General features: G+C 43.8%; 1 protein-coding gene across 1 annotated transcript; it reads left to right on the top strand.

Annotated features, from left to right (window-relative positions):
• The first annotated feature begins 24,033 nt into the window (after positions 1 to 24,033).
• Positions 24,034 to 140,905, top strand: ttc9 (tetratricopeptide repeat domain 9). The gene is made up of 3 exons (XM_078563140.1): positions 24,034 to 24,608; positions 94,134 to 94,316; positions 140,044 to 140,905. Exons 1-3 carry the CDS (start codon positions 24,215 to 24,217, stop codon positions 140,121 to 140,123), a joined length of 657 nt encoding a protein of 218 aa, XP_078419266.1. The 5' UTR covers positions 24,034 to 24,214; the 3' UTR covers positions 140,124 to 140,905.
• The last annotated feature ends 3,274 nt before the right edge of the window (positions 140,906 to 144,179 follow it).

The raw sequence follows: 144,179 nt of genomic DNA, 5'->3' as shown, positions 1-144,179 counted from the left end.
TGCCAGACACACACTTCTCCCTGCAGAATCACTCATGGGCTGGCTGCATGCAGCTGAACGTCCATTTAGGGCGGGGGGAGTGCGGTAGGTGGGGATGCAGTGGGAGGACTCACGAAGCCTGACAATGAAGCTGAAAGACACACATTATTCAATGAAAGTGAATATAGTTTCAGATTGTAAAGTAACAAAATGTGTTCAACCGTGCAACCGACTGTGACCAGAATTTCTTAAAAAGGGTGCGAGGGATAGGCCAGAAAATTATAGGCCAGTCAGTTTGACTTCAGTGGTGAGAAAATTATTGGAGACAATTCTGAGAGACAGGATAAGCTGTCACTTAGAAAGGCACCGATTGATCAGGGATAGTCAGCATGGTTTTGTTAGGGGAAAATCGTGTTTTACTAACTTAATAAAATTTTTTGAGGAAACAACAAGGAGGATTGATGAGGGCAGTGCAGTGGATGTTGTCTACATGGATTTCAGTGAGGCATTTGATAAGGTCCCACATGGCAGTCTGATCAGGAAAGTGGGATCCCATGGGATACAGGGGAAGGTTAGATCCAAGATTGGCTCATTGACAGGAAACAAAAGGATGTTCTTGTGAATGCAAAACAGTTTCCAGTGGTGTTCCACAGGGCTCAGTGTTGGGGCCCTTGCTGTTTGTTGTATATATTAATGGTTTAGACCTAAATGTGGGAGGCATGATTGGGAAATTTGCAGATGACACAAAAATTGGCTGTATACTTGATAGTGAAGAGAATAGCTATTTGACCCCAGAATGATATCAATGGTTTGGTTGAGTGGGTGGAGAAATGGCAAATGGAATTCACTCCAGAAAAGTGCGAGATCATGCATTTGGGGACGGCAAACTCAGCAAGGCCAAACTCAATAATTGTGAGTTATTGAGAGGGGTTGAGGAAGTGAGAGACCTTGTAGTGCATGTCCACAGGTTTTTGAAGGTGGCAGGACAGGTGGACAAGTTGGTCAAGAAAGCATATGAAATGCTTCCCTTAGAACAGAGGAGGCTAAGTTGTGACCTAATTGAGGTTTACAAAATTATGAGGGGCCGAGATAGGGTAGACAGGAAAGACTTGTTTCCTCTAGCTGAGGGGTCAATTACCAGGGGACATAGATTTAAGGTGATTGGTAGAAGGATTTGAGTGGACATGAGGAAAATCTTTTTCACCCGGAGGGTGGTGGGCATCTGGAATTCACTGCCTAAGGTGGTGGTTGAGGCTGAAATCCTCAACTCATTTAAAAGGTACCTAGATCTGCATCGGAAATGCTGTAACCTGCAAAGCTACAGACCAGGTGCTGGAAAATGGGATTAAAATGAGTGGGTAGTTTCTTTTTTCTCTGTTTTGGCCAGCGCAGACACGATGGGCTGAATGGCCTCTTCCTGCACCTTAACGTTTCTATGGCTCCTATGGTTAATTTATGGATACCTTAGACTTCTAAGTGCTGCCCTGACATCCGCAGCAAGGGTGGAGACAGCCTGTGCAATGGTTGGCCCTGTTGCCTCTGATGATTTCAGTGCGGGTCCTCTGGAGAGCCGAGGCCTTCGGGGTCCCAGCTTACTTTGGCTGTCCTCCTGTGGGCCAGCTGCTCCCTCTGCGGTGACAGAGGTCGAGGTTGAGGGGGTCACAGGCAAAGGGGACTCGGAGGGAGAGGGCAGGCTCTTAGATTCCTGAGTGCCTGACCCAGGGGTGTTCAGCTGCTGCTTCTCTTCCCTTCAGGTGCCCGAGGGCCCTTGGTTGACTCCTTGAAGGGAAGGAGCACTTGGGGGGATGTCAAGATGCCCCATTTCCCTCTCGTGTTGCCACTGCAGGAACTCTCCCATGGCTACCGTGATGGAGTACAGGTCTGCGCGCATCTCTGCATTCTACTGGACCAGGGTCTCCAATGGCATCCATCATTCCCCCCATGGAGACCTCAATATGCATACATGTCAGCGCTACTTCATCAGAGAGCAGGTGGGAACACTCCTCCAACTTGCATGACACTCTGTTGAGCGCTTCCAACAGTTCTGCGTGATGCCCACCTGCCTGCTGCTGACTTCACAGTGAGTTGGAAGGCCAAATCCAGAGACTAGTCATCTGACTCGGACCTCACAGATGGCTCTTCCACAATAGACCTCCGAGTGCCAGGGAGTTCGGCTGAACCTGCCTCCTCTGGCCACGGACACGTGTCCGTGTGGTGACCACCAGATTGGGAACCCAAGCCTGCTCTACATCTAGGTCACACCGAGGTGTGTGTCTCTACGCTGTTGGAGCGTTTTGGTAAGCACTGTGATGGGTCTTCCAGGCTGCTTATTTCCAGCTATTCAATGGAGGAAGTGTCCTCTTGGCTGGAGATGAGGATGTGGATGTAGCTGAGGAACTGGCTGACTGAGGGTGTCGGTCGCTTGGCAGAGCTCCCTGTGAACCAAAGTAGAGATAAGTAGTGCATGGCAGGAGAGAGAGCACTCACATTTCTGTTGAGAGAGGGATGATGTGGTGCAGGAAGCTCAGGTGGGTTTCGCTGCTGACCTCACCGTCGCCACATCCTCACCAGTCAGCGCAGTGGCACGCTCCCTGGGCCACTCCATCCCTGGTCTGGGACCCCTGCCACTGTGAGCCAGCTTCTCCTGCGTGAAAACAGATGGAGAGAGTGTGACACATGGCACTGCATGGAATGTTTGTGTGGTGAGGAGAGCCACGGACAAGATGAGGACACAAGGTCAAAGAGGATATGAGCCTAATGGAGATGTGATGGTGTATTTGAGTGTTGATGGTGTTGTCCCTTGATGTGTGAGATCCCTGTGGATTTTTTTTTAATTCATTCATGGGATGTGGACATTGCTAGTTAGGCCAGCATTGATTGCCCACCCCTAATTGCCATTACATTGCTGTAGGTCTGGAGTCACATGGAGGCCAGACCAGGTAAGCTCAGCAGACTCCCTTCCCTAAAAGATATTAGTGAATCAGATGGGTTTCCACAACAATGGTTTCATGGTCATCATTAGACTTCTAATTCCAGATTTTTATTGAATTCAAATTCCACTATCTGCTGTGGCAGGATTCGAACCCAGGTCCCTAGAACATTACCCTGGGTCTCTGGATTACTAGTCCAGTGACAATACCACAACGCCATCACCTTCCCCTGGCTTTGTGAGTTGAGAGTGATGAGAAGAGTGTCTTACCCTGGCAAAATGGAGGAGGTCATTCATCCTCTTGTGGCACTGGGTGGCTGTCCTCTTTGGTGGGGCGTTGGCACTGACCACCGCTGCCACTGCCTCCCAAGCTGGATTAGTGATGTTGCAGCCTGAGCGGGGGTAGAGCACATCACGGCCGGCCTCCACTGTGTTCAAAAGGCGCTCGAAGGACATGTCATTAAACAGGGCGGCTGCAGTCTTCTTGCCTTTCGGGGCCATGTCTTCTTTGCAGTGGTCCTGGGCTGGAAGCACTGAGAGGTGTTCATGCAGCTGCATTTTAAATATGGTGCCTGGCGTGATGAAGTGGCAAGGTGATGATGGCACGGCAGGTGAGTGAGAGCCCGCCCACCATCGAAACGGTGTGTATCCAGGAAGGCATGATTAATGAGGCGGGATTGGGATGGTATGGAGTGAAAAGCCACCATTGTGGCTGGCAGTAAAACGTCCTTTTTCCTGCTTGCTCCCATACTTAGTGCAAATCTGGGACAAGTTTGTCCCAAGAGTCAGTCTATCTCAGCCTTAAACATATTCAACGATGGAGCGTCCTTAACCCTCTGCGGATAGAGAATTCCAAAAATTCACAACCCCTTGAGTGAAGTAATTTCTCCTCATCTCAGTCTTAAGTGATCAGCCCCTTATCCTGGCACAGTGCCCCAGTGTTTTAGATTCCCCGGCCAGCGGAAACAATCTCTCAGTGTCTACCCTATCAAGCCCCTTCGAAATCTTGAATGTCTTAATGAGATCACCTCTCATTCTTCTAAACTCCAGAGAATATAGACCCAATTTACTCAGCCTCTCATCATAGGACAACCCCCTCATCCCAGGAATCAATTTAATGAACCTTTGCTGTACTGCTACTCATCCAAATCTCTGACCAGAAAATTAACAGGTGCAAATGATAGGTAATAAAGTTGTATTTTATCTTGTGAGGGATGGGGTGAATAACACAATCAGCCTCGGCTGGGGAGAGAATATTGATGGCTTTACTGCACGCATCATAGACCTGATTCATAAAAGCTACCACAGTTGTGACAACGCTAACAGAACAACAATTTATTTTTGTATTGCCATCTAAGATCCCCCGGTTGTTCATTAGATTGAAATTCTTGTGGAATGCTTAAGCACCAACATTACTGTACACAGGCAAGGGGAAGAAATATTGTTGCAACGAGCTTAGTTGGCTGCGATCCATCACTGCAGTGAATGTGCAGACAGGACCCAGGAGGGGTCACATACTTAAACTGCCAGGCATTTGACGTTTCTGTAAACTCCCTCCCTAACAGCACTGTGGGTGTACCTACACAACATGGCCTGCAGCGCTTCAAGAAAGCGGCTCACCGCCACCTTCTCAAGGGCAACTAGGGATGGGTAATAAATGCCATCTTTACTTTCATCAAATGTCTCTTACCTTATCAAATGCCTCTTGAAAATTCACTTCCACAGCATCCATCCCATTCTCCTTATATGGATATTCTCAAAAAAGTTCCCTTGAATTATTCAAGTACGACCTGCACTTTACAAATCTGTGCTGACTGCTCTTGATTCTTTGGCTTTCTAAATGTTCATTAATGTCATGTCATATTATTGACTCCACTGGGCTGAGTTTATGATTGTGTGCCACTGGCAGGGAGTTCTGCCCACCCAACATACACTGAGGATACACTATGCATGATTTTCTAGAGATCCAATGAGGTTGACTCAGGGAGAAAAATCACAAGCAATACCATGGCACAATGAAGCAAGTAGTTTTGGGGGTGAAGAAGAATTGATAATGTCAAGGAAATGCAAGTGCTAATTAAAGAGAATTTTATCGAGCATGACATGTCCATTTTTGCATGCTATGTAACCTAAGCCCTCTACTACTATTCTAGTTCCCCGTCTCGGCTTAGATTTTGTTCTATTTCCCCTTTTCCAGAAAAATGTTATCTATTGCTGCCCTCTCATTCCATCACCATCCCAAGTTCCTCCACAAAATATTCTCCCTTCTCACTGTCTGCCCCAAGTATCTCTTAATTCCTCAACAATTTCAATCTTCGCCCCATTTCACTTTACCCTTTCCCCCCAGCCTGTGCATTTCCTAAGCCTCTCACATATTTACAGTTAGGCCTTCATTATCATCATCTCCCATGGCTTATCTACAATACCTACCAACATCAGCCTTTTCTCATGCTGTCTGGAGGCTCCTGTGGTTCCATCATGATCTCAACATTGGGATGAAATGGTGGTCCCGATTCCACCCTTGCTGGGAGCCAGACCAGCTTGGTGGTTTTACCAGAGCCTCCTAACTGGCCTCCTCCAGGCCCACTGTCCAACTCAGGATGGTGGGAAGGTTGCTGATGCTGCCGGCCGGATCAGAGAGCTGGCAGTTCTGAAGCCTCTGCACGGAGAGGTGAGCACTGCTGCGGCAGGTAGGAGACCTCAGAGAGGTGAGTACTATTTAAAATTCTGGATTGCTGAGGGGGAAGGCCCCCGCCCATCAGAGGGGAAACTCCTCAGAGGGGGATTGTTGGGGTGGCGGAGGATGTCATTCCTTCCTGCAGCACCCTCTTTGGGCCATGGAGCCTCCAGCTCTGATGCCGCACCCCAGGCTGATGCAGACAAGCTGCCTCACTGAAGCTCGTGGCCTCCTCCCCACTCTGTGGGTGTTGTCCTGCTTAATGGCTGCTAAAGGCACTTTATTTATGCAAATTGGTTGCCCGCCTCAGTGGAGCAGGCAGCTGATCCACATCTGGCCTGCAACCTGCCCACCACTGGGAAATGTTCCCAGAGATGGGAATGTTTCGGGGAACTGTCACAATGTGGCTCATCATTATTTTACTAACTAGCCACCTCATCTCTGTTCCTGTCATCTGGGGCCACTAAAATCCAGGTCTTTATCCGACCTCCCCTCTTCAATCTGCCTTAATTTCCTCTCAGTAAATTTCAGGAAGGTCTTTGGCCCCTGTTACATACTCTGCTCCCTTGTTACTGGTTAAATCTACCTTCCCAACAACTATGAATGATTAAATTGGGCTATTCCATAGCTCGAAGGACTGTTCTATGCCAAGCTGTATTCACCTTTCCATCATAAAGACTTCCTACTTTTCCCTCATAACATTGCTTGCCTAGCTCAGTTCATTCAGAGCCACAATCCTTAATTGTACGTTTGTCTCCTCCAGACTTGTTTACTCAAATGCTTTCCTTCCATGTCTCCCACCCAGCTGTCACAAACTCCAGCTCATCCAAAATTCTGCCTTTCATATTCAATCCTCCACCACTCTGCTTACCCATCATCCCTGTCATTACTGAACTACACTGGCTCCCAGTCCCTCCGTCTCAAATGTAAAATTCTTGACAATACCATTAAATCTCTCCATTCTCTTGCCATTCTCTACTCCAACTTTACAGCCGCTCCTCTGCTCTCTGTTGCTGTGACCATGACCCCTTCCCTTTAACATAGGACATACACATTAGGAGCAGGAGGAGGTCTTTTGGATTCTATAGAACTTGCTCTTCCACTCAAAAAGATCATGGCTGATCTGCAGCTTTGACATGGTTGAGCACACCATCCTCCAGCGCCATTCCATTATCATCCAGTTGGGTGGAACTGCTCTCACCTGGTTCCATTCTTACCTATCTAATCATAGGGAAACACTTGCAATGGTTTCTCTTCCTGCTCCTGCACCACTACCTCTAGTGCCCCCAAGGATCTATCCTTGATCCCCTGCTATTTCTCATTGATATGCTGCCTGTCAGCGACATCCTCCAAAGGCACAGCATTAGTTTCCATACATACGCTGATGACACCTAGCACTACCTCACCACCACTTCTTTTGAATCCTCCACTGTTGTTAAATTATTGATCTGCTTTCCAACATCCAGTACTGCATGAGAGGAAACTTCCTCTACATAAATATTGGGAAGACTGAAGACATTTTTTTTTTTGGTCTCCGCTCCAAACTTTGTTCCCTCCCTCTTCCTGGCAACAGGCTGAGATTAAGTCAGTCTGTTCACACGTTGGTGTCACAACTGATTTCGGAATGAGCTACCAGCCTTATATCTATGCCATTACTAAGACCAACTATTCCCACCTCTATAACATCGCCCGACTTCATCCCTGTCTCAGCTCAGCTCCTGCTGAAACCTTTATTCACGCCTTCATTACCTCTCGATTCAGAATTCCAGTGCACCCCCAGCTGGTCTCCCACATTACCCCTTCCGTAAACTTGAGATCATCCAAATCTCTGCTGCCTGTTCCCTATCATCCCTCTGCTCGCTGTCCTACATTGGCTCTCAGCAGCGTCTTGATTTTAAAATTCACATCCTTGTTTTCCAATCCCCTCATGACCTCGCCCCTCACTATCTCTATAATATCCTCCAGCCTTACAAACCTCTGAGATATCTGCGCTCCTCTAATTCTAGCCGCTTTTTGTCATTTAACCTAATATTTCTTTATGTGGGTCGGTGTCATACTTTGTGTTTTTTTTATATAATGCTCCTGTGATGCACCTTGGGATGTCTCATCAGATTAACTTAAATTAATCAATTATTTTGTCAATTAAAGGTGCTATATAAATGCATGTTGTTATTGTGACATTGGCAGAATCCTCTTCTTTAGCGAAGACAGATTGAGAACAATAACTAGGAATGAATAGGATAGGGATCTTAGAAACCTTGGAACAAGGGTTGGCCATTCAGCTCCTCAAATCAGCAAGTATGTCATAACTGATCTACATGTTAACTCCATTTACCCGCTTATGTTCTGTAACCCTTAATACCCTTGTCAATAAAAATCTATCAATCTCAGTCTTTCAAAGGAATTTGAGGAGTGAAGGCGTTAGATTGAAAAGCAGAATTTCGAAGGTAGTAAAAATTAAAGCTGTTGTACAATTCGACAGGATCCAATGCTAATGATAAAGCAGAAGACATGTCATTGAGAACTAAAATTTAATGCGCATCTGTTTTTAGGCTTGTGTGTGGTTTAGCACATGAATGAGAATGCATACCTTTCCTGGTGAGGGAAAAATATCAAATCTTTGCCTTAAATAATTGAATCCAATTATTCTGCATCCAGCAGATTGGAATGACACTTGCTGACTGAAATGTTTCTCTATTTAAATCCGTGTTTTGTCTTGGTGGAGGGAGATGACAGGTCCTGACACCAGGTGAAAGCTTTGAGAATACTCATTACCCTCGCACTGCAGCAGCTTAATTAAAATTCTGATCTGCCAATTTTCTTTATTTGGCACTCATTTCAGTTTAAAAACGCAGCCTATTTTGATATATCCCATTCTTTTTTTAAAAATCACTTTGCTTCCCCTATGTTTTAAATAGTCTTTAGAGCTTCACCAGATATTTCTATCCAATAAAAGCAGGACAATACTTTACATATACAGCTGGCTCTACCAGCACTTGTGAATTAAGACAGTTTAATATTTTGGGTGTGGGGCCCTTCACAGCATGAGTGGGCTTCCAATGATGTGATGCTGAACAAAAAATTCTATTATGTCACACTTACTGAGGAAAGAAAAATGATCATTAGCAAGAAATGAAAAAAAAATCCAAATACCGGCGTCACGGAGCACGGTTAGGATATTACATACATTTTTAGAAAACTGTTTTAAAGATTAAATTTTTTTGAAAAAAAACCTTGGACTGAGTTTGACCACTATATCCACAATGAACTTTGAGGATCACCTGACTTTCTCTTTGTGTATTTAGGATGGAACCCCTTCTGCCAGACAAGAAGAAGACATCCTCAGTGTTGTAGGGTGGCTGAGTTGTACTATTAGAGCTAAAGTTGAACTGCTGACACTCCTTGGGTGGAAACATTGAGTTTATTTACAATATACTCAGCAGCAACTACATGTATGCTTTCAACTCCAACTCTACACTGACTTCTGAGGTAGTCTGTGGTACTCTCCTAATGGTTACTATGGATCATGTGATCCTGCCGAACGGGTATTATTCTTAAAGGTACATTAAACACTGAATAAAACCATAATTACAACACTCAGACATCTACATTTAAAATTCAATGATGTTCCAAAAGAGTAAACAGAGACTCATTGGCTTAATGGCTTTTCCTCTAAACACAAAGACACTAACTGATAAGCCATTGTAAGCTGTGAACAACCTTGAGCCTTTGGATAACTTCATGGAATTGCCACTTGCCTTATATGGAAAGCGACTGAGGTACAGGTCACATGGTAATGGTGGCCATCTTGTCTTACTTGCAAAAAGCATTGGAAAGGACAGGAAGCAGCAAATCTACAGAGAACTATCCTGAAGAAGTTTCAACAGAGGGAGAGACAAAGGCATCTAGAAACAGCCGCAGCTTCTGTGGTTAATAACTAGGCAGTTTGTAAGTGCCACGCCTGCAGAACTATGAGAAAGGCATCTTCACACATACACACGTGTGCATATGCATGCATGCACACACACACACACAGACTTTGGGGAAACACTTTTTAAAGTATCTGTGACATTGGTCATTTGAAAGAAAAATTTTTTATAAAACAGGTCAATTATCATCGCAAGGCTTGTTAACATTTCAGTTAAAATCCATCAATAGAACTTATGTGTTGCTTCTGACAGGTGTGAGAATCCATCTTGTTTTTAGGATCACTGGAGTTTTTATGCTATTTATTATGATTTAGGCATTTTTGTAGATATGCCTTATGTTTTAACAATGTAGAAATAGCTCCTGTGACTGTTCCCTGGCATTTCTGTTGGGACCCTTTTCTTTAAAACAGGGGGGATTTGTAGTGGGTGTTTAAAGTTATGAAGAAATTGGTCTGAGTAGATTGGAATAAACTGTTTCCAATGATTCAGGGGTCTGGAATAAGAGGACATAGATATAAGATTAAATGTAAGAGATTTAGAGCAGATAGCAAAAGGAAATACTTTTTACACAGAAGGTTGTGAGGACACGGAATTTATTTATGTAAATCATTCTCCGGAGTAGATGTTACCGGTAAGACTACGAGAAGGTGCTAAGAGCCTGCTTCTTGAAGTGCTTCAGTTACCTGATCCTAAGCTCTGAAATTCCCTACCTCACCTCCTTTAAGATGCTCCTTTAAAACCAGTCCTATTATATCTTTCTGTGGCTCATTATCAAATTTTGTTTGATAATGGTCATGTGAAGTGCCTTGGGATGTTTTACTTTTTTTTTATTCATTTATTGTCCGTCCCTAATTGCCCTTGTTCGAACCACATTGCTGTGAGTTTGGAGTCACATGTAGGCCAGACCAGGTAAGGACAGCAGATTTCCTTCCCTAAAGAACATTAGTGAACCAGATGGGTTTTTACAACAATCAGCAACGGTTTCATGGTCATCATCAAACTTTTAATTCCAGATTTTTATTAAATTCAAACTTCACCAGCTGCTGTGTAGGATTTGAACCTGAGTCCTGAGAGCATTCCCCAGGTCTCTGGAATACTAGTCTGGTGACACTACCACTATGCCACCGCCTCCCTGCAAGGTGAAAGGTGCTAGGTGCTATGTAAGTGCAAGTTGTTTTTATCGTTTGAGCACTTAATACAACTGAATGGCTTGAAAGGCCCCTTCAGAGGGCAGTCAAGAGGTTAATCATATTGGTATGAGATTGGAATCACGTTTAGGCCAGATTGGACAAAGACGGCACATTTTCACCTTGAAAGGACATTAGTGAAGCAGTTGAGTTTTTAACAACCATCCAATGGCTTCAAAGTTACTTTTACTGAGGGCAGCTTTTCATTTCCAGAATTTTGAAACTGAATTCAAATTCTCAAACTGCCACTGTGGGATCCAACTCTCATCCTCTGGATTATTAATCTAGGCCTCTGGATTATTAGTCCAGGAACATAATTACTACACAAATGTAGCCTACAATGGTTGTCATCTTTAACAACAGTGTTGAAGGAAGAGGGAATAAAGGGTTATGGGAACAGGGCGAGTATACGTGACTGGGATCAGTACCTGCGTGAAGAATCAGCACCAACGCAAATTTATTGGCCTGAATGGCCTGATTCTATATTATAATTTCAATATAGTTCTTTATGAAGGTTAAAATGCCTAAAATGTCTGAGTTTTGCACTGAAGTGGGTTTGGTCTATGTTTATGTTATTTGTATGTAAACCAAGCCGCTCTGGATCCAGATGGATTTGGCCAGTTTTGGTATGTTAGAATTGTTTGATATGTTAATATATGTAAGGGTGCCAATGCCAGTGGAGACAGCTTTGTTATCCATAACAGTTGATTTGTCAAAAAAATAAGCTTCTGCTTTTCAAATGCACACTGTGTCGCAATTAGCATCTCCTACTTAAAACAGGCACTGAGTGTTGCCGCCAGTCAAAATGGGATGCATGCCGTAACTGTCTTTGTCCTGATCTTTGGACCATTCCATGTCCAGAGGCAATGCAGGTTGGAAATAAAAATGAAATTGCTGCCATTCACTTTATTTTCTACCATTTAGCTCCAGGTTGCAGTGCCCAATTGAGTCTACAGGGCTTATGATTTAGCTTTTTACTAAAAAAAAAGCCCCAAAGACTTCCATATATATAGCACCTTTTTAATGTAGAAAAACACCCCTAAGACACTTCGTTGAGGCATAAGGAAGAAAAGTATTGAGCCAAAGGAGGAGAAATTTGGAGGGATGATCAACAGCATGGTCACTAGGCATGGGCTTTAAAGAAGATCTGTTCAGAGGAAAGGAATGTGGCAAGGTGGGGGCGTTTAGGAAGGGTATTCAAACATGGGATCTAGGTAGCTGATGTTTGAAGATCCTTAGCGGGACAGGGAATACACAAATGAGTACAGTTGGAGGAATTAAGATTGAGGGGTTTCGAGGAGGATTTACAAAGAAAGGGATAAGCAATGGCCATGGAGATATTTAAACCCAAGAATGAGAATTTTGAGACATTGGGGGAGTGGGAGCAAAGATAGATATATTGAAAAAATGGGACTTGGTGCAGCGTGTGATAATGCAGCGATTTGGATGAGCTGCAGTTTATGGAAAGTTGAGGATGGGAGATCAGCAAGGAGAGCATTGGAATAATCAAGCCTGGAGGTGACAAATATATAGATGAGGATTTCATTGGCAGATATCCTGATGTAGAGACAGAGGTGGACAATGTTAGAAGCTGAAAGTAGGTGTTTTTTTGTGATGGATAGGATATGGGGGTTAGAAACTCAGCTTGGGGTTGAATTGAATGCCAATGTTGGAAACCGGCCAGGGATGTGAATGAAGTAGGTTTCAAACGTATGGAATTTAGCAAGTGAAAAGATAATGCTGACCTCAGCCTTTTATTTCCATTTTTATTTTTTTAACTATATGTTGTCCCTTGGCAATATCCGAAAACATGTTGGGCTGAATTTTCGCAGTCACTGGGGTTGGGCTGTGAGGGGTAGGGCAGGCAGTATGACAAGAGAAGGTGCTGAGAGGGTGGCCCAATGTCTTTCCACCACCATGGCTTATCCACAGTAGTGGGCACCTCAGCAGCTGCCCACCCAGTGGCCAATTGATCCAGGTAAGGTGCCAGTTAAGGGCCACTTCCTGCCCCCACTGGCATTCTATTGATGGGAGGGTCTGCTGCCATGTGGGGTGACTGCCAGTCAACCCTGGCACCTTCTCATGGGTTCTGGGGTGGGAAGGGGCTTCTTGATGGGTGCTCCATGGCTCATGGAGAGGCTCCCCAGTGGCAATGGCTGCTTCCTTTGGCAATGGCACTGCCAGCGCATCATGACCCCACCACCACCCACTAATCGCCAGGTCCTGCCTGCCTGTCTCCAGCTTCCCATAACCAAGCTCACCCTTATTCCAGGGCAGCTGGCCATTGAGGCACCCTCATCCTGGAGCTGCAACCTCAGCAATGGCCATAGCTAACATTGGCACTGCTGAGCTGCCAGCCCTCTAATTGGGCTGAAATCTATTGGGGGTGGGCTGGCATCCTCAATTGGATGGCAGCACTGGCAGCAGCCTGTTAATTGGCTGCTGCAAGCAAAATGCTTCCCCAAGGCCCACCTCCCATCAAAGCAGTGTCACCTCCCACTTTCAAACCCACGGTGAGACTTAATCATCAATGAGAAAATTCTGCCTATCAGGTACCATATGGGTGATGATGACACCCAGCTCTACCTTAACAACACCGCTCTTGACATTTCTACTGTTTCTGATTTGTCACAGTGCTTGTCTGATATCCAAATTTCCTCAAGGTAAATATTGGAAAGACCGAAGCTATTGTCTTTGAGGTCCCCACCACATACTCCATTCTCTGACCACCATTGCCATCCCTGATTAAGTATCTGAAGCTGAGCAGACCATTCACAACTTTAGTGTTTTTGACCTCAAGATGAGCTTCCGATCACACAAGCATCCATCACCAAGCTTTTCTATTTCCAGCTCTGTAACATCGTCCAACTCCCACCCTGTCTCAGTTCACCTACTGCTGAAATGCTCATCCACACCTTTGTTGCCTCTAGACTTGACTATTCCAATGGCCAGCATCCTATATTCCACCCTACATAAACCTGTGCTGATCCAAAACTGCTGCCCGTATCTTAAATCACATCAAGTCTTGTTCACTCATCACCCCTCTTCTGCTACTGGCTCTCGGTCCACGAATGCCTCAATTTTAAAATCCTCATCACCGCTTTCAAATTTCCCCCCCCAAATCCCCCCATGCACTTGCCCCTCTCTATCTCTGTAACTTCTCCAGTCCTACAAGCCTTTGAGCTATCCGAGTTCCCCCAATTCTGGCCTCTTGTGCATTGCCAATTTTAATCACTCTGCTACTGGCAGCCGTGCTTTCAGCTGCCTTAGCTTTAAGCTCTGGAGTTCCCTCCCTAATCCTCTACCACTATCTACTTCCTAAAGACATTCTTTAAAACCTATTTCTTTGACCAAGCTTTTAGTCAGCTATCCTGAAATCTCATTCTGTGGTTCGGTGTTAAAAATATTTTCATTGATAATGTTCTTGTTAAGCACCTTGGGGTGTTAAATGTGCTATATAAATGCAAGTTGTTGTTACTGTTGTTTCCAATATTTAACTGCAGGAAATTACAGTTAATTATAGGCTGCGAAATTGAACAACCTGACAGCACAGAAACAGTGGAGGTAACAACAAAGGTAGGGAAGAGGCAGAGCTATGTGTCATTTTAAAGTTAATCCAACATCATTGCATGATATTCCCAAAAAGAGTCATGTAGATGACAAAGATGATGGGTTGAAGGAAATATGGAGACTCCAGAGTTAGTTGTGTATGAATGAGACGAGGAGCCTATGCTAAAAATACTATAAGCTGAGTGGCAAGAATGGAGTAACCCTACCAAAAAGGACAATGGAGGAGCATGATATGATTGTAGCAAAAACTACAGACAGGTTGTGGGGTGTCAGTAGAAATATCGCACCACAATTACTGAAGATGGCATTTGGGACTTTAATTGGAGTTGCGCTGTGGGAGGGATTCAAATATAAAGTTGAAGAAGAGATGGTTCAGTGTTTATGCTGCTTCATTGGGATTTATGTGGAACACTGACTGAAGTTTTAGCAGATGATTACAATAGCTCATATGGAAATTTAACCCTTAGTTTTTCACATTGGACATCCGTGTGACATTGGAATCAAAGCACATGCCACTGGTGAAGGGAAAACATTTTTTAAAATGTTAGATTATTTTTCTTGTGCTCAACCAGGCAAAGGAAGACAAACTAAAGGACTGGAATCAGTTTGTAGGCATGTCTATGGAGGTTGCCTTTTGTATGGATCACAAACAAAAAGTTTTAGGAAGAAACCTAAACTTTAACACTATGTATCATCAGATGTTTCTCTTCTCCATATACAAGGTGGTATGTCAAAATGTTCTAATGTTATATTACTCAATTTCCATATGAAAAACTATTTTAAATTCAGTACATCAATGATAATAAAATGAATAATTCAAAAGTATTTTGTTGTCAAGACACATTTTTAAGTGCATGTCTGTGTGTGCTTGTTGCTGTATTTTTTTCTGTCATGCAAATAAGTCATGACAGTTCATATTTCTGAGGCTGTATTTACACCAATTAACTTGTCTTCTAAAATTCTATAAGACTGAAACTATGAATCTCTCTCATTTTCCTGCATATGACCATCAACATTGATCTTTTTTCCAGTATTTCAGCATTAAACACACATTCTATTTTGGTGCAGCTTACTTCTCAATTGTAAACTCAGATCCATGTGTAATGGATTTACAGCCTGTGTTACCCTTTACTGACCATGAACCTCACTCCTAACCTGTTCTTGATGTCAAGATGCCATTGGTCAATTGTCAAAGTCATCAAAACAATAAACCAACAATTTCTGCTGACTGTACCATTTACAATTATATATTCAGCATTTTTATATTCAGCCATAGATGCTTATCTTTTATATTTGGAACATGTTAAAGTTATTGGAACAAATAGTAGTCATAGCATATAAAAGGCCATATGAACCAACAAGTGTTTGTCAGTGTTAATCCTCCATATGAGCAAATAATTCTAATTATGTTTATCCATCCTATTCCAATTCTCTTTGAAAATCCATAGTTAAGTTTTCAAGCCAGATTTTATTTCCTCCCCCACCCACCGCCTTAATTTTCTGAAGGTGCTGCGGGTACAGTTACAGAGGCGCTGGGAGCTTCCGGTTCTCTCCATGTGTGAGCCTAAATTAACCTCAGGAGTTTTATTTAACTGTTGGATGCATCACAACTAGTCACTCAGCATTCATGTGCACAATGGTTGCTGAAGGGTTGTTAACAATTAAGAATATGAGTTGCTGGTTCATTGCATTGCCCTCCCTGGCACAGGGACACCATGGCCATTTCTAGTACTTTGCCAGCTCCACCAGCTGAGATCAGCTTACTCAATACAGACAGAGATGAAATCCAGGGCCATTCTAAGCCGCGTGGATCAGTTGCACTTAGCAACTAAACCCCCAGGGAGAATACAAATTCTGTATGTAAAATGCAAGTTGCTCATCATTATTACAAACACAGTAATGCACAGGTAGCTGAACAGAGACATCCTTGTGAGTATTTTTGGAACTTGTTGGCAAACACAAGAGTGAAATTATCAGAAATAGTTGGTATGTTAAGTGTAAGAAGAGCAGAGAGAATCATTCCTTTGCAATGTTGATCAGTTCATTATGTTAACTGTTCTGTCACTTAAAAACACATTAAAATATGAATGACATAACAACAGACAACACTTTTGAATGCAGCATTTTATACAGGCATTAAGTAGCCACAGAGTTCTAAGTGGTAAACATTTCATCTGGTGCCAATGCCACTTAGGTTTCCAATTCACTAGATTTTTGTCATCTATACTTTGAATGAAAATCCATAGAACAACAACAGCAATTTATATTTATATAGCACTTATAAGATAATCAAGTGCCCAAAGGTGCTTCACAGGAGTGTTGTCAAACAAAATGTGACATCGAGCCACATAAGGAGAAATTAAGAGAGATGACCAAAACTTTGTCAAAAAGCTAGATTTTAAGGAGAATGATAAAAGGGGAAAGAGAGTTAGAGAAAGGGGGAGCTTTAGAGATGGAAGTACAGAGCTTTGGGCCTGGTCAGCTAAAGGAACAACTGCCAATGTTGACGCAATTAAAATCAGAAATGCGCAAGAGGCCTTAATGGGAGTAGCACAGAGATCCCGAGGGATTGCAGAGCTGGAGGAGTTAGGGCGGGATGAGGCCATGGTGGGATTTGAAGATAAGGATGATAATTTTAAAATTGAGGCATTGCTAGTTAGGGAGCCAACGTAGGTCAACGAACTTGGGGATAATGGTATGAGTTAGGATACAGGCAGCAGGGTTTTAGATCACCAAGCTTATTTAGGATAGAATATGAGATGTTGGTCAGGAGCTGAGTGAGGCAATATTATGAAGGTAGAAGTAGGAAGTTTTGGTGATGGAGTATGTATGTGGTTGGAAGCTCATCTTTTGGTCAAATGTGGAACTAAGGTTGCAAATGGGCTGGTTCAACCTCAGGCAATTGCCAAGGAGAGAGATGAGAATCAGGGGGATAACTCTCTGCTGGTTGGAGTCATACCTAGCACAAAGGAAGATAGTTGTGGTTGTTGGAGGTCAATCATCTCAGCTGCAGGACATCACTGCAGGAGTTCCTTAGGGTAGTGTCCTAGGCCCAACCATCTTCAGCTGCTTCATCAATGACCTTCCTTCCATCATAAGGTCAGAATCGGGAATGTTCGCTGATGATTGCACAATGTTCAGCACCGTTCGCGACTCCTCAGATACTGAAGCAGTCCATGTCCAAATGCAACAAGACCTAGACAATACCCAGGCTTAGGCTGACAAGTGGCATAACATTCATGCCGCACAAGTGTAAGGCAATGACCATCTCCAACAAGAGAGAATCCAACCATCGCCCCTTGATGTTCAATGGCATTACCATCACTGCATCCCCCGCTATCAACATCCTGGGGGTTACTGTTGACCAGAAACTGAACTGGACTAGCCATATAAATACTGTGGCTACAAGAGCAGATCAGAGGCTAGGAATAGTATGACAAGTAACTCACCTCCTGCACGCCTCCCCTAAGCCTATCCTCCATCTACAAGACACAAGTCAGGAGTGTGATGGAATACTCTCCACTTGCCTGCATGAGTGCAGCTCCCATAACACTCAAGAAGCTTGACACCATCCAGGACAAAGCAGCCCGCTTGATTGGTACCACAACCACAAACATTCACTCCCTCCATCTCCGATGCACAGTAGTGGCAGTGTGTACCATCGACAAGATGCATTGCAGGAATTCACCAAGGGTTCTTCAACAGCACCTTCCAAACCCATGACCACTACCATGTAGAAGGACAAGGGCAGCAGGCAGATGGGAACACCAGCACCTGGAAGTTCCCCTCCAAGTCACTCACCATCCTGACTTGGAAATATCTTGCCGTTCCTTCACTGCCACTGGGTCAAGATCCCGGAACTCCCTTCCTAACAGCTCTGTGGGTGTACCTACACCACATTGACTGCAGTGGTTCAAGAAGGCATCTCACCACCACCTTCTCAATGGCAACTAGGGATGGCCAATAAATGCCCTCCCCAGCCAGCGAAGCTCACATCCCACGAATGAATAAAAAAAAATGGACTCAGCAGCTAAGGAATGGAGTTTGTAGTGGAGACTGAAGACAATGGCTTTTGTCTTCCCGATATTTAGTTATCATGTACGGAGTTATCATAAGTGCCTCAATATGGTTTTCATGAAGCGTCGGTTGGCAGGTTTTCTGCCTATTTTGGACCTGAAGCACCCCTTGTGGAGTCGAGATGCTAACAATCAGTCATAGTTCACAATGCTGACTCCTGATCACTATCCAGTGCTAAACGTTGGAAAGCATGTGTGCAGATGTCAAATGAGCGATTATGATGTTGCCCACGGGTCAACAGTTTTAAAATTGGGAAGTGATTGGATGATGATGAAGTGGGTTGTTCATATTTGTTCTGCCACTATTCCCCACCAATCAGCCATAATCTTATTGAATGGCAAAGCAGGCTCGAGGTGCTGAGTGGCCTACTCCTGCTCCTAATTCATATGTTCGTATAAAGACATCACACAGCATAGGTTCCAGGTTGTAATCCTTCCCGTCACTACTAAAATGAAATGAATATCCTTAAAACATTCCTTTTCACAATAATGGAATTGTAGCAGAGAACGGGATTATCCTGTCCATTAATTCTATGCTTTTACATTCTTCCTATTCAAATACTTACCTAGTTCCATCTTAAATAATTTCACCATCTCCACCTCAATGTCCTTTTGTGGTGAAGCATTCCATGTTCAAATGGCTCTGTGAAAAGTTCTTCCAATTTCACCCTTTGTCCCTTTATATTAGCAACATAGTTTTTTTTTCTGACCATGAGTAAACAATGCTGTTGTACCCCTACCCCAATTTAAGTAATGTATGGAGTTGGAGTTGACACTACACCATGTGCAATATGTATTAGATAGTTCACATTGGAAATAGAAGATCCCTATTGAGGTATGCAGAGATATCAGCAGCAAGCATTACATAAGGCTTCAGAGCTCATGTCACATATAACAGTTTACCTCATGGATCAGAAGGATTATGGATTACGTTGATCCTAATTAAGGATGATCAGCTGCATTTGCCAATGCAAAGAAATCATGCTGCACATCATTATTAAACTCTAATGCACAGCATTCAAGCTGGCAGTAGGTTCAGATTCTTCATTCAGATATGCAGTGTTGAAATTGGATTCTATCTGAACTGCATTCATCTGTACCATTTTTAAGGAGCCTATTTTTTATTCCTTCACAGGATATACACATCACAGACAAAGCCAGTCCCTTCTTGCCCTTAAAGAGGTGGTTGTGAGCTGCCTTCTTGGCTTGCTGGGGCATTTGAGAGCCAACCACATTGCTGTAGGTCTGGAATCACATAAAGGCCAGAACAGATAAGGACAACAAATTAGTGGTTTTTTTTAAATGACATTCCAATAGTTGCATGCTCATCATCACTGAGTATAAGTGTTTTTTTTCCCTTTTATTTAATTAGTTAAATTTAAATCCTCCCCACCCCAAAAACACTGCTACCAGAAATGAACTGTTGACTTATTAGTCAGAAACTCTAGTGTATGATCAGTGACCAGCTCAAAGTGCAGTAAGATCATGGCCAATGGAAATGTACATTTATTGTAAGCTTTAACATAAAAAATATTGCCAAACTTGTCAAAAGGTGTGATCGTCACAGAAAAGCACATTAGAATATAACATGCTTGTTGTACATCTCAAACCACCATGGGTTTATTTTAAAGATCACAGATCAACTCACGTTATTGTTAACAGGATCAAATGCAAAACATTGCGTAAAAAGCAAAGTAATGTGGATACTGGAGATCTGAAACAAGAAACAAAAAATGCTGGAAAAACTCAGCAGGTCTGGCAGCATCTGTGGAGAGAGAAACAGAGTTAACGCTTCGAGTCCAATATGACTCTTGTTTTTCCAACAGTATGGCGTGCACTATTTCCTCAACTGACACCAGTAAAGCAGCTGAAACATTTGTCTCACTACTATCTGTGGGACATTGCTGTGCACCAGATTGCTATCATAATCCTCTGCAAAATAACATTGACTACACTTCAGAGCGATTAATTTTACATGATGCAATTGGAACATTTCTGAAGGACCTGATTCATTAACACTCAGCAACCACTGGTGTCTAATTTTAGTAAACTACAAGACAGGCATGGGTACAGATTGGGGCCCAGCCTATCCTAACTCCTCAATATAGAAAAAAAGTACCCATGGGCCCCGATAGTAGCAATAAACCGTTTCTGGAATGGTTGCTTCCATTACCTGATCCATTTCACATGTTGATCACACTTTGTGTAAAACAAAAATCCCGCTCATCATTTGCCTTTTACCAGTCCAAACCACGGCCTCTTATTCTCCTGTCATGCTTTAGCATGAAGAGTTTTTCAGATTTATATCAGTTACTCTAATAGCTTTGGGAACAGCAGACCAGGGAAGAAAGATGCACAAGAAAACACAAGAATAGAAACAACACTGTTAGTAAATTATATTGAAAGGATCTCACTATCTAGGCTTTTTTAACTGAATCACAGAATCTTTACAATGCAGAAGGAGGCCATTTGGCCCATTGAGTCAACACTGGCTCTCTGAAAGAGAATTTCACCTCACCCCACTCCCCTGCCTTATCCCCTAATCTAGCATATTATTTCTTTTCATCTAGCAACCCAACCAACCTCTGGGTGCAAAAAAATTTCCTCACATCACATTTACTCCTTTTGCCAATTTGAACCTGTGCCCTCTACTTCTTGATGCTCTCTCAGGTGGGAACAGTTTCCTACTATTTACCTTGTCCATACGCCTCAGGATCTTGAATTTTTTTTAATTCATTCATGGGATGTGGGTGGCACTGGCTAGGTCAGCATTTATTGCCCATCCCTAATTACCCTTGTTCAGAGGGCATTTAAGAGTCATCAGTGTGGGTCTGAAGTGACATGTAGGCCAGACAAGGTAAGGATGGCAGATTTCCTTCTCTAAAGGACATTAGTGAACCAGATAGATTTTTCCAACAACTGGCAATGGTTTCATGATCATGATCATTTTTATTGAAATCAAATTTCACCATCTGCTGTGGTGGGATTTGAACCTGGGTCCCTAGAGCATTACCCTGGGTCTCTGAAATACTAGTCCAGTGACAAAACCATTATGGCACCGCCTTCTTTTTTCCAAGGAAAACAGTCCCAACCTCTCCAATCTATCCTCATAGCTACAGTTCTTTATCTCTGGAATCATTCTTGTGAATCTCCATTGTGCTCTCTCCAATGCCTTCACATCCTTCCTCAAGTATGGCGCCCAGAGCTGGATGCAGTACTCCAGGCGAGGCTAACTAGTGTCTTATACAAGTTCAGCATGACCTCCTTATGCTTGTACTCAATGCCCCTATTAATAAAGCCTAAGATGCTATATGCTTTATTAACTGCTCTCTCAACATGCCCTGCCATCTTCAGTGACTTATGTACATATACATCAAGGTCCGTCTTTTCCTGCATCTCCTTTAGAGTCTCTCCCTTTATTTTATACAGTCTCTCCATATTCTTCCTGCCAAGAAGAATCACTTCACACTTTTCTGCATTGAACGTCATCTGCCACTTGTCTGCCCAATTCACTATGTCTATGTCCATTTGAAGTTAAAGGTTATCCTCAACACAATTAACAATGGTTAATTTTCGCTTTTTGGGGGAATTTATTTCCTTGGCAGTCTCACCATTATAATCACAACGCAAATCTGTGTTACAGCACTTATTTTCTGGTGCTCAATGTCACTACTACATTTGGAAAAAGGCTGAAGCAGATCATCTTTACAAAGATCACGACTGCATTGTAGCACTCATGAAAATGAGATTTGGAGATCTGAATGGTTTCCCACTTTCAGAAACTTAGACTTAAAGCTGACACGTGAAGTTGGAAAGTTCATGATGTGGTATTAGCTGAGGAACACTTGATACCTTCATATGAAGCTGCTGCACCTGCTACATTAACAGAGATTGTAAGAGGTTTTTTTTTTAAATATTCCATTAAAATAACAGACAAACTCATTTCATATGAATGAACTGAGCATTTGCACACTACTAATGCTGTCAGGTTATTGCATGGAATCATCAAAAATATATTCATAAAATATATTCATGAAATACCTTGCAAGAAGATACCTTAATGGTGGGCTGTAGTTAATTAAATATCACACCCAAAACTTGTTACTTGACTATAGGTATGAATCCCAAATTGGAATATAATGGTTATTGAATATATGTAGGCTTTAGGGAATACCAAAGGTGAAACGCATCACAAGGGATGACTTGCAACAAGAAAACACACTTAGAAAGCTTAACATTTGTATTTTTTTTTTCAGCCTGTTAAGGACAAGAATGCTTGTCAAAGGTAGACTTTGCCACAAGACAGTCGGTGAGTTGAAATAAAAACAGAAGATGCTGGACAAACTCAGCAGGTCTGGCAGCATCTGTGGAGAGAGCATTTTTCTTTATTTTCATCCCCCCATGTGCCAGTCAATATCTTGTTCTCATGCTTTTGTTTTCAGACAGCGCTGACCCCTTGTCTGCCACTAACACATTCTGCTATTTTGCTTTCAGACAGTGCTAACCTTTATCCTGCTATTAACACCTACCCTGGTCTAAAGCTTTAGCATTTGATATGATCATTACCACTCCCTTTGCCTTGTGTTCCATGACATCTTTGTCATTTAACCTCTCCTGCTCCCTAATCCATCCATGACCTTCTATTTTGCTCCACCTGCCGCCCCCCACCCCCCCCCCCCCACCCCCCACCCCACCAAACCTTTTTCAACAACATAAAGCCCACCACATTTCTACCTCTCTCCAGTTCTGACGTAGACTCATATTGGACTCGAAACATTAAATCTGTTTCTCTCTCCACAGATGCTGCTAGACCTGCTGAGTTTTTCCACCATTTTCTGTTTTTATTTCAGATATTCAGCATCCGCTGCATTTTGCTTATATTTTAGTTGGTGAGTTGAATCGTTTGAGATCAATGTCTTCTAAGACTATCAGGTGGCAAACACATAGTGAGTTAGACAAACCCAGGGAGATCCTACAATTTGCCATTGGCTGGTACCAATCAAGTTTATTGAAGATGCCGAACTGGTTTTGACTTTGATGCAAAGGGAGTGTTGTTGGAGAGGAAGGATGGGAAGTGGGGGAGCCGGGGTGTGGATCTTGGCTGGATCCTTGTCCAACTATCCTCTATGGAGATGGCACCAGTTGGGAGGGGTGGGGGTTGTTAGACTTGACTGAGAGCTCACCCAAGGGCACGTTGCCCAATTGACAAAACTTTGCCTAAATTCATTTCCAGCTACAAATCACCAGCAGAAACATAAGGGAAACGGGATGGTCACTCCAAAAACTTGTCTTGGGTAACGGGAATAGTAATATGGAAATCTGTTGATTTTTTTTAAAAAAGTGATTGGACTGGGTGTGAGATTTTTTTAAAAAAACCTTGCAGTAAACTGGGCTATTGAAATGCAGACAATCCTAACTGAAGTGCAGACATGTGAAGTGTGTGAGCTCTATAAATTCGTGCCCCTTCAATGAAAATTGAAGTGCGCCTTGCCTCTGTACCCTACCACCACCAACAACCCTCCCCTCCCAACTCTTCCTCTGATCTGTGATTTTTTTTCCAGACGCTTTTTGCTTTAATTAGAAGCTGAAATCAGGTTGGATTACGTGTGGATTGCTCCAGCTCTTCCGGGTCAGCAATAGAGAGCCAAGAATCTCCAAAAAAAATAACACACACACACACACACACACACAGAGAGCAGGTCTGAGTCTGTGGTGAAATCTCTTGGACAATCCCGGCAAGCAGTCCAGAGCAAACAGCGCAACACACACACACACACACACACAGGCAAACACACAGGAACCAGGCAGGCGGTGCAGCGCCCAGCATCATGAAACAGATCGGCAGCGGCAGCAGCAGCAGCTAAGAGATGGAAGATAAAAACCCATCTGGCACCAAGCACATCTCCAACCCTGGGCGACCGGGAGATGCTGGTAGGGCAGCGGCAGCGGCAGGAGGCGCAGGGAGTGTGAATGTGTCCAAGTGCGATCACAGCCAGTCCGAGCCGCAGGAGACCATCCAGAGAGCGCTGGACTTCAAGAGCCAGGGCAGCCAGTGCTACAAGGAGAAGAAATTCCGAGAGGCCATCGGCAAGTACCACCGGGCGCTGCTGGAGATGAAGGGCTTCTCGGCGGTCAGCGATCCCGAGTCCTCCTCCGCCCTTCAAGTGCACCCTGCCTGCGGGAGAACGTCAGCCAGGCTGACCGAGGAGGAGAGGAAGGTGGTGGAGAGCAGCGAGATTGAGTGTTACAACAGTTTGGCAGGTGAGTCTCTCCAGCCTGGTTCAAAGCCGAGGTGGTGATGATTCATGTCACAGTTTTACTGCCGTCTTCTGACGAGAGTTCGCCCGTTTCGTTTTAAAGCGGGAGAAGGGAGGTTACCGCCGCCCCCCCACTCATTACCCCCCCCACTCATTACCCCCCCCACTCATTACCCCCCCCCCACTCATTACCCCCCCCCCACTCATTACCCCCCCCCACTCATTACCCCCCCCACTCATTACCCCCTCCACCCCACTCATTACCCCCTCCACCCCACTCATTACCCCCTCCACCCCACTCATTACCCCCCCACTCATTACCCCCCCCACTCATTACCCCCTCCACCCCACTCATTACCCCCCCCACTCATTACCCCCCCCACTCATTACCCCCTCCAACCCACTCATTACCCCCTCCAACCCACTCATTACCCCCTCCACCCCACTCATTACCCCCTCCACCCCACTCATTACCCCCTCCACCCCACTCATTATCCCCCCCACTCATTACCCCCCCACTCATTACCCCCCCAACTCGTTACCCCCCCCACTCATTACCCCCTCCACCCCGCTCATTACCCCCTCCACTCATCACCCCCCACCCAGTTATTACCCCCTCCACTCATCACCCCCACCCCACTCATTACCCCCTCCACTCATTTACCCCCACCCCACACCCAACACACTCATTATACCCCTCACCCCACTCATTACCCAACACACTCATTTATCCCCACCCCACTCATTACCTAACACACTCATTACACCCCTCACCCCACTCATTACCTAACACACTCATTACACCCCTCACCCCACTCATTACCCAACACACTCATTTATCCCCTCACCCCACTCATTACCTAACACACTCATTACACCCCCTCCACTCATTAACCCCCCCCCACCCAACTCATTACCCCCTCCACTCATTACGCCACCACCCTCCCCCCCCTCTCCCCACTCATTACCCCACCAGCAGTATTATTTTGATTTGCCAGCGAGGAGAGAAAAAGGTCCACTAGAAGCAATGAAGGTAGATTGAGGGAGGACATGAACCCTGAGATTGGAACTGAAGTGGTTTACACAACCTCTAAACCCAAATTGTGCCAACCTCTATATTCCCTGCTACCTGTCCCTTTACCTTTGGTACTGTACTGGATGTTGATATTTGCGAAAATGATGTGCTGGGGTATCATGTTGTGGAGAGGGTGATATCACTAAGTGTAGATTACACCCAGTGTTGTGAGACCAAGGACATGTTTAGAGAATGTGATACCAGTAGAAGTGATTCATAATGATATTATTCAAATGCCAGGCTCACTCCCATGTTTGTGCTTATCAAATCCTGTTCAATATTACAATCCTTAGAAGCAGGAATTCATTGTTGAGAAGCAATGGAATATTACAAATTTATGTTGGATTAAGAACAAGATTGAGCATAGTCAGGCTTGGCTCAATATTAAAATGATAACATTTCAGTACACATCATGTTTTTGAAGAGTACTGGTTACGTCTGGCATTAATACCAGCTGGTGGCTTGGCACAATCTCCAAATTGGCAAGTAAATCAATTTACAACACACAAGTAATGCGGGATAAACTACCCAAGCATGAAACATCAGACAAGGGATGTCACAATTTCTCTGCCATTGCTGCATTAGACTGAAAGCAACCCCATACTTGTACCCACCCACCCATTTTGTCACTATGTGTCCAGTTGGTACAGGCATGGGCTGCAGCAGTTTTGATATAGGATTTGTATCAGGCTTTAATTCTGAGCTAGGGTAGGATGGGTATGCTCTACGTTATGAATATTTCAGAAGAATATATTAGCAAAAGGCCTAATGGTCTTTGGAGAAAAGAAAACTTCAAAGCATACACTGGTAGCTTTTAGAGTTAAACGGTTTGGATTTTGTGCTGGTAAATCAATAGCTACATATAAAGTAGGCAGTTAGTGCTTGCATGCAAACTCCGATGATGTCAAGCAGAGATCTCACGTTGATCAGTGCAGCCATTCGCATGCAAAATAAATAAACACATTGTGCAAAGAAGCTTCACAATCACAAGGAACTCTGAAATATCATTGGAAAGATTTGGTTCAATTCACTACAGCAGAAATAACAGCTAGACACTAAACGAACAAGGAATTTAAAGCTAGTTTTTATGGGATAACCAGAGTTTGATCTCTCCATCCATCTAATTACCCAAGAGTTGGTTGGCCCGTCAATTACAGACTACAAGAAGGTACCAAGGCAGCCTGTGGATGCAAGTGATTTTGCACCAATAGATGTCACTAGCACACATTTGATGGAAGGTTTAGGCCATTCTCCGCTCATGTATACTTTGAAGTCAAGCCTTGTTGATGTCCAGCATTATGAAAAATGTGCAGTTCATTTTATCTAGTTGTTGCTTCCTGGTAAAGAATTGAAGCAAGTCAAAAATTTGCCAAGATAAAAGCAAAATACTGCAGATGCTGGAAACCTGAAATAAAAATGGAAAATGCTTGGATAAACTCAGCAGGTCTAACAGCATCTGTGGAGAGAGAAACAGAGTTAACATTTTGAGAGCTGAAGAAAAGTGGAATTGTGATTAAATTTATACCGTTTAAGGGGGGTGGAGCTGAATAGAAGGCCAGCGATAGGTGGGGACAAAGGAGAAATTGACAAATGTCATGAACTAAAGGACAAAGGGAGTGCTAAAAATTTGCCAAGTTTATAAATAGAAGGTTGCATCATGACCTGATTGGTGAAATGGTAGTGTCACCAACTTGCACCTATCTGGGTGAAAATGAAAATGTCACTAAATTGCAAAGAGCACACTGAAACAACTGTCTGTCCCAGTAGTCATTGTGTAGGGAAGTTAACCTGCTGGAGAATTCCAAAATCGATCTCTGTGTCTAAATGCAAAAAAAAATCAAATTCAGAGGTTGGATAGTGACATTGAAGATCTCCATTGATTCAGGAACATTGCAAAATGCACAAGTATGGCTTCAGGCTGCTTCCAAATATCACTCTGACTTAAAAGTGCAGCTGTGAAGTCAGAAAAATCAGAGACTGCAGTGGAAAATTTTAAAGGAAAAGATAATGGTAAGAATAGAAATTTCTATAACACTAGAGTATCTTCCAGTGTGCCACATACAGAGCCACTGTAGTCCAGAGGACTGTAGCAATGTTGAGTTGACTCATGCACTCTATATGAAGAAATGGTATGGTAGAGAAATTCAGGTAGCGTAGCTATTTGCAAGTTCTTGAGGTCACTTTGGAGGACAACTTGCAAACTTCAGGCTGCAGTTCAATAAAACCCAGCCCTATGAACTCAATGAAAGCAAAAACCAGGCGAGGTGTTTCGTGGGTGGCTGATCCAATATTGCCCCTCTTATGCTATGGCCATAAGTAAAAAAAAAAGTACCCCAGTCAGTGTTGGCAGGAAAGCCAACCATAGGGTGAATCATACCCTGTCCTTGTTGTATATTAACACACTTGTACTTTCCAGCAGAGGTCAGGAGCAGAAACGCTGACTGAATATTTCCTCTTCCTAAGGCCAATTGAGGAACGTCGATAAATACCTGTGACCTGTGCAGGTGAAAACACAAAACAAATTCCACTGGCCGTTAGTTTTCAGTTGCTATATCCCATTTCTTCGTGTGTGCGCCAGCATTTTTTTTTGAAGACCGGACTGTTCTTTACAGTTAACAATGTCACTGTTTTAAAATTCAATTATACAAACTGAACAGAGGCACTTAGATTGGAAGTGATATGAGTTGAATTACATTTTTATCAGATCATCATTCCTCCAGCATTGATGTCCCCTGTGTAAGGATATCACCTTCAGATCTCTTGCTTCCATCTCAGTTGCTCATAGTTGTTTTTATCAGCTGTGGCCTGATTTCCATTTTGTGATTCCCAGCCCATTTCCTTATCTTGTGCTCGGCAAACACACCTGATTTTTTTTAATCGTAACTTAATTCACAAATTCCAAGATCAATTGCATTTCAGCCTGAATATTCATCATGATCCTAACCTTGGACTGTCGTTGTTTGTGTATTTGTGAACATATGTGACATGGGATTCGGGTTTGGGGTGGCGAAACAGACTAGACAAAATATAGCAGAGGGTTTTCCAATGCTGTGGCAAAGGCACTTGTATTGATGTAGTCTGCAGGACTTTCTGTAGATGGCGCTTTTGTGTCAGAGAGTTCCCCTCCACATCATGCCACAAATCCTCAGCAATGCTGTTTGGCATCACTATAGTTATCACTGGCAATTGCTGGTATTTATACCCAGAGGGTGGGTACCAAGGGGCTAATAAGAGTGAGAAACTTCAGGTAATCAATGTTAGCAGGGAAAAAACGTTGGAGTAACTAAAAGCCGGCAAATTCCCAGGACTTGATGGCCGACGTCCTTGAGCTAGCTGCAGACATAGTGGATGCACTGGTTGTGATTTTCCAAAATTCCCTAGGTTCGAGAACAGTTCTAGTGAATTGGATGTTAGCAAATGTAACATCAATATTCAGGCAAGGGGAGAGTGAGAAAACGGGGAACTACCAGGCCCGTTAGTAATGACTGACGTCAGTCACAGAATCACTGTGCAGAAGAGGCCCTTCGGCCCATCGAGTCTGCACCGACACGTGAGAAACACCTAACCTACCTACCTAATCCCATGTACCAGCAGTTGGCCCATAGCCTTGAATGTTATGCTGTGCCAAGTGCTCATCCAGGTACTTTTTAAAGGATGTGAGGCAACCCGCCTCCACCACCCTCCCAGGTAGCGCTTTCCAGACCATCACCACCCTCTGGGTAAAAAAGTTTTTCCTCACATCCCCCCTAAACCTCCTGCCCCTCTCCTTGAACTTGTGTCCCTTCGTGACTGACCCTTCAACTAAGGGGAACGGCTGCTCCCTATCCACCCTGTCCATGCCCCTCATAATCTTGTACACCCCGATCAGGTCACATCTCAGTCTTCTCTGCTCCAATGAAAACAAGTCTATCCAACCTCTCTTCATAACTTAAATGTTTCATCCCAGACAACATCCTGGTGAGTCTCCTCTGCACCCTTTCCAGTGCAATCACATCCTTCATATAATGTGGCGACCAGAACTGCACACAGTACTCCAGCTGTGGCCTCACCAAGGTTCCATACAACTCCAACATGACCTCCCTACTTTTGTAATCTATGCCTTGATTGATAAAGGCAAGTGTCCCATATGCCTTTTTCACCACCCCACTAACATGCCCCTCTGCCTTCAGAGATCTATGGACACACACGCCAAGGTCCCTTTGTTCCTCAGAACTTCCTAGTATCATGCCGTTCATTGAATACTTCCTTGTCAAATTATTCCTTCCAAAGTGTATCACCTCACACTTTTCAGGATTAAATTCCATCTGCCACTTATCTGCCCATTTGACCATCCGGTCTATATCTTCCTGTAGCCCGAGACACTCAACCTCACTGTTAACCACCCGGCCAATCTTTGTGTCACCCGCAAACTTACTAATTCTACCCCCCACATAGTCATCTATGTCGTTTATATAAATGACAAACAATAGGGGACTGAGCACAGATCCCTGTGGTACGCCACTGGACACTGGCTTCCAGTCACTAAAGCATCCTTCTGTCATCACCCTCTGTCTCTCACAACTAAGCCAATTTTGAATCCACCTTATCAAATTACCCTGTATCCTATGTGCATTTGCCTTCTTTATAAGTCTCCCATGTGGGATCTTGTCAAATGCTTTGCTGAAATCCACATAAACTACATCAACTGCACTACCCTCATCTACACACCTGGTCACCTCCTCAAAAAATTCAATCAACTTTGTTAGACCTGACAAAGCCATGCTGACTATCCCTGATCAAACCGTGCCTCTCCAAGTGGAGATAGATTCTCTCCTTCAGAATTTTCTCCAATAGTTTCCCTACCACTGATGTGGGACTCACTGGCCTGTAGTTCCCTGGCTTATCTCTACAACCCTTCTTAAATAGCGGAACCACATTAGCTGTTCTCCAGTCCTCTGGCATCTCCCTCGTGGCCAGAGAGGAATTAAAAATTTGGGTCAGTGCCCCTGCGATCTCCTCCCTTGCCTCCCTCAGCAGTCTGAGACACAAATCACCCGTACCTGGAGATTTGTCCACTTTTAAGCCTGCCAACACCTCCAATACCTTGTCACTCCCTATATCAATTTGCTTAAGAACCTTGCAGTCTCTCTCCCCAAGCCCGGCACCCCCATCCTCACTCTCTTGGGTGAAGACGGATGTGAAGTATCCATTCAACACTCTAGCGATGTCCTCTGGCTCCACCCATAGATTGCCCCCTTGGTCCCTTATGGGCCCTACTCTTTCCCTGGTTATTTTTTTCCCATTGATATACTTATAGAATATCTTGTGATTTTCCCTACTTTTACCAGCCAGAGCTTTCTTATACCCCCTCTTTGCTCTCAGTCACTGGGAACATGCTGGAATCTCTTATTAAGGAAGTCTTAACAATGCACATGGAAAATTATAGTTATGATCAGACAAAGTCAGCATTGTTTTATGAAAGGAAAAACCTTTGACAAACTTTGTGTTTGACAAACGCATTAAAGTTTTTTGAGGATGTAACTAGTAGGGCAGATAAAGAGGAACAAATAGATGCCGTATACTTGGATTTTCAAAAGGTATTCGATAAGGTGGCACCCAAAAAGTTAATATGCAAGATAAGGGCTCAAGGTGTTGGGGCTAATATGTCAACAAGGATAGAGTATTGTTTAACGGACAGAGTAGGGATAATGGGGCATTTTCAAGTTGACAGGTTGTAATGTGGAGTGTTGTGATCAGTGCTGGGGCCTCAGCTATTTACAATCTATATTAATGACTTAGATGAAGAGATTGCGAGTAATGTATCTAAGTTTGCTGACGATACAAATTTAGGCAGGAGTGTGAGCTGTGAGGAGGACGCAAAGAGGCTGCAAAGAGCTGTAAATAGATTAAATGAGTGGGTAACATGGTTGCAGATGGAGTACAATGCTGGGAAGTGTGAGGTTATTCACATTCATAGTGAGAATAGAAAAACAGAATATGTTTTTAAAAGTGTAAAACTTAGATTTTGATGTTCAGAGAGATGAGGGTATACTCCCAGACAAGGAACATGGAAAGTTAGCATGCAGGTACAGCAAGCAATTGGGGTACAAGAATAAAGGAGCCTTGCTACGATTGTACAGGCCTTTGGTGCCCGGAGTACTCTGCACAGTTTTGGTCTCCATATCTAAGGAAGGATACTTGCATTGGAGGCTGTACAACAAAGGTTTTCTAGATTGGTGTCTGGGATAAGAGGGTTGTCCTGATGAGAAGCTGAGTAAAGTGGGTCTGTATTCTCGAGTTCAGAAGAATGAGAGGATCTCATTGAAAGAGAGATTCTGAAAGAGCTTGATTCTAACTGTAGCAATTGAGGTTAAATATATACAGGTGGAGGGTATTGATTGGATGATTACTTGAGCACATGTAAAGAGACACAGACACAGGTTGTGAGTCAAACTAGGAGGTATATACCTGTAATGACTCTCTGTGAATAAATCTATACTAATTAAAGATTGCCCCTTCCTTCACAGACTGGATATCAAGTATATAACATTTGATCTGTTAGACACTGAGAGGATGCTTCCCCTGACTGGGAAATCTAAAACAAGGGGGCACAATCTCAGGATAAGAGGTCAGTTTGGATTGAGATGAGGAAAAATTTCTTCATGCAGAAGGATGCGAAATCTTTGGAATTGTCTATTGCAGAGGGCTGTGGATGTTCCATTATTGAGTATATTTAAGGCTAGGATCTTTAATCTTCCAGGGAATCAAGGGATATGGGGAGTGCACAGGAAAGTAGAGTTGAGGTAGAAGATCAGTCATGATCATGTCGAGTGGCAGAGCCGGCTCAAGGAAACAAATGGTCTATTCCTGCTCCAATTTCTTATCTTCTTATGTTCTTACATCATTTAAACAGTGCACTGAATATTTGCCAATAGGAACTCTTGCCATTACACTGAACTATCTCAATGAGGAAAGGGCAGCAGACCTGAAGATTGACTCAAAGTGCCCAGTGCACTTTAAAAGACAAATCACCGCTGCTGATAAAATAACAACAATTGGCACATTATAGCACCTTCAACACAGTAAAATGTTCTGAGGTGTTTCATAAACAAAACTGAACACCAAGCTGCATAGGTGATATTAGGACCGATGACTTAAAGCTTAGTCAAAGAGGTAGATTTTAAGGAGCGCCTTAAAGGAAGAGAACGAGATAGAAAGGTTGAGTGGTGTCGGGAAGGAATTCCAGAGCTTAGGGCGTTGGCAACTGAGGGCACCGTCGGCATTGGTGGAGTAATTAAAATTGGGCATGTGCAAGAGGCTAGAATTGGTGAAGCACAGAGAGCAGAAAGGCTGTTAGAGCCCGAGGAGACTTCAGAGATATAGCGGGGCGGGAGATCTTGGAGAGATTTGGAAAGAAGGATGAGAATTTTAAAATTAAGCTGCTGGTATAATGGGAGCAAATGTAGATCCACAATGACTGGAGGTGGCATGGATGGGATTCAGTGTGAGTTAGGACATTGGCAGCAGGGTTTTGGATGAGCTCAAGTTTATGAAGTGTGGAAGTTGGGAGGCCAGAAAGGAGTGGGCAGTTAACCCAGAAAGAACCTTCACTTCCTGAAAGATTGACAAACTAATGGCATTTCACCACACGTGTCAATGCCACATTCTCCCATTCATTGAAACACATTCAATTCAAAAAGATGTTTGATTGTATTTTTGTAAAGCGAGTTGCCCAATTGATTGCATGTGTGGAGTGCATTTCTTTTTATTATTTCATGGGATTTGAGCATCCCTGGCTAGGCCAACATTTGTTGCCTATCCCTAATTGCCCTTGAGAAGGTGGTGGTGAGCCACTTTCTTGAACCGTTGCAGTCCATGTGATGCAGTACACCCAAAGTGCCGTTGGAAAGGGAGTTCCAGAAATTTGACCCAGTGACAGTGAAGGAACGGTGATATAGTTGCAAATCAGGATGTTATGTGTCTTGGAGAACTGGCAGGTGGTGGTATTGCCAAACTTCTGCTGCCCTTGTCCTTCTAGATAGTAGGAATTGCAGGTTTAGAAGACAATGGTGGAGTTCCTGCAGTGCATCTTGTAGATGCCACTGTGCATTAGTGGTGGAAAGAGTGTGTGTTTAAGGTGGTGAATTGGATGCTGATCAAGCGGGCTGCTTTGTCCTGGATGGTGTCGAGCTTCATGAGTGTTGGAGCCGCACTCGTCCAGGCAAGTGGAGAGTATTCTATCACACTCTTGACTTTTGCTTTGTAGATGATGTACTGGCTTTGGGGAGTCAGGAGCTGAGTTACTCACCTCAAAATTTCCAGCTTCTGACCTGCTCTTGTAGCCGCAGTATTTATATTGCTAGTCCAGTTTAGTTTCTGGTCAATAGTAACCCCCTAGGATTCGAATGGTGTGGGTGTCAGCGATGCTAGTGCTGTTAAATGTCAAGGGGAGATGATTAGATTCTCTCTTGTTGTAGCTTGTCATTGCCTGGCACTTGTGTGGCATGAATGTTACTTATCACTTATCAGCCCAAGCCTGAAAATTGTCCAGGTCTTGCTCCACATGGACACTGACTGCTTCAGTATCTGAGGAGTCGTGAATAATACTGATGTCACAACCCCCAGCTGACATTACTCCTGGACAAGCCTGGTTCCAGGGTGGAACCCAGCCTGATAGATCCTAATTTTTATATATTTGTTTAAATACATGGAGTGTAGCTACTGAACAGAGGCACAGGAGACAGCTGATGAACTTTTAACAAAAGAATAAAACATTTATTGGACAAGAAAAGATGAACTATATTACAATATTCCTTCACCCACAACTATACCTTTACAGATTTGTAAGGATAACACAAGTTACAAAAGTTATCTTATACTTTAATGTACACAGTAAGTACCCAGTTCATGTAAACCTATGGCACCCTGTGGTCAGACACACCACACTCTGACCTCAAGTGACAGATGCCACCTCAACCAGATGCTATTGGGTCTCTCATCCATTCCCCCCAGATGTTTATCACACCGTGAGCCAACCAGTTTCACTGGATTCCATCCTTCACATGAGGGTTTCCAATCTCCGCTCTCCAAGACCTCGCTTTGGAATCTTCTCCCAAACTGACGTTTTCTCTCAGACACCTTCCATAAGGGTTCACCTCCAAGGTTTCGAACTCTCCTGATGTTCCTCTTCCCTGGGTCACCACATGCATTAAAGCTATCTTCCACACACACACACTCCCACCAACTCAGCCTTAACAGTACACCACTGCTTCACATGCCCATGGCAAAGAATTACAGATCTCCAGTTGTCTCTTTCAACCTTCTTGCTTCTTGCAAGCTGTTCTCACTTTAAACCTGAAGCTTGGAGCCTTTCTCCCTGCCCCTCACTCTTAACTTCACTTAACATGACCTTTTCCCAGGCTCCTGCCTTCCTTTGACTACAAGGTCTATTTTGGACTTTCCCCTCTTCCACACTCCTGGATTTTTCAGGTTTATCTTAGCTTGGGACTTCTATCTATCCCCTTTGCTCCAGTCTCTCCTGGCAGCAACTCCAAAACCAGCTGAACTCCAACAGCTTCCAAATCAAACCGCTGTCTTTCTTCTGTGTGTATATCTGTGGGAGGAACCTGCCTATCTGGCCCCCCGTTGCTAGGCAACAGCACTATTCTTTCTACTCTTGTGTGTTTACTTTTACCTTATAGCAGTCGCAAACTGCTCATTAGAAATGTAAGCAGCCTTTTAAAGTGAAACTAAATCTCCATTTGACCTCTCTTAACACACAGATACAGAAATACAAATTAAACTTAAACTTTAAAGCTGAAACTCATTCCTAACACCCACAATACAAATATAACATACTTAAACTATCGCTATTTCCTAACACTGAGCACTGCACAAGCATCAGCAAAAAGCCCTCCTTCTGACCTTATGATGGAGGGAAGGCCATTGATGAAGCAACTGAAGATGGTTGGGCCTAGGACACTACCATGAGGAACTCCTGCAGCCATGTCCTGGAACTGAGATGATAGGCCTCCAACAGCCACAACCATCTTCCCTTGTGCTAGGCATGACTCCAACCAGTGGAACATTTTCCCCTTGATTTCCATTGCCTTCAATTTCGCTAGGGCTCGTTGAGGGAATGAGCGGGAGGGATTGTATTCCTTTCCAGTTGATGTAATATTGCTGCCATAGCAACTGCCGTGTTGTGAGTGGTCATCAGTCAAAGACATCAGGAAAATTTTTGTGGGTTCTCATCACTGAAGATTTGGAGTTTCTGGCCACGGGAAGATGTCTTTTTCAGAGCTGCCTGAGATAGTGATTTGTGGGTACCTAGCTGCAGTTGATTGTGAACTTTGAAAGTGAGCATCACGGCTTTAATATCTGACTAAGGCGCTGAGGCTCTGAAGCTATGCTACTTAGCCCAGTAGTTGCCAAGGAGATTGTGAGCAGCCAATTAGAAAACACCCCGATAAGATACAATCATAAAATATGTAGTCGGGTCTATAATAAGGCTTTTGCTTTTTATATAGTGAATCAAACTGCAGTCACATTTATTTAAATATTTGCATATGCATTGCAGCTTTGTTTAATAGAAACCATAGCATTAAGGAACTGAGTCAATTGTATGTTCACCTTTATTGCAAGGGGGTTGGAGTATAAGAGTAAGGAAGGCTTGCTACAATTATATAGGGCACTGGTTCACAAACTTTTTGGTTAGAAGGACCCTTTTCAAATAGATTAGTAATCGTGGATCACTTGATTTGAATTAAAATACTACATACTCATAACATAAAAGTGTTGCAGGTAACCAGTGTTTTAATAAAACTATTAAGAAAATGAGTATTCACTTTCACAGATACCAGTGAGTTGGGTTTGCCAGTTACTGTATAGTCTGACTATCTGTGATGTGATGTTTGACAGTGACAGTTATAAATCACGTTGTGGGAATGTAGAGTTGAGGAGTTAGAGTTGAGTTGAGCCACGATCTTATTGAATGGTGGAGCAGGCTCGAAGGGCCGAGTGGCCTACTCCTCCTAATTTGTATGCTCGTATGGCTTGTATAGCATGCAATGTAAAAGTAAAAAGGTTTAAATTGCAGAATGTGGTCCCTGCAAACACCCATAAAAATGCCATATAACTGAAAATAGCATTTGATGTATAGTCTGGTAAAGCAGTGGCTCTGCAGAGCACTGGGGGACCAGCTGAAGTCATGCCTGGGACTAGTTGGGCAGCTTTTTGGGTCTCCTCAAGTGACCCTCCCTCGTGGGGGAATCTAGAACTAGAGGGGCATAGTTTCAGAGTAAGGGATTGGCAATGTAAGACAGAGATGAGGAGGAATTTCTTCTCTTTAGAGGGTTGTGAATATTCAGAATTCTCAACCTCAGAGAGTTGGAGTTGGGTCATTAAATATAGTCCAGTTTGAGATAGGCAGGCAGATTTTTGAAGTATAGGAGAAATCAAGGGTTAGAAACCTAGGAACATCGGGTTATGGAGAACAGGCAAGAATGTGGAGTTGAAGTCAAGATCAGATCAGCCATGGTTATATTGAATGGCGGAGCAGGCTTAAGGGCCATAAGGCCTACTCCTGCTCCTATTTCTTATGCTCTTACAGTAATGCAGGAGGCTGCTGACTCTGTTAACATTTGCCATAACAATCCCTGCTCAGCATCTTCTGCTGTGGCAACGTGGCAGCAAGATTAAATTAAGGCCACGTCTCTGTAAGGCTGGTTCTGCTCAGTAAGCACTTATTCACATTAATTCATGAACACCACCACCTTCCCCCTGCAACCCCCCTCCCCCCTGCACCCACCCCGAAAGGTCTCTACCTATTTCCAGGGGTCTGTGGACCTCAGTTTGAGAACTGCTACCTTAGGGCTTTGGTGAGCCTACACCTGGAGTACTGTGTATAGTTTTGGATTATATATGTAAGGAAGGACATACTTGCCTTGAAGGGGGTGCAATGAAGGTTCACTAGACAGATTCCTGGATGAGAGGGCTGACATTAAGGAGAGATTGAACAAAATTGGCCTCTATTCTCTGGAGTTTTGGATCAATCAGAGAGATCACATTGAAACAGAATTCTGGGAAGGCTTGACAGGTTGTTTCCCCTGGCTGGAGAGTACAGAACTAGCATGCCTATATTTTATATTCTTATAAGCACCAAATAAAAGGAGTTTTCCATATGGATGGACCCGTTTCGGGGGGAAGAAAAAAAGCTACAAAGGACACGCTTGAGGGTGCAGATTCAGAATGCTGCAGGCAATTGTTTTGTGTTGTTTAAACCATGGTCAGTTATATATTTGTAATCCTACAACCTCCTCTTTCTTCTTCTGGACCTCTAACCTGGACAGGAAGGAGGAACAGTCTGGGCATTACGACTCTCCGCAGCCTTTTCTTTATTGAGCATTGCTGGTAAGACCTGAATTTATTGCCCATCCCTAATTACCCTTAAGTGGTGAGGAGCCATTTTTTTGAACCGCTGCAGTCCATCTGGCGTAGGTACGATGCTGATAGGGAGGGAGTGCATTTTGACAAAACAAAAGTGAAGGAACGACAATATAGTTTGACTTGGAGGGGAACTTACAGATGGTGGTTTCCTCATGTGTCTGCTGCCCTTGTCCTTCTATATGGTGGAAGTTGGGGGCTTGCAAAGTGCTGTCAAAGAAGCCCTGGCGATGTGCTGCAGTGCGTCTTCCTCCACTTCGGTAGGTGCTGATCTCACAGTTCGTAGGAGGCCCAATTAGAAGGACTGAGGCAGTATTTAAACATCAACAGCCTGAGTCATCAACCATTGATTTTTCAATGTGATTTAGGCCTAGAGATTATCCTTAGCAATATCAGTGGGTGAATGTTTAACAACTTTATACGACTTTCTTCTGTTGGTTATATGCAGGCGTATTCAATAAATGGCCCATATATATAATGCCTCCACCAAAATAGCAGACAGAGGAATGCCAGACAAGTCTTTAATATCTGCTTAATGAGTTGCCCCTACTTGAGGACAGCGGACATAACGAACGTGACATAGGAAGAATAAGCGATTGACATGCTTGAAGAATTGTGTTGAAATAGCTAAGGCTGAAGTTGAAAGATGCATAGATGTCTTCACAGACTTTCTAGACTAATGTGTTTAGATAGGACGAATGACCTTCTTTATCCATAGCTACCTTGATATCTTATGAATAGACAGACAAGCCTAGGTTAGGTTATGTGATAGAATTGGCAGGTCGGACAATCCATGTAGAGCTGGACAGCGTGGATTGGGTTGGTCACTAGCCTCTGGAGCGCATTGGGTATGTCGGGAATGAAGAGAAAGAAAGAGAGGGAGATGTCAGGCCATCCATTCCTTCCCTCTTCTGACCGAATCCTTAATTTCAAACAATGAAATGGCAGCCTTGCCAAAGAATAGAAAGAACATATTTATTGTAATATATTTGAAAAACAGAGCTGCTGCAATCAGTGCAAAATGGTTGGAACAGTTTCGCATCAACGATTAAACCCACAGCACCTGCCATGGGAAAGATCTCAGCCAACCCTTCAGTCTATTTAAAATGCTATAACTCAGTCGATGAAGAGGTAAGTGTTTTGTGTATGGAGCTCCCGGCCTCAAGCTACTTTCTTCTTTTCGCCCTTTGATAGCAGCTGCACAGCCTTCAGCTGATGTGTCGACAGTTTCTTGCAGGATTCGTTTCAATACTAAATTGCTCTTCATTTCTTGGAATGCAGCCTGTTCCACTTTCGTGGGCACCTGTTCAGCACACATCCCATTAATTTTGGCGGAAGGCTGATTTTGTTAAGTGGATAATGTTTCTGTTTAAGTGTGAACTATTTGTAGCGGATTGAACCAATGTGACATATTGAAAGCCTCCATTGTTACCTTTTGAAAATTTCTCTATTCATCATTGTTCTGAAGATGTCAGTTTAAACACTAAACACTATAACTTATTGTCATTTTAATAGCCCCACTTAGAGCACTGTAATTAATGCAAGTCATCGTCAACACTAACTCTGGCTTCAGTGACAGTGTTGCAGAGTGAAAGAGCCAGCCTAAGGAAGGGGCTTTTTTCAGCCCTTTCCAGAGGCTAGTGACCAACCCAATCCACGCTGTCCAGCTCTACATGGATTGTCCGACCTGCCAATTCTATCACATAACCTACACAAGTACTGTGGTGCTCTGGTGGCAAAACCAAGTGTTGACCCTAGAAGTAGAAGCTACCATTTCCCTGAAACAAAAACAGAAACTGCTGGAAAAACTCAGCAGGTCTGACAGCATCTATGGAGAGAAAGACAGAGTTAACGTTTCAAGTCCGCATGACTCTTCTTCAGAGCCATTTCCCTGGCTGAGTCTTCAATTGATTCACATGGGTCCATGATGAGGTTTTTTTTTGGGATCATGTTCAACCTGTTGTTCTAGTGCTGTGGAGTGCATAAAGCATAAAGGGAGTAGCCTGCCCAGCATCGGGAGCCTGGAGTTTTACAGAACAGCTTCTTCTTAAAGCAAAGATAAAAGCAAAATACTGCGGATGCTGGAAATCTAGAACAAAAACAAAAATACCTGGAAAAACTCAGCAGGTCTGACAGCATCTGTGGAGAGGGATACAGTTGACGTTTCGAAACGTTAACTGTGTCCCTCTCCGCAGATGCTGTCAGACCTGCTGAGTTTTTCCAAGTATTTTTGTTTTTGTTCTTCTTAAAGCAGTCTGTAATATAAAGAGTGCACTTGAGTTGATGTTTTCATCTCTCTATTCTTCAGATGGTGTAAACTTTTGCACTACCATAAAGAAACATTTGTATTTTTCTTTAATCCTCATCTCCGTCAATAATTAATTACTTAGGCAAGTTTATTTTTATTGGTGAAGGCACTGTGTGAAACTGTGTCATGCAGATCAGGAAGGTCTCAAGTTTTGATCTATGGTCATTGTACTGAGTTAGATATTCTCAGCAGGTAGGCATTTAGAATTGGGGAAGGAAATATTTCCTATGATATCTGCTCCCCCTAATATTTCAGCTTGGAAGGGTGCAGGTTGGCATTAGAGTTGGACTCATCCTTCCCTTGAGCTAGGACTCGTTCTCCCAGCTCACACCTGAAGAATGGTCGCTTGGACAAGGTCCAGGAGAAATGTCACTGCTTGTATGAAGCTGTACACTGGTTGCAGTGAGTGAGGGGATGAGGCAACTGCTACTCATGTTTTCCCACCCATTTCACTTAGCTTAGGCTATTGCCAAATAAGCCATCTTATTGGAGTGAGTGAAAGAAGAAAAAGGAAGGGATAAGGAAAAAAGGTAGGATAGGAGATGCAATGTCTTATAAATCAGGCTGTGAACTCTGATGACGGTCTTGCTGATGTGTGAATGGAACTAGAATTAATTGGTGGACTGTTGATTTGTTATGGTCAAAAATGACCAAAGTTTTTGAGGCAAATGCAGTGTCTCTCAGGCCAGGTGTTGCTGAGTCAGAGTTTCCTCACTCTCCTCCCAAGCTCTCCCTTGTACCTGTTCATTGTATCCACTCAGCCGCTGACACTACACTCATTCTATCTACCTCACTCTCCATACCTGCATAATCTCACAGGGGATTTTGAGTAGAACCGTCAAATTTAGAGTCAAGCAGCAAATGGCACCATGGGAATTGAGGGGTGATATTTGGCAATTTATGACTGACTATCGATCCATGACAAATCACTCACCCCATTCATTGGTAGCTTGGTTGTCAGGTGATTTTGGCTTTAAAACGTGGGGAAAGCAATAAACTCGTTAAAGCTTTGATAAGCGGTGTTTGACAGGCAAGAAAGCCAAAGAGATGTGATCTGAACAGGAATATGCTCGCTGTCAGACTGATGTGACCTTTGGCACAGCATTTCAAGAACTCCTCAATTTCCTCGCCACCTTGACAGTTAAGTGTTTTGTCGTCTTTAAAGGGTCCTGCTGCCATTTTGGCCGAAACCATTAAATAACACTACTTTAAAGCTGGCATCCCCAGGTGTGCTTGTTTTACCAGTTTAAAATAGGGTGCTGGGGACCCCTGTGTGCTGTTGTTAGCTTGCCAGTGAAGGCTGTCTGTAAAAGGAAAGATGAAAGCGTTTGTTATTTAGCAGCTTTCAGAACCTCAGGGCATCATGTCCAATGAAATATTTTTGAAGTACAGATACTGTTGTAATGTAGGAAACACAGCCGCCGAATTGTGCCCAGCAAGATCCCACAAACAAAAAATGTGGTAATGACCATGTCACGTGTTTCAGCGCTGTTGTTTGAAGGATAAATGTAGGCCAGGTCACAGGAGGGAACTCCTCCGCTATTCTTTGAAATGGTGGGAACGTCCACCTGAGAGGGTGGATGAGGTGTCATTTTTAGCATTTCATTCGAAAGACAACTGGCTGGGCTTTACCTTTCACGGTGGGGCAAGGGAGGTGGAAGGGGAAGTGCGCTCTCTGCTTACTCCTGCCCCTGCCATTATAGCACAATGAAGCAAGCGTTGGCTGGCCATTTAGCTTCTGGCCAGAGGGAATGCCAGTCAATTAGCGTGGTGAAGGGGGAGCTGTGCATCCAATTGAGCATCTAGGACAGGACATTACAATGCGATAGAGGTTAGGCTGTGAACCGGAAGTCAGTTCTGACCACTAATTTAAAGGCCCCCTTCCCTCTCGCCTTCTCCTTACTTGTTCAGTCAACCTGTGAAAACTGAACAAATCAAGTATACTTGCATCCAAACGGTGTCACCTTGACTTAGCTGTGACATGGATCCATGGATTTAGTAGCAGGCCTTTTCATGTGCCCTTGTGCTGCCCCCCTCATACCTGGTGTAACTAATTGCCAACATTTTCCCCTTGTTTCCCAGGAGGCACAGAGTGGGCCATGAAAGATTGCAGTCTGTCAGCTTCTTAAAGCTCAATAGCTTGGATTGCTGGCCTGATGTCATCGCGCGCTGTATGTTATGTAAGCGTGGGGCTGGGGGGGAGGTGGTGGCCTGTCCAATGTGCCTCAGTAAAATCCAGTCCAATATCTCCAACAGTGCAGCGTTACCTCAGTGTTGTACTGGAGTATCAGCTTAGATTATGTCAAGTGTCATCCAATTGGGTAATGAGTCTATTTGGTGTAGGAAGGCAGTGCATCACAAGGATGGATGTGTTGGCTGACTAAAGGTTGGAGCGTGGGGAAAGTCATGTGATGAAACCTCCAGAAGTACATTTAATAGCAGTTGGCAACCTTACTTAGTTGTGATTTGGGGGACATTATTCTGATGGAGTCCACTTCAGACAGATTTTAGATAAAGTCACTTCACATGGCGAATTCCTGGGTTACAATCTCTCTGTGGTCAAGAGTCCATGGAATGCAAATGACCTGGGTCTCACATGTACACCAGCTGGTGAATGTTTATATAGCAATATCTGAGCTGCTGATTTAGTCACTCCCTCATACAACACAGTTCCAATTATTAGAAGCCTCTCTCCTTTCCTTAAGATAATGACTCCTGTTGGGTTGTGGACAGACCTCCACTATCTCACTCAACTGACTGGGCGTGTCATTGGGCTGTTTAGCTGTGAAAGTGAGGTGGGGGGAACATCAGTATTAAGCTTAGTATGTTGTCTTCCCCACTCCCAACCCCCTCTCCCTCTTTCCACACCCGCCACCCCCCCCATACTGTTATTCACTAATGTACACACATTTTGGTTAAGAATCGAAATTACAATCAGGATTGCAAACTAAGCTGATTTCTATCCCGCCACACCATCCCGCCCTTCTCCCCCCCTCCCCCCAAGCATGCTATGGTGAGTTCAGGTGCAAGACTCCTGTTGCTGTCTGGGACAGGGATCAAATATGAGGCCTCCCTTTCTGTATGTTTACCCGTGGCAATCTGAATGAAATGTAGGGCAAACACCATCAGGCCAGCTGGTAACGCACAAGTGTCTTGTTATTGTGAGAAATCTCTGGGGTATGCAGTTCAGGAACCAAAGCATTTTGTTCGGGTGTTTGAAATACTGGTCCTGTAAAAGAAGCTCTGTGAACATGTAAGGGACACACTTTGGCATTTTCTGCTGACAGCAATCTATGCACACAGCTGTCTTTCTGCATGAATCCCCCTGTGTCTGCCAAAGGTATACTCATTCTACAGAGAGCTGGGCGCAATGAATTGTAAAGTGATGCTTTTTTAGAAAAAAGATATAAGTACCCCCCCCCCATACATCAACGCCACCAGAGAGGCTGATTCAATTAGCTTGCTCGTATACCATGATGTAAACATCTCGCAGCAGTGCACAGGAGCCCAGGCCATTTGTTTTGAGCTCTAATTGCATTCCCTATGCTGAGCTTCCACTAGGAGATTGTAATACAGGAATTCACCATGCGGGGAAATCACAGGCTGAGGCCACGGTGTTTAGTGCAATACCATGTACAATAGTCTTCAGAAACAAACTTTGTAAAAGGGAAGATCACACCTTCCATACCCCCATACAGTCCTGACACTATTATTTCACTTTTCATATCATTTTTTGCTCACTCCATTGATTTATTTCGTTGTTGACTTAAACGAAGCGTGTGCTGAAATGATTGACTGGCTCAATAATATGAAGGAGATAGTGTGGTACATGGTTGAAAGGATACATAGTCACTGAAACACTATGTTAAAGATTGCTCTTCTGTCACTACAAGCTCAGTTCCCTGTTATTTCTGGGGCTAGTCACTCCCATAAAGCGGTAGCTCTCTCCAATGACATTGTCAGTGCTCACGCATACGGCGTGGAGTTTAATGCTCCACGGAGGTGGGCTGGAAGCTGGGGAGCCATATAAGACCCTGTTGCCTTCCCAACTCCCTCTTGATTAAGTTTGGGGCAGGAAGGGTTTTAAGTACTGCATTTTCCCTCTCGGAGGCCAATTTATGCTGCCTCATCCCATCCTTCAACCAGCGGCACACAGGGGCCACGTCATCTGGACAAACCGCCAGGTAAACCCTGGCGAGCATGCCTGTGGCCTTTGGGTGGGGGAGGCTCCCTCCTTCTCAGGCATCCTGTGCCCAACAGAGGGACCCACTGGCAGAAAAGGATGGACCTGAGCAAAGATACCACCACCCCCCAATACTTTGCAATGCCCCCCCCCCCCCACCCCATCACCTTTGCCAGGGCCTCTCTGGCTGATCCTGGCGATCCAGCCCCACTCGCCTTCATCCAAGGACTCCAGCAACGATCCTCATCCTTGGGCATTCTGCAGTACAGCAGCGTCCGCTCTTCCTAGAGGTGCTGCTAATACTGGAGAGCTGCTGAGACCCCTAGCAGGCTGCCTATTTGGGACTTAATCCTAACAGGGCTCCCAAAATTGTCACAATGGGGTTGTCACTGGCTCGACAGACAGTGGACTGGCCCACCACTGCTACCATTAAATTTGGTTCATGATGTGCAGTATTATCCTGGAATTTCCTGGAATGTTTTGGCATTGTGTCCCATCTCCCTACACCAAGGGAATTGCTGTGTCAGTTTTACACCAAAATATCCAATGTGCGAATTTCCTCGATCACTTGCCTCATTCCCTAGTTACGACCACCAAAACACCACTGAGCTCATTCGCTGATGCTCCATCAACTATACAAAAATCCTGAGAACATGCCCATTCTGAATATGCACAAATTTATGCTCAAATACTTAAGTGCAGCAGGAACCAGAAGTAAGATCTTAAGATCCTAAGAAATAGGAGAAGGAGAAAGCCATATGGCCCATCGAGCCTGCTCTGCCATTCAATAAGGTCATGGCTGATTTGATTGTGGCATCAACTCCACTTTGCTGTCTGAGCCCCTTAATCCTTAACTCCCCTGTCAATCAAAAATCTGGCTAACTCAGCCTTGAATATATTCAATGACCCAACCTCCACTGCTCTCTGGGGAAGGGAATTCCAAAGGCAAACGGCCATCTGAGAGAAGAAATTCTTCTTCATCTTCATCTTAAATGGGAGACCCCTTATTTTGAAACTGCCCCCTAGTTCTGAACTTCCCCATGAGGGGAAACATCCTCACATTATCTAACCTGTCAAGCCCCCTCAGAATCTTCAACTTCAAACTTCAATTTTCATAGTAGCAGTGAGATATAGAGAGACTTAAGGAATTTTAACTGTGTTTTATTCTGACCTCAATTGTTTGCGCTGATGTACACTAATTTTACACCGGTTTTTATGCTCTGGCATATGCTAATAGGATTCCCAGGAAATTTCAGCAGGAATTGCTGTCAGCAAGGTTGATGTAAAAATTGGAGTAAATGCCAGTGTTAAGTCCAATCCTGGAAATGTATGCCTAATTCGAGGGTCCTTACCATGTTCATATCTATTCCTGCATCCAGTAATTTAATGTTGAAATAAATTAGTTAAATATCAGTTTAAATAATAAACAAAAGAATTTCACACAAGTGAACTTTGCACTTGTAACCCAGTATCATGCAACATGAATTCACTTCCAAAAGCATTGGAAAAACTTAGTAGAGTGAGCTAGCAAAATAAAGCAAGGATGTTAAGTTACTTGTGTTTGATCGAGGGGGAGAAATTTTCACCCCTTCAGTCTAGGCTGAGTTTGACCCTAGTCACTGTGGTGAATGCACATTGTCCCAGCCTTACCTGTGTATTTTACTCTAGGGTGAATGTCATGAAGCTATTAATGTATATAATATTATTGGAAAATATTTTTCTTTTAAAATAGAGGTTTAGCCTGTGGGTGTGTCTTAATTGGATTAAAGCCAGGTAGCCTGGGTGCTTTGTGTACTAGTTTTGAGATGTAAGAGAGGTAGAGTCCATTTGCATTTTTTGAATGCAGCATTCAAGAAGTGGGGTGAAATCTGGCATCTAGCTAACACAGACCAAGCAATATGTTTACATTACTAATAAAAATGGTACTATGAAAGGGGTTTTATTGTTAGAAGAGGTGGAGCTCAAAGAGGCTAGTGATACAATGAGAATTTACATTCAGTGAGGTGTGCTGGATAAAACTGATGGCAGTTTTGTGTGTGGAGAGCAGAGGCAAAGTAAGATCAAAGCAGCTGTAAGTCTACAACTGTCACCACAGGAACCAAAGTGAGAGGAATCTCATTCTTAACTCATAAGGGGAAAATGCTTTGCCTGGTGTCTGGTTAAGCCTATGGGTTGCTGTTGTCTTAATGGAGATTAGTTTTGGAATTTGTTATAAGTTATGATAGTAGTAATTTGTAACCATATGTGTATGTTTTACTTGTGTAAATTAATAAAATGTTTCATTTAGTTTAATATAAACCTCTCGAGAACTGGTGGTCTGATTCCTGAATTTAGAGTTGCATCTCAAACATACCACTTAAACATATAGGTTTAAACATAAGTTGTTTAAAGCTTCCCTCTGGGCTTTTTAAATAACTCAGCTTTACCGTAATGCTGTCTCATAACATGAATATAGACTGAACCACTTGACTTGCGTGATTACAAGCACATATATTGCCAATTACTGACTTGCTTCAATGGTGTGGTATAGAAGTGGTCCCAACAACAACAGTAACTTGCATTTATATAGTGCCTTTAACATCTTGCAGCGCTTCACAGGAGCGTTATCAAACAGACCGTTTGAGACCGTGCCACATAAGCAGTTACTTAGGACAGATGACAAGAAGCTTGGTCAAACAGGTAGGTTTTAAGGAGCATCATGAAGGAAGAAAGAGAGGTAGAGAGGCAGAGAGCTTCAGGGAGGGAATTCCAGAGCTCAGGGCTGAGGCATCTGAAGGCATGGTCACCAATTGCGATGCGATTAAAATCGTGGATGTGAAAGTGGCCAGCATTGGAAGAGCACAGAGAACTCGGAAGGTTGTAGGGGTGGGAGGAGATAGGGAGGGCCAAGGCTAGGAAGAAATTTGGAAACAAGGACGAGAGTCTTAAAGTTGAGACATTGATGGACTGGAGCTATTGCAGGTCAGTGAGTACAGGGAGTGAATGGGACTTGGTGTGAGAATATGGGCTGCAGAGTTTTAGATGAGCTTAAATTTATGGAAGCTGGCAGGCTGTCCATTAGAACTCTGGAATAGTGAAGTCTTCAGGCAAACAAGACATGGATGAGAGTTTTGGCAGCAGATATAATACCAAGGTTGTAAACAATCTTGTTCAACCTCAGAGTTGCCAGGCAGAGGGATGGAATTGATGACTAGAGAAGGGAATTTGTGGTGGGGACTGATGACAGTGTCAGTCTTCCCACTATTTAGTTGGAAGAAATTTCTGCTCAACCAGTTCTGGTTGCTGGACAAGCAGCATGACAAATTAGAGACAATAGAGGGTTTGAGAGAAGTGGTGGTGATGTCGCGTTGAGTTTCATCAGCACACGTGGAACATAACGGTACATTTATGGATGATGTCTCTGAGAAGACAGTATGTAGATGAGAAATAAGAGAGCCAAGGATAGGTCCTTGGGGGACTCCACTCTTCCACTCTTCATGGTGCAGGAGCAGAAGGGGAAGCCATGGCAGATGATTCTCTGGAACAACTGAAAAAATAGGAATGGAAGCATGCCATTTTAGTACCACCCAGCTGGATGATGGAGGAGAGGCATGAAGAGGATGATCAACTGTGTCAAAGGCTAAAGACAGTCAATAGGACAAGGAGGGATAGTGATAACAATCAAATAGCGATATCATTTGTGACTTTGATAGTGTTGCTTCTGTACTGTGATGGAATCTGATTTGGAGGGATTCAGTAACAGAGATCAGGAAAAGACTGGCATGGTTTGGGGAAGAGATGGCATGTTCAACGACCTTGGAGAGGAAAGTGTGGTTGGAGATGGGTGGTACTTTGCAAGGGATCAAGGGTGAGTCACACAAGACAATTAATCACAGGGAATTTCTTCAAATAAAGCAATAGTACTAATGGCTGGAAAGATACGTAGTTAACAAAGCCAATTACCTGTTGTCAGAAAAAAACACAGGTGCTGGCCTGATAACTAAAGAATCTAAAAATACCCTTAATGGAACTTGTAAACAGATAACTGCTTCTTAAAAGAGTATGAGATACTTTATTGTGCAAGGGAAGGGTTCAAGTATACGAGAATTGGAACAATCAGTGGTCTGATAAATAAGCTGCTTTCGTTTCCTGAATTTTGTTTCCCTTCCCGCCATCCAAAGAGCCAGCGGGGAACACAACTCCGCTGACTCTGTCTGCCCCGGAGAGATGTCACGCTCCAACAAGCGTGAATTGGTTAGAGGCGGGACCTCTGCCTGTCACTCAGGAGGAAGCCCAGCCTCAGAGACCTGTCAGCCAACCTGACTGGTTGGCAGCTCTCAATTCCCTGCAGCGCCAGAAGCTGCAGTGGTCAAGACTGGGACTATATGCGGTCCACGGAGTATAAGTCCCGGGATTCCAGGAAGAGGTAAATTTTGGGCATCTCAGGGTGAGGAGGGTAAGGGGAAGCCTGGGAGGGATGGGTAGATGGGGATTGGAGCGTCAGCAGAGAGGCTGGGGGGAGGGGTGGTGGGTAGGTAGGTGGTGAGAAGGAAGGTCCTACGGTTACCGGACCTTAAGTGGGAGAGGGTTCCTTGCGCCCAATGTTAAAAGGGGGCTACTAATGGAGGTGCCCCTCTTTCCCCCCCCCACTTCCTGCCTAAGGCCTGACCCAATTATTTTCCGGCTTCCCCATACCCCGGGACTCCTCCCACTAGCCTAAAAATTGAGGCTGGGCAGGAAACAGCCTTTAAGTCGTCACTTAAGGGCCTCAACTGGGGCAATGGCGGGCCGGCCAGCCGAGGCCCCGCCCATCACTAAAATTGCAGAGGTCGGACGAGCGGGAGCACAGCAGGAAGGTTGCACCTCCCTCCCACCCACCTACAAACCCACCAACAGGGGAGGGTAAAATTCTGCCAATGAGTATCAGCTCCTCTCTGCTCTCTCACTCAAGTAGCCACTCTCCAAATATGGGTTTTGGCATTAAACATTGACTACTCAACCACAAGGAATAATCAGAGGCTCACTCGATCTTGTCCTTCCCTGACACCCTCGAGGATGGCAGTAATCAGAGGCAGAGTTATGGCAGATTTTCGTTTTTGTCTCTGGTCCAAGGGACTGAAGCCACTTGAGGTTTCTCGCCAGCTGTGGTCAGCTCACTCAGCACTGACTGCATTTGAATTTTGGACCTTGCTGGTCCACAGAATTATCAGGGTTAAACCCAACAGTTTATATCCATTAGATATCTGTTCATTTCCAGTGCTAATACCAGGGGTATCTCATTTGCTTTCAGCATGCAATCTCACAACTCTATCCATTCCCATTACTTTTGTTGCTTATAACAAACTCAAACATGTTAAACAGCATGGAAATGCTTCTACATTAAAAACCATTGATTCTATGATACTTTAAATTAATATTATCTCATATTATGTCTGATATAATTTTCCTTCTAATAATTCACAATTTGTGTTCATGTAGAATGAAATATATCAGAGAGATTGGAAAAACAGTTAGAAGTGAGAATACAATGCATGAATGCATAACATTGCTGGTGAGGTGATTCCAAGGTTGAGTTTCACAAGCCTGTAAGGCAAAAGAAAACTGTGAGGTAGTTTTGGATTTCCAGATGTTTGAAGTCCTGGGGAATAATGTGTTGTTTGTGGAGGACTGTGATGAGGATTTGCATCAAAAGAATGAAAAATCAGGGCAATGGAACAGAGTGCAGAATGGCACACTTGGAGCATTAGGAGGGGCAAGGGAAGAAAATCCAGAGGATCAGTCACTATATTGTTAGGAGTTCAGGACGAGAATGACTAGGCAGAGGATCCTGTAGTCAGCAATTCTACCCCTGCCACCACCACCCGCCACCCCCCACCCCAACCCCCATGGTGAGTCCCAGTATTATAGCACCTAACCTGCAAAAGTGGCTAGCAGAACTGACAACCTTGATAAGGCAGCAGTTTTTGCTGCTTGTGTGGTATAGCTACTTGCCTGATTTTAAAAAAGTGATGAGAAAGACACCCTCAAGGGTGAGGTTGGAGGTTAAAGAGGGATTGCCCGTTGGATATCGTTTTTTCCTTGTTTCTTATCCACGACTGTGAGGAGGATTGTAGAAGAGCTTCTCCGGTGTTCAAACCTGGACTAAACTTGCATTTTGCAGAGTTAAAACCTTTTAATTAGCGCATTTCAGAAAAATCCCCTGAATACTATTCGCACTTGGTTATTAACCCTTTTAAAATAAACATTCTGAAAAAGAAATACTTTCACAGGATTGCATTAGGAAATGTGTTGGAAATATTACACAGTGCAACGGTGACCCTGAAGAAATGTTGAGGGGAAGGCTGCTCCGCATTAAAGAGAGAACCAAACTTTTTGTCTTTGAGTTATCACTCAACTCATTGCCTTCTGGTAGATGGTATGCTGAGGCACAACTCAAAGGTAGGTAAATTACTGCATGATGGCGAGAAACTATCTTTGTCTTTATCTTCCCGCAGCACATATTAAGGAAAAGACCACAGTGTGTTGTCTAGAATTGTTAATGGTTATAGCAATGATCATTCCATAGACCTCCCCACTGTTGTAGGAACATATAACTTTGGTACAGGAGTAGGCCATTTGGCCCTTCAAGCCTGCTCCACCATTCAATATGGCTAATCTGGTTGTGATCTCAGCCCCACTTTTATGTTTGCCCCCCCACCCCCATAACCATATTCTAGCTGGTCAACAGCACAAGCTGGAATAGCAGAACATTGGAGGGTGGGGAGGGGGCTGGGTGGTGGTGTGGGGGTGCAAAACCATAGTGATGACATGTTAGCAATCAGACAGGAGAGATTTAGAAATTCCATCTTAGCCTGCTTTGTTGTCTCTTCCAGCAAGGCTGTCTTTTGCATTGAGGGTGATTTAAAGCACAAAATTTGACAATTGTACATAATTCTAAATGACAGGATTACAAAATGAAAAAAAATTACAGCGCTGCACAAGATAATGAATAGCCTTTTAACAGACAGTTATGTTTCTTGCCAGTCTTCCATTCCTTCCCTGGCAGCTGACCAGCAATGTTTCAAAGAAAATAACTGTCTCAGCACTGTCTCACTTCTTTTCCTGTCATACGGAGGGCAATCTAAGAAATACAGTCTCACCTTTGTAATGTATCATTTGGCAAAATGTAGGGGAGTAGATATGAGCCTGAACAGTAAAATGGAGGGTTGCTTTTGTTTAAAACTCGACAAGTCAGTGAAGGGATCCATTTATGTATCTGACTTGTGCCAATTGTCTTGTCATCCATTATCTCCTTGACTGTGTGGGTCTCTCCTACATTCATCCTATGCAAATTTGCCTCCATTACTCTACAGTTTTGTCTGTACAGGTTTGAGTTTCTCCGATTGTGTGTGCTTCTGCCCGTGTATTTTTATCTCCCTTTCTGATCATTGATTCTCATTCATTTGAAGTGAGCATCAACTCATGTTGGTTGTAAAACAATCACCTACACCAAAACAGCTTGAATTTATATCAAGCCTTTGATGTTGTGAAATGTCCCAAGGCACTTCACAGGAGAGCCACCAGACAAAATATGACACCAACATAGGATAGGTGACCGAAAACTTGGTCAAGAGGTGGGTTTTAAGGAGCATTTTAAAGGAGGAGAGAGAGATGGAGAGAAGGAGGGGTTTAAGGAGGGAATTCTAGAACTTGGGGCCAAGGAAGCTCAAGACACAGCGACCAGTTGTGGGATACAGAAAAGCAAGAATGCGCAAGAGGCCAGAATTGGAGGAGGGCAGAGATCTTGGAGGGTTGTAAGGCTGAGGAGGTTACAGAGATGGGGGGGTAGGGGGAATGAGACCATAGAGGGATTTGAACACAAGCATGAGAAGTTTCAACTCGTGGATGTTTTAAAGTGCCCTGCTCTTAAATGTAAAGACAGTTGGCATTTAAGGACATGAGCATGACCTGTACTGGTTAGGAATCCTGATTATTATTTATAAATTCTCTGTAAAAATGCATCATTTTCACTGAGAAGTGATTTCCTTCCCTCTTGTAAAGAGCAGAATTGTAAATAACAAAAGCACCAAGACATGTCCTTTGAACAGGACTTATTAACTGCTTTTATTTCAGAAATGGGCTAATGGGAGTACCTTGCGTAGAAACAATTTGAATATCGCTGTTTAGTTAGACTTCCCCGACTTTTCAAATAGAGTTGCTTCAGCCTTAATCTATATAAGCAAAATATCTGTCTGTTTGTTGGAAAACGCCTCCGAGGTCCTTGGGCCAATTTCAAAAAGACTTAGTAGGATGATACTTTGGATAAAGGGGCATGTCATCCATAGTAAAAATGATTAACTGGGGGAAAGCCAACTTCAACGAGGTAAGAACAGAATTTGGCCAAATAAACTGGAGTCAAAGGTTGGCAGGAAAAACGATGGCTGAATGGTGGGCTACCTTCAAAGAAGCGATAGTTCAGGCATCAAGTATATTCCCACAATGGAAAGGTAGAGCAAATGAATCCAGAGCTTCCTGAATGACAGAAGAGATAGAACTTAAGATTAGGAAGAAAAATTATGCTTATAACAGATATCAGGTAGAAAATTCAATTGAAAACCAGGCTGAATGTAAAAGGTTCAGAGGGAGGTGAAAAAGCAAATAAGAGAAGTAAAGAGGGAGTATGAAAAGAGACTGGCAGCTAACATAAAAGAGAATCCCAAAGTCATCTATAGGCATATAAATTGTAAAAGGAGGAGTAGGGCTGATTAGGGACCAATGGGGGATTTATGCTTTGAAGCAGAGGGCACAGTTGAGGTATTAAATGAATACTTTGCATCTGTCTTTACCAAGGAAGAAGAGGCCACCCAGGCCATGCTGAAGAGGAGGCGATTCAGACACTAGAAGGGTTTAAAATTGATGAGGAGGAGGTATTGGATTGGTTGCCTGCACTTAAAGTCGATAAGGCACCAGGACCAGATGAGATGCATCCAAGGATACTGACAGAAGTGAGAGTGGAAATTGCAGAGCCGCGTACTGACCATAATCTTTCAGTGTTCCTTAGACTTGAGGTGGTGCAATAGGATTAGAGAATTGCAAACATTACACCCTTGTTCAGAAAAGTGTGTAAAGCCAAGCCCAGCAACTACAAGCAATCAGTTTAACTTCAGTGGTGGGGAAACTTCTAGAAACAATAATTAGGGACAAAATAAATAGTCACATGGACAATTCTGGTTTAATTAAGGATAAGCAGAATAGATTTCTTAAGGGGAAATTATGTTTAACTAACTTGCTGTAGCTTTTTGAAGAGGGAACAGAGAGGGTTGATGAGCACGATGCTATTGATCTGATGTACATGGGAGGCATTTGATACAGTGTCGCACAACAGATTTGTGAGAAAAGTTATAGCACATGGAATAAAGGGAAAGGTGCAACATGGATACGTATTTGCTGAGTCACAGGAAACAGAGAGTAGTGGTTAATGGATGCTTTTCAGGCTGGAGGAAGGTTTGTAGTGGAGTTCCCCAGGGGTCAGTACTTTTCTGATATATATTAATGGTCTAAACCTTGGTGTAGAGGGCACAATTTCAAAATTTGAGGATGATACGAAACTTGAAAGCATTGTGAACTCTGAGGAGGATAGTATAGAACTTTAAAAGGACACAGACAAATTGATGGAATGGGTGGACAGGTGGCAGTTGAAGTTCAAAGTAATGTGAATTGATTCATTTTCGTAGGAAGGACATGGAGGGACAATATAAAATAAAGGCTACAACTCTAAAGGAGGTGCAGGAGCAGAGGGACCTGGATATATATGGACGTAAGTGATTGAAGGTGGTAGGACAGGTTGAGAGAGCGGCTAATAAGGTATACAGTATCCTAGGCTTTATTAATAGGGGCATATGGTATAAAAGCAAGGAGGTTATGTTGAACTGTATACAACACTAGTTCAGTCTCAGCTTGAGTCCAGTTCTAGGCACTGCACTTTAGAAAGGATGCAAAGGCATTGGGGAGAGCAGAAAAGATTCACAAGAATGGTTCCAGGGATGAGGAAATTCAAGTATGAAGATAGATTGGAGAAGTTAGGATTCTTTTCCTTGGAGAAGAGAGGGCTGAGTGGAGATTTGATAGAGGTATTCAAAACCATGAGGGGTCTGGACAGAGTAGATAGGGAGAAATTGTTCCCACTTGTGAAAGGATTGAGAATGAGAGGGCGCAGATTTAAAGTGATTTGCAAAAGCGACATAAGAAAACTTTTTCATGCAGCAAGTGGCTGGGGTCTGGAATGTGTTGCCTGAGAAGGTGGTAGAGGCAGGTTCAATTGAGGCATTCAAAAGGGACTTCGACTGTTATCTGAAATGGAAGAATGTGCAGGGTTACGGGATGAAAGTGGGAGAATGGCACTGGGTGGATTGCTCATTCAGGGAGCCAGCGCAGACACAATGGGCTGAGTGGCCTTTTTCTACACTGTAACAATTCTATGATTCTAACCACCCCTTCTGTGGTGGCTATGGCTTCCAGTTAGAGGATCCCATGCCACTGCCTACACTGTGTCCCCGCTGACACTGTAACTCCGACATGCTTTAACCAACCTTAACCGTACATTCCAAGAAAGAATGTGCCAAATTTATGCCATAAATCCCCGAATCCTTCATATTTCATTTACCTTATTTTCCTCTCATTTGTTTCATGTAAATTATGTTCGGAGACACTGCAAGTTATTACTTGCTAAGGGATAAGCGACAGATGGCACAAAGAGCCAGGAAGATGAAGAAGCTAGATTAAAAAGGCAAAATGTTGATAGAGAGAGACAGAATGCAAGAAGAACCAATGCTGCAAGTAAGCGATGACTTAAGGAAGCTTTAATTTCTGATCGTTGTCATAACTATGAGTCAGATCCAGAATATGCTATTGGCAGTAGATCAGAGATATGCGAATATTGTGGTGCAACAAAGTGGAAAAAAGAGCCAATTTCAATGTGTTATGCAAATGGTAAAATACGATTGCCAATCCTAAGTGAGCCAGCTGACCCCTGGATGTTGTTCTTATGGGAACAACGACGAAATCTAAACACTTCTTGCAAAACATCAGAAAATATAACAGTTGAGTAGGATCGCCAAGAAATATCTTTATTTTGGCACAAGAAGGAAGAACTTCTGATGTGGTCCATCATGAAATATTATAATGTTTTAGCAAACACTGAAAATGCAGACCGTGACACTGGAAATATAGAGAATGATGCTACAGGTGTTGCCCTTGACAAAGATGATGAAATATTCAGAGTATTAACAAACATTGAGGAAATAGGTATAGCTGTAGATTTTGATCCTAAGGATTTTGAGAGTGATACTGAGGGATATAGAGAAATCATATTGTAAAAATTATAAACCTGCTTAAACTAGAGTCAAGCCAAGTAAAGAAAAGCAAATGAACAGGAGTTCATTGTGAGGGGAAGTATTTTTAGTCACATGTTTTTGAGTATAATAATTTTGGGTGAATTTAGATATTTGTGTTTCACATTTGTGGGATTAAGATTGTTAATTGAAATAATTGTGTGGAAGAATGTGATTAAGTGAATTGCTGGATGCAATCCTTTAGATATAAACAATGCTTTAAATAAATTACTTCACAGAAACATTTTCATGGTCTGATTTTCAGCTTTAGTACCTATCTCCAGTCCATATGTGTGTAGGGCAAATACCTCCTTATTACTTCATTTAAAAAAATTGCCTTTATCTTATTTTTTAAATCTTACTTTTAACTTTATTTCCCAGACATAGGATGGGTAGCTCAACTTGTACAAGAATAATTTACATGTATATGACACCTTTGATGTAGTAAAACATCCTTAGTCACTTCACAGGGATATAATCAGACAAAAATTGACACTGAGCTGAAGGAGATGTCAGGACAGGTGACCACAACCTTCATCAAAGATGTAGATTTTAAGGAGTGTGTTATAGGAGCAAAGAGAGACAGAGAGGTTTAGGGAGAGAATCCAGAGCTTGTGGTCTAGACAGATTAAGGCATGACCACCAGTGTTGGGGCAAAGGAGAAGTTTGGGGTGTACAAGAAGCCCAAATTGGAGGACTCCAGAATTCTAGGGCAGAATTTTCTGCCTGTCGGGCGGGCGGGCCCGACCCAATCTCCAGCGGGGGGGGAGCCGATCCCCGCCGGAGAAGCTGGCTCCGCCGCCATTTTATGTGGGTGGGCCAATTAAGGCCTGCCCAGCGTGATGTCCGGCAGGAAGCGCTATGCGCTCCCTGTGCGAGCAGGGGGCATTCCCCAAAAGCGAGACTGCGCTCTTTCACGCATGCGCATGAAAGAGCGCACATCTCCCTGAGGCTAAGTGCTGCCTCAGGGAGATCGCTGATACTTATAAAAATAGAAAAAAAAATCCCTAACATGTCCCCCTCATGTGACAATGTCGCACGAGATGGGACATGTTCATAATTAACATAATAACTTTATTAAAATGTTTAAAAGCCTACATGAAACCTCATCCTGCCGCTGGATGAGGTTTCATGTTTTATCTGTTTGCCGCCGGGGCTCCTGGCCGACCCGCCAACCTTAAGGTTGGACGGACAGGTCCTTAAATTGTATAATTGATCCTGTCAATGGCCTCAAGTGGCCATTGACAGGTCGGCGGGCCCGCAGTGATTTTGCTGCGCCCCCACCTTCCTGAAAATTTAAATGGGGCGGGATGACGTTGGGGGTTCCGCCCAATGTCATCCTGCATCATATTATGTGTTGGCCAGCGGGCCCCGCCCCCTGCTCGCCAACAGCAAAATTCTGCCCCTTGAGTATACCTGCACTCAAAGGTGTGCAGACGATGATCCCACTCTAACACATGGGTGGAATCTTGTTCTTTCATTGGAGGTATGAAGGGCATGTACTTAGGCAGGATGATGGTGTACTGGAACCCCACCCCTTTTCTGCCTCCACCGCGAAGTCCATGGTCGACCTTCCCGCCCTGCTGCCAATTGAGGCCCTTAAGCAGCCAATTAATGACCACTTAAAGGCCTCATCCTGCCGCTGCTGGTGTTAACCCAGCTACAGGTGGGCCTGTCACCTTGAGGCATGCACGACAGGCAAACCTGTGCGGCCAGCTTGTCACCTCCGGGGGAGGATCCCCCAATCAAAGGCACTCAGTCCCTGATTGACAGCCTGGACATCTGAAAGGGATAGAGAAGGGGTCCCACTGAGAACCAACTCCCTTCCCTAACCCCCCACCGGCTCCCCACATTACTTACCTGCAGCCTGGGTCATTCTGTGATCTTGGGACCCTTCTGGCAGCAGCCATGGCCTTCCCTGTGGAGCCGCTGAGCCTAAGATCTGCCACCCTCTGATTGGCTGGCAGCTCTTGGTAGGTGAGACTTCTGCCTCTGAGGTCTTGATTTGAGGGGAAGGCCTCCCACTGGCCTTGCCACTGCCTGATTGGCTTGTGGTTCAGCAGGCATTCCAGAAAAGAGGCAGCGCGGGTCTCTTACCGGCTCTCCAGCAGCAGGTGAGACCCTGACACCTCAACAAGATGCTGCCCATGGTTTCTATCAGTCTTGGCAACCGGCAAATCCAACCCATCCCGATAGGGCTGCTCATCAATATAGAGTACAACTCCTGACTGTAACCAGTTGCATTGGCAGGACAAACTGAGGAGTCGATGCCATACTTAATTCATGTTTTCCTGTGCATACTTGGTAATGGCAGCTAATCATAGACTATGAAATTGTGACCAAATGCTTGCGGCTGCAGAAAGAAACGCTGCACCTATCAACATTCCCAGGCCAAAATGTACAGGGCGCAGCTGGCCGGAGTGATCAAAGCCACACTTTTTAATGAGGTTCACATTGCGCAATGAAGTGGTAGTCAAGTTATGATGCTCGATGTGAGATGAAGGACAGTGGACAGTGAACAGCATTGTTGGTGGAAGTTGAGACAACAACTGCTTTAAAATTCAATCTCAAGCTATTTCTGGGCACCCACAGGAGATCTGACTGAAACCAGACACAATACAGAACACACTCAGAATGCAAAACAGAAACCTTTTACTGAATTACAAATACAGTCTCACCTTTTGTATTCTGTCACTTGACAAAGCATGCAGAGGCGGTGAAGAGCCAGAACAGTAAAATGGAGGGATGCTTAAGGTAAAAGCTAGGCAACTTAATGAATTGGTCAATTTTTGTATCTGTCTGAAGGTGGGCACTCTTAAGGCTCAGAGCAGGTCTAACTAGACAGGAATATTACCCTATTCAAGTTGTTTCTACTTTGTAGAAAGCAACAACTGTTTGTGTGTAAAGTACTTCCACCAGTAGATTCTTAAATAATAAGCTGGAATGTAATGTGCACCATTCCACTGACAGACCAGCAGCACCTGTTGGCCCATTGATGCCAGCTGTCCATGTGATATGAACTGGTGTGCTATTCGGTTCACACTACATGGAACTACCAGGATTACGGACTGCACATGTTTAGCTATTTGCGTGCCTGCTCATTACCCTGGGATATACATGAGCAGGAATGGCCTCCATACCCTCGCCAACACTGATGCAGATGTCTCTGAAGCTCAGTACACATACAATGAAATCCACTCCGGAACAAGGGTGCTAAAGTGAGCAACTGGCAACAAGCTCCCAGTTGCTTGGATTGCTTCCATTGGGGCCCACGGTTCCCCTAAGCTGTACAACTACATAGCAACACGAAAATTCCCACACAGGCCACTTGCAGGACAGCCCCTTTAAGTTACTGCGCTTGTACAGCCATGCAAAAAAATTTAAGGGCCTGTGCATTTAAACGAATCGACCGTTGGAAGTAAGTCTGGGTGGTAGATTTGACCATTTGTAAATCATTTTCATATTATATTCACTAAGCTAACAAGGTCAAGAGGCCATTTTGTACCAGCAGTGGGTTAAAGAAGCCATTTTGTATTCTGTCCTTTATAACCACTTGCATATTAATCAAGGATTACTGCATAATTAGCAACCAGCCAGAAATAGTTGATTGATGAAGTAGTGTACCTCAATTAAGTTATAGTTGAAGAATTAATAATTAATCGAGTAGCTATTATTGTTAAGGCTGGGTTATACTAAAAAATCTGTAAGTTTTAAAAGTACTTGAAGTACTAACATGTTCCTGTAAGACACTGCCTGTGGGAACAGCATCACATAAGATATTGTGTGCTAGCTCAGCATCACTCTGGCCTTGACCATGTTAAGATGTAACCGAGCAATGAATAGATAATTGTGCAAAGTTAGATGAGAAAGACCCATTGTTCTTTCAGATGGGCAATGTATGCAAATAGTTCAAATCCAATTAAAATAATTCAGTAGTGAAACTGACCAATTACTAAATTACAATGGATTTGATTTGAGATTAGGAAACGGCAATCAAGGGGTTAAAAGTAGAGGTTCCGAGTGACATCTTTGCTAGCTAGTCATGTACTGAATGCTCCTGATCGAGGTAGAGTTCTGAAAGAATTGCTGTCAACAAATGAACATGATGACTTTTACAACTTCCCCAGCCAGATCATCCTGAGCTATAAAAGTCTGTCTCCTCGTACCTTTTTCTTCTAATAAACTCCTTTTTAAAATTTACTTTCCAGAGTTCTGCTTTTACCTAAATTGGTTAAATTCGTTACAGTGTTCAGGATCAAATAACATAAATCTTACCGAGAAAGCGCATCAAAAAAAGTTTGGAGGGCATGTTGTTGGGGCCTTGCCATTGTATCGGTTTCTCTTCATTATCGACGATGGCCGTTTCTTGCATGCGTAGAGTCATCTGTTGTGCGTTGTAATGCAGCTGTGGAGCCTGATTACAGGCCTGCATGGCTTTCCCCAATGTGGGAAGGATGAATTGTCTGATTTTGTCGGGACTGCCCAGTCTTTCTAGCTTGCCTTTTGTCCTTTGCTGCCTGTATTCTTTGCTGTTCAAAGAAAACAGGGCCACTACTTGAGTTTGTTTCCCAGGTGGCTTGCTCTTGTGCATTTTTCTGCCAGCCTGTGTTGGACATGCCGCGTTTCCTGAGGTTCACCTTCAAGGAGCCCTTGAACCTTAATCTCGGCCTACCTCGCAGGCAGTATCCAAGTTTAAGTTGTGAATACTTGGCCGCCCTAGGGATTTTATTGTCAGTCACATCATGTCCACTTCACCTGAGCTGGGCTCTGATGATGAGTGCTTCAATTCCAGACATTTCTACTCTTTGAAGTACCTCCGTGTGGGGCACTTTGACCTCCCATTTGATGTCTATGATGTTCAGGTTGCATCTCATGTGAAACCTGCCCAAATGCTTAATATGTCTAGAGTAGGTAGTCCCTGTCTCACAGGCAATGAGGAGAGTAGATATGACCACAGCTTTGTACACAGCAAGGCCTGCGCTCACTGGATGTGGTGATCGGCAGGCCCAGGAGCAGACAGGAAACCGTCCCCTGACCGCGATCAGCCTCCGACCACCATTTCACGCTGGCTGGCCAATTAACGGCCAGCCAGCCAGTGTGAAACGCACCCAGAGAAAAGCTCAGCACTGCCGGTGGGACCGAGAGGGCAAGTGCCGATGTCAACGCAGGTACTGGTGAGCGCTTCCAGTGAGCTCCCTGAAGGCAGGCGGATGCCTCGGGGCTGCAGACCTCCACAGAATAAAATCAAGCACAAAAATGCTGCAAAAAGTGTCCATGCAGCACAATCAAGCACCTGAAAGCATACCTCATTTAAAAAAAACCAGTCCCCAGATATTTATTTTAATTTTAAATCCTAACGGAGATTTCATCCCGCCCTTGGATGAGGTTTCATCAAAAACGTAAAGGTCGATTGGCCTGTCCGCCGACCGTAAGGCTGGACGGGCCACGACAAATCGCTGACAATTGGGGCGTTAATGAGCTCAATCACCACTTAATTGTCGGAGGGCACTCTTTCGACTTTTGCGTGCGCCCGCTGAGCGAGATATCGCACAAGTGCGCGATGACATCAGGACACTCGCCCAACGTCATCTCGCGCGATTTTATGCCTGTTCGGGTCGGGCATGCACCTGCCTGCAGGGCGTAAAATCCTGGTCCACGTTTTGTTGTAAGTTTGATACCTCGTTTCCCAAACAGTCTCGTGCATAAGCGGGCAAATGCTGAGCTTGCTCTGGTCATTCCATTTGTCACCTCGCTGTCAATGTAAACATTTCTGGAGATTGTGCTTCTGAAATAGGTGGAGTTATCTACAGCCTCTGGGGTTGTGTTATTGATAGTTACAGCAGATCGGGTCTAGTCAGAATTTGGTGGTGGTTGGCGGAGTATCTCCATCTGCCTTAAGTTGACAGTTAGCCCATAGTCGTCAGCTGCTTTTGAAAAGCAGCCTATGATCCTCTGAAGGCCGTGTGACATGAGGGCACAGTCATTGACAGCGATTCCCGTACCATCATCTCTGATACCTTATCCGAGGATTTCAGTCATCTCAGGTTGGGAAGATTGCCATCAGTTCTGAATCGGATGAATATTCCATCAACATTTCCATCAAATACCCCAGAAAGCAAGGCAACAGAGAATACATTGAAGAGCACAGGGGCTGTGACACATCCCTGCTTCACAGCACGTGTAGCAAAGGAGTCAGTGTGTTCACCACAGTCAGTGACTCTGGCCATCATTCCGTTGTGAAACTGCTGTATCAGATTAACAGCTCTATCAGGACATCCACATTTGGCTAAGACTTTCCACAGGCTTCTCTATTTACTGGGTCAAAGGCCTTTGTCAGGTCAGCAAAGGCACAGTAGTGTCCCATCTGCTGTTCGCGGCATTTCTCTCGCATTTGCTGACGGGTGAAGATTATGTCACAAGTGCCTCTGCCTTTCCTGACCTCACTTTGACTTTCTAGCAGTACACATCCTGCTATGTGGCTTACCAGTCTGTTGAGTAGAACTTTTGCTAGAATCTTACCAGCTATCACAAGCAGCGAGATTCCTCTGCGGTTGTCACACGCCGATTTTTGTCCTTTTTCCTTCGTACAAGTAAACAATTGTGGCATTCCTGAACTCCCGAGGAATGGTTCATTGATCCCGGTTTCTGTGACATAATTGTGTGAGGTTAATGGCTAACTGGGGACCCCCGGATTTGTAAACTTCTGCTGGGATTCTGTCTGAGTCTGGAACTTTCCTCGAGGGTAGGGATCTGAAGGCTTTGTCAGCCTCCACAATAGAAGGTTTGCTGTCCGGGTCTTCACATTTGGGCCTGTCTGTAAGACTGGTCTATAGATGCTGCATTTATGGTGAATGGCTGGTTAAGCACATCCTTAAAGTGCTCAGTCCAGCGCTCTTTGATAGCTGTCCTGTCTGTCAGGAGAGATTCCCCGTCAACACTGAGAACAATTGAGTAGTCGTCTGAGGGAGGATCATACACAGTCTTCAGAGCTTTATAGAAATTCTTCTTGTCATGCTGATCAGCATAGGCTTGAAACTCCCTGGCTTGTTTGGCCCACCATGGGCCCTGCATCCTCCCCAGCTCCTGGTACAGGTTCCTTTTGCTCTCCTGGAGTGATGTATTCACCTCTAAAGGGTGGAAAACTTGCTGCAGTGTGTTGCACGTTGAACGACATGACCATTAACAAAAGTCACGATGGAGATGCACGAGGAGCACCAGATAGAAAGAGACAGCAAAATGTGGAAGATCAGAGAAAGAAACCTGAATTTTGTAGCTGCTTGATGCATGCCTTCTCCTTGAGAGGAGACCACCTTTGACTGTTTCCATTGCGATGGAAGCCATTAGTCAGCCTTTGTTGAAAGACCAAGGAGTTTCGCTACTTTCCCTTCACTCGCTCTATGGAATTACTGAATTTTTACTGCTTTTTCTGCCACACATAAAGTGGCATGAAGCTTCTTTTTTGAGGATAAGCACTTTCATCGGGATAGCTTTCCATATTAATATCAGACAGTGCATGGCCAGGGCTTCTAATGACAAGGCTGGAACATCTTAAGCTGTCACATTCAAACAAGTGCAGACACTTAGTGGAAAGGCTGTGACATTTGCAGTTCCATTTTGTAGTTGCTGGCTATCTTCAGCTTGTGCTGCTTTTGCCTATCGTTCTTTCAGGATTTCTCAGTCAGTATTACTATACTGGGCACTTCATGAATCTGCCATGAAACTTAGTTAGTTCTCTTGAAATGGTACTTGTCATTCATCAGGTGTGGTAATGGGCTATCATCAATATTTGCTTCCAGGAAAGACGGTGAGTTCACTGTGTGAAATCTGGGGCTAGAGTTATACAGTCACACTGGATTTCTCACTGTGCAGCTATACTTACTAATGCGCCAAAGAAAAGCTCATTAAATACCTTGTCAAGAGTGAAAATATGCAGTATTTAACAGTTTCTGCTGCATGATGTTATCCATTTCCACCTCTTACCACCTGTCCTTGCTCTCGTTCTGTCTGCATCTCTCCCGCCTCTTACTCACCTTTTCACCCTGTCCATTGCTGGAGTTCCGTGTGTGCCTGTCTGCTTTCCATAGAACTCTGTCACCGTCTGTCCACTCAGCCTCCTTTTGCTGTACGTTTCTACCTTCTGTATTTATTTCTCACTCGTTTCACTTGCTGTCTATTCTCCTCCTTGTGGCAGGATCTAAGTATTCCAACTTTTTGAAATGTAGAGCTCAATTTTCCAATATTAGGGTTTTTTCTGCACAACGGGACCATTTTCAGGTCACACACAGGCCACACATGATGCAATGAACAGTGGAGGCAGGATCACTGAATATTTTTAAGGCTTAATTAGACAGGTTCTTGATTAATAAGGGGGTCAAAGGGTATAGCGGAAGGAAAATGGAGTTGAGGGCCACAGTCAGATCAGCCATAGTCTTATTGAATGGCGAAGCAGTCTTGAGGGGCTGAATGGCCTATTCCTGCTCCTAATTTGAATTTTTGCATGTAGTAGGGAGTGCTCAGTTAAGAGGGCACCTCTGGGATCATTTTCCAATTAGGGATGGCTAGCAGGTTGAGGGGGCAGGAGGGCAATTCAGTGCACACGATTGCATTGTTTGTCGGCAGCTTTCACGATGTGTTCAGTGAGAATGCTGCTGAGGTGCCTGGGGTGAGAGAGAGTGGGACAAAATGGATGTGCAAAATGGCTGGAGTAGATGGCAGCCATTTCTTCACCAGAGTGCAATCCATCATGTCAGTCTCCAGAAGATAATCATGCAATAGAAAGCCTCTGTCTTGTGGATGAGCTCAGATTTGCCAAGTTGTGCCTTTAACATTCAGATTCCATAGGATTTTCATGGTGATCCTGCTGTGCACTTGCCTCCCGGGAGTTGACGAGCTGCAGGCATTGCAGGGGCCCAGTGTATCACTGGTAAAATTCCATTGCTGTCAGAAAATGCTGACTGCTACATTAACAGCCTCAATTGACCTCCCACCACTGCCGGGCGAGCTGCCATCAGCTCACAGAAGCTACCTCCAGGAAAACCAGAGGGAGGCAAGAACATGTTGGCATTCCTGTCTGACACATTTTTTCTAATTTTCCTCCCCAGCCCCTCCACACCCGACCACCTCCAAACCTGCCTCCAAGGGTTTGGTAAAATTTCCCCCATTAGCCCTACTTCACTTTCCACAGATACTACCAGGCAATACACTTACCCACATACACTGCCCTAACTACCTACACACACATGCGCATGCACTGTCCTACCAACGCAAGCATTGTCCTACCAGAATAAAACATGCACTACCAACACACACAGCCCTATCCACACAGACACACTGTGCTCTACCCGCAGGCACACGCACTGTCCTATCCACACACACCACTATACTCACACAAACACCGCACTCACATATACCCCACCTCACTACATCTCTCTCTACCATTAATCTCCTTAAAACCTACCTCCTTGATCAAGATTTTGGCCCCTGTCCTAATATCTCTTTATGTGACTCGGTTTCAAAGATTAGTGTATAACACTCCTGTGAACACCTTGGGACATTTTACAGTGTTAAAGATACTATATAAATGCAAATTGTTATCATTGTTATCTAGAAATCCTTTCATAATGCAGATTCAAGGTGCAGGCAGCTGCAATAGCCATCCACAGGCAGCCAATTGTCCAAATTTACTGCCCAGATTCAGACATTGGTCACTTAGTGCTGGAACAACAACTCAACGTGAATCATTGATTTTAGAAGTGAAGCGTTTTAGGAGAAGATGATTGAGATATTGTATGCATGCCAATGCAGACAATGGCATATGCCTTTCAGAAGCTGCACCGTGACATCACTATGACATTACCGTGTGTAAGGCTGGTGGGTAAAAGGCACAGCCCTCATGTTAGATGTTCACTATTGCCTGTGATTCCTACTGCAGATGATCACCACTGTCTATGACTCTATCAGTAAGACTTTATTTATACCTTATCAGTCAGGCATATAGTCAAGTAATCAACCTGTGTAACTGCTAGGACCCAGACTAGATCAAGGCCTGTGCATAGCTGCATATAGTTGTTGCTATTAATAAACTTCATGTCATTGTGTTTGATCCGAACCCTTGTCAGCCTCAATATCTTGCTTAGCATAGAGACACATCCCTTGACGTCTACATCAAGACCCTTACCAAATATGGTGGGGCAGCAGACCATAAGAGATCATGATAAAAAGGATAATAGGGAAAAATGGGGGTGGGGGTGGGCTGTTAGTGTGGATGGGGAGACGGGGAGTGTGAGAAGAGAATTGCTTTAGAAATTTCCTTGAACATGTCTTAATTTTAGCAATAAGATCCTTGAACTTGTCCAACATGTTTTGTAAATAATGCAGAATTCCCATTTAATTATAAGATAGCACTGCTGAGATCTGTTAAGTTGTTTGCTGGGGATCTCTCCTACCCACTAGCTTTGATGATACTACAAGACCAGGGAGGGAGGTGGTGATGGTTAATCTAATAGCAGTAATCACTACTTTGAACAGCAAAGTTTAATAACACGGCATCAACATCACTTGCACTGCATGCAAGCCATGGAATGAATTCCTTGACTCTGATTCATTTTTATGCAAGCTACCAAGTCAAGTTTACTTTTAAAGTGGTACTAAGTGTGCAGCTTGGAATTTCTGGGCCACAGTAGAAGGTGACATCTGCATTATCCTCACTTAGTGGGACTGCAAAAGGGGTGAGAGTATTTTCGATGAATGAAAAGTGGGAGAATGTTTTTTTTCTTTGCAGTCAATGATGAAATGTGTGGATTGAGGTAGTGTGTTTGCCAAGAAGACAATTTAAATAGTATGTCGTTATCTGTAGAGAAAAACAGGGTTTTTGTTCTTATAAAAAAAATAATTTGCTCCTTTGATTTTCTAGCATGGTCAGATTGGATTCCACCGACAGCCCTTTGCCAGTGTTATCTTGAAGTAGGTTGAAGAAAAGGAAGCATTTGTATTTGTCGAGTGCCTTTCACAGCCTCAGGATGTCTCAAAAGATGCACAGGTAGTGTAGTGTAGCAAACATAGCAGTCAATCTACACACAGCAAAGTCTGACAAACAGTCCTGAGGTGCTTATTTGTTTATGATGGTATTAGCTAGTGGCCAGGACCCTGGGACTACTCCCTGATCCTTTCTGAAAAAGTGCCAAAGAATGTTTGCATCCATTTAAACAGGCTGACAGGGCCTCATCTTAACGTCCTGTCTAAAAGCCAGCACCTCTGACAATGCAGCACTTTAAAGTGCCAGTCCTGTGTGCAAATCTGGAGTACACTTTGAGCTGTACCCACTTTCTGACATCAAGCTGATTTGGAAATGACCACTGTTGGATCCTGGTCACCAGTTTGTTGGGACTTATGGATCCAGGTTGCATGCTTGTTTTGGTTTGGCCAAGTTGGTACAATAGACAGAGTAGGTCAGCAGACACTTCTTAGGTGGAACACATTCTGTTTATTTACAAAGGCTTTCAGCAGCTACACTTGTGTACTTTCAACTCAAACCCTGTCTCTACACTACAGTCGCTAATTATGGACTACTGACTACTGAGGTAGTCCGCGCTACTCCTCTATTGGATACAAAGATCATGTGATCTTCCATTATAACATTCTTCTTAAAGGTATGTTACAAATTAGATTACCACATCCCTCCCCCTTTACTCAGAAATACATTTACAGTTACAATTACAATTTTCTCAAAATATCAAATTATTTACAGAGATGAGCAATTTACAAATTCAGTCTTCCTGGAGGTTTCCTTATGCATGTAGAACGTCTCAGCTCTACAGCTTCAGATGCTTTGTCAGGAATCTCCTTTTCTGGAGTTTTCTGAATATCAGGTTCTTTGGTGGGCACCTGCAAATTTGTTTCCTCAACTCTTGCAAGTACCTTCCGACACATCTGTACTCGGTTGAGTTCTCGCAAAAGGAAATGTTGACAAGGTCGTGAACACTGGCAGAGTCATTTCTTGGTGATTTGTTTCTCTCCTCCTTACATGATCCACATGTCTCCGTATAACTCAGTCTTCCACCTTCACATGGTAAGAAAGAGGTCCAGTCACTGCACTCATTTCACCCGATAACCACTTTGGTCCTTCTCCAAAATACTTCACATATTCCATCTCTCCTGAGGTAAACTTCCAGTCACGACTATGCCAGTCATGTCTAGTTTTCTGGCTTCCCTGACTCCTTTCCACCTTCCCCGCCCCCCCCCCACCCCACCTCTAAATTTGGCATTATTAAGCTCAATCTCGTCCTGAGGCGGCGTTTCATCAGTAATTCCGACACTTGATGTGTGAGGGGTGGCTTTATAATGGAAAAGAAAACTTGCTAGCTTGGTTGCTATGGAATTTCTTGTTAATTTCTTCATGCTAGCCTTTAATGTTTGAACTGCCCTTTCAGCCAGTCCATTTGAGGAAGGGTGCTACGGTGAAGTTTTTACATGAATGATACCATTGAGGCTGATAAACCGTTGAAACTCAGCACGCATAAATGCCGTGCCGATATCAGATATGACCACTTCTGGTAGTCCGTGAATGGCAAAACTTTGATGTAGCTTCTCAATTGCAGCAGAATACATCGGTGACTTCACCCCATATATGTCCATCCATTTTGAGTGGGCATCAACAATGAGCAGAAATATTGTTCCCATGAAAGGTCCCACATAGTCAATATGTAACTGCACCCATGGTCTTCCCGGCCATTCCCAAGGCTGTAACGGAGCTGTTGAAGGTAACTTTTGTAGTTGCTGATATTGCACACAGTTCTTCACTAAACTCTCTTTCACCATCCATCCCAGGCCACCATAGGTACCTGTGTGTTATGGTCTTCATTCAGGATATCCCTGGGTGTGCGCTGTGTAGTTCAATTAAAAGTGGCTCCCTTCCCTTTAGAGGTACTATCGCTCATGCTCCCCACAATAAGATGCCATCCTGGCTGGTTATTTCATGCCTTCTGTTGAAGTGTGGTTTCATTTCGTCAGGTACAGGCTCTTGTGACCAACCATGAAGAACTTGTTCTCATACTTTGGATAAGACTGGGTCTCGACTTGTCCTGATCTGTCTAGCACATATCATGATGAATCTAAGAAGTTCAACAATAAAACTAGTTCTTGAGGAACTGGGACATCCTCATCCTTTTCTGGTAAGGGCAAACAACTAAGTGAATCAGTGTTTGCAATTTGACTTCCAGGCCTGTGGGTGAAAGTATACTCATACGCTGCCAGGATCAATGGTATTATTTGTGTTTCTGTGTCTTCTTTTGCTGGGCTTTCTTCTTTTTGACCCTGACTTTATTTTCGGCCTTCTTTTCAACTTCCATATTGGCCAGCCTACTCTCACATACAAGCTCGTCTTGAATGAACTCAGTGGTTGAGTTCCCAGAATTTCATCATTTGTCCGCTTCTTGGAAAATTCTGCAACTTTTGTCTCCAAGGTCTCTTTAGCTTTTCATGCAGCTGCTACTTCAGCTCTTTCTTGCCTTGGTGTACTGCCTCCTGGAAAGTTAAGCATTGTCGTGTAGTCTCTGCCAACTCATCCTTCATTTTACTCAGAGAAGTGCAAAACTCTGTTTCTTCTCATACTTTTCCAGAGGTACATACTTAGACAGGAGGGAAACTGGTCGTGTGTGAAGGTCTTTCGATAGGATTTTACTTTTCTTTCGGGGGTTGTTCACCTCCACCCGGACTCTGTCCCTCAGGATGGTCTCTCCTAGTTCTTTTTGCTGTCCTACTGTGCTTTCGCTTGAAACATCCTGAATTTCTTTAGGTTGTTAGGTCTTTGCACACACCTTTTCCAAAACAGGAACGTTTTCAGCTTCCTTTTGGAATTTCTATGACAAATCAAGGTTGATTTCCCTCAGCCAGTTCCGTCCTAGTAGGCTTGGCCCCCTGCCTCTCAATACCAACACTGGTAGTTTTGCTGATTGACTTCCATAATGGACAGTAACCCTGCTTAAGCCTTTGACTTGGATGTCTTCTCCCATGTAAGTTTTTGATTTGGCATCAGCTTCTTCCAAATTTAATTTATGTTCACCATAATCCAGATATTTGAAGTTAGAGGAAGCTCCTGTGTCCACTTCCATTCTAATAGGTCTGTCATTTACCTTCACTGTTACATATATTGGTTCTGTTCTCCCAACCTTCAAGTTATACAACGAATAAATTTCTGAAGCTGTTACTGCAGACTCTTCTATGTTGTAGATCTCACAGTGTTCTTTCTTTTGTTTGAAAGGCTGCCTGATTCTTTCCTTGCACTGTTTCATTAGGTGTCCGTTTCAATGACAATAAAAACATTTGATTTTTTTAAACTGCCAATCATTATAAGATTGTCTGTCTGTTTCCACCTCTGTTGCCATTATTCCATGTTTTCACTACTATGTCACTTTTTATCTGTCTGTTAGTGGTGGCTGTTTTCCCCCTTCTCAGCAGAGCCTTGCATTTTCGCACCCTTTTTGGCTGGGGCTTGCCACCCAACATAGAGGACGGCGCCATTTTGCACTCCCTGTATGGCTTTCAAATCCCTTATTGCACTTTCCATGGCCAGTGCTATTTCTAGCGCCTTCTTAAAATCCAAATATGTTTCAAACAGTAATCTCTTCTTAATCGAGTCCTCATTTACACCGCACACTAAACGATCTCTGAGCATGTCATTTAAAGATGTACCAAACTCGCAATGTTCTGTTAACTGTTTCAAACTTGCCACATAACAAGCAACTGCCTCGCCCAGGGCCCTATTTCTTGAGTTAAATTTGATCTGTTGCATCGTTACCAAGGGCTTTGGCTGGTAATGACCTTTTTATGAGGTCCACCAGTTCCTCAAAACTTTTCGAATCAGGGGCACTGGGTGCTGTCAAATTTCGAATCAATCCGTTGGTTTTACTCCCACACGTCGATAAGAGGATCACTCACCTCTTCTGCTCCCCAGCAATGTCCCCAGGAAAAAGAACACGAGTTGTTCAATATAATGAGAATCTTTGACTCCCGCCATTACCATGTTCTTCTCAATTCCTTGCTATCCACTTGAATCTATGAATAAAGACACTCACCAAAGCGCATTGCCATTCAGTCCTTAATCTTTTAGACGTTCTTCACACTGGTGAGGAAAAGCAGCTCCCACACCTTTTAAACAAAAGATCTATTACACAGCTTGTAGTTCTCATGCCGACACAGTCACCTCACTGATAGGCATTCGAATTGGTAAACTCATTACCGAGAGTGAGGGGGAAGGAGAGTTGGTGAGTACAGCAATGTGATGCTGGCGTCCAATCTGAAGGGCGCAAGTTTGACTCATAGCCTTGAGGGAGGTGTGAGCCTGTCAGTCATCAGGACCCACTGTTCAACTCTGCAGCTGAGCTTCACCATGGAGTGTGGCCGGTGCAGCAGAAAAAAATGTAGCCCCCGTTAAACCTAGTGTATCTGCAGAGTGCACCCTCACATTAGCTGATCGGCCGGTAGCATTGATGATGACCGTATCACAGGCCACTGTGATTAAAGTCGTCTTGAAGCAAAAAAACCCACCCAAGGAAGTTACTCCAAATAGTGTTATATAGACTCAAAATAATTAGACCCAGTCCAGTAAAGTCTAGTTAAGCTATTGTTCCAACATTAACATATATCATCTTTCTCTTAATTATCCCTGATTGGCAACATTTACCTGTATCAGTTCGGCAACATATATATTAGTCTTTCATAGTATATTTGTATAGTTCATCCCCAGCCCTTAATGTCCCTGTATTACAGTGGATAGATTCCATAAACCAGCTGATACGTCATAATTATGCCATAGGAATAAGTTCACTGGCTAACATCTTGGTATTCATTTCTGTTCTGTGTTTTTTTTAATCTCAGTTGTTACCCAATTTACTTTAACTGGATGAATGATGGTTTTAGCAGAGACAAGAAGTTAGCAGGAGTGCACTAGGAATACACACATGGAATTAGACATCTAAGTGGGTTAACCTGATTGTATGTTAAGCAAGAATTCATTTTTACTCAATGTGGTGAGGCCAAGTTGTGTTACAACTAACCCAAAACGGAGCAGTTACTCAGAACACACCTGCAGTAATGGGGCTGGGCACTAGTTAAGCAGCTAACCCTGCATTTAATGAGCTGCTGAAGCTTTCTCTGTGTAATGCGCTAACCCCTGATGCCTATTGTTCATAAAAGAGGAGGGAGCCCAAAATAGCCAGGGACCCCATATAAGACCACTATTCTGCTGTTAAAAAATAAGCCTGTGTGGAAATGATTATTCACATGATTGCTCCTTGTAGCAATCCTGAAAACTGCACATGCGAACACATCATGGAACAGGTCAACAATGATTTAAACTATGAGGGCACACTCCTTTAAAGTGGCTTGAGAAGGCGGATCGGTAAGGAGTAAAATATTTACACACATGTATGTGGGAAATACAGGAACATACGAACATGGAGCAGGAGTAGGCCACTCAGCCCTTCAAGCCTGCTCTGCCATTCAATAAGATCATGGCTGCTCTGATTGTACCCTCCCACCTACACCAATAACCTTTATAACACCCAATAACGCCCCCTTGTTAATTAAGAATCTATCTAGCTTTGCCTTAAAAATATTCAAAGACTCTGCTGCCTCTGCCTTTTGAGAGTTCCAAAGACTCACGACCCTCAGAGAAAAAAATTATCCTCATCTTTGTCTTAAATGAGCGATCCCTTATTTTTAAACCATGGCCCCCTAGTTTTAGATTCTCCCACGCGAGGAAACATCCTCTCCACATCCACTCTGTCAACACCCATCAGGATCTTAAATATTTCTATCAAGTCACCTCTTACTCTTCTAAACTCCAGTCACTACAAGCCTAACCTGTCCAACCTTTCCTCACAGAAACAACCCACCCACTCCTGGTATTAACGCTGAACTGTTTCTAATGAATTTACATCTTTCCTTAAATAAGGAGACCAATGCTGTACACGTTATCCAGATGTGCTCTCACCAGTGCGCTGTACAATGACCTTTTGCGATTTATGCGCTAGGACATCCAGATCCCTCTGAATCTCAGAGCTCTGCAATCTCTCAACATTTAGATAATATGCTTAATTTTTATTCATCCTGCCAAAATGGACAATTTCACATTTTCCCACATTATATTCTATTTGCCAGGTCTTTGCCCACTCACTTAACCTATCTAAGTTACTTCGTAGCCTCCTTATGTCCTCTTCACAGCTTACTTCCCTACCTATATTTGTGTCATCTGAAAATTTAGCAACCATACCATCTGTCCCTTCATCCAAGTTATTCATATAAGTTGTAAAAAATTGAGGCCCCAGCACTGATCTCTGTGGCACACCACTCATTACATCCTGCCAACCAGAAAAAGACCCATTTATGGCTACCTTTGTTAGCTGGCCAATCTTCTATCCATGTCAGTATGTTACCCCCTACACCAGGAGCTTTTATTTTCCCCAATAACCTTTGATGTGGCACCTTATCAAATGCCTTCAGGAAATCTAAGGACAGTACATCCACTGGTTTCCCTTTACCCACAGCACATGTGACTCCTTCAAAGAACTCCAATAAATTGGCTAAACATGGTTTCCTTTTCACAAAACCATGTTGACTCTGCCTGATTCCCTTAAACTTTTCCAAGTGCCCTGCTATAATATCTTCTAACATTTTCTGTCTCCCTCCCTTTTTGAAGAAAAGGAATTACATTTGCTATTTTCCAATCTAATGGAACCTTCCCCAAATCTAGGGAATTTGGAAAATTAAAACCAGTATATCAACTATCTCACTAGCCTCTTCTTTCAAGACCTTAGGGTGAAATAAATCCGGACCTGGAGATTTGCCAGCCCGCAAACCCCAATAATTTACTCAGTACCACTCCCTTGGTGATTATAATTTTCCTGAGTTCCTTGCTCCCTTCCACTTCCTGATTTACAGATATTTATGGGATGTTACTTGTATCCTCTATAGTGAAGACTGATGCAAAATACCTGTTCAATTCATTTGCCATCTCCTTACTTTCCATTATTAATTCGCCAGACTCATTTTCTATAGGACCAATGCTCACTTTGTTAACTCTCCTTATTTAAATATCAATAGAAACTCTTTCTGTCCATCTTTATATTTCCAGCTAGCCTTCTCTAATACTCTAATTTTTCCCTTATTAGCGTTTTTGAGATACCAGGTGTGTAGATGCGGGTAGTGCAGTTGATGTAGTTTATATGGATTTCAGCAAAGCCTTTTAACAAGGTCCCACATGGGAGACTTATAAAGAAGACAAATGCACGTGGGATACAGGGTAATTTGATAAGGTGGATTCAAAATTGGCTTAGTTGTAGGAGACAGAGGGTGATGACAGAAGGATGCTTGAGTGACTGGAAGCCAGTGTCCAGTGGCGTACCACAGGGATCTGTGCTGGTCCCCTATTATTCGTCATTTATATAAACAACATAGATGACTATGTGGGGGGTAGGGTGAGTGAGTTTGCAGATGACACAAAGATTGGCCGGGTGGTTAACAGTGAGGTTGAGTATCTTGGGCTACAGGAAGATATAGACGGGATGGCCAAATGGGCAGATAAGTGGCAGATGGAATTTAACCCTGAAAAGTGTGAGGTGATACACTTTGGAAGGAATAATTTGACAAGGAAGTACTCAACGAATGGCATGGCACTAGGAAGTTCTGAAGAACAAAGGGACCTTGGTGTATGTGTCCATAGATCCCTGAAGGCGGAGGGGCATGTTAGTGGGGTGGTGAAAAAGGCATATGGGACATTTGCCTTTATCAATCGAGGCATAGATTACAAAAGTAGGGAGGTCATGTTGGAGTTGTATGGCACCTTGGTGAGGCCACAGCTGGAGTATTGTGTGCAGTTCTGCTCACCACATTATAAGAAGGATGTGATTTCAGTGGAGGGGGTGCAGAGGAGATACACCAGGATGTTGCCTGGGATGAAACATTTAAGTTATGAAGAGAAGTTGGATAGACTTGGGTTGTTTTCATTGGAGCAGAGAAGACTGAGGGGCAACCTGATCAAGGTGTACAAGATTGAAAGGCGTGGATAGGGAGCAGCTGTTCCCCTTACTTGAAGGGTCAGTCATGAGGGGACGTAACCTCAAGGTGAGGGGCAGGAGGTTTAGGGGGGATGTGAAGAAAAATCTTTTTACCCAGAGAGTGGTGACGGTCTGGAATGCGCTGCCTGGGAGGGTGGTGGATGCGGGTTGCCTCACACCCTTTAAAAAATACCTGGATGAGCTCTTGGCACGTCATAACATTCAAGGCTATGGGCCAAGTGCTGGTAAATGGGATTAGGTAGGTAGGTCAGGTGTTTTTCACATGTCGGTGCAGACTCGGTGGGCCAAAGGGCCTCTTCTGCACTATGTCATTCTGTCATTCTGTCATTATTTGCTGTTTTTTATATGCTGGCCAATTTTCTGACCAGCCATCCATCTTTGTGCAATTATATGCTTTTTCTTTAAATTTGATACTGTCTTTAACTTTTTTAGTTAACCACAGATGGTGGGTTCTCCCCTTGGAAGTTTTCTTTCACATTGGAATGTATCCTGTTAACTCTGAAATACTCCCTTTAAAAGTCTGCCACTGCATCTCTATTGACCTATCTCTTAACCTCATTTGCCTAGCTAGCTCTGCTTTTATGCCCTCGTAATTGCCCTTATTTAAGTTTAAAATACTAGCCTTGGACCCACTCTTCTCTCTCTCAAACTGAATGTAAAATTCATTCACATTATGATCACTGCTACCTAGGATAGCCTTCACTATGAGGTTATCAGTTAATCCCATCTTGTTGCATAATACCAGATCTAGTGTAGCCTGCTCTCTTGGTTCCATAACATGCTGTTCCAAGAAACTATCCCAAAAACATTCGACGAGCTCCTCATCTAGGATATCTTTGCCCATCTGATTTTTTCCAGTCTATCTGTAGATTAAAATCCCCCATGATTATTGCTGTGCCTTTCTGACAAGCTCCTATTATCTGTTCCTTTATACTCTGTCCTACCAGGTAGTTACAATTAGGGGGCCTGTGCACCACTCCCACAAGTGACTTTTTGCCTTTATCATTTCTCATCCCAACCCACGCTGCTTCTACGCCCTGATGTGACACAGTGTCTGCAGCTCAGCCTCCAGCTCAATGACTCTGAGCCAACGCTCCTCAAGGCACAGACACTGCAGATGTGTTTGCCCTGGATCACACTGGCATCCAGGGGCTCCCACATGCTGCAGCCATGACACATTACCTGCCCTGTCATCGTTGTGTGCTTTAATCAATTACTTAATTATTTTATTCAATTGTTTATTTTCTTTTATGTATTTTATAAATCCTACCATAAATTCCTGTACTGCTTTGAACCTTAGGAATAGAATAGACTTATCCACTTACCAGATACTCACCAAACAGCTAGTTTTTTTCCCCTGCCATAGAGCAAGAACCAATTCCTGTGCGGTGAAATAATTAGCAAAAATAAACAAAAGGAGGCACCTCCCCCCTTCACTGAACTCCCTCAGTTCACCAAACTCTCTCACTCCGTTAAAGTCACAATCAGTGCTGGCCGCACTGAGAATATCTCAAGTTATATGTTCTGAAATAAAGGGACTGAACCCAGGTACAGAACAAACTAGTTTGAGCTAGTTTCCTTAATAAACCATTTCAACTGCTGCCAATGGATAGCTTCTATCTCCCTGTTTAGACCCTTGGATGAGACTTAGAATTTAAATAGCACTTGCAGTTAAATGTTAAATCTATGCAATACTAGATTTTTAGAAAGAGATTAAAGATTCCATCACCAATACTCTCTCGCTTTGTTGAGGTATAATTTTAAAGGAAATATAAAACACTTCAAAGGAAGGAGACAACAAGTGCGGGAAATCAAAAAAGAACAAAGTGCTAGAAACACACGCCAGGTCTGTTAGCACCTGTAAAGGAAAGAGACAGGTTACCATTTCAGTTACAGACCCTTTGTTGATTGTGACAAAGAATCTGGAACAGAACAAAACAGAAACCTTGTTCCACCTTTCCTCTTCCCTCTTCCAGATGTTGATTTATCTCCTTTATATTTCCAGCATTTTCTGCTCTTACTTCTATTGCAGTTATGTGTATAATAATTATGTATATAATGCCTGTCATATTGAGAATTTCTTGTAAGTTTGGATACATATTTATGGTATTTATAAACTTGTTACCGTTTTATTCTGTGAATAATAAAGAAAGGGATATGGGCCAGGCCTAGTTATCTGGATTTTGCAGTATCCAAGTTCAGTGTTCAGTTCAGAATGAGACATTTTGTTACATCACAACCTCTAAATATTCAGGTGCTCAGGCATCAGTTTTACATACAGGCCATATTAACTATAAAAAAAGGGAATAAATTAAATCCCTGATTTAATGGCCTGTGTCTAAGCAAAACTTGCATTCAAATATTCTATCTACGAATAGTGGGTGTCATAATTGGCAGTCCCTCAATTTGAAGATGACATCTACAGAGGGCCACAAGTTCCATCCATGGGTCATCAGGTGACTGAACAGGCCAATTCTCAACCTGCAGATTTTCGGCCCATGAGGCAGGACATCCCATGAGGTAGTGGGATCCAGAGTGCAGGATTTGCTTCCTTTTCTTTCTTTCTCTGCCACTGCTTTGCCTCTATCATTAAGCTGTTGGAACCCAAAGGGTGATGCAGCTAAATGGGCAGATTGTCACCATTTGAATGATTGATATCAAGCTCCTCTCAGTCATTAATGTCAATATCACCGTGCTTCAAGGAGAGCTTCAGAGTGCCTTTCAAATATTTTCTTTGTCCTCCCCAGAATGTTGGCCATTTGAAAGCTAAGAGAACAGGATCTGACAGGGGAGAGATGCTTTTCAGGCATTAGCACCCAGTCCATCAAAGTTGATTTTGTAGGCATTTTGTCTGAATGCTTGTGGAGCAGGCTTCAAGAAGGACATTGGAGGTTGTTCAATGGTCCCCCATTGAATCCAGAGGATACAGCAGAGGCATTGCTGATGGAATTTCTCTAGCGCTCTTATATGTCACTGATACACAGTCCAGGTGTCATTGCAGTACAGGCATGTGTTGGTGACAATTGCTGTCTATACACTAGGACTTTTGTTGACTTGTGGAGATCTTTGTTGTCAAACACTCACTGCCATAGTTTGTGGAAGGCTGAGCTGGTGCAGCTAATCTGAAGTAGGATCTTCTCATCATTGGTGGCCCTTTGAGAGAGATGGCTGCCAAGGCATGGGAAATACTCAACATATTCCAGAGTCTCTCCTTCAACACATGTGGGAGGTGGAATATTTGGCTGACCAGGTGTGGGTTGATATGAGTTTTGTTTCAGCAACATTCAAGGACAGGCGAAATTTCTTGTATGTAGCATTGAAGAGATCAAGAGTGGCTTGCAAATCTGGTGCAGAGTGGACAATGAAACTGCAGTCATCCACCAACTGTAAATCATGTATGTCTATGATGCTCAGTTTAGTTTTGGCACAGAGGCGAGCAGGTGTAGTAATAGACCTATTAGTGCTTAGAATGTAGAACTTTGTACTTGCTACCACATAGTTGAGTGAATAGCATAGATGCATTTAAGGGAAAGCTAGCTAAGTATATGAGGGAAAAAGGAATAGAACGACATTGTGATCGGGTGAGATGAAGTAAGGTGGGAGAAGGCTTGTGTGGAGCATAAAGACCAGCATAGGGCCAGTTGGCTGAATGGACCTTTTCTATTCTGTAAAATCTACATTAATATTATGTAGTATTACACTGTTCCTGAATTCAAAATAGCTCGATGTAAAATTCATGTGTTTATAGAAAATTTTGGACTGCTACTTTTCAGTTCAGCCTTCTAGAGTGTAGATATGATGCAGCACAGCAACGCAACTGATAGCCTTGACATCTCTGGGGTTAATGGTTTTTGAAGCACGTTCCCATAAGGATTTCCTGACACTCTGCATTTGTCACCATTTCCCCACTGTCTCACGTTCCAGTTATGTCTGTTTCTGATTGCTTTATGTGTCATCTCACTTCTGCCGCCATCTCTCAACAGGCATTACTAATGCTTTTTATCTTAAAGCCAAGCCTGAGGATGTGGGGGAGAAACTCATCAAATGCACCTTACAAACCTTTTAATGGACGAAAAAAATGCTGAAGTTAGATGTTTGTATTGACACATGCTGTACCTTTTTAACTCCTGGAAGCAATTTTAGAGAAATGAGCAAGTCAGCATCATTTATACAAAACCATTACTACTTAATGCACAGTTTGAGCGTGTGTAGCTCTAACACCAACACAAATTAGTGTTTGTAAATTTGACCAGGGGATTCAAATTTTATGAAAATTGAATTACTAATTAACCATCTTGCACTTCAAACTAGATAAATTAGGTGGCAATTCATTTGTACCCACTCTTTCCCTGGCTCATGCATGCTTTAGTACCCAGTTGATAGATATATGGCTACAAATTGTGTAAGCCCCATGTCCACTAAAGCAAAGAAGTGATTTCGCCTAGGGTAAGTTGTATTGTTAATAATTTTTCAGCATCTCACCTAGGTACAACTTTGGTATAAATGGTAGAAATGTGCTGTAAAAATACAGCAGCATGCAGATCCTGTGCAATAATTGTAGATTCCCAAGCCTGTGTCATAGGTAAGAATTTTTAGGAGCAAGGTAAAGGCTATTAGCCCATTAGCCCATCCCTTTTTAGTTGACTTTATCCCCGCTTATCCACCTTCTCACCATATGTCAATATTTTTGAAGCCAGTAACACATCTATCGGCACTGAACCCAATTATAATTTTCAGCCCAGTAACCTTCCTTGGTACCATATTCCAGAAACCCATTACATGAAACAAATTCAACTAACATCCTTCCTGATCCCAGCTTCCTAACCTTTACACCCTAATGAAAATTTTGCCTTGATAAACCGTGTCAGTACCCTTATTACAAACATTTATTCCTTTATGAAAGTTAATTTTTTTCAGGTGTTTATTTTGTACTTACTTTTTACACTTCTAAATTTATATTATCTGGTCCTACTGGCATTAATGTACCACAAATGAATATTTTGGGTGTGACTCATCAATATCATTTAATACTTTGTGCGGTTTGATGATTATTTACCTTATCTGTATCATGTAAGACTTCTTGTGGTTGGATGAATCCTAATCCTGAAAACTTTAATTAGGTTAAGAATAGATGTGAGGAGGAAATTTTCCCCGTGTAAATATGTAAACAGCATACAACTAAAGCAGTGGCTAACACCTGTAAAAGGTCCTTGGTAAATATTGCTCTAACCATGGTAAACACAAGGTTTACTGAAAGTAACAATGATCAAACAATGTCTGAAATCTGGCTCATGAGCTGCTGAAAACAGAAATATACCAAGGAGAGCAAATCAGGCAAAGATAAATAACACAGGGTTGGATAGATGTTCTGTTAGCAAGCAAATGAAGTCCCTGTGCGGGTCAGCTATATAATGAACAATTTCATTCCTAATATTAAAATAATCCCAGACTCCACCATTACCATCCCTGGGCATGTCCTGTCCCACCGGCAGGGTGGACCCAGCAGAGGTGGTGGCACAGTGGTATACAGTTAGGAGGGAGTTGCCCTGGGAGTCCTCAGCATCGACTCCAGACCCCATGAAGTCTCATGGCATCAGGTCAAACATGGACAAGGAAACTTCCTGCTGATTACCATGTACCGCCCACCCTCAGCTGATGAATCAGTGCTCCTCCACTTTGAACATCACTTGGAGGAAGCACTGAGGGTGGCAAGGACAGTATCGGTAGGAGTGATCACCATACAGTCATTGTGGAGACGAATTCCCGCCTTCACATTGAGGATACCCTCCATCATGTAGTGTGGCACTACCACCATGCTAAATGGGATAGATTTAGAACAGATCTAGCAACGCAAGACTGGACATCCATGAGGCGCTGTGAGCCATCAGTAGCAGAATTGTACTCGAACACAAGATGTAACCTCATGGCGCGGCATATACCCCACTCTACCATTACGATCAAGCCAGGGGATTAACCCTGAATCAATGAAGAGTGCAGGAGGGCATGCCAGGAGCAGCACCAGGCATACCCAAAAATGAGGTCTTAACCTGACGAAGCTACAAAACAGGACTACTTACATGCCAAACAGCATAACCAGCAAGTGATAGAGCTGTGATCCCACAACCAATGAATCAGATCTAAGCTCTGCAGTCCTGCCACATCCAGTCGTGAATGGTGGTGGACAATTAAGCAACTGGAGGAGTTGGCTCCACAAATATCCCCATCCTCAATGATGGAGGAGCCCAGCACAGCAGTGCAAAAGATAAGGCTGAAGCATTCGCAACAATCTTCAGCCAGAAGTGCCGAGTGGATGATCCGGAGGCCTCAGCATCACAGATTCCAGTCTTCAACCAATTCAATTCATTCCACGTGATATCAAGAAACGGCTGAAGGCACTGGATACTGCAAAGGCTATGGACCCTGACAATATTCTGGCAACAGTACTGAAGACTTGTGCTCCAGAACTTGCTGCGCCCCTAGCCAAGCTGTTCCAGTACAGCTGCAACACTGGCATCTACCAGGCCATGTGGAAAATTCCCCAGGTATGTCCTGTACACAAGAAGCAGGACAAATCCAACCCGGCCAATTACCACCCCATCAGTCTACTCTCGATCATCAGTAAAGTAATGGAAGGGGTGATCAGCAATGCTATCAAGCGGCGCTTGCATAGCAATAACCTGCACACTGATGCCCAGTTTGGGTTCTGGCTGGGCCGCTCAGCTCCTGACCTCATTACAGCCTTGGTTCAAACATGGACAAAAGAGCTGACCTCCCGAGGCGAGGTGAGAGTGACTGCCCTTGACATCAAAGCAGCATTTGACTGAGTGTGGCATCAAGGAGCCCTAGCAAAACAGGAGTCAATGGGAATCAGGGGAAAACTCTCCGCTGATTGGAGTCATACCTAGCACAAAGGAAGATGTTTGTGGTTGTTGGAGGTCAGTCATCTCAGCTCCAGGACATCACTGCAGGAGTTCCTCAGAGTAGTGTCTGGACCCAATCATCTTCAGCTGCTTCATCAATGACCTTCCTTCCATCATAAGGTCAGAAGTGGGGATGCTCGCTGGTGATTGCACAATGTTCACCATTTGCAACTCCTCAGATACTGAAGCAGTCCATGTCCAAATGCAGCAAGACCTGGACAATATCCAGGCTTGGGCTGACAAGTGGCAAGTAACATTCACGACACACAAGGCAATGACCATCTTCAACAAGAGAGAATCCAACCATCGCTCCTTGATGTTCAGTGGCATTAACATCACTGAATACCCCACTATCAACATCTTGGGGGTTACCATTGATCAGAAGCTGAACTGGATTAGCCATATAAATACTGTGGCTACAAGAGCAGGTCAGAGGCTAGGAATCATGCGATGAACAACTCGCCTCTTGACTCCCCAAAGCCTGTCCTCCATCTACAAGGCACAAGTCAGAAGTGTGATTGAATACTCCCCACTTGCCTGGATGAGTGCAGCTCCTACAACACTGAAGAAGCTGGACACCATCCAGGTCAAAGCAGCCCGCTTGATTGGCACCACATCCACAAACATTCACTCCCTCCACCACCGACACACAGTAGCAGCAGTGTGTACCATCTACAAGATGCACTGCAGGAATTTACCAAGGCTCCTTAGACAGCACCTTCCAAACCCACGACCACTACCACCTAGAAGGACAAGGGCAGCAGATAGATGGGAACACCACCACCTGGAAATTCCCCTCCAAGTCACGCACCATCCTGACTTAGAAATATATCGCCGTACCTTCACTGTCGCTGGGTCAAAATCCTGGAACTCCCTTCCTATTAGCACAGTGGGTGTACCTACACCATGTGGACCGCAGTGGTTCAAGAAGGCAGCTCACCACCACCTTCTCAAGGGCAACTAGGGATGGGCAATAAATGCTGGCCCAGCCAGTGAAGCCCACATCCTGTGAATGAATTAAAAAAAACACTATATGCTAGAGGAAAATGATCCCTAGAGAAAGGAGATGGCAGTTCAGTAGGGTAAGAACCATAATAGATACAAACAGGCTCAGACAGGACATGCATTGTATAGGAAACATTATGAATGACTTATTTATCTTGGGCAGCTAAAGGAGATCAGGAAGGAAGTTTTTGAGACATTTACAAACATTGAGTGGGCGCAGATCTGTGGGGAAGCACCTGTCAATTAGAAACTGGCCAATGAAGTCAAAAATGGTGACAAGTCAGAAACAGGTCTAATCTCAGTCCTGTGTAAAATATTGGAATTTATTATTAGGTACAAACTTAAAGATTATCTGTACAGTAAATAATTAATAATCAGCAGTCAACATTGGATTCAGCAGAGAAAAATCCTACATAACCAACATTTTTGAAGATGTGATATCGCAAGTGGCCTGTGTTATGGCTATGTTCTAACTGGACTTCCAGAAGGGAAATGACAGTTTTGCACAAAACATGGTTCGTTAAACTGTGGGAATAATATGGGAATACTGGGTGAATCTTAGGTGTGGATAAGAACTGGGTTGGAAGTGAAAACAAGTACTTTGTTGGAGAAGTTATACTAGGATGGGGGAGGGGGAATTAGTGAATGGGCTAAAATAAAGGCTTGTATTTCTATACCCCCATCATAACCTCAGGACATCCCAAGGCACCTTACAGCCAATGAAATCGTTTTGAGTGTAGTCATTGGTGTAATGTTGGAAACACGGTTGCAAATTTACACACAGCCAGCTCTCTCAAACAGCTAACCTGCTTTTGTGATGTTGACTGAGGGATAAATATCAGCCAGGGCGTCAGCAATTACTCCCCTGCTCTTCTTTGAAATAGCACCATGCAATCATTTACTGCCATCTGAGAGGGCAGACAAAGCCCCGCAGTTTAATGCCTCATCTGAAAGACAGCACCTCCAACAGTGCAGCACGCCCTCAGTAATGCACAGGAGTGTCAGCCTTTGATTTCTGTGCCGAAGTCCCAGAGTGGGATTTGAACCTACAACTCCCTGACTCCAAGGCTAGGGTGCTACCACCAAACTAGAGTTGACAGAGTTGCTGCAGAGATGGAAGATGGGAACAATAATATTTCTAACTTACATATTTTGTCCAGTTCATACTGTAAGTGGACACAAAAGGAGTTGCAATTAATATAGACAAATACAAAGTACTGCACATAGAAAAGAGAATAAATAATTAAATATACTCCAAGAATGGTTTTGAAGGAGCTAAAAAGGAACTTGAAAGGGACCTAGGCATTATCGTAGACTTGATGCTAAACATGTCCAACCAAAGTACAGCAGCAATCAACAAAGTCCATAGAATAATGAGGTACATAGCCAAAATAATAGAATATAAACAGAGGAACTTGTGGTCAAACTGTACAGTGCGTTGATCAGTGCTGCATTCAGTTCTGGTCACCAAGCAACGAGAGAGGCAGACGAACACTGGAGGTTATTCAGAGATGAACTGCAATCTGCACTACAGCAGCAGCTGATAGATGCATTGGGAACATGCCCATTAAATAATGTCATAAAGTCAAAAAAATGTACGTCTTCAGAATGCATCTGTAGTGTGCAATTTTCCTACTGTTTCCATGCTGTTTATTTGGAAGAGGGCGGCCATGGCGGAGTGTTGTTGTCGCTGGACTAGTAATCCAGGTAATGCTGTGGGGACCTGGGTTTGAATCCTGCCATGGCAGATGGTGAAATTCGAATTCAGTAAAAATCTGGAATTAAAAATCCAATGAGGACCATGAAACCATTGTCGATTGTTGCATAGAGCCATCTGGTTCACTAATGTCCTTTAGGGAAGGAATTCAGCTGGCCTTACCTGATCTGTGACTCCAGACCCACAGCAATGTGGTTGACTCCTAAATGCCCTCTGAAATGGCCTAGTCAGCCATTCAGTTGTATCAAACACTACAAAGTCACAAAAAAAAATGAAACCGGATAGACCACCCGGCATAAGCCTAGTCACCGGAAAAGACAACGGCAAACTCAGCCCTGTCGACCCTGCAAAGACCTCCTTCCTAACATCTGGGCGCGTTAGTGCCAAAATTGGGAGAGCTGTCTCACAGACTAGTCAAGCAACAACCTGACATAGGATCAGAATCATACCTTACAGATCATGTCCCAGGCACCACCATCATCGTCGCACCGGCAGGGCAGACCCAGCAGAGGTGGCAGCACAGTGGTAAACAAGTCGGGAGGGAGTTACCCTGCCATGGTGGGGTTCGAATCCGGGTCCCCAGAGCATTACCCTGGGTATCTGGAGTACTAGTCCAGTGACAATAGCACTGCACCACTGCCTCCCCTAATAATAGTAACAGAGGAACTCTTGCTGCCAAACAATTTGCTGCCCTGAAAGGCTATTGCAGCAGAATTAGCTTTATTAAATCTTATTAAATGTTGTTAAATGGCGGAGCAGGCTTGAGGGTCTGAATGGGCTACTCCTGCTCCTAGTTCGTATGTAGTGGTGTAGGAAGACCTACCGCAACCAATTGATGCTGTTGACAAGATTTCAGGTAGGGAAGGTTGCTAACATTTGTAGAATCATAACAACGAGTTCAGTCTAGAAATATGGAAAAAGGGAGTGGCTACTGTTCAGAAGATCTTAGTTGAAAGGAATGCCTCGATGAATACGTTTTATTGAATCTCGAAAATCATTTTGTTGCTGTCTCTAATTTTGGACAATCCACAGGGGTACACTCCAATCGCCAAGCAGGATATTGTAAGCTCCAGCCTTGGTTTTGTCCATCTTGTGAATTTGTGTGTCTAGGTCAAGTGACTTTATCTCTTCTCATCCTGGTTGTTAGGCGAGAAAACCGAGTGGTGGTATTTTGAGCCAAAGGAAAGTTGTCATGTCTGTTTCAGCTCCTGGCGGCAGCCCAGACAGATCTTTGGAAATGATCAGCTCATAATAGCAACTGAGGGCTGAACGGGTGTCCTAAGTTGCGGTGGGGGCATGAGAAACGAAAAAGAAAAACCCAGGGAGGGAAACAGAAAAGAATTGTAGAATGAGAAGCAACTGCCAGCAGACCTAAAACAGTTTTAGAAAATTATGTTGAGGCAATGTCTTGTTTCAGGAGTTCAGCTGACATCATAAACCACAAGATTAAAGCTTGAATAGTTTGTGAATTGCATTTTTGAACCCCAAGTTTGCAGTGCAGCCTTCTTTCCCTCTAACCACCGTCTACAGATTACACCACAGTCTCCATAAAATGAAAACCTTGGTAATTATGGAAGTAAATTAATTTAAGGCTTTGAGAGGTTGTAAAATCATAATTACATGAGTTGTACAAGGGTTGCAATAAAGGTGTCATTATACTTCAGGCAGCAGTTTAAACTTAGTACACTTTAAGGATGTAGTTAGACGCCAGCTGTAGCATTGTGGTGACATTAAAGATAGCGTGCGAATAAAGTCAGTTCAGTGCTCTGACTTCCCAGTGCACTGCTCAACAATGACACCAGGAGATTTGTTTTCATTTCAGTGTGTGCAGTGTCAATTCACCCTGCAGCAGGCTAACAGAGTCAGCATACTGTCTACTCCACACAGCATTCTAACCAGAGAAAATGGAACTCTAAATACCAGTTACATTTTACGATCAACAAAGGGCTGATGGAGTAGCTTTTAAATCGGAATATGGACCAGATGCAGCTTTACTGCTGCCTTTGTAAAGCAAAGGAGTAAGAGACTGCTTCCCTGAGGTGCTCAAACATCATTAACTAACTTCAGTACTGGCAAATTTACGATCTAATCTTGCTAACCAATTTACGTCAGTATGAAGCTGACTAAACTGCTTTACAATGATGTAAAATGTGCAGCATAATTGGCTTGTAGGAGTTCTATGCAGACTCTTTTGAGGATATCCGTTAACCAAATGGGCAAATAAACAAATTAACTAACTTAAACAAATTGACAGCTCCTTAAAGGGGCACTGTAACTAAGAAAAAAAATTAAGGAACTTTTCCGGATAAATCAAACTAAAATACCGTTTTGGGGGCCAATGATGTACTCCAGCCCCTGTGGTGCCCACCGGTCGCAGAAGACCTCAAGCCGCTGAGGCGGACACTACGTGCTCCCTCTCCAAGGACACTTGGCCACAAACGTAGCCACGGAAGAGGGGCAGGCAATCGGGCCGGACGACAGCCTCGACCGCCCGCTGCCTGGACCTGTTAATGGCCAACTTGGCCAGGCCCAGGAGCAGGCTTACAAGGAGGTGCCCCTCCCTCCCGGCCCCCCTCCATACCAGGTGGCCAAAGATCAGGAGCGTGAGGCTGAAGTGCAGCCAAAACTTAGAGCAACTCCTTAAGAAAATTAAAAAGGGCCTGCAGTCTCTCTCAACCTATGTACACTTGGAATGTGGACTCCTCAAGGCCCCAGAAAATACAGGCGATGCAGACTTTATGAAGGAATTAAGAGTCTCTTATTTTCCTTTTGCTTGTAAATTGTCAGTATATTTTTTTACAAAAACATCAACAGGCCTTTTGTAAGAACATACCTTTCCCCCAAATAACAGGCCTAATGAATAATTAAATGCTATAAACTCGCGTGTTCAGAAAAAGAAACCCAGCACTTCATAGGGTTAAGTCCTGAATGAACAAGTACAGTGTCAGGGCATGAAATGAGGGACAAAGCATAGTTAGTAACTTTAATTAATGCTACTATATAAAGACCTCTTTAGCATATCAGATTGGGAAATGTGTGTAAGTTTGTGTATCTTTTAAGCACTACTGAAGTGCTTTCAATCACCGTTAAAATTTTAACTTGCCAGAATACAAAAGATGGTGTGTTTAAAACCACTTAATAAATTTGTGGCCTAGTATCTCACCACAGACAATTTTCTATTGTATACTTCATTGTACTGCGTACATAGGAAGTCTCCATAAGAATGCAATGACAGTGAATGGACACTTTAGAATGACCCCTGGCCTGCCTTAACAATGTTGAGGTTATTCCTTAGCTGGAGGTGATATTGTTGAAGCGTCTCAGTTGGGAATGAGATGGGGGGAAGGAGAAGTATGGAGGAATGAAAGATGGCTTATCCAAGGGAAGGGAGGTAACACTGTGGGTTATTGGGGAAAGGGAGGTGGGACTGTGGTTCATAGCAAGAAGGGAGGCAGCATTGTGGGTAACCAGGGGAAGGGAGGTGGGACTGTGGTTCATTGCAAGAAGGGAGGCAGCATTGTGGGTAATCGGGGGAAAGGAGGCGGCATTGTGGGCCAATGCAGGAAGGGAGGTAGGACTTAAGGCAAGGCACTGCACTTTCCCCGACATGGATACCAGCATGCTGGAATGAATCTCAGATGCTTGTAACTAGAATTCATATAGGTTGAAAAAGTGCATTTTTGCAAGGAATATTTGCAGAGTTGCCTGTGGAGTGAGGAGTGATAGTAAATCATAAAGTTTCAAATACTGCCCAACACTCCCTTTGGACACTCCATGCCTACTGACACATTCTCCAGTAGCCACCAGATTTTGAAATTTGCCATGTGTGATCATAGAAACTATGAGCAGGAGTAGGCCATTCGCCCCTTCAAGCCTGCTCTGCCATTCATTATGATCATGGCTGATCATCCAACTCAATAGCTTGCTCCCGCTTTCTCCCCATATCCTCTGATCCCTTTCACCCCAAGGGCTATATCTAACTCCTTCTGGAAAACATACAATGTTTTGGCCTCAACTACTTTCTGTGATAGCGAATTCCACAGGCTCACCACTCTCTGGGTGAAGAAATTTCTCCTCATCTCAGTCCTAAATGGTCTACCGCATATCCTCAGACTGTGACCCCTGGTTCTGGACTCTCCCACCATCGGGAACATCCTTCCTGCATCTACCCTGTCTAATCCTGTTAGGATTTTATAGGTTTCTATGAAATCCCCCCTCATTCTTCTGAACTCCAGTGAATATAATCCTAACCAACTCAATCTCTCCTCATATGTCAGGCCCACCATCCCAGGAATCAGTCTGGTAAACCTTCGCTGCACTCCCTCTGTAGCAAGTACATCCTCCCCCAGATAAGGAGACCAAAACTGCACACAATATTTCAGGTGTGGTCTCACCAAGGCCCAATTGCAGCAAGACATCCCTGCTCCTGTACTCGAATCCTCTCGCTATGAAGGCCATCATACCATTTGCCTTCTTTACCACCTGCCGCACCTACATGCTTACCTTCAATGACTGGTGTACGATCCTTCTGATATCACACCATATAGCCCTTAATTGCGTTGCGCAGAGGGCTACGGTTGTGTTGAGTGATACTGGCAGTTTGGGTGCAGCAGAATTACGTCAGTAGATTTCCACGCATGCACGAACCAGTGCACATGCATGGACCGCCATCTTGTGTTGGCAGGAAACGCAGTGCTTTATAAAGCCTCAGTCGGCCCATTAGTGGAGTAAGTCTGGCATGGAAGGTTACAGAGTAAACCCATGCCTTGCTCCTGATCACAGTAGAGTCCAATGTTTTGTAGAGCAGTAGACTGGATATAAATGGCTTACACCATTCCTGAGTCCCCATTCTTCAAGCAGTTGCTTCAGCTTAAATTAGGTGTCCCCGCATCGGTGTTACTAGGCTTACTTATGGAAATCAATACACCATGTGAGGGGTGGAATCACATGAGCTAGTAAGTTGTTAACTTAACACCTCAGATTGATCATACCATTAGTGACAGAGCTGTAATCAACAGCGTCTCATCCTCGAGAGGATATAGTTCAAAATGCACACTTTGAGTAACAAAGGTTAGGCTTTATCTGTTGAAAGTGTTTTCACAGTTCAAATGGATTCAATATGTAAACTTCACCCACCCACCATCACATTTCACTGAAGTACCATGCCAAAAGCATCGGAGATACTACAGCCATACTCCCCACATTCAATCAAGGAAAGTCTGCACTGTGCGTCAGCAGTGAAGCCCCTCATACATATCTCTTCTCTGCGAACCCTCTCTGTGGACCTCCTTCCGAAACGGTTATGTACTGTAACTCAGTCCCTTATATATGAGTTCAATTAGAGTTAATCATCACCGCCTGAAGCAGGAATGTTGAAGCATGCATTGGACTATAGAGAATATTAACTTGACTATCACTACCTCAATATGAGATTTTATACCTGGGGTGGGGGATTATGTTGCGAGGAAAAGTTGGACAGGCTGTGCCTGTGTCCATTGGAGTTTAGAAGATTAAGAGGTGACCTTATTGAAACATATAAGACTCTGAGGGGACTTGACAGGGTAGATGCTGAAAGGATGTTTTCCTTTGTGGGAGAGACTAGGGGACACAGTTTAAAAATAAGGGGTCTCCCATTTAAGACAGAGATGAGAAGATACCTTTTCTTTCAGAGGTTAGTGAACCTTTGGAACTCTCTTACCCAGTGAGCGGTTCAGGCAGAGCCAATGATTATTTTTAAGACAGAGGTAGATAGATTCTTGACGAACAAGGGAGTCAAAGGTTATTGGGAGTAGGCGGAATGTGGAGTTCAGGCCAACATCAGATCAGCCATGATCTTATTGAATGGTGGAGCAGGCTTGAGGGGCCAGATGGCCTACTCCTGCTCCTAATTCATATGTTCGTATGTATCAAGCTTTTCTGTGCTGATGGAAACCAAGCAGGATCAAATCTGGAGGCGTGTGTGCTCATTTCAATGATGTGTTTAGTGCAGCTTCACACTGTCACTCTGCCACTATTTAAAATGAACAATTTTTGTCATATTATTAAAAGCACCTTTCAAGACTGCCAGCCCCTGCAACTCACTGGGAACCCACTTCATTTGCTGTTGTAATATCTCTGATGGTTAATAGGGTGAATGAAGTGCAGGAAGTGCCCAAGTGACCAGCAGTTATTTGATTTACCAGGTGGTTTTGTTTGGCAGTGGTCAGTCCCTTTCAGTTTTGTCTCTGAATTCATGGATTTTTCCCTGCCAATATGAAAAGGCATAAAAGGATCAATAACGGTACACAGGATAGAAGACCTTAAATTCATCTCTGCTCTCCGAGCCAGGAGACCATGTGCCATCCTGGCAGACTTGGGGCAGGATTTTTCCGTCAGTGTGTGGGGGGCGGCCCTGACATGCCGACGCGTAAAATGATGCACGATGATGTCGGGCGTGCGTCCCGAAGTCATCGCGCAATCCCGCGATATTTCATTCAGCGGGTGCGCGCTGGCGTCAGCTACGCACCCACCGATATGTAAACGGTCTATTAAGGCCATTAAGAAAGTAATTGATGTCATTGGTAATGCTGCCCGTCCAACCTTAAGGTTGGTGGGCAGGCAAAAAGGCCAAGCGTCCTTCAAGTTTTTTAGGAAGCCTCATCCACTAGTGGGATGAGGTTTCCTAAAGCTTTTATTAAATAGGTTTTAAAAATTTCCTAAATATAAAAACATGTCCCATCTCATGTGACACAGTCACATGAGGGGACGTGTTTAAATAAATTTTTCAACCATTTATTCAATTATTTGAACATTGATTCAATCTCCCTGAGGCAGCTCCTTGCGTGAAAGAACGCTGGTCCCGACTCTCCCTCCTCCCGCACAGTTAGCGTTGAGCGCTATGGCTCGCATATTACACTGGGCTGGCCTTAATTGGCCCGCCCGCGTAAAATGGCGCAGAGCCAATCGCGGGTGGCGATCGGCACCATGACCGCCCTCTCCCGCCAGCCGCCTGAAAAATTTAGGCCTTGAAATCACAAGTCATCTGCCCAGAGGTCAGGTCTGATAGCTCAGTCCTAACCTGTCAATAAATTCAGTAAACTACCACAGCTATTTAAAGAATACCATTATGCATCAATCTCTGACTCTGGTTAAGAACAGGCCCTTCTTTTACATAGAGCAGCAGAAGACTGAAGTGATGCATTTCAAAAGAACAAAAAGAGGCAATACGGAATGAGGAATTTCAGTAACCTGGACAGATTAGGGAGGCTGGGATTGCTCTCCTTAGAGCAGAGAATTTTAATGAGAGATTTAATAGAGGTGTTCGAAATTGAGGAATCTTGATATTGCAAATAAGGTTAAACTGTTTCTACTGATGGGAGGGACCATAACCGGAGGACACAAATTTAAGATAATTGCCAGGAGATGAGAATATTTTGTACGCAGTGGATTGTTAAGATCGGGTATTCATTTCCTGAAAGGTTGGTGGAAACAGATTTAGTAGTAACTTGCAAATGGGGCTTGGATATATTCTTGGCAAGAGAAGGGCAATGGGGAAGGAGCAAACCATTCAGACGAATTGGATAACTCTTTCGAAGCACTGAGACAAGCCTGATTGGCCATGTGGCCTCCTTCTGTGCTGTAAAGTTCTACAAAACAATGGGACAGGTTGCATTGTACCACCGGCTGTGCGAGGGTGGGGGTTAAAGGAGTGATTGAGTCACTATTGTCCAGGATTCCTTGGGTAACAACTGGGAGGGGAAAAAAATGGTAAGCTAGCAACCGGATTTGTTGATTAAACATCTCCATGGATAAGATCAGTGCTGGACAGGTCCATAGCCTCTGTGCTGAATATACCTCCCTAATGAGAAAAATAACTCGCTACAGCTTATCTTTCACCAATCCCTCCCCTCCACCCACCGGATGCGGCGAGCCATTTAAATCTCCATTCAGTTTGGCAGGACCATAATATCCCACCGGGCGGGCGGGACCGTAAATTCCTGGCCTGTGTTTTAGCTGTGGGGCTCGTTGGTCACACTGTGTGCAGTATGGTTCCTTGGCTGTCAGTGCAGGAATACTTGTCCATCTCTTTGACACTTAATCCAAATTTAAAAGCATAACTGTCCTGCCTATCACATCACTGCCAGCTCTTTGAAGGCGTTGACCCCACAGTCCCTGTCTTTTTCCATATCTTTTTACGTTTTCCTTTTCCAATGTTTATCCACTTCCCTTTTAGCTGATGATATAGATTCCACTCCCACCATTGTTTCTGGTATGGCTTTACATGTTCGAACATCATTCTGAAGCTAAAAGAAAATTTCTTAAGTCCTGCCTTCGTTCTTGAGGTAATTATATTATGTTTACAGTGCAAGATTTCAAGGGCCTGAAACAAAGTGATTTTACTTAAAAGGAGGTTGTTACTTGTCCTCTGAGATATGGTAGCAGTTTTTCGCCATACATGAAAAGTCTCCTACAGTCGTACAGCCCTGCCCCCCACCCCTCCCCCCACCCTGAGATCCTCCAATTCTGGCCTCTTGAGCATCCCCAACTTTCACTACCCCACTATTGATGACCATGAGTTCAGCTGCTGAAGCCCTAAGAACAGAAACTACCAGAAACTGCGGGGACTCAGAAAAAATTTTTTTAAAATGAAAAATAGACCGCAAATATATATATATATAAACAAAATGTCTTTAATGAGCCGAGTTTTCCTACGGTCATCGGGAACCTGAAGTCAGGACCATTTCTGGGTCTCGAGTGTGCCCACTGATGAAACTTTGTGTTCGCCGTCCTGGCAAAACAGGCACACTGGAGGTGGGAACCCCCTGCCAAGCTGTCCCTAAGGGGCCAGGAAGATTTAGTCCAGTAGTAGCACTCCCATAATGCACCTCTGGCAGTTTAACACCAGTATCCTTAGAGCATTGTTAGAGAGTGCATCTAGTTATACTTATAGAAAGGAGGAATGGTTTGCACTTACATAAGCACCTTTCATGAAATCAGGATGTTCCAAAGCGCTTTATAGCTAATGAAGTACTTTTGAAATATAGTCACTGTTGTAATATAGAACAGTAACGTAGGAAAGAAATTGCCTATCTTTATTCCCCCAATTAATACATGGCATCAGGCCATGCAGACCTATTGGATTTGGTAAACAATTGTAAAAGCCAACCACAAGGCATGCAGCCTTTAGCACATGGGCCTCTCATTTTTTTGCGGAATAAGTGACCATGGACAGTAATGAAACTGACTGTGAAAATTATATCAGTCTGTTATAATTTATCCAGGTTGATGAGGATGACCTCAGTTGATGCGTGTTCACTTATAGCATGGCGAAATTTCTCCTTGTAAGTCTCTCATACCGAACAATCCAAAGTGTGCCAAAATCACCATGTTAGGTACAACTCTTGTTTGAGATTCATTTTTGTGTCAATGTTCCAGTATGTTTTTTAAAAATTCTAACAACTGATTCCTTGTACTCTTTTTCTTCATTTTTCTCAAAAGCTTGCTTACTACAAGCAGAACTAGTGAATTATGAACGAGTGAAGGAATATTGTCTCAAAGTCCTCAAAAAGGAAGGGGATAATTTCAAGGCCCTGTATCGCTCTGGTGTAGCTTATTACCACCTGGGGGATTACGATAAAGCTTTACATTACCTGAAGGAAGCGAGGAACCGAGAGCCAACAGGTGAGCCATTTTTCACTTTATTCTGTGCAAAGAATTGTTGGTGCACATTTAAGGTGCGTGTGGAATTAGGGTTGCCAACTGTGATTAAATGTATTCCTGGATGTTTCATCACATGACTTGCCCCCACGCTCCAGCCTTTAGTCGGCCAACACATCCATCCTTGTGACGTACAGCCTTCCTACACCAATTGGAAAGCAAAAAGACTCATTACTCAATTGGATGATGCTTGACTGTCAGCCAAACAGCCTTTTTTCCCCCAATTTTAATATTTTTATATCTGATAAGGAAAAATATTCACAGAAAATTTTTTTTTTAAATCTTTTTTAATGTCCCGATGATTTCTCCCCAGGGTTGCACACAACTGTGTCCTGGAGATTGATCTTCAACTCCCGGAGACTCCAGGCCAATCCTGGAGAGTTGGCAACCCTCATGTGGTGTTATGGCACAGCTGATGGTAAATGCAGAGTTGCTCAAATCCCAAAGGGAAACTTGAAACAGCTGCCACAACTGTTTTGCAATTTGTATAAATTTCATGATGCATGCCTTTAATTCAGTAGTAATAAGACCACTGAGTCTTATAGGTTTCTTACAAAACTAAATTAAACCTTTATTAATAGAAGAAATGATTTTAAGTACAAAGATAGATCTACAAATTACTACTCTGATAACTTCTAAATCCCCTAGTTCATCTAACTCCTAGTTATGCTTTTGTTAAGGCAACAATAAGACACACAGGGCAGAATTTTGCCCTTGGTGGGCGAGCGGGCCCCACCAGCTCGGTGGCGGGCAGGCAGCCGAACCCCGCTGCCGAAATGGGGCCCGCCGGCATTTTGAGTGGGCCGGCCAATAGCGCTTCCTGTTCTTGGGTGGGGGGGGGAGGCATCCCCAGCTGTCAAAGTGGGCTCTTTCGCGCATGTGCATGAAAGAGCACACTTCTCCCTGAGGCTAAGTCCTGTCTCAGGGAGTTTACTGACAGGTAAGAAAAGTCAAAAAATAGAGAAATATTAAAATTATTAACATGTCCCCCTCATGTGACAATGTCACATGAGATGGGGCATGTTAATGAGAAACACAAAGTTTATTAAATTTTAAAAATGGACATGAAACTTCATCCCGCCAGTGGATGAAGTTTCATGAATAATCTGGATCGCGCTGGGGCTCCTGGCCTGCCCACCAGCCTTAAGCTTGGCCGGGCAGGGTCTTTAACAAGGTTAATTATCCTGTCAATGGCCTCAATTGGCCGTTGACAGGTCGGCGGGCGGACAGCTGATTTCACTGTCTGCCCGCCTTCCTGAAGATTTAAATTGGCTGGGATGACGTCGGGGGTTCCTCCCGATGTCATCCCGCGTCATTTTCTCTTCGGTGAGCAGGCCCCGCCCCCAAATCGCTGAGGGGAAAATCCTGGCCACAGATTTTAAAAGACCTAGACAAAGAAACACGATACCCTGAACAACCCAATTCAAAGTGAGTTTTTATAGCTTCAGCTCTTTGTCGACAGCAGATTGAGGCTTAGATGCTGAAGGCGTTTCACACTTGTTAGACCTTAGAGTTCCTACCCTTATACACAGCCTTCGCTCCTTTATACATATTTTCCCCTTTGAATGCAAATTCCCATTGTTTCACCATGGGCAGGATTTTTCATACGGTGGGCAGGTTTGGTGGGAGCGGGCGGGCACGGAGTGGCCCACGATCAGCTCCACGCCGCCATTTTACGCGGGCGGGCCAATTAATGCCCACCCAGAGTAATACGCAGCCAACAGCCCTCAGCACTACCTGACCTGTGCATGCTTGAAAGAGCGCTTCAATCTCCCTGAGAAGCTGCCTCAGGGAGACTGAATCGATAATAAAATTATTAAATAAAAGGTGTAAAAATGTATTTAAACATGTCCCTTCATGTGACTGTGTCACATGAGTTGGGACATGTTTTTAAATTTACAAAAATTTTAAAATTTATTTAATAAATGCTTTAGGAAATCTTATTCCGCTCGTGGATGAAGTTTCCTACAAAATGTGAAGACCATTTGGCTTTTTTGCCTGCCTGCCAACCCTAAAGTTGGACGGACAGCGTTTAGAATAACTTTAATTAGATCCTTAATGGCCTTAATGCGCCGTTTACTTATTGGCGGACGCGCAGCCAACTCTGGCTGAATTTTCCCGTCGGCAATTTGGGGCACAACCGATGGTAAATGCTGAGCTGCTCAAATCCCAAAGGGAAACTTGAAACAACTGCCGCAACTGTTTTGCAATTTGTATAAATTTCAAGATGCATTCCTTGAATTCAGTAGTAATAAGACCACCAAGTCTTAAAGGTTTCTTACAAAAATAAATTAAACCTTCATTAATAGAAGAAATGATTTTAGATACACATATAGATCTACAAATTACTACTATGATAACTTCTAAATGCCCTAGTTAATCTAACTCCCAGTTACACTTCTGTTAAGGCAACAGTAAGACACACAGAATTTAAAAGACCCAGGCAAAGAAACACGATACCCTGAACAATCCAATTCAAAGTGAGTTTTCTTAACTTCAGTTCTTTGTAGACAGCAGCTTGAGGCTTAGGTGCTGAAGGCTTTTCACACTTGTTAGATCTTAGAATGCCTACCTTACACACAGCCTTCACTCCTTTATACATATTTCCCCTTTGAATGCATTGTTTCACTATGCCTTTGGACTTTCTCTCTCTAATACTAAAAATCTCTCATAGTACCAAGTTTACCAGTAATCGTTGGGAAAAATAAACGCACTGTTTCTTAACTTCTCCTGGCTAGGTGTAACATTTCACCCCTCCTTTGAAATCAATCTAGTGTGGTTTATTTAAAAATACAAATATTCCCTTTACACCTATGTTTGCCTACTTAACATTTGAAACCTAACTTATCTTCTGATACATCAAAGCCTACAGACCAGCTGCCTTTAATTCAGTTAAGACACACACGTGCACACACCCTCACTCATAGACACAGACCCCACTATTACTCTACAATAAATTCCAATAACATTATAAAAATGACTATAATCTTCCTGTCAGCGGGCATATGCACACTTATGCATATTCTCCATTTTGATTGACAGTCAGGAAATCTGTAGGAAAACACAGGGTTATTAACCCATTATTTTCCAAAAAGAGCAAAATGTGCAGCCTCGCATTCAATACGTAACTCTAGTATAAAAATGTAATATTTCACAAGCACAGGAGGTCTGAATATACAATCCTGCTTGCTTTTGCCTGCTCCTGGAGGACTGTTGCCTCTGTATAGTATTGTGTTACCTAATGCTGCATAGTATAAGAACTGTTACATCTCTTTGTACACCCCTTTGTCAGCTGAAACCTGGTTCAAGCAAAGGTGTATGGCCTTTACCATTGGAGCTATGCGACATAGAATCACAGAATTTTAGAGGCACAGAATTAATTGGGTCAGTTTTCCCTGACCAGTTTCCAGGAGCAAAGTTCAGGAAAAAGGGGTGGGTTTCTGCCACACTGCACCCCCCCCCCCCCCCCCACCCCTCCCCCAAACCCCACCTTTACATTGTCGCAGGTTTGCTAAGACTGCCAAAATAAGGAGTGGAGTTGGACTTGCATCAGCAATAGGCACAGTCCCAGCATTGTTGTGTCAGTGGAGGCAGGGGAGGGTCTTCATGGGCTCTGTTTCATGCTATATTCAAAGGCCAGTGGTACACAAATAAAGGGGTGCTCCCAAGAAGCTTGTGATGCATTGTATCAGGACAGATTACAGGGTCTGGGAAGCAGCAAACTAAAAAGACCTGACACACGTAAGTTGAAAGGTTTTGATCTTAGCTATTTCAACCAGGTTTCGGGAACTTCTGACTCTCCAGCAGTAGCCAGAAGGCCTGAGGTAGGCAGCCTCTCATGCCTAAAACAGCACGCGACATTCCCCCTTTCTTCTGGTGCTAAGCAGGAGGCCCTGCATTGAGGGTGTCCTTGGGCCACAGCTTAACCTTGACAGGAAGAGAGCGCTTTGGGCACATTACACTTATCCAGGTCAGAGAACTAGGAAACTTAGCACTAATATCACAAAACAGAGAGCTTTGAAATTAATATGACTGATGGTAATACTTTCAGAGATCTTTGCTGATATACCTCTTATCCCTTTGTACTACAGGTGCTTTCCCATTGCCAGCATAACAAGGGCAATGCTTCAAAATTTTCAGTCCTACCCCTCTTATTGGGACCCTTTTAATTCAGACTTGTGCCGTAACTTAATTATTCCACTACTGCCAATCACGTAATGACAGACCACGGAGCATCTTGAGGCATGGTACCAGCCAGGGATAAATATACTGGGCTGGATCAATTTGCTCACCCATTTTGTTCATGAAATAGCACAGTGGAATAAATAACAGAAAAACTTAACTGAGTAAATGTAAAACAGGTTAGAAACTTACACTCCTCCAGATGTAGTTACAGATGCGTGTCACACAATTCACACAATTGTTTGTTTCGTGGAGACTGATGAAATGAAACTTTAAAAGGAGATGTGCCAGGAAGGTACCGTGCGTCAGTCAACTTGTTGTCAGGTTCAATTCCCAATCTGTGTTGAGTTACTTGGACAACTGGTTTTATCCTCCCAATACTAGGGGCAGAATTTTATGTCCCGCAGGCAGGCGGTGCCCGACCCGATTGGGCGTAAAATCGCGTGAGAAGACGTCGGGTGAGTGCCCCGACATCATGGTGCACTCATGCGATATTTCGCTCGGTGGGTGTGTGCAAAAGTCGGAAGCACGCCCACCAACAATTAAGGAGACAATTAAGCCCATTAACAGTGCAATTGTCTCTGATTTTTCATGGCCCGTCCAACCTTACGGTTGGCGGACGGGCGAATCAACCACGCGGCCTTTACATTTTTCATCAAACCTCATCCAAGGGCAGGATGAGGTTTGCTTTATTAAATAAAATAAAAATCGGTGGGCAGCATTTTTATCATTCATATGTTCAGGTGCCTGATTGTGATGCTTGGACATTTTTTTTTTCTGATTTTCAAAACTTTATTTCATGGTTTTCGGGTCTGCAGCTGCCTGAGGCAACTCTCTGCCTTCAGGGAGCTTTCTCCCAGCGTTCGCCCGCGCCCGCATTGATGTCATCGCCCTCCCTCCTCCCGCCCCCACCCCGGCAGCGCTGAGCTTCTCGGCGCGCACTTCATGCTCATTGGCCGTTAATTGGCCAGCCAGTGTGAAATCGCAGTTGGCGGTCTGTTTCCCAGCCCATCCCAGGACCGCCGATCGCACCTGCCTGCCAAGCTGAAAACTCAGGCCTAGGAGTCTCTCAGTTGCTCCATGTTACATGGTTTGAGTTTTGGAACAATATTGTGTCTGGGCGCCACACTTTAGGAAAGATGTGAAAGCATTAAAGAGAGTGCAGAAAAGATTCACAAGAATGGTTCAGGGATGAGGAACATCAATTACGTAGATAGATTGAAGAAGTTGCAACTGTTTTCTTTGGTGAAGAGAAGGCTGAGAGGAGATGTGATAAAAGTATTCAAAATCATGAGTGGTCTAGACAGAGCAGATTGGAAGAAACTGTTCCCACAGGTAGAACAATTGAGAATGAGAGGGCACAGGTTTAAGGCAATTGGCAAAAGAAGCAATGTCGACTTGAGAAAAAGCTTTTTCCTACAGTGAGTGGATAAGATCTGGAATATCACGCCTGAGAGTGTAGTGGAGGCAGGTTCAATTGAGGCACTCAAGAGGAAATTGGATTATTATCTGAAAAGGAAGAATGTGCAGGGTCACAGGGAGAAGGCAGGGGAATGGCACTAGATGAATTGCTCACTCGGAGAGAGACATGATGGACCGAGTGGCCTCCTCCTGTGCTGTAACAATTCTGTGATTCTGAGGTAGTGAGAAGGGAACTGGGAGATGACATTTTGCACGGAATACTCCTTGCTGAGACAGCATAACGACATCATGATTAGGTAACGAAGGATGTGAACACCATCATTCCTTCATAATGAAACTGTGGAACAAACGCTTCACTAGGCATCTGCACGTTGGCTGGCTGTAGGCAGATGTTCCAGAATTGGATAACAGGATAACCAGAATTGACTGAGACCAGGATTGTGCCGTTAACGTTCTAAGCTTTAGGACCAGGTTTATACTTTCCCTAGGTGCATTATTTTACCTAGCAGAAATAGATTGAAATAGTTGAAATCAATTTTTTTTAGTGCAAGGAAATATGTTATTTTTGATTCTTCTGAACAATTTTACATAACATTGAGGGGGCAGATGTGTGTCTTGGGCTTCATCATCCTCTGAATTTGCCAGTAAAATCACAGCCCAGATTTCCAGTCTCCAGATTGTTGGAGGCCGGATGTACGGCCCAAGGTGCGTGTCGGGAACCTCGCACAAGTCCTGACATACTGGCCTCCATGGCAATTGCCCAGGAAATTTCAACTTCCAATGGGGAATAGCCCTGCTCCCTGGGACCCTCGGTGAATGTCTTCAACTCTGAGCTAGAGTCAGATACTTTGGAGAGATACCCAGGAAATGTTAGGCAGATTAAAACCTAGTCTCACTCCTGTGTAACTCCAGAACTGACCCCCAAATCACTCACACCGACACCCTGATTATCCACCCCTGATGCCCTTACACCCTCGTCCCAACTACTGCGCGCTCCCCCCCGATCCCTCTGAGTATTCCCCGACCCAACCCGACCACCCACCCCACCCACTGACTAACCCTCCATCTTGAGAGGAGGCAATGGTGTAGTGGTATTGTCACTGGACTAGTAATCCAGAGACCCAGGGTAATGCTCTGGGGACTTGGGTTCGAATCCCACCATGGCAGATGGTGCAATTTGAGTCCAATAAAAATCTGGATTTAAATGGACCGTGGGACCATTGTTGATTGTTGTAAAAACATATTTGGTTCACTGTCGTCCTTACCTGGTCTGGCCTACATGTGACTCCAGACCCACAGCAATGTGGTTGACTCTTACATGCCCTCTGTATTGGCCGAGCAAGCCTCTCAGTTGTAACAAACCGCTACAAAGTCACAAAAAAGGAATGAACCACCTGGCATCAACCTAGGCACCGGAAACGACAATGGCAAACTCAGCCCTGTCGACCCTGCAAAGTCCTCATTACTAACATCTGGGGGCTGGTGCCAAAATTGGGAGAGCTGTCTCACAGACTAGTCAAGCAACAGCCTGACATGGTCACCCTCACAGAATTATACCTTACAGGTAATGCCCCAGACACCACCATCACCATCCCTGTGTATGTCCTGTCTCACTGGCAGGACGGGCTCGGCAGAGGTGGTGGTGGCACAGTGGTATACAGGCGGGAGGGAGTTGCCCTGGGAGTCCTCAACATCGACTCCGGACCCCATGAAGTCTCATGGCATCAGGTCAAACATGAAACCTCCTGCTGATTACCACATACCGCCCTCCCTCAGCTGATGAATCAGTGCTCCTCCATGTTGAACACCACTTGGAGGAAGCACTGAGGGAGGAAAGGGCACAGAATGTACTCTGGTTGGGGGACCTCAATGTCCATCGCCAAGAGTGGCTCGGTAGCACCACTACTAACTGAGCTGGCTGATGCCTAAAGGACTGCGGCAGGTGGTGAGGGAACCAACACGAAGAAAAAGCATACTTGACCTCACCCTCACCAACCTGCCTGCTGCAGATGCATCAGTCCATGACAGTATTGGTAGGAGTGACCACTGCACAGTCATTGTGGAGACGGAGTCCCGCCTTCACATTGAGGATACCCTCCATCATGTTGTGTGGCATTACCACCATGCTAAATGGGATAGATTTCGAACAGATCTAGCAACTCGAGACTGCGCATTCATGAGGCGCTGTGGGCCATCAGCAGAGGCAGAATTGTACTCGAACACAATCTGTAACCTCATGGCTCAGCATATCCCCCACTCTTCAATTACCGTCAATCCAGGGGATCAACCCTGGTTCAATGAAGGGTGCAGGAGGGCATGCCAGGAGCAGCACCAGGCATACTTAAAAATGAGGTGCAGCTATAACACAGGACTACTTGAATGCCAAACAGCATAAGCAACAAGTGATAGGCAGGGCTAAGTGATCCCACAACCAAAGGATCAGGTCTAAGCTCTGCAGTCCTGCCACATCCAGTCATGAATAGTGGTGGACAATTAAACAACTTCCTGGAGGAGCAGGCTCCACAAATATCCCTATCCTCAAAGATGGAGGAGCCCAGCATATCAGTGCAAAAGATAAGGCTGAAGCATTTGCTACAATCTTCAGCCAGAAGTGCCGAGTGGATAATCCATCTCAGCCTCCTCCAAAGGTCCCCAGCATCACAGATGCCTGTCTTCAGCCAATTCGATTCACTTTGCGTGGAAGCAATGGCTGAAGGCACTGGATACTGCAAAGGCTATGGACTCTGACAACAATCCAGCAATAGTACTGAAGACTTGTGCTCCAGAACTTGCCGCACCCCTAGCCAAGCTGTTCCAGTACAGCTACAACACTGGCATCTACCAGGCTTTGTGGAAAATTGCCCAGGTATGGCCTGTACACAAAAAGCAGGACAAATCCAACCCAGCCAATTGCTGCCCCATCAGTCTACTCTCCATCATCAGTAAAATAACGGAAGGGGTCATGAACAGTGCTATCAAGCGGCACTTGCTTAGCAATAACCTGCTCACTGACGCCCAGTTTGGGTTCCGCCAGGGCTACTCAGCTCCTGAACTCATTACAGCCTTGTTTCGAACATGGACAAAAGAGCTGAACTCCCGAGGTGAGGCGAGAGTGACTGCCCTTGACATCAAGGCAGCATTTGACCAAGTGTGACATCAAGGACCCCTAGCAAAAGTCAATGGGAATAGTTGGGAAAACTCTCCACTGGTTGGAGTCAGACCTAGCACAAAGGAAGATGGTTGTGGTTGTTGGAAGTCAGTCATTTCAGCTCCAGTACATCACTGCAGGAGTTCCTCAGGGTAGCATCCTTGGCCCATACATCTTCAGCTGCTTCATCAATTACCTTCCTTCCATCATAAGGTCAGAAGTGGGGATGTTCGCTGATGATTGCACAATGTTCAGCACCATTTGTGACTCCTCAGATACTGAAGCAGTCCACGTCCAAATGCAGCAAAACCTGGACAATTTCCAGGCTTGGGCTGACAAGTGGCAAGTAACATTCACGACACACAAGTGTCAGGCAACGACCATCACCAACAAGAGAGAATCCAACTATCGCCCCATAATGTTCAAAGGCATCACCATCACTGAATCCCCCACTATCAACATCCTGGGGGTTACCATTGACCAGAAACTGAACTGGACTAGCCATATAAATACTGTGGCTACAAGAGCAGGTCAGACGCTAGGAATCGTGTGACGGTTAACCCACCTCCTGACTCCCAAAGCCTGTCTACCATCTACAAGGCACAAGTCAGAAGTGAGATGGAATATTCCCCACTTGCCTGGATGAGTGCAGCTCCCAACATGCTCAAGAAGCTTGACACCGTCCAGCACAAAGCAGCCCGCTTGATTGGCACCACATCCACAAACATTCACTCCCTGCACCACCGATTCACAGTAGCAGCAGTGTGTACCATCTACAAGATGCACTGCAGGAGTTCACCAAGGCTCCTTCGACAGCACCTTCCAAACCCATGACCACTACCATCTAGAAGAACAAGGGCAGGAGATAGATGGGAACACCACCACCTGCAAGTTCTCCTCCAACTCACTCACCATCCTGACTTGGAAATATATCGTCGTTCCTTCACTGTCGCTGGGTCAAAATTCTGGAATTCCCTCCTTAACAGCACTGTGGGTGTACCTACACCACATGGGCTATAGCGGTTCAAGAAGGCAGCTCACCACCACCTTCTCAAGGGCAACTAGGGATGGGCAATAAATGTTGGCCCAGCCAGCGAAGCCCACATCCCATGAATGAATAAAAAAAGACCCCACCAGACTGCCATTCCCTGACCACCCGACTACCCGACTACCCACCCGACTCCTGACTGCCCTCGACCCAACCCAACCAGCACCGCACGACCAGCCAACTGCTCCGCTGGCCCCCTGACTACCATCCCAACCCCCTCGACTACATCCCCCATCTGACTTCCCCTACCGACCATGCTACCGATCATCCAACAAGCAACTCCCCAACAGACCCGACTGCCCCAGCACCTGACAAGCCCACCCACCCCAATCCGACCTCACTAACCCCCAGCCTGACTAACTATTCTGAACTGACCACCCCTGACCCACATACCCACTCACCCACCTACTCAACTACCACCTCAACCACCTGCCACCCTACCTATCTACCACCTTACCCACCTGCAACCCTACACACCTACTACCTCATCCACCTGCCACCTTACCCACCTGCCTCCTCGCCCACCCTACCCACTTACCTAATCCACCCACCCACCCTACCACCCTAACCATTCATTCATTCACCCCTCACCCATTCACGAACATTCACACTGACCTTTAAACTTACCATGCGGCAGCTCCTGCCATAAAAAAGGGGCGTGTCCTGTCTTCCCCTGACTCGACTGTGATCCGATGAGTTCTCCAAGGGACATTGCGCTGCATATTTCTGGAAAAGCCGGGCTCAGAACACCTGGCTAAAAACGCGGGGAAATTTCAAGCAGAGCAGTGATCCGATGTTGAATGCCACTCCTCGATCCAGGTCCATATAGTGCTGAGGCTAAGGCAGCACTATACATTACACTAAATCCCAGTGGAATATATTGAATAATCCGTGGGTTTTGGAATGCAGTCACTGCTCGAAATTAAACAATTGCATTGCAGATGCTAAATTAATGACTTTTGGTTACTCGTCTAATTGTCTATGGAGTCTAAGTCAGAAAACACATTGTTAATAGCTTTAACTGCAAACAAACAACATTCTAAATTTTAGGGGTTAATGGTAGGTGGGCTCAATGTTTATCTACAGAAACTCTCAACTTTGTAAGAGGGCCTGCAGAGGTACCACAATGGGACCAGCACTATGTCTGGCATAGAATAAATAAATGCATGAAATTGCAATCGGGCCTTGCTGTTTGACACGTCCTCTCCATTTCAATGCCCTTTGTTCATTACCCTCGGCCATTTCAAACCCAGCAGGAGGCACAGAAGCCGTACTGTCTCTCACACCTTCAACTCACCTCTTTTTTACAATATTGCTAACAGTGTCTAGTTACTCATACATAAAGTTGAGAGTTGGGTTGGATGGGAAGTTAAAGTGTTAAAAAATCTGAATCCTGTCCTCCAACCCACCCACTACTGATTTTAATGCAAGTTGGGTGGGGAGGCAGGCAACTAACCTGTGCCCAGGAGGTGAGCTGATTGGCAATTTAAATATAATAACGAGGCTGCAGGGTCTCATATTCATTCATCGTTTCAAACTTAATTCTGGACAGAAAACTCCTTTGCCTCTCCATCGCGCTCTCCATCACTCCTCACTTAAAACATATGTCTTTGACAAAGCTTTTAATCCTCGTACTTCTTCTTTTACCCAATGCCCTTTATTAAATTGCACTGGTGTGATGCGATTTGGGACATTTGCTCGATATTAAAGACATTATATAAATATTTGTTATTTCCCCACCCCCTGTTCTCGCAATGAGGAAAGGAAAAGACTTCAGAAAATTAGTAAGGAATAATAAAAATATAGAATCGCATTTTAAAATAAAAAATCACCCAGAATATAGTAGGTATAGCATAGATCGTTATTGGGCTATTATTTTATACGTTAAATCCCAGTCCAACTTTTAACAACAGTTTCAGCTTTTTCGTCGTCTTATGCTAACAAATCTCAATGTCCTGATTTGGCGTTTATCCACCAGTAAGGTAACTGTGTAGAGGTCATCTGGCAGAGCGGGTAGCATCCCTGCCTCTGAGCCAGAAGCTCTGGATTTGAGCCCTGGCCGAGGACTTGAGGGCCAAGGAAGGTGTGGCTAAACAGGTTGGGTATCAACCTGCAAATCCTTCCAACACATGCAGGCGGTAAGATCGGGAGAGATTTCTGGTCAGCCATGTGATGGCAAGAAAGTTGGAGCATCTACCATCACTATACATAGCTCCAGACTACAACATGCATGTAAAAGTGCAACAGCGACTTGGAATTCCTGATTGAACTGTAACACATGACTGCCAAGTTAACTGAGTTAAGAACATTGTCTCCAAACATCAGTCCCGCAAGATTCAAAGGAATATGCTCACGCAAATAAAGATGAGTGGATTTTGAAGGCTAGAATAGGACATATGGTTTTAGGTTGGACAGGACTGCTGTATGGGTTTTACAAAGAGCAGAGGTGAGTTGATAAGACTGGTCAAAAATGTTTACCGTTTATTCAGGAAGAGGGAAAAAATCTGACAAATGGAGTATAATGTGGGCAGATGTGAAATTGTCCATTTTGGCAGGAAGAATAAAAAACAAGCACATTATCTAAATGGTGAGAGATTGCAGAGCTCTGGGGTTCAGAGAGACCTGGGTGTCCTAGTGTATGAATCGCACGAGGCTGTTATGTAGTACAGCAAGTAATTAGGAAAGCTAATAGAATGTTATCATTTATTGTGAGGGGAATTGAATACAAAAGTAGGGAGGCTATGCTTCAGTTATACAGGACACTGGTGAGACCACATTTGGAATACTGTGTACAGCATTGGTCTCCTTTTTTGAAGATGATGTAAATGCATTAGAAGCAGTTCAGAGAAGATTTACTAGACTAATACCAGGGATGGGCAGGTTATCTTTTGAGGAAAGATTGGACAGGCTAGGCTTGTATCTGCTGGAATTTAGAAGAGTAAGAGGCGATTTGATTGAAACATATAAGATCCTGAGGGGTTTTGACAGGGTTGATGCGGAGAGGATGTTTCCTCTTGTGGAAGAATCTAGAACCAGGGGTCACTGTTTAAAAATAAGGGGTTACCCATTTAAGACAGAGGTGGGAAGAAATTTTTTTCTGTCAGAGGTAGTGAGTCTTTGGAACTCCCTTCCTCAAAATGCAGTGGAAGCAGAGTCTTTGGAAGTTTTTAAGGCAGAGCTAGATAGATTCTTGATAAACAAGGGGCTGAAGGATTATTAGGATTGACAGGAGGTTACAGTCAGATCAGCCATGGTCTTATTGAATGGCTAAGCAGGCTCGAAAGGCCAAGTGGCCCACTCCTGCTCCTCGTTTGTATGTTTATTTGTTTGTAAGTTCCTAAAATATGCCCTTAATAATTGTTGTACTGTCTGAAAAAGATACAAGAGTGGTTCAACTTCCACTGATAGTACATGGTTTACAGTCCTCATGTAAAATGGAACAGCCCTTAACCTGTTTACTTTAAATCAGTTATTGACAACGTTTAGACAACACAGAGAAATTTGATCTGCACGCATTAAACAATGTGCTACCAGACAATACTAAATACCAATACTAAATACCATCTCATTCTGAGATCCACACTCAGTGCCATGCACCGCCATATGAACACACTCGACCTCTCCCTCCAGCAGCACCGCCGCACCCTTTTTCAAAGCTGCGCGTGCCCCCAGTTTCATTTTATTCTTTGCCTCATCCGTCGCCTCAACAAGAAACTTTTTCTCTTTCTCTCAAGTGCTAAGGAACGCAAGCTCCAGCAACTCATCGACTCCAACACCCATCTGGGACCCTCCACCCCTGCTTGTCCCTCCGTCCTCACCCCATCTTCCAATCCCAGCCCCAGCCGCGTATTCACTATACCCCCTGACCTTCCCCTCTCCGATGCTGAACGTTCAGTGCTCAGCAAAGGACTTAGTTTCATACCCTTACGCCTTCATCTCAATGAATTTCGGGCTCGGCATGATGCTGAACTCTTCTTCCGCCGTCTTCGTCTCCGTGCTCACTTCTTTGGGCAAGAGTCCTCTCCCCGTTCAACGGATCCTTTTACCCACCTCCAATATTCTCCCTCCACTTGGACCCCTCCCTCTGGATTCTTACCTTCTCTTGATCTTTTCATTGAGAACTGTCGGCGTGACATTAGCCGTCTCAATTTCTCTGCTCCTCTCACCCATTCTAATCTGTCTCTCTCTGAACTCGCTGCACTCCGTTCTCTCAGGTCCAACCCCAACATTGTCATCAAACCCGCTGACAAGGGTGGTACTGTTGTTGTCTGGCACATTGACCTCTACCTCGCGGAGGCTGAGCGTCAACTCGCAGACATTTCCTCCTACCTCTCCCTGGACCATGACCCCACCACAGAACATCAAGCCATTCTTTCCAGGACTGTCACTGACCTCATCTCCTCTGGAGATCTTCCTCCCACAGCTTCCAACTTGATAGTCGCCCAACCTCGGACGGCTCGCTTCTACCTCCTACCCAAAATCCACAAACAGAACTGTCCTGGCAGACCGATCGTGTCAGCCTGTTCCTGCCCCACGGAACTCATTTCTCGTTATCTTGACTCCCTTCTCTCTCCCCTTGTCCAGTCCCTTCCCACCTACATCCGTGATTCCTCTGACACCTTACGTCACATCAACAATTTCCAGTTCCCTGGCCCCAACCGCTTCCTCTTCACCATGGATGTCCAATCCCTCTACACCTCCATCCCCCACCAGGATGGTCTGAGGGCCCTTAGCTTCTTCCTTGAACAGAGGCCCCAACAATCCCCATCCACCACTACTCTCCTCCGTCTGGCTGAACTTGTTCTCATACTGAACAATTTCTCCTTTAACTCCTCTCACTTCCTCCAAATAAAAGGTGTGGCTATGGGTACCCGCATGGGCCCCAGCTATGCCTGTCTCTTTATGGGGTATGTGGAACATTCCTTGTTCCAGTCCTACTCCGGCCCCCTCCCACAACTCTTTCTCCGGTACATCGATGATTACTTCGGTGCTGCTTCATGCTCTCGTCGGGACCTGGAAAAATTTATTAATTTTGCTTCCAATCTCCACCCCTCCATCATCTTCACATGGTCCATCTCTGACACTTCTCTTCCCTTCCTTGACCTCTCTGTCTCAATTTCTGATGATAGACTGTCCACCAATATCCATTACAAGCCTACCGACTCCCACAGCTACCTCGACTACAGCTCCTCACACCCCGCTTCTTGTAAAGACTCCATCCCATTCTCTCAGTTCCTTCGCCTCCGTCGCATCTGTTCTGATGACGCTACCTTCAAAAACAGCTCCTCTGACATGTCCTCCTTCTTCCTTAACCGAGGTTTTCCATCCACGGTCGTTGACAGGGCCCTCAACCGTGTCCGGCCCATATCCCGCGCATCCTCCCTCACGCCTTCTCCTCCTTCCCAGAAACATGATAGGGTCCCCCTTGTCCTCACTTATCACCCCACCAGCCTTACATTCAAAGGATCATCCTCCGCCATTTCCGCCAACTCCAGCATGATGCCATCACCAAACACATCTTCCCTTCACCCCCCCTGACGGCATTCCGTAGGGATCGTTCCCTCCGGGACACCCTGGTCCACTCCTCCATCACCCCTACTCCTCAACCCCCACTTATGGCACCTCCCCATGCCCACACAGAAGATGCAACACCTGCCCCTTCACTTCCTCTCTCCTCACCATCCAAGGGCCCAAACACTCCTTTCAAGTGAAGCAGCATTTCACTTGCATTTCCCCTAACTTAGTCTACTGCATTCGTTGCTCCCAATGCGGTCTCCTCTACATTGGAGAGACCAAACGCAAACTGGGCGACCGTTTTGCGGAACACCTGCGGTCTGTCCGCAAGAAAGACCCAAACCTCCCTGTTGCTTGCCATTTTAACACTCCACCCTGTTCTCTTGCCCACATGTCTGTCCTTGGCTTGCTGCATTGTTCCAGTGAAGCCCAACGCAAACTGGAGGAACAGCACCTCATCTTCCGACTAGGCACTTTACAGCCTTCCGGGCTGAATATTGAATTCAACAACTTCAGACCTTAAACTCCCCCTCCCCCCATCCCCACCCCGTTTCTTCCCCCCCCCGCTTTTTTTTTTCAATATTTATATAGATTCTTCTTTCCCCACCTATTTCCATTATTTTTAAATCTAAAACTAAAACCTTGTTAGCCTTTCCACCCCACCCCCACTAGAGCTGTACTTTGAATATCCTGTCTTCCATTCTTAATTAGCACTTTTCTCAGACAAAACACCTCTTTGACCCTTTTGTCTGTGACATCTTTTGATTATCTGCTCATCTCCACAATCACCACACCCTCAATGTCTCTCTCTCCCCCCACCAACCCCGCCCCCCCCCCCTCCCACCTTAAACCAATTTATATTTCTCCCTTCTTCTAACTATGCTTCAATTCTGCCGAAGGGCCATGAGGACTCGAAACGTTAACTGATTTCTTCTCCGCCGATGCTGCCAGACCTGCTGTGTTTTTCCAGGTAATTCTGTTTTTGTTTTGGAATTCCAGCATCCGCAGTAGCTTTTAGCTTTTTGTTTTTAATACTAAATACCTGTATGACTCTGGAATCAGAGGCATCCACCTACGTTAAGAGCTCAGTGGTGGAATTTTACAGTTCTGTCTTGCTGGGGTGTGTCCGGAAAATGCAGCGAGCCATTCAAAAGTCCATCGACTTCGGTGGGATTGGAAGATCCTGCCGGGGAGGGGCCATAAAATTCCGCCCCAAGTCTCTGAAGTGGGGCTTGAACCCACAACCTTCTGATTTAGAGGTGGCCCCACTGAGCCGAGACTGTCACCTATCTCTGTTTTATTTAATGTAATGCCCAGGTCAAAACACCATCCAAACATCTGAAGGACAACCCTTGGTAGAAAGTCTCTTTTTTCACATTTTTAAGCACTGCTAAATGCGTATACAACATTCTTTCTGTTTTCCTACCTCAGGAAATTGTTGAGGGAAGTTTTCTACTGACTCAAACGTGTTGGTTGACAAAATATGATAACGATGAAGGAGTAAATGATAGGTTCTATTGCTTACTGCATTGCAAGACAGCACTGACACAGAGGAAATAGGATGCACACATGAAAGATGTAGAACACTAATATTCAGTCTGGGATCCCTAGATGCTAGAGTACGTTATATTTTGGTCTATCTCATCAAATTTCTGTAACTGGTTGACTTGTTGAGAGGTTATTTCTGTTGCTGAATATTATGTCACAAAAGCCACATTCTCTACACTGATGACGTTGTTTTCCTTTGGATCGCTGACATTGCCTACAAAAATTCAAGCGGGTGTTCTCTTGAACTGTTTCAATGTTTCCAGCAGATCCTTTAAAAGTTTTAAAACATGACTATTCTTAGGGAGGCAAAGACTGCAATAAGACCAGTGTAAAGCAATGTTTACTAAACTGTGCAAAAACCCATGTGAGAGAAATGGTTTTCAGTGCACCCCGGACTGTTGTGAGCAATCGAAAGGTGGAAATATCCTACAGAAATTCAATTGGAACCAGGTGTGAGCTCTGGGAGTAACAAAACCTCTCTGTCATCCAGGACTTTTGAGTCAGTAGAAAGCCACCTTTGAACTGTTTTTCTGAGGTAGGAGAGCAGAACAGAATGTTGTAGATGCAGTTAGCAGTGACTAAAAACGTGAAACAAAATGAGAGGATTTCTACTTAGGATTGACCTTGGCATAGAGTTCCATTAAGAAAAATAGAGACAGGTGACAGCCTGGACTGTGTGCTCCTCCTCCTAGTACGATGCCCTAAAGGGCATTGGCGACCGTGGACTTCCATTGGATTCGCCCATGATTGACAAAGTACTGCAGTGGTTTGCTGTTGCTGTCTGCAGTATGACTGACCAGGAAAATCTCCCACTCTTCCTGCCTGCCATCAGGCGTATTGGAAGGATTTACACTCTAAAAATCAACATGTTTGGCCATGTTATGAACCATTCCAATATGAGCACTGCTATGGGCATCAAGTCCTTAAATAGAACTTAAACCGGGAGCTTCTGGCCCAGATGTAGGACTGCTACCCACTGTGCCACAGGACCCCTGCTGCCATGTCTAAATCATAAAGTTGTGGGTTCAAGCCTGCCTACAGAGACCATATTGTAGGCTCATATGGACTCAAAATGTTAACTCTGTTTCTCTCTCTGCAGATGCGGTCAGACCTGTTGAGTTTTTCCAGCATTCTCTGTTTTTGTTGTAGGCTAATGCCCCCATGCACTGTCAGAGGTGCCCATATTTCAGGTGAGATGTTAAATGAGGTCTCAGCTAAGTAGATGTAAAGTGTCTCATGGCACTATTTAAAGAGCTGTGGAGTTCGCCAGTTGTCCTAGCCAATATCTGTCATTCAACCAACATCACTAGAAATCAGTTGGCCTGATCCAGCCATTTTTTTTTAACTCTGCATTCAATAATAGCCTATAAAAACAAACAACTTAAAAAGCAAGAGAGAGATATTTCCCACCCACACTGGCCTATCTGGTTTATAAATAGACTTTAAGGAGCCATGATGGCCAGAACAGATTCACTGCATAAACTTTAATTAGAGTACACTGAGTACTATGTATGGTTCAGGTCTCAATATTATAAAAAGGGTAGAGAGCATGGGAAAAAGTGTGATGACACCAGAACTGAGAGGTTATGACCATCAGGAAAGACTAGGAAGGCTGGAACTCTTTTCTCTGGAAAAAAGGTGGAGTGGGTAAGTTAACAGATCTTTAAAAGGGGTTTGGTAGGCTAGGCAGGCAGAAAGTTTTCCATATATACAGGTAATCCATAACAGGGGATGGGGAACATAAGATATAAACATTAATAAACCTGATAGGAGTTCAGGAGAAATGATCTTACTCAGGGAATGATTAGAATGTGGAACTTGCTGCCACATGGAGTGGTTGAGGCTAATAGCATAAATGTACACAAAGGGAAGCTAGATAAGCACATGAAGGAGAAAGGAGTAGAAAGATATGCTTGTAGAGTGAGGTGAAGTAGTGTGGGAGGAAACTCTTGTGGAGCATACACACTGACATAGATCAGTTGAGTTTCTGTGCAGTAATTTGTATGTAATTATTCATCATTCTGATCTACTTTGACTTGGCAGTTCCTAAGGACAATGATATTTAAGTTCCTCAGCATGTTACTATCAAAAGGTTAAAATCTCAATGAGCAGTCATAGACAAAACATTGTTCGAAAATTGAAGTTAACTGATGAATTCACATAAGCTTCTCATAATTCAGAATGAAGGGTATGTTGGATCACTAATTATGCATACGGTGCCTTTCGATAATAAAATGTTGATAAATATTGGCAATGAGACTGGGAGAACTGTCTTGTTCTTCGAGTAGGGTGTAGGTTCTTTTACATGCACCTGAGAAAACAGACTATGTTTCACATCTGATCTGAATACATATATATGATCATATGAATTAGGAGCAGAAGTAGGCCATTTGGCCCTTCAAGTCTACTCCACCGTTCAATAAGATCATGACTGATCTGATTGTGGCCTCAAATCCACATTCCACCTACCCCAATAACCTTTGACTCCCTTGTTAGTCAAGAATCTGTCTACCTCCTCTGCCATAAAAATATTCATTGACCCTGCCTCACCATTCAGTCGGAAAGGGAGTTCCAAAAGATTCGTGACCCTCTGGGAGAAAAAATTTCTTCTCAGCTCCATCTTAAATGGGAGACCCCATATTTTTAAACTATGTCCCCTAGTTCTGGTCTCTCCCAAAAGGGGAAACATCCTTTCAGCATCCACTCTGTCAAGTCCCCTCAGGATCTTATGATGTTTCAATAAGATCACCTCTCAATCTTCTAAACTTCAATGCATACAGGCGCAGCCCATCCAACCTTTCCTCATAAGAAAACACCCCCGCCCACCTCCTATCCCAGATATCAGCCGGGTGAACCTTCTCTGAAGATGGCACCTCCGACAGTGCAGCACTCCCTCGGTACTGTAGTGAAGTGCCAGCCAAAGTTATTTGCTCCAGTCTCTGGAATGAGACTTGAACGTATAACCTTCTGACCCAAGAGGCGAGAGTCCTACCTTTGAGCCGGACACTAATTACAAGTTTCAGAGCTGTGTTACAATGGGATTCAATGAGGAGTGCAGGAGAGCATATCAAGGGCAGCATCAGGCATACCTAAAAATAAGATTCCAACTTGGTGAAGCTACAACACAGGACTATCATAGAATTCTTACAGCACAGAAGGAGGCCATTTGGCCCTTTGTGTCTGTACTGGCTCTCCGAATCAGCATTTCACCTAGTGCCATCCTCCTGACTTCTCCCTGTAACCCTGCACATTGGGCTGCATTTGTCCCCCCGTCGTTTGGGGTTGTGCGGGGGCCCCTGATCGGGTACATGCCACCATTTTACGTGGGCGAGCCTTAAGCACGATGCTCGCCCGGAAGCGCTGAGCGCTCCCTGTGCGGGCGGGGTGGGGGGATTCCCTGAGTCGGGGCCTGCGCTCTCTCGCACATGCACAAAAGAGGTCAGAAATCTCCCTGAGGCACCTCTGTGCCTCAGGGAGATCAGTTTAAGGTTTTAAAATTTAAATGAAGGTAAAAAAGGCTTTTAAAACACGTCCCCTCATGTGACAGTGTCACATGAGCTAGGATATGTCAATGAATTTTTTAAATAATTTTTATTGAATTTTAAAACACTTCATGAAACCTCACCCCACCCGTGAATGAGGTTTCATGAAAAATGCGAAGGCCGCCTGGGCTCTTCGCCTGCCCGACAACCTTAAGGTTGGACATGCAGCTCATTTAACTGTTTTAATTAGTTTTTAACAGGCTTTAATAGGCCTTTGACAGTTCGAGTTGGGTGCGCGCCCGCCGAACTGAAAATCTAAATGGCACACGGTGACGTCGGGACGCCCGCCCAACGTCACCACGCGTCATTTTACACGTTGGCGAGTGGGCCCCGCTCATCCCCGTTCGCTGACTGGAAAATTCTTCCCATTGTTTCTTCCCGAAGAATTGCCTAATTCCTTTTGAATGCCTCAATAGAACCTGCCTTCACCACACTCTCGGGCAGTGCATTCCAGACCCTAACCATTTGTTGTGTATGAGAGTTTTTTTCTCATCTCACTTTTGCTTTTTACTGCAAATTACCTTAAATCTGTGTCCGCTGTTTCTCAATCCTTCTGCCATTGGGAATGGTCTCCCCCTTTCTACTCTGTCCAGGCCCCTTATGATCTTGAATACTTCTATCAAGTCTCCCGTCAGCCTTCTTTTCTCCAAGGAAAAGAGTCCTAACTTCTCCGATCTATCTTAAAGTTTCTCATCCCTGGAATCATTCTCGTAAACCTTTTCTGCACTCGCTCCAATGCCTTCATATCCTTCCTAAAATGCGGCGCCCAGAACTGCACACAATGCAGCTAATGTCTAACTAGTGTCTTATACAAGCTCAGCATAACCTCCTTGCTTTTGTACTCTATGCCCCCATTAATAAAGCCTAGGACACTGTATGCTTTATTAACTGCGTCCGCAACCTGTCCTGCCACCTTTAATAACATGTATATATACACCCAGGTCCCTCTGTTCCTGCATCCTCTTTAGAAAGTACCCTTTATTTTATACTGCCTTCATTTGGCACCTACTGCCCATTCCACCAAGCTGTCTGTGTCCTTTTGAAGTTCTACACTGTCAAGTCACAATTTATAATGTTTCCAAGTTCTGTATCATCTGCAAATGTTGAAATTATTCCCTGTACACCCAGGTTTAGATCATTAACATATATTATGACTGCGTGTATGCCAAACAGTGGAGGCAGCATACGATAGACCGAGCTAAGTGACTCCACAGCTAACAGGGCAGATTTAAGCTCCGCAGTTTTGCCACGCCCATTTATGAATGGACAGTTAAGCAACAAGCTGGAAGAGGAGGCTTCATAAATATCTCCATCACATCAGTGCAACAGGCAAAACTGAAGCCATCTTCAGCCAGAAGTGCCGAGTGGATGATCCATTGCAGTCTCCTCCTGAGGTCACAGCAACACAATGCCAGTCTTCAGACAACTCAATTCAGTCTACGTGATATTAAGAAATGGCTGAAGGCACTGGATACAGCAAAGGCTCTGGGCCCTGACACCATCCTGTGCTGTACTACTGAAGATTTGTGCTCCAGAACTAGCCACGCCCTAGCCAAGTTGTTCCAGTACAGCTGCAACATGGCATCTACCCGACAATGTGGAAAATTGTCCATGTCCTGTCCACAAAAAGCAGGACAAGTCCAATCCTCTCAATTATAAGCAAAGTGATGGAAAGTGTCGTCGACCGTGCTATCAAGCGGCTCTTACTCAGCAATAACCTGTTCACTTATGCTCAATTTGAGTTCCGCCAGGGCCACTCAACTCCTGACCTCATTACAACTTTAATCCAAACGTGAACAAAAGAGCTGAACTTAAGAGGGGAGTTGGGAGTTACTGCCCTTGACATCAAGGCAGCATTTGACTAAGTGTAACATCAAGGAGCCCCAGCAAAATTGAGTCAATGAGGAAAACTCTCCACTGGCTGGAGTCATACCAGCACAAAGGCTGTGGTTTTTGGAGGCCAATCGCCTCAGTCCCAGGACATCACTGAAGGAGTTCCTATGGGAAGGAATCATCTTCAGCTATTTCATCAATGACATTCCTTGCATCATAAAGCCAGAAGTGGGAATGTTTGCTGGTGATTGCACAATGTTCAGCACCATTCACAACCCCCCAGATCCTGAAGTAGTCCATGCCTTCATGCAGCAAGACCTGGATAATATTGAAACTTAGGCTGATAAGAGAAAATAACATTCACTCCACACAAGTGCCAGGCAAGACCAACCAACAAGAAAGAATCTAACCATCTCCCCTTGACAATCAATGGTATTACCACTCCTGAATCCCCCACTATCAACATCCTGGGGGTTACCATTGACCAGAAACTGAAATGGACTAGCCATATAAATACAGTGGCTACAAGAGCAGATCATAGGCTGGGAATGCTGCTGCAAGTAATTCACCTCCTGACTCCCCAAAGCCTGTCCACCATCTACAAGGCACAAATCAGGAGTGTGATAGGATGTCTTCACTTGCCTGGATGAATGTGGCACCAACGACATGCAAGAAGCTCAATGCCATCCAGGACAAAGCATTCCAATTGACTGACACCCCATCCATCACTTAAATATTCACTCCCTCCACCATTGATGCACAGTAGCAGCAGTATGTACCATCTACAAGATGCACTGCAGCAACTCGCAAAGGCTCCTTCAACAGCATCTTCTGAACCTGTGACCTCTACCACCTAGAAGGACAAGGGCAGCAGACACATAGAAACACTGTCATCTGCAATTTCCCCTCCAAACCACTCACCACCTTGACTTAGAAATATATCGCCATTCCTTCACTGTCGCTGGGACAAAATCCTGGAACTCCCTTCCTAACAGCACTGTGGGTGTACCTACACCACAGGGACTGCAGCGGTTCAAGAAGACGGCTCACCACCACCTTCTCAAGGGCAACTAGGGATGGGTAATAAATCCTGCCCAGCCAGTGATGCCCACATCCTGTGCTGAATTTGGGAAAAAATGGATAAATTCCTGGGCTAATGGAATAAAATGAATTTGCTTGCAAAGAATCTTTTCAGGCCATTTCCTACCAAATGTAAAATTTAAGATGAAGATAACATTTCCTGCCAGTTATGAAGGTATGGTACAATTGTCATAGGTGACTCAGGGTATGGCTGAGTGCCAATAGTCCATAAAGCCCAAAAAATGTAATTATGTAGGTCTTGAATACGAACACAATATCATAATATTCTGGTGATTAAGTTTTAGGAACTTGTACAAGGAAGGAAACAGACAAGTCAAACCTAACCTGAGAGCTTTTATAGGTGGCAGGAATAGAATACCTTTACCTGAAGAGTGGTAAGAATATGAAAAACTCTACAATATGGAGTGGTTGAGGTGAATTGTAAAGTTGTATTTTAGAGGAAGCTAGAGAAAGACACGAGGGAGAAAGGAATAGGGAAATATGGTGACAGAGTTTGATGAAGAGGGCTGGGAAGAGGCTCATGGGGAGCATAAATAGCAGCGTAGATGAGTTGGGCTGAATGTTTTGTTTCTGTGCTGCACACTCGATGTATCTCAGTATAATTCTTCTGCTAAATAAGATTACTATTCTGTGCCTGACAATAGTTACTTTAATTTGTGGACTGCACAGGCAGAGTAGCAACAGCACTTTGGAAAGAATGGCATGTATGCCCCCTGTTTCTTCTGTACACTTGTGATTTAATCCTTCTGTGATATCCATTTTGGAGGCATCCAGTACTTTCAATATCATTTTCTTGTTCCCACAAGTTTTAGGCTTTGTCCAACCACTATTACCTTTAAGGTGCATCTGCAGCCCACCCTAAGGAACAATGAAGGAATATTCAATCAGTGTTTTTATTCTGCCAATAATATTCATTGGGTCAAATGGAGAACAGCTGCATAATTCTGAGGTGCAGAGGGATCTGGGTGTTCTAGTACATGAGTCACAAAAAGTTAGTATGCAGATACAGCAAATAATTAATAAGGCTAATGGAATGCTTTCCTTTATTACAAGAGGGATTGAACATAAAAGTAAGGATGTTATGCTTCAGTTATACAGGGCATTGGTGAGACCGCACCTCGAATACTGTGTGCAGTTTTGGTCTCCTTATTTAAGGAAGGACGTAAAGGCATTGGAGGCGGTTCAAAGGAGGTTTATTAGATTGATACCTGGAATGAGTGGGTTGTCTTATGAGGAAAGGTTGGACAGACTGGGCTTGTCTCCACTGGAGCTTAGAAGAGTGAAGGGTGATTTGATTGAAGTATACAAGATCCTGAACGGCCTTGACAAGGTGGACGTCGAAAGGATGTTTCCTCTTGGGTGAGTCCAGAGCTAAGGGGCACTGTTTTAAAATTAGGGGTTGCCCTTTTAGGACAGAGATGAGGAGAATTTTTTTCACTCAGAGGTCGTGCAACTTTGGAACTCTCTGCCTCAGAATGTGGTGGAGGCGGGGTCATTGAATATTTTTAAGGCAGAGGTAGATAGATTCTTGTTAGGCAAGGGAATCAAAGGTTATCGGGGTTAGATGGGAATGTGGAAATAAAAACACAAGAAGATCAGCCATGGTCTTTTTGAATGGCGGAGCAGGCTCAAGAGGCCAAATGGTCTGCTCCTGTTCCTATTTCTTATGTTCTTATGGGCATGCTATTCCAAATAATCTATCTTCATATCAGACTTTTAACATGCCCAGACAGTTCTATCGGAAAATAAAACTGAATCAGCTTATCATGTTTATTAAGAATATCCAGCACATTATTAGGTGCCCAATTATGATGCTTGCCAGTTCACCTGGAAGCTCTGGAGGTAACTTTAGCCCCTAGGAACATCTGTCTTTGGGTCAGATGGGAGTTAAAAATTTCAAAGCCACCTACAGTCCACTCAGCTCTGTTTTTGAGGCGGGTTGAGGTTGAGGGAGGAAGAGTGCAAGTTACCAATCTCTCTTAGGAGGCAACTCGGTCACTGAGGGATTTTAAGATGGCTTTATTTGACAGGATTTTTATTTTTAATGAATGTTGGCACGGTTTCCCGGAGGGGAGATGGGCTGGGTCCATGAGGTAAATGCCTTTACAGCACCACTTGTGGGCCAGGTGAAGCAAGAGTGTTTCCCAAGATGCAACAAGTTAACTTCCTTACAGACCCTATGATTGGCTGACACTCCCACCCCAATCTCTGACCTCAATTACTGACTCCCTCCTCCAATCTCCCCACCATGACCTCCACAATCCACTCCCAAACTCCACCATCACCCCTGACCTCTACAATGTCCTTCCAGCCTCCATGACCTCCCCTCCACATCTGGAGTCCAACCTCTACATCCTCCCTTCCCCTCTCCAGCCTCTCTCTTCCAACCACCACCCCCCCCACCCCCCCATCGCCTTATCCTTATTGCTCCCCCAGCTGTGACCTTGTGGTGCGAGACTGATTGACAAAATGGCTGCTTGTCAACCAATCGGGCAGGAAAATTGCTGACAAAATGTAAAAGTTACCCTGCTCGTAAAATGAGTAGGACGTTTAAGAATCCCATACTTCCAGGTTCTAACCTGGAAAATCTCTCACCCCACCACCCCCCAACCCCACCACCCCCCAACCCCACCACCCCAGCTCTCTTCAAGGCCTTGAGTAAATATAGGGATTTTTAGCCACCAGAATAAATATCTAATTAGGCAGAAACAATGGAGTTGCTAGGGTCGCACTGAGGCATCCGGGTGAGGGAGGCCTCTTTATAATGTACTTCTGGACCCAAACAGAATAACCCAGTGCACGGACTGTTGTATTTTTAAATCAATATTTAATAAAACATCTTTATTCAAAGGTTGATAAATGTTTGAAATAATCTCAATAGGCAGGGTCACTATGACAAAAACATCAGTGGCATTCAGAAAGCAGTTGGATGCTAAGTTGAAAAGACTTTAGTCTCAATAGGGATTAGCTTCAGTGGGCCAAATGGCCTTTCTTGCAACCTTAACTTTTCTTATCTTTTTAAAGTCTGAAAGTCCAGAATCACTTCAGACAGTCGAGAAAAAGCTCTCAGATTTTCAGTCGCATTGTTTCCCAGGATTATGAAGCTGCAGGGAATAAAGGGAAAAGGGAAAGTGAAGTGAAGTCATGTCTATGGGGCCAGCTTACTGGGAGAGGGTGCATCATGTTTAGGGAATGGCCTTTCAATATTTCCTGCATTTTCCCAATTGCACATCTCTTCAGCGTTTTCCACATGTGATGCCTTTATATGCAGGTCTATATAGGGGAGGATAAATTGTGAGCTGTGCCTGTTTGTGCAGACGTATCACCTCTCTGATCTTGATGCAGTGGCAGTAAGTGTCAGCCCTGTGCTGTGTTACATTTTGAGTCCTTTACTATTCAGAGCGGAAGCTTTCTGCATCCAGCACTGTGAAAATCAGTGTTAGTCCACAGAAGATTCAGGAATCCATTTCCTTTGGGCCGACCTGGATATTTGAATGAAAGTACCTCCCAAGACTAGGGGGATGGTTTTGTCGGATCCTTTACCTGCATACTTCCACTTGTGCTGTGACTGCTATTCGGTCTTTGATAAATAAGACAGGAGGAATGACCAACAAAAGCACTGCAGAGAGCAAACTGACATGCATTTTATTTCTTTCACAAAATTCCCCCACAAAAACCTGCATCCTCAGCTACTTTTATATATAATCATGCTAGTGAAAAGAAAAAAAAAACTTGCACCTTGCATAACCTCAGGACATTCTAAATGCAGTACAATCAATGAAGTAATTTTGTAGTGTTTAATGGTTTAGTTGATCTGTGTTTGATTATGTTAGTCTGTTCACTGTTCTATGTTCACTACTTAATTGCTGAAGCCTGCAGATTGAGCTAGAGAGCTTAAGTAACTGACATCAGACAGAAGGTTCCAGAAGACTGAGCTGGTTTCTAGCTGAGAGCGATGTGTGAAGAAATCTTTTAAGTGCTGAGGTATTTTAAAGTGCTGTAAATAAACCTGTTGTAGGTTTAGAACTATTGTCATTTCTGCATTGCTCTGAGATAAATCAGATATATAAGATGTACAGAAAACCAGTGAATACATTACAGTAGTCACTGTTGTAATGTAGGAAACTGCACTAGCGCCTTTTTGGAATGCTGGACTTAACGAAGAGCATATGAACGAGCACAAAAGCATTCAGAAAGAAGCACTAAAACTGATCCTAGGTAACTCATAACAAAGCTACTTTGACACAATCAAACAACTGACTATGTATCCCCTTGCTGAAAGGCTGAAAAAGCTCTGTCTGGACTTGACTAGAAAACTCTTGAATCCCACCTCCCATTGCCACAATGTGCCTTTTACCACAACCACATGAAAGTTAGTGTGTGATGGAATGAAGGAGAAAAGACACCATTCCACAAGTAACATATAGAACGAAATGACTGTGAGACAGCCTGATCCCCTACTTTATAAAATTCATATAGTATGTAAATGATTGAGAATTTAATTAACTCAACATGACACATATGAACTTTAATACAAAATGCAGAGTGCAGTAGACCTTTCATTTTGATTCTGTAAATTAAGGAGACTTGCATTTGCAACATATTGTAATTATTTGCATTCTGAAATGATCATAATTGTGCAATCCTTATATTATTTTATACTTTATTTTTATTTCAATGATTTTCTATAACTATGTTATGAATTATGATTGCTTGTTTTATTTGTATACGGCACCAGCCACCATTATGATTTTTTAATCAACCAATTATCTATCTATCTAAACAAAACAGCCAATTTGCATAAAGACAAAACATTGCAGATGCTGGAGAACAGAAATAAGAACAAAAAAATGCTGGCTGTCTGACCTGTTGAGTATTTCTGACATTTTCTGTTCATTATAGCTAATTTAAGCACAGCAAGCCCCTACAAATAGCAATGTAATATTGACCGGATCCATCTCTTATAGTGATGTTCATTGAGGCATAAGTATTGGCTAAGCTGACAGGGAAGAGTCCCCAGCTCTTCTTCGCATAGTGCATTGGGGGCTCTTACTTCTTTTTGAGAGGGCTTTTGAGGCTTCAGTTTAATATCACATCTGAAATATGGCAGCTCAGAAGGTGCAGCACTCTCACATAATAAGCCTAGGGATGTGCGCATCACTGGTAAGGCTGGCGTTTATTGCCCAATCCTACTTGCCCTGATTAAATGCTTTGATTTTGATTTACTGAACAATTTCAGAGTCAATCCTAATGGTGTGGATGGGGCAGTTATTACTTTCAGACTTTTTAATTGAATTCTAATTCTCAAACTGTGACAGTGGGATTTGAATTTCCATCCCCTAGATTATTAATGCAGTTCACTAAATGAGCTAATCTAGTTACAAAACCAGTAGACCCCCCATACGCATTCACATTATTCAGCCTCTATCTGCACTACATAAGACATAACTTATATTTATATAATGCCTATAATAATATAAAACATCCCATGGCACTTCACAGGACTATTATAAAACAAAATATGACACTGAGCCATATGAGGAGGCAGTGGCATAGTGGCATTGTGACTAAATTAGTGTTCCAAAGACCCAGAGTAATGCTCTGGGGACCCAAGTTCGAATCCCACCATGGCAGATGGTGAAGTTTGAATTCCGTAAAAATCGGGAATTAAAATTAGGAAAATAAATCTGCTGTCTTTACCTAGTCTGGGCCTACATGTGATTCTCTTAACTGCCTTCTGAACAAGGGCAATAAATGCTGACCTGGCCAGCGATGCCCACATCTCAACAAATTTAAAAAATAAGGAGTGTTTTAACTGAGAGGTGGAGAGGTTTAGGGAGGGAATTCGAGAGCTTAGGGCCTAGGCAGCTGAAGGCACAGCCACCAATAGCAGAGTGATTAAAATTGGGGATGCCCAAGAGGCCAGAATTAGGTGAATGCAGATATTCAGGGGATAGTGGGGCTGGAAACGATTACTGAGATTCGAAGGGATTTGAAAGCAAAGGTGATTGAGATGTTGCTTGACCAGGAGCTAATAATGGGTCAGTACATGGGTGATAGGGCAACAGGACTATACAGGCGGCATAATTTTGGATGACCTAAAGTTTATGGAATGTGGTAGACCAGCCAGGGGTGCATTGAAATGATCAAGTCTAGAGATACCAAAGACAAAAATGACGGTTTGAGCAGCAGATGAACTGAGGCAGGGGGAAGTCGGGTGAAGTGATGGGGATGGTAATAGGTGCTCTTATTGATGGGATGGCTATGTGATCAGAAGCTCATCTCGGGGACAAATATGACATCAAGATTGCAAACAGTCTGGTTTAGTGAAAGACAGTTGCCAGGGAAAGGGATGGGGTCAGTAGCTGGGGAACAGAGCGGGCACTGAAGACGATGGTTTCAGTCTTCCCAATACTTGAAGCAAATTTCTGCAAATGCAATTCTGAATGTCAGGTGCGCAGTCTGATAATTTGGCAACAATAGAGGAGTCGAGAGAGATGGTGGCGAGGTAGAGCTGGGTGTTGTCAGTGTACATATGAAATCTAAAACTACGCTTTCAGATGATGTCGGCAAGAGGCAGTATGTATGAGAAATTGGAGGGGGCCAAGGACAGATCCTTGCGAGACAACAGGGGTAACAGTTCAGGAAGAAAAAAATTGCAAGTGAAACTCTGGCATTGATTAGATAGATGAGAATGGAACCAGGTGAGAGCAGACCCACCCAGCTGGACAACAGTGGAGAGGTGTTGCAGGAGGATGGTGTGGTCAACCGTGCCAAAGACTGCAGACAGATCAAGAAGGGCGAGGAAGGGAAGGTTACCTTTGTCACGGTCACATCAGATGTAATTTGTGAATTTGATAAGAGCTCTTTTGGTATTGTTGCAGGGGTGGAAACTGATTGGAGAAATTCAAACATTGGAGTTCCTAGAAAGCTGGGAACGGATTTGGGAAGCGACAATGTGTTTAAGGACTTTGGAGAGAAAATGAAAGTTGGAGATGAGTTGGTGGTTTACATGGATAGTGGTGTCAAGGGTTGTTATTTGAGGAGAGGTGTGATGACAGCCCATTTAAAGGAGAAAAGGGACAGCACCTAAAAGAGAGAGAACTATTAACAATATCGTTAACATAGGGACCAGGAGGGAAAGTTGGTGTTCAGCAGTTTAGTGGGATGAGGATTGAGGGAGCAGACAGTGGGTCTCAGGGACAAGATCTCAACTCATCATGCTCTCCTCTGAGTTCACATACGTCTTATCCTTCCTAAATCTCTCCCCAACTCGTTTCTGCAGCCACTTCCTTGACCTTACCACCTTACATGGTCTTGCGAGTCCCTTTGTATCAATCACAGATAAGACCATCTCTGATTATTTCTTTGTATCACTCTACATCACAACTGCCTCCATGCCCCAATCCCATTTCCTTCTGTATCATCCCCCTGGGAAAGATCATTGCCTAATTCACAGACACCCTGAAGTAGGCTTCATAGTCTTGAGTATATTAACAACAAGTCTTTATTAACAACTCATAACTATACACAAGAGCTGACTCCATCCTACGTCTTTACACATTTCTGACCCTGGCTCTGGGTCATGTGTCTTCTTACATTACTGTGTGGGCGGTACTGTACTCAGTCCCACCTTAACCCTTTATATACCAGACCCTACTATTATACCCTCCCCCAAGTCTTTATCCCATGGATGTAGAGTTACTTTAGTTTACTTCAATTCTTACATTGTTATAAGTCTTGTGCATTTACCTTACTGTTACAACCTTAATGCTATTCCAGCATTATTGCTATTACAGCATTAACATAAACAACATTCTCCCCACTTCAAATCCTTGAAGTCAGAGGTTCAGATGGCCTGGAAGCCTTATAACCTGCCCACATCTCATTTGCTGTTCTGTCGGGAGAGTGGCTCTGGTTCTTGTTGGCTTTGAGGCTGGACTGGCATTTGGGTATGGTTTTATCTGTTTCTTCCATTGCATCATGTTAAACCATGCCTGGTTGGTCTGGCTGGTTTGGTAGTGTATGGTTGTTTTTACTCTTGATCTTTTCTTACCGGGCTGACAAAACTGGTACTGGTCTGCCTGGTGGTGCACTTTTCTTCTTTTACTGTTTGGGGCCAAAGGGAAGCCCTGGGGCTGAGGAAGGGCATTCATGTGGCAAGAAGAAGATTGAGTAGCATGTTCACCTCTGTTTTTTGTTGTTGATGCAAGACTGTTACAGGGTCCTGGCGTTTTTTGTAGTTCTGGCACGCTAACTGGAAGTTGCCATGTGTGCACAGTGGTTGGTGTGTCTACCAACAGTACCATCATAGTAGTTGGAGGTAGAATCTTCTCAAGACTGTTGATCCTTCTCTGCTACCACACCTACTGGAGGCGCTATGGTAATCTTGTACGCGATAGGTTGGTCTGACCACTGGGGACTTACCGGGACCTAGAATGACGATGGGCAAATCTGCTCCCACAAAAAGAGAAGAAAGGTCACAGATGAAATCAGAGTCTGACTCCTGTTTGGTGTTTGAGGACTCAGGCCCATGCTGTTCTGGTTGGCTAACAACAGTGGTAGTGTTGACACCTTCTGCCGCCTGGAGGAGTCCTAGGGCTACGCAGGCACCCCTGCTCAGAAGAGAGAGAGGCTGATTCCAGACAACACACATCAGCTTAAAGATCTATTTATTGCCACACCTCAGTGGTTAAAGGATCACACCGATGACTGGGAACCCAACGCCCCCTGCTGCACAAAGTGGAGTCACGTGTTGAGATTCAGAGTCGGGGTTCAGGATTAGCGACGGGTTTCTTTCAAACAGTACTTCTGACCGACTGAAAAGGGGGTTCTCAGAACTGGCTGGCCTGGAATTTAAACAAATTTATCTCACATTCGCAGGCTGTGAGCACTGCTTCCTGAAGCTGGATTTCCAAGGGAAATTCAATGGAGTCTCATGCTGGAGTAAAACTTCTACCTTTTTGCTTCCAGGCTCTTCTGCCTCTGGAACTTTTTACTTCTGGTGAATTTTCTCCACATCTGTAGTTTCAGTTGGGAGTTTGTTTCAGTTCAGAATCCATTGAATGTGCCCTTTTTCTTAGTCTTTTGCATTTGTGTGTAGATAAACATTTCTGATCGGGACGCTGACACCATGAAGAAACCTGCTTCGGGTACCATGCAGTAGGCTTCGTAGTCTTTGAGTGTATTAACAGTAAGTCTTTATTAACAACTCATAACTATATACATATATACAGGAGAGGGTACAGTTATGGTGCAGACTCCATCCTAGATCTTTACACATCTCTGTCCATTTCCAGACTGACCCTGGCTCTGGGTGTTGTGCCTTCTTACATCACTGTGTGGGTGGCACTGTACTTCGTTCCACATTAACCCTGTACAGACCCTACTACTACACATCCACCTTTGATGTCCTAGTCTCCATTGAAACAATGACCCTCTCTCACCCTGATTCTTAATGGCCTTCATCTCTGCTGCCTTTAATCCAAGGAACGCAGACTTGAGAGTATATGACGGACCAGCCATTTACAACCATATCTGGTTAGGCCATGTAAAACACTATCAATCACCCAAAACTTTTCGGCTTGTTCCTTAACTCGCACCAAGTCCCGTTCCCCTATCACTTCTGTGCTCATTGACCTACATAGCCTGCTGGTCAAGCAACATCTTGATTTTAAAATTCCCATCCTTGTTTTCAAATCCCCCCCATCGTTTCACCCCCTCCCTATCTCTGTAATCTCCCCCAGCCCCACAACCTTTTGAGATATCTGCGTTGCTCTAATTCTGACCTCTTTGGCATCCCCAATTTTAATTGGTCCATGATTGGTGGCCGCACCTTTAGTTGCCTGGACCGTAAACTCCCTGTCTCTCAACCTCATTTCCGTCCTTTAAGTCATTCCTTAAAACCTACCTCTTAACCAAGCTTTTGGTCATCTGACCTAATATCTCCACATGTGGCTCAATGTCATATTCTGTTTTATATTTCTCCTGTGAAACACTTTGGGGCATTTTATTATGTTGAAGGCACCATATACCTCTACCACCTAGGAGGACAAGGGCAGCAGATGAATGGGAACACCATCACCTGCAAGTTTCCCTCCAAGCCACACACCATCTTGACTTGGAGCCATATCGCTGTTCCTTCATTGCCGCTGGGTCAAATTCCTGGAGCTCCCTTCCTAACAGCATTGCGGGCGTTCCTACACCACATGGACTGCAGCGTTTCAAGAAGGCAGCTCACCACCACCATCTCGAGGGCAATTAGGGATGGGCAATAAATGCTGGCCTAGCCAGCAACGCCCACATCTTGTGAATGAATAAAATAAAATGTAAGTTGCTGTTGTTGTTGAGATGGAAGTTGAAATCACCGAGGGTGAGAAGTCTTTCAGTGCAGAGGCTGAGAGAGGAAAGTGGTGAAGATACCTCGGTAAGAAAAATTTAATTGTACTTGAGAGGGTAATAGAGAACGAAGAGGGTGTAATAAAGCTATTGGGTCAACTATGACCATCCGGAACAATAATTTGGGCTGTTATGAAACAATTGAAAGTGTGACAGATATTTCAGTTGGGTACTTAGGTTTTAATGAACCAAGTGGTTGTAGAAATATTGGGAGTGAAATTGATCTATGCTGCTATTGGGAAGCAGTGGCATGCCATTTTACTTGATTATTTTCCATTCATGTCAACGAAAAAGTGATTTGGGTGCAGTGTAAAACTGCCAGTTCAATATGAGCCTATTTGGTGCCACTGGTGTAGATCAGTATCATCCATATTATTTCTTGACTTGGCTCAGGGGTCCATAGGAGCTGTTTTCTGTTGCTTATCTATTTCCTCTTTGTGAGCAGAGCTGACGAAGACTAAGGAAGCTGGTCTAAAGATGCTCTGGTTAAGATGCCAGCTATGATGCTGTCCTGTTGACTCAGAAGATAAATGCATAACTTTAGGTTTCAGATTCAATTCCTGGTCTGTGCTGCTTTGGTCCCCTCCCTTATCCTCCTTTACTCAGTTACTGGCCAGTGTTCCTAGTCATCCTCATTGCCTCTCCCACCCTTTGTGAAGACTGTTGGTAAATTTCAGTATATTTTCAGCCTCCAAATTCCTTTCAGGATTCTGGCTGTCTGCTGCCACAAGTCCTCCACTTGCAGTACCTCCATAATACACCAGCAACAATGGTGTATATGGGTCTCATCCAAAGAGCCTGGCTTCCCTTTGTGCCCCGACACTGCAAAGAACCTGGAAATCATTTTACAAAACTTCAGATGAGCCCCTGTGATCGGAAAGTCAGTAGGAGCGTAGGCAGAGTTAGGAGCGCTCGGGCAGCCAAACTCTCTGCTAGATATACCACCTCTCCCATCAGAAATTCCTGGCAGGCAGGTGGCAGAGGTGTGCTCGAAGTGGCACCCACTTGATTCATGCAAAAGAGGTGCCTTCACAGTGACCCCATAAACTCCAGCTGGGTTAGTGCTGCACAGTAACTCCCAGTCTGCAGACAGATAATTCCAGGGCCATCTTGGATATCTTAGTGGCGCTTAGCAGCGACGGTGGTGCCGTAAATCAGGCTTAGCGCCTCTGCACTAGCGAAGGGGAAAGTAAGAATAAGTATCCTCATTCCTGACTCATGTGGACATAGAGTGAGGACGATGTTGTGATGATAAAATAGTCTGTAAACATTCAAGGTCTAGGCTTGCACGTGAAGAATGGTCATCTTGGCAGGGGGCCATGCAAGAGGCAGCATCCTTGGTGGGAAAAGGGGAAAAATTGGAAGGGACTGGATGGGGAAAACAATACTAGTATCAAACCCTCTGGCAACCAATTTCAGAGTGAGGGTCATTTGACTCACGTATCCACTGACAAGTGTTAGGCTACAGGCAAAAATGTTGTTGGGAGGTGGGGCTGAGCAGACAAGGGGGCTAAATTTCGCCAGCACTTTAGGGATGGACTGGGAGCCTGGAAGGCTGGCAAAATAGTGCAGAAAGGCAGCGGGTGTTGTGCCCACCATCTTCCTGTTGCCATGACATTTTACCAGCAGCCTTCTTGCCTGGAGTCCAATTGAGCTGCTTAAGTGACAAATTAAGGGCCTCTTCCCACTTTGGCTGGCATTTTACCGGTTGTGAGGGTGCCCATCGCCATGTGGATGGACTGTCCAGTGAGACCTGGTGGCCTCCCAACGAGCTCCAAGCGGCCCTCCTTTTCCAGCACTCTTCGGCCTATGAAAGGGCCACCCAGCAGCAATGGTTACCCACCCTGGCAACAGCATTGCCTGCCCTCAGCGACCATTCCCCCTCCCCCACAACCCCCACCCCCCACTCCCACCCCTACCCTTTGCCTGCCTGCCTTACTGACCTGGGTGGCCCAAGACCTCAACTACCTGACTTTGAGAGCACTTGGCCATCGATACACCCTCAACTTCCAGATGTTGTCCCAGCACTGGCCGCTGTTAGCAGTGACGCTTCTGAAGCTGCTGTGCTGCCAGCCCTCTGATTGACCTGGCAGTTTTTAGGGGTGGGCTGCTGCCCTTAATGGGGATGGCAACCACTTGGTTGCCTGACGCCAGCAAAATGCAGCCCTGGGTCCTGTTGCCCACTGAAGCAAGGTCACTCCCTGCTTTTGGCCCCAGTGTCGGGACCCCTGCCACCAATGTAACATTCAGCCTGCAGAATTGACACACTCCATTGAAGCAGCAAGGCATGTAAAGGACATTGGTAATAATGACTGATTCAGAATGACTGTTGTAAAAGCTCCCATTGGGAAACTAGTCCCTGATTTTGAAGCTACTGTTGGGATGCTTCATGGATAGTCTGATCAACACGAACTGTCTAAACACAAAGGAAAATTTGTACCATTTATAAGTCCATGCAGTTTTAATTTTAGTTTAAAAATATTTTCTGGAGTATTTATCTCTCCCTCTCTCTCTCTCTCCTTACATCTATTTCTTCTGTTCTCTGCCCAAAGGCAAGTCCGACCCACAGTGCTGTGATCTCCACCACAGGTAGGCCGAGGAGGCAGGTCCCGAATCCACCCCAGCCAGAACAAGGGTTGAACCCCATGCTGTTGGCACCAATCTGATCCAAGCCAACCCCAAGGAGTTCCAAGTTGCTATGGCAACATCACTTTTACATGCACGTTGTAGTCTGGAGCTATGAATCATGACAATAGAGGCTCCAATTTCCTTTCCATCGCTTGGCTGACCCACTCTCTCCACCTGCCATTGGCGTGTGTCGGAAGGGTTGATACTCTTCCTTGGCCATCAAGTCCTGGAGTGGGACTTGAAACCAGAACTTCTGGATCAGAGGTAGGGACACTACCCACTGCACCACAAGACTTCCACTTTATATCTCCTATCCATTCCTTATCATCAATGTATGCTGCCTTTTGGCTACCTCTTGATTTATTACTGTCCCAGGCAATAACAACCTCTAGTGTCTTCTGATATTATACATACTGCAGTTTGTTTCATTGTAATCAGGAGCTCACCAAGCCTCCTTAGACAGTACCTTCCAAACCCACGACCACCACCACCTAGAAGGTCAAGGGCAGCAGACAGATGGGAACACCACCACCTGGAAGTTCCCCTCTGAGCCACTCACCATCCTGATTTGGAAATATATTGCAGTTCCTTCACTGACGCTGGGTTAAAATTCTGGAGCTTCCTCCCTTACAGCGCTGTGGGTGTACCTACACCACAGGGACTGCAGCGGTTCAAGAAGGCAGCTCACCACCACCTTCTCAAGGGCAATTAAGATTGGGCAATAAATGCTGGCCCAGCCAGTGATATTCACACACCCTGAACAACTTTTTAAAAATCAGCCTCATCATTTCTCTTCCATTCTGTCAATTCAGAGCCTCCTCGTTCTTCATCCATTTTGTCCAGTTAGCTTTTCCAGTAATATCTGTAGTACCATAATTCAGAGATATTACAAGACTGTTAGAGATGCTTATTCAGGTTATAATCTGGTATTCAGCCTATTTTCTGACCTCGCGATAACCTTTGCTAGCGGATGTTCTCTTGTTCTGTGAAGCAAGTTTAAATAATCCCACATATTCTTGAGCAAGAACCAACTTCAACCATCTCCCCGTGCCCCCACGCCCACGCCCAGAGTATGTAGACCTCAATTTCAATAATATCATAGCCCTCAGATGGTACTTACCCCATTCATACTGGTATTTAGCCTTGCAGTGGTTCAAGAAGGTGATCATAACAGCTAAAGCAAGTTGCTAAGAAGAGTAGCTGAGGACAAGTCACTAGACTGATTATTGAAATAGCCAGATGCCACAATCAGAAGACGGCAGGATTGGTAGTCTAGAAGGAGGAAATTAGATGGACAGAAGGGTCATCTTAATCTGATGTGGTCTTGCAGTAGGTAGGAAGGTGGATGGAAGGATGAGTAACTGGTTCATTGCAAAATCATTATGGCATCATTGTGATGCCGATTCAAATAAAACAAGTAATTGTAACTCATAACATAGTTATAGACAATCATTAAAATAAAAATAAAGTATAAGATATTGTAAGGATTGCACAATTAGGAACATTCCAGTATGCAAATATTTACAATATTTTGCAAAATGCAGGTCTCCTTCATTTAATAAAGAATAATTTAATAAGAATAAAAATGAAAGGTCTACTACACTCTGCAATTTGTACTAAAGTCCATACATCATATGTTAAATATGTTATTAAATATCATATATAAAACTTAACTGCTTAAAACCCATCATAAACATTACATATTGCTACTCATTTCACTGTTTCTCCTGAGAATTCATAATTGCTGAACTAACACATCGTATATTGCTGAAATGTGCATTAGTAATTAGGGCCACAGCCTCAGTAGGTCAATATCTTAATGTTTTGACTTGAATATAACTCTTCTTCAAAAGTGAAGGGTTCTGAAGAAGAGTCATATTTGACTCAAAATGTTAACTCTGTTTCTCTCTCCGCAGATGCTGCCATTCCTGCTCAGGTTTTCCGGCACTTACAGTTTTTATTTCAGATTTCCAGCATCTGCAGTATTTTGCAAGGTATTTGTGATTTGGTTTGTAGGTACACTTGGTTGTGAAGGAGCAAAATGATGTAGAAATAAAGACATTCATGCCCCATTCCTATCAGGCAATGTTTCCAGCCAGCTGATGTAGGTTCAACAACAGTCATCTGCTGGCCAGCACTCTGAACAGCTAGCTGTATATTTTTCATGCTTGCGTTTCATGTCTTATTTTTAACTTGGTGCCAGCTTTTAAAGTGTTTACTGTATTTCACCTCATTCTGCATCACTGAACAAAAAAAGCACAGGTTTAGCTAGTTACCACTTAACACTCTTACTGTCACTCTAACTCGGGGCAACACAGTAAGTGAAACAGCTAGGTGTTAACTTGCAGCTATCTCATCTTAGAGCTTTTACATCTAAATTGACAGCTTTTAAACAGTTTACTGTCCTTAGCATCTGCGGCGACAACATACATTGTTACTTCTACCTATTTGTTTCTTTATATATGTCTTCACAACTGTTAAAACCTTAATTCTAAATATACAGTAGAAATGTTTGAATTTGTGACTGTTTCCAGGCTATTGTCTGAAAGTTGAGAGATTCTGGTCTTTTTTTTTAAGCAGCAGGTTCACCAAAGTATACAGTTTCTGTTCAGACAAGTTTTGGCTGAACATTCACCTCTCTATAGCATTCGACAGGCACACGTTGTCACACTGCAGTGTGTGAACAGTGAATGGACCAGACGTGCATTCGGCACCAGTGATTACCCTTCATTTTCTCCAGTCTAATATCAAATACCAACTTCTCTTGGTCTTGTATGTGATCCAAGTAGGACGAATGATTTGTAAAATGAAAAACGCTCATCATGGATAACCATATCTGCACCAGTTCTAGAGTTAGACCCATTTCTCTCAAATTTCCATAGGATATATTAGACTTTTCAGGGACAAATGAATTGCCTTCGAAGACAAGTCTGCTAGCAGTCAGATATTGTATATAGATTTCTTGGCCATTACTAATGTGTTGGAACCATAGAATCACAGAATGGTTACAGCACAGAAGGAGGCCATTCGGCTGGTCATGTCTGTGCTGGCTCTGAGAAGGAGCAATTCACCTAATGCCACTCCCCCACCTTCCCCCCTTAAACCTGCACATTCTTTCTTTTCAGATAATAATCCAATTCCCTCTTAAATGCCTCAGTTGAACCAACCTCTACCACAGTCACATGCTGTGCATTCCAGATCCTAACCACTCACCGCTTGAAAAGGTTTTTCGTATGTCGCCATTGCTTCTTTTGCCAATTGCCTTATATCTGTGTCCTCTTGTTCTCAGTCCTTGCGCCAATGGGAAGAGCTTCTCCCTATCTACACTGTTCAGACCCCTCATGATTTTGAATACCTCTACCAAATCTCCTCTCAACCTTCTCTTCGCCAAGGAAGACAGTCCCAACTTCTCCAACATGCACACAGCAGAAGTCCCTCCCTGGAAACATTCTCATGAATCCTTTCTGCATCCTCTCTAATGCCTTCACATCCTTCCTAAAGTGTGGCACCCAGAACCGGACACAAAACTCCATCAACGTACCAACATGTGTAGAACCGTCCTGCATCTAACAGAAGTATGGAAAGGATCCCAGTGCCCTGAGTAAGGAAACGGTAGACATGTTGAATAAATATTTTGCATCTATATTTACAGTAGAGGAAGAGGTTAGCATGCTGGAAATCCCAAAGAAATTAATATTGTATCAAGGACTGGGACTCACCAAAATTAACATAAGCAAAACACAGTAACAGTATGAAGAATATAATGGCACTAAAGAGTAACAAACCCCCAGGACAAGATGGTTTATATCCCAGGGCTTTACAAGAAGTAGGCGAGAGCATTAGAGATGTCCTAGCTATTACCTTCCAAATTTCTTTTGATTTGTGAGCAGCTCCTTTTAGATTGGAAAATTGCTCATGCCACTCCTCTTGTTACGAAAGATGAGAGAGGAAAGCCAGGAAATTAAAGACCATTTAGCCTCGTATTTGTTGTTGGGAAATCCCTAGAGCCTATAGTTAAAGGTGACTGCCTGAAAATGTTCAGGTGAACAGAGAGAACCAGCATGGATTTATAAAGGGTAGGTCTGGCCTGATGAACCTGATTAAATTTTATGAAGAGATGACAGAAGTGGTGGACAAGGGAATGTGTATGGATGTTATTTCTATGGATTTCCAGAGTGCATTTGATACAGGGCCCCCTTATAAAAGATTGTTAGCTAAAGTTGAAGCTCGTGTGATTGAAGACAAATTACTGATCAGGTTAGGAAATTAGCTAGGTGCAGGCACTCTAATTGGCAGGATACGACCAGTGGTGTCCCGTAAGGATTTGTGTTGGGGCCTAAATTATTCGTTATTAATGACCTAGATGCTGGGGTAGAAAGCCAATTATCCAAATTTGCCAATGACATAATAGGTAAGCAGTGTAGATGGAAGCATAAAATTACAGAGAGATATTAATAAATTAAACCAATGGACAAAACTGTGGCAAATGGATTTCAGTGTAGGCAAATGTGAGGTCAACTGCTTTAGACCTCAAAGGTATAGAACAGGGTACTTTCTAAGTGGTTAAAAGTGGAGATCCAAAAGGACTTAGGGGCCAAGCAATGCATCCTCCAATTTTTCTTTGGAGTGCAAGGCCCCTTTTAGTTTTTCTTTAGCACGGCCACACTCGCACAATAACGTAAAGGGATCAGCTTGTGTGCAGTCTGTGCAGGAGCTTGCAGGCCGCTAAGGGCTGCACAACTTGGAGGGAATATTGGATCCAGGTACAGAAATTATTAAAATGCCATGAACAAGTGCAGAAAAATAACCAAAAAGGTTAGTGAAATGCTGATTAGAATGCAAGGGGGTGAAAATCATACTTCAGCCTATACAAAGACTTGGTTAGACCAAAGTTGGAGTACCGTGAGCAGTTCTGGGCACTGGACTTTGTAAAAGGATATATATTGCCTTTGGAGGGAATGCAGCCTAGATTTACCACAGCAAAACCTGGGCATCAGGACATGAGGAGAGATTATACAAACTGGGCTGTATTCCCTGGTTTTTTTAGAAGGTTAGTGGGTGATTTGATTGAAGTTTTCAAGATATTAAGAGGAACTGATTGGGAGTGAAGCTATTTCCACTGGTTGGGGAATCTAATACAAGTCTAAAAATCAGGGGCCGTCCTTTCAGAAGTGAAATTAGGAAACGTTTTTATACACAATGGATGGTAGAATTTTGGAATTCTCTTCCAAATGGCGATTGATGCTAGATCCATTGTATGGTTTAAATCTGAGATTGATCATTTTTTTGTTATCTGAAGGTATTGAAGGATATGGAGTTAGGTCTAAGATCAGCCATTGAATTGCAGAACTGGATCGAGGGGCTGAATGATCTATTCCAGTCTCTGTGTTTCAATGTTCCTATCTCTTCCCTAGCATGACTTGTGACTTCATAGCAATCGGATACACATTTCACTTGGCATGAAAAAGCTTATAAATCAATACGGATAAATGTAATGAATTGTGATAGAGTTAAACTGAAATGATTGAGCATTTGGGATGGGAGAGGACACTGGCACCCCATACTCTGTGCACTTTGAAGTTTGTGGAACAATTCCTCCCAATTTGTCTGGAGCCTCCTGGATTTAAAGATTAACCTCCGAGACACCCCTGCAAGCAATCCAGGAGAAAACTTATAGGGATACTCCGCCAGACTCCCAAAATACAGGCCAACCACAGGAAGCAGCTCAAGGTCTGATATGCTGTTTATGCTAAGAGTCTAATCTGGAGACTTGAAATTCTGTTGATGAATCCAGTTCTGCAGGAGCTGACAGCTGTCAGCCCATCTGTGGCCTACCTTCACCCTCTCTTCGACTGGTTTACTTTTGGATTTTGGTCTCTTTTTCACATTGATCTAAAGGGCAGCTTAAAACTGGCAGATAGGAATGTGTGTGCGAAAGTGCATGCGTCAACAGGTAGCCTGCCAACATTGCATGTTGGCCATCATATGGGGTGTTTTGTTTTGAAGCACAGTTGGTTGTGGAGGCTAGTGGCATCTGTACCAGTTGGAGCTCCATATTTACCACCGTTAGAATAAATGCAAGCCACCAGGAAAGACAAACTTTTGTTTATTCTGAACATTCTAAATTTTCAGATGGCAGTAGCTTCAAGCCATTTCCTTTTTTGCACTAAGATCAAGCTCTAATGGCCTGCTCTCCACACACACACCCACATCCACGTTTCGTAACAATGGTCCAAAACTGGGATTGAAATTTTCACTTGGGAGCAGTGTCACCTCATACCGAAGAATAAACATGGCTAAGAACGGAAATTTCCATCTGGAAAATGGGCCACATGGAAAGCAATGTGACTTTAAAGGCTTCTTTAATCCTCCCTTTCATCTCCTTTTTCTGCTTTTTGTTTTCCTCTTCCGGAATTTATTTTTCCCTCTTCATACCCTAACAATCTGTGGAATTTCCAAGCGTTTTCTCCTACTTTTTATCACGAAGAGAACAAAAGAAAGTAAAACCCTTGGAGGCAGGAGTATCCCTGCACTCATAATGGTAGTACCTAGCACAAAGGAAGATGATTGTGGTTGTTGGAGGTCAGTCATCTCAGCTCCAGGACATCACGGCAGGAGTTCCTCAGGGTAGTGTCCGAGGCCCAACCATCTTCAGCTGCTTCACCAACGACCTTCCTTCCATCACATGGTCAGAAGTGGGGATGTTCACTGGTGATTGCACAACGTTCAGCACCATTTGCGACTCCTCAGATACTGAAACAATCCATGTCCAAATGCAGCAAGACTTGTCAGCCCATGCCTGGATATTGTCCAAGTGGCAAGTAACTTTCGTGCCACACAAGTGCCAGGCAATGACCATCTCCAAAAAAAGAGAATCTAACCATCGCCCCTTGATGTTCAATGGCATTAATATCTCTGAATCCCCCACTATCAAAATCCTGGGGGTTACCATTGACCAGAAACTGAATTGGACTAGCCATATAAATACTGTGGCTACAAGAGCAGGTCAGAGGCTAGGAATTGTACGATGAATAACACACCTCCTGACTCCCCAAAGCCTATCCACCATCTACAAGGCATAAGTCAGGAGCGTGATGGAATACTCTCCACTTGCCTGCATGAGTGCAACTCCGACAGCACTCAAGAAGCTTGACACCGTCCAAGACAAAGCAACCAGTTTGATTGGCACCCCATCCACAAACATTCACTCCCTCCACTACCGACGCACAGTAGCAGCAGTGTGTACCTCCACAAGATGCACTGCAGGAATTCACCAAGGCTCCTTAGACAGCACCTTCCAAACCCACGACCACTACCATCTAGAAGGACAAGGGCAGATGGGAAGTCCATCCACCTGGAAGTTCCCCTCCAAGTCACTCATCATCCTGACTTGGAAATATATCTCCGTTCCTTCAATGTCACTGGGTCAAAATCCTGGACCTCCCTTCTTAATAGCACTGTGGGTGTACCTACACTATATGGACTGCAGTGGTTCAAGAAGGCAGCTCACCACCACCTTCCCAAGGGCAACTAGGAATGGACAAAAATGCTGGCCCAGCCAGCGAAGCTCACATGAATAGTAATAACAAAAAAAGCCCTTCATTAAGATGGATAGATTTCATAGAGGCTTTTGAATGTGCTGTAAATGCAATGAAATCTAAGAAATGCCACAAATAGGCTTTCCATACACTCAAACGATCACAGTCTCCCCTGCGATGAGGAAGAATTGCTAGCCAATTCACTATACTCCTCAGTTAGTTGACTTAGCAAGGCAGACCTTTCAGTGAAAACTTTTCACTCTGTTCAGCTGATGTCCCTTTTGCACAGGGAGCATGGGCTGGTCCTTGCCGACAGAGCACCAATCACTTGCGGGACACAGGTGTGCACAGCTGATGATTTGATTGGACACATGTCCCTGGGTTGGGTTGGGGAGATCTGCTAATGTGAAAGCTTCATGCTGTGGTAATGTTCATTCCTGTAAGAAGGGCCATCCTGTTGGTGCCACAAATATAGGGTGGGATTCATTTGTAACCCTTTCACCTATGGGTCACAAATTTGTGGGTTCAAGTCCTACTCCAGTGACTCAAGGACTTCATTAGTTGCCAAGCACTTTGGAACATCATCCTGGGGTTATGAAAGGCACTATATAAATGCAAGTCTTTTTTCTCTCTTCCATATGCTGCCTGAAGGTCACCCTGCAGCAGATGGTAAAACTGTGTAAGAGCCTGTCTTGAGAAGCAGAGGCAGTGAAGACATCTTCTCTGAAAGGTTTAGGTACTGGTTTGTAAATTCATGTCCTGGGATATTGGCTGTTGAGATAGATTGTTTGGTAATCACTCCTATGAAACACCTTGGGATGTTTTGCTCCTAAATATAAGTGCAAGTTGTTAATTAACCTTTTAGATACTGCTAAAGGGAAAAGTATTAATTTGTACACAGGTCTACATCTACTGATGCAATACAATCTTGCTTATGGCCTTCATTGCCTTTTACATATGCTCATAGCAGAAAAAAATCTACCAAAAATTGACCAATCAAAAATTATGACACTCCAATGTTTCTGTGCAAACCTCTGACCAATTCTTTACAAGTTCTAGGTCTGCTTGCTACTTCTGAACTCACCTTGTTTCTATGTATATTAAACTGATCAGCAATTCGTTCTCAGTAACATCACTGGAGATTCGCTAGTGCTATTAAAGAAGGTGACTTCTTAAATGTATCTCTTCCCTGTTCCTTTGTTTTCATGCTTTGAAACTTTGGTTCATAGGAAGACTGAGAGCGATGAGGTGTGTAGTATCCCCAGCCCTAGCAACATCAAGAAAGGCCATTCTGGTGACCTGTGGGTGATGAACTATCCCGTATAGTACAAAGGCCAAGATAAGGAAGACGCTAGGTTTGATCCCTGACCTGTGAGGGAGATAGGTGATCTCAGTCAGGGTGACAACTGGGGCACTCTAATTGGCCCCACATATTAAGAGGGAAGGAGGCAAACTCAACCAGAACACGGGCTGCAAAATCTCTGTCTACTAACCCATTGCTTGAATTTGCCAATGGGTGGAAGTTGAATGAGGGCAGCACCACACTCATTTATAAAGGCAGGCCAAAATGGTGAATCAGACTGTCATCATGTCCTGTCTAAGTTTGCATATGAAGTCTGGCTATTGGGATGGTACCCAAGGGCAGAAGGTGCCTGTGAACTTGTATGCAAAAATGTCAGCACTTCCAGGGGAGGAGGGGGTCTCTCCTAATCTAAACTAAAACAGTGTATAGATGTACATGTGTCAACTGGCTCATCTTTATTCTTATTCTGTCCTTGTTTAAATGCAGATACAAATGTGATCAGGTACATCCAGCTGGCAGAGATGAAGCTCAGCAGATGCTCGCAGAAGGAGAAAGAAGCACTGTAAAAGAATCTGATACTCCAGGGCATGAGAGAACAGTTGGTATGGTGACTGGTGGGCTTTGCTTCACCATCAACCTGGATTGGATGCTTGCCTGCACAATACCCGCTCTGGTTTCTCAGCTGAGGAACTGCAGGGCCGGAGACCGTTTGAAGTTTGGCATTTTGTGTAACTGGAACTGGATTAAAAGCAAGCCCCAGGCTGTGACGTCATTACAAGACTTTCGATAAGCTTTGTTAGGACATTTTTAATTGCGTCGCTTGTTAAGGAAGGTAACACATTTAAAAAGTCCCATTTTAATGACTGTTAACAAAAGTTTACTGGTAAACACAAAAGTTTGGAGTGCACCGTTCTTCAGAAATGGGGAGAGAAGTGCTTTTGCAATGACATCACAATGATCCCACAATCCTGATCACAAACTGGGCAAGGGAGAGCATCTTAAAACAATTGGCTTAGTAGATAGAATCCAAAACATTTGAGCAGTCTTGTGTATTTGCACTGCCATTTAGGCTTTAATCATTAAAGGTTTAGGGGTAGAGGGGAAGGTTGAGAGTTGCTGCTCATTAAACTAGGTCCTGTTTAAAATAATATATATGAATTATTATATTCAAATTAAAAAGAAAACCTTGTACAGTGAGAGGAAACAAGTATCTACATCTATTATCAATTTTGATAAAACATGCTTTAAACTAAAATATATAACTTTTATTGAAGTGGAATTAGATGTGACATAACACAAGTGTTGAGCATGCTAAGTGTAGACGGCAAGGGCAAAGGAAGAAGAGCACAAAAATTGCAATTACCCTGAGACTACACCATAGTGTACAAACACACAATGCACTTGTCTCGAGCTTCTCTATCAGTTATTTTAGTTGAGATGTTAAACAATTAAGAAAAATAAAGTGCATTTGGAAGCTGGAAAAATGAGAGGGGAGAGAGAGGAAGTGTTATTTTTTGACAGAAAAGAAGCTGCCACAAAACGATGGGTGTTTTTAGGTCTCACCAGTAACTGTTAGTTTCCATGGTGATAAAGTCCATTAGCAGCTGCACAGAAAACATAGAGGTGTGTTCTAACACAGTAGGCTTTGAACATCTTGGGAATATATCCACTGGTTGTTAGACTTTGCGTGTTAGCCAACACTCTCAATTTCATTAATAAGTTATTGACTTTGAACTGTTGTTTTAATGATTTACTACTAGGAGATGCTTTCTCTATTCTATCTGGCACACTGCAAAAGAGAGTGCAGACTGAACAACTCATTAATGAAATTGCAAGTGACAGTGCAAAAGCTGCACTTGCCAATTTTTCAACAATTGAACAATGGATTCAGCTCTTTAACAGTCTATGTTGTGCGCAGTGCAAACATTTTCTTTATATACTGCATGCAACAGTGCAAAGAATGTGGTATAAGAACAGAAAATGCTGGAAGTGCTCAGTCAGCATCTGAAAGATGTAAGGTAATGTTGTAGATGGGATCCTTGACCACAGCAGCTGGATATTGGAAGCAGTTTCTCCTCTAATTTCAAAATTCCAACATTTGCAAATTTTCTTTCCATCGGTACAATCAATGTATGTTATTGAAGGGAAAAACCAGAGCAAAATAATTGGAACATCTATTCACCAAACAATACATTGCTCTATTAAAGTAGATGGTGCACTTGGATGACTAGTTGCTCTGTAATCCCAGTTTTAGTCATGCTGATCAAAAACAAAAATACATGGAAAAACTCAGCAGGGCTGACAGCATCTGCAGAGAGGGATACAGTTAACGTTTCGAGTCTGAATGACTCTTCATCAGAACTAAGGAAAAATAGAAAAGAGGTGAAATATAAGCTGGTTTAAGGGGGGTGGGGATGGGACAGGTAGAGCTGGATAGAGGGCCAGTGATAGGTGGAGATTGCCAAAAAATGTCATAGAAAAAAGGACAGAGAGGTGTTTTACTCTTCTCTCCGACAGGATTTCCACCTATCTCTTTTGCCCTGTTCACCTTCATTGCTTTCCATTTCTCTTTGACAAGGTGTTTACTAAAACTCGCTTTCACAGCCATATTTCATCTTAGTCATTTTGAGGCTTGACTGTGCAACAATTACTAAAGTTGAGGGGAAGGAGAAATAAGTATATTTCTGACAAAACGTACACAGTTGAACAGGCTGGTATTCTGAGATGATTTCGAAGACCTTTACCAGCTGAATCAGGAACTAAGTTGTTTCATCTTTTGATACCAATTTGAAGATGAAGAAAAATACATTCTTTGAAAATAGTCTGTAAAATGTTACATTCAAAGTGTTTAAAGTATTCATTCCTCCCCCTCAAAATTATTAAGCATCCTGACATTTCTCCCCTACTGTGTTCACAAGTGGGAGTCTCACTATCAGCTTAAAAAAAGACATAGATTGATATATTGCCTCTATCATATATCCTCAGTGTCTCAAAACGCTTCATGCAATGACATAATTTTAATCATATTTATGTGCAAACATGGCACATAGTAAGATCCCACAACAGCAGTAAGAAGAAGAATTGGTTCATCTATTGTTTCTATGGTGTTGTTGAGGGAGGAACATTTACGAGGAGCATTCCCTGCACTTGTTCACCCACCTGAATCACTGGAATAGACAGATAGGGCCTTGTCTTAATGTCTCATCTGAAGGGCACACCTCTAATGATACAGCACTCCCTTAGTACTGCATTAGACCCTTTATCTAAATTATGTGCTAAAGTCTTAAGCCAACCTACACCTGAAAATGAGACAAGGATGTTAAGGCAACACCTTCCTCCCAATATACCTTTTATAAAAAAGTGTAACGACGAGCATTTTCCTTTACATTCTATTTGTTCATTTAAAATATATACAACTAATTACTGGTTAAACAGATGCAGAAGGCATTATTGAGGGAACTGACTTGGAGAAATTATTGAAGCCGACAAATCGTAAGGGATCCAAATTGCATCAGCAGAGATAGAGTCATTAAGCTGGGAACGTTCCAGCATTCCTATAAGTTCAGCCACGGGTTGATTCAGATTCCTCTGCGTTCAGACTCAGTAACACTTCTGAAAAATAATCTAAACATGCCTCAACTAAATATGAACGATTTGTCATGACCACTGGTGATGAGGTTTGCTCTTTAACAATGAAGTAGGCCACATGTCCAGATAGTCAATAGAATAGACAGAAGTACACAAAGTTTATCTTTTCCTGCTTGAGGAAGCTGAGGGGTATTTTGACTCAATTGTAGTGTTTGTCAAAAGGGTCATCCATGTCTAGAATCAAAGAAACTGCTCTGATCTGCCTTGAAGACAGAAGAATCTGTGTGTGTCTGCTGGTGGGTGTTAGTACCTAATGTGGGTGTCGAGACAATTAGCTCTTTAATTTACCTGGTTATGCTAAAGCTCCGCTGTTGGTGAAAGACCAGAACTTTCCTTATCCAATTGATATTGCTCTGCTATGTTTCAATTTGATAGAAAAATTTCAAAACACTTCTGACCCAAGGAGAGGCCACAAAGCCAAAGTGCATTGAAGTGTGGGACAGGTAGGGTGAGAGGTGGAGGTAATAGCAGCACCACACTTATGATTGAGTTACTCGATTAAAACTGGAGAGGTGGTCGAGTGAAGAAAAGTCAGAAGGGTACTTTTAACATCATAGTTATCAACTTCTGGGTGTGACAGAGCGAGAGAGAGAGAAAAAGAGGGGTAGAGAGAAGCTGACTAAAATGACCACCCTGCAGCATTGCAATTGTAGTCTGAGTGCAGAGAACAGAATTCCAACAGATCACGACACCGATGAATAAGTGAGTCTACACTGCTGCTAGCCCAAAGTTAGGTTGGGTGATTTATACTTGGGATTACACTGACTGCACATGACATTGTCCCCGAAGTCCTCAGTATTGCAGTTATATATAAACGCTTGTATATACTTGGACCACATTCTGAAAGAGGGAACTTTGCAGTCTCATTGAAGTAGTGCTCGCACATGAAGACCACACAGCAGCCATTTCAAAATGAATGACTCCTTCTTAAAAAAAAAGCCTCTTTTTTGCTGAGTTGAACTAATCTGTCTCCT

This window comes from Cetorhinus maximus, chromosome 18, assembly GCF_964194155.1.
Source record: "Cetorhinus maximus chromosome 18, sCetMax3.hap1.1, whole genome shotgun sequence".
Classification (NCBI taxonomy): domain Eukaryota; kingdom Metazoa; phylum Chordata; class Chondrichthyes; order Lamniformes; family Cetorhinidae; genus Cetorhinus; species Cetorhinus maximus.
This window is presented reverse-complemented; position numbering and strand designations above follow the sequence as displayed.

What these genes read in the sequence shown, in the direction of transcription:
- ttc9 (XM_078563140.1), top strand. Translation starts at nt 24,215, where the DNA reads ATGGAAGATAAAAACCCATCTGGCACCAAGCACATCTCCAACCCTGGG. An exon ending in GTGTTACAACAGTTTGGCAG is followed by an intron (nt 24,609 to 94,133) that starts GTGAGTCTCTCC and finishes TTTTCTCAAAAG; the next exon opens with CTTGCTTACTACAAGCAGAA. An exon ending in GAGGAACCGAGAGCCAACAG is followed by an intron (nt 94,317 to 140,043) that starts GTGAGCCATTTT and finishes GTTTAAATGCAG; the next exon opens with ATACAAATGTGATCAGGTAC.